Source organism: Geotrypetes seraphini, chromosome 4 (genome assembly GCF_902459505.1).
Source record: "Geotrypetes seraphini chromosome 4, aGeoSer1.1, whole genome shotgun sequence".
NCBI classification, from domain to species: domain Eukaryota; kingdom Metazoa; phylum Chordata; class Amphibia; order Gymnophiona; family Dermophiidae; genus Geotrypetes; species Geotrypetes seraphini.
In genome coordinates, this window is record NC_047087.1 from 122961580 (window position 1) to 123105758 (window position 144179).

General features: G+C 43.9%; 2 protein-coding genes across 3 annotated transcripts; both read left to right on the forward strand.

Annotated features, from left to right (window-relative positions):
- Positions 1-18986: 18986 nt before the first annotated feature.
- Positions 18987-91470, forward strand: MAB21L3 (mab-21 like 3). 2 transcript variants are annotated; one of them, XM_033941559.1, is made up of 7 exons: positions 18987-19105; positions 31188-31299; positions 45069-45209; positions 49997-50288; positions 58142-58323; positions 70583-70777; positions 90398-91470. In XM_033941559.1, the coding sequence occupies exons 2-7, from the start codon at positions 31252-31254 to the stop codon at positions 90629-90631; spliced, it is 1092 nt and encodes a 363-aa protein (XP_033797450.1). In that variant the 5' UTR covers positions 18987-19105; positions 31188-31251; the 3' UTR covers positions 90632-91470. The 2 variants fall into 2 exon arrangements, with proteins under 2 accessions (XP_033797450.1, XP_033797449.1); XM_033941558.1 differs by lacking the exon at positions 18987-19105 and adding an exon at positions 19453-19496.
- A 25792-nt stretch (positions 91471-117262) lies between these two features.
- Positions 117263-117673, forward strand: LOC117359703 (late histone H2A.2.2-like). Its single transcript, XM_033942918.1, has one exon. The coding sequence runs from the start codon at positions 117263-117265 to the stop codon at positions 117671-117673; it is 411 nt and encodes a 136-aa protein (XP_033798809.1).
- Positions 117674-144179: the final 26506 nt, after the last annotated feature.

The window sequence follows — 144179 nt, forward strand, 5'->3', positions numbered from 1 at the left end:
GCATCAGATCGCTATTGTGGCAGCCATCTTGGATTTCCCAATTTTATTTTAAAAGCCTCCATCTTCCTCAATACCCTTAAATTTTGACATGCAACAGTATAGATCAGGGGTCTCAAAGTCTCTCCTCGAGGGCCGCAATCCAGTCGGGTTTTCATGATTTCCCCAGTGAATATGCATGAGATCTATTTGCATGCACTGCTTTTATTGTATGCTAATAGATCTCATGCATATTCATTGGGGAAATCCTGAAAACCCGACTGGATTGCGGCCTTCGAGGAGGGACATTGAGACCCCTGGTATAGATGGACTCTTCAGGTGGAGATACTTCAGATTTCATGTCATTGTGGCAGATGCCTATCTGAAGAGGGTCTTTGTTCCACATGCCAAGCAGCATATAAATGAGCGCTGGAGCTTTGGGCTTCACACACATACCCCTCTTCTGCTTCTAGTAATAAACTCTTATCACATACCCCATTCAATCCACTCTAAAACTTCTTGGAATACTGACAGAGGATGTACCATGCAACCACAAATCAACAAAACAATACAAAAATCATACATGAGAAATCTAAGACAAGTTCAAAAATTCTTCAACAGAAAACAATTCCAGCTACTGGTCCAATCCCTAGTCCTTCGTCTATTAGACTACTGTAACATCCACTATCTCCCCTGCCCCGCAACCATGATAAAGCAACTACAAATAGTACAAAGCACAGCTCTAAGACTTATCTACTCACTGAGGAAATACGACCACATCACAGCGGCAAACCTCGAATCACACTGGCTCCCAATACAAGCAAGAATACATTTCAAATTCTACTGCCTACTATTCAAAGCCATAAATAAAGACAGCCCAGCCTACTGAACAACTGACTAATTCAAACCACCACAACCAGACATAGGAGAACCCACGCACCATTCACACACCGTCCAATCAAAAACATCAAATGAAAAAAATGTACGATGCCCTCCTAGCTACCCAAGCAACAAAACTAGACCATCAACTCTCCAATTTACTGATCTCGACCACAGACTACAAAACCTTCAGAAAAGAAATAAAAATCCTGCTATTCAAAAACTCAATTATGACAAAGTAACACAGCAAGATCCATCTCAAGCCCCATTTGCAATCCACTTCACCCTTTAGCACTACGAAAATGTCCAGACAACTCCTAATGTACTCCTAAATGTCCTGACAACTCATATGTAATCCACCTTGAACTGCAAGGTAATGGCGGAATAGAAATCACTAATGTAATGTAAGTACTCAGTTGGGATGGTTTTGGGGCCAGAAATTCTGGCAGGAGCTGGAGAAAGTGGACTTGGCATCCCCAGCGAAGCGCAGTCATGTACTGATGGACAAACATCAGAAGCCACTGCAGGAGAGTCTGCCAGAGCAACCTGGGCAGTAGTTCACTCTCAAATTCATACACATGATGAATGAAGCCTTTTTAGGTTTTAAAAGCCAACCTAATCCTGCAGGGGCCTCGACTGAGGTAGCGCCAGGATTTTTAGCTAAAGGCACAGGGTCCACCCCAAGGAGCCATGCTGATTTCTCAGGGACCCAAGCTGTGGTGGATTCAGAGGATAAGAAGGTTTAGAGTCCTAAGAGTACTAATATGTTAACAGATCACTGTAGTACCAAGGGACCCTTAAGTCCATGGCTAAGCTTTACCCAGTGGATGCCGAGTTTCAGCAGTGGTTTGCTGCACCTAAAGTGGATTTGCTGGTGGTACAGATTATGAAGCAAACTTCACCCCCTATTGAAGGGGGTATAGTCCTCAATAATCCACAGGCCACACAGTAGATTTTACATTACATTAGTGATTTCTATTCCACCATTACCTTGTGGTTCAAGACAGATTACATAAAGAATCTATCTGGCCATTTCCAGAGGAATTGTAGAATAGTTAGATTGGCTCGTAGAGATGAGGTGGTTCTTGTGGCGTTAGGTTGTTTTAGAGAGATGAGAGGCGTTGGGTTGGTTTCGATTGTTGGGAATCAGGGTTTATTTTTAATGGTATGTTTTTTCTTTCTTTTCTAAATGTTCTGTAGTCAGGGGTCGTTATCAGCAAAGTAGAGAGTTGGTGGTCTAATCTCGCTGCTTGTGTGGCCAGTAGGCCATTTTACAGTTTTTTCCATTTGACTTTTCTGATTGGGGGGTATGTGAATGGAGTGTGTGTGAATGGAGCGTGGGTTCTCCTTTGTCTGGTTGAAGTGGTTCAGATTAGACCAGCGGTCTCAAACACGCGGCCTGCGAGCCACATGTGGCTCTCCAAGTTTTATTTGCGGCCCGCGGTCTGGACTGGATCATTCCCTTCCTTTTGGAGCAGCAGCGAGTCTGGCCGGTTCGTTCCTTTAAAGCCGCGAGTTGACGGCTCCTTGCGCTATTCACTCCTGCATCGGAAACCTCTCTGACATCACAACATCAGAGAGGTTTCAGACGCAGGCACGGATCTCGCAAGGAGCCGCCACCCGCGGCTTTGAATGGAATGAGCCGGCCAGACACGCTGCTGCTCCAGTGGCGTACCAAGGGGGGAGGTCCACACAGCTGGTCACCCTCCACTGTTCTTCCTAGAGTGTGGCTCGCGGCTCGTCTAGAGGGTGCCCAACTGCTTACCTTCCCTTCTCACCGCTGCCATCGGGGAACAGGCCGGCACCATGCTCTTTGATCTCCCTGCTTCTCTCGCCGTCGGACCTCAATTCTGACGTCGAGAGGACGTTCTGGCTAGCCAATCGCTGCCTGGCTGCCCAGAACGTCCTTTCCGACATTAGAATTGACGTTGGGCGGTGAGAGTTGGTCGGCCCCGTGGAGATCTCGGCCTGTTCCCGATGGCGGCAGCAGCAGCAGCCTATTCTCTGGCGGCGGTGGCATAGGGGAGGGCAGGAAGGAAGAAAGAAAGAAGGGGGGGGCAGAGAGCCAGAAGGAAAAAAGAAAGAAAGGGGGGGACAAGGAGCCAGAAACAAAGCAAAAAAATGGGGCAAGGAATCAGAGAAAGACAGACATAGAAAAAGAAAGAAAAAGTTGGGGGAGGGAATGAGGTCTGCAGGAGAGGAAGCATACAGGAGGCTGAAAGAAGAGAAGAAATATTGGATGCACAGTCAGAAGAATAAAGTGCAACCAGAGACTGATGAAATTACCAAACAAAGGTAGGAAAATGATTTTATTTTCAATTTAGTAATAGAAATGTGCCAGTTTTGAGAAAGAAAAGATATTAAACTTTAAATGTGAGTGCTACAGAAAAAATAGAGTACTTGGAGGGCCGCAGAAAAAATAGTTAATGTCTTATTAAAGAAATGACAATTTTGCATAAGGTAAAACTGTTAAAGGAAAGTTTTATAAACTATAAAGAGTTTAACCTCATGCAAAATTGTCATTTCTTTAATAAGACATTAACTATTTTTTTCCTGCGGCCCTCCAAGTACCTACAAATCCAAAATGTGGCCCCGCAAAGGGTTTGAGTTTGAGACCACTGGATTAGACGGTTGTTTAGGTATATTGGGCTGTTGCAGTTCATGGTTTTAAATAGAAGACAGTAGAACTTGAATTGTATTCTTGCTTGAATTGGTAACCAGTGTGAGTGGAGGTACGCCTCAGTGATGTGGTCATGTTTCCTCAGAGAGTAGATGAGTCTCAGGGCTGTGTTCTGGAGTGTTTGCTGTTCTTTAATCATGGTCGCGGGGCAGGGGAGATACAGAATGTTATATTAGTCTAGGAGACCCAGCATTAAGGCCTGGACTAGGATCCGGAATTGTGTTTTGTCGAAGAACTTTTGCACTTGTCTTAGGTTTCTCATGATTGCAAAGGATTTCTGTATTTTATTGATTTGTGATTGCATGGTACAGCACCTGTCAATCATCATTCCCAGTAGTTTTAGAGTGGTTTGCATGGGGAATGTGGTTGAGTTGATTACTAGGTTTGTAATGGATGGTGTCTTATCATTTTCTAGGAGAAAGAATTTTGTTTTGTCTGAGTTTAGTTTCAGTTTGTGGTCTTTCATCCAAGTTGTTATTGTTTCTAGTATTTTATGTATAGAGGTTTTTGGTTGATCAAAAGGGAGAAGAATAGTGATGTCATCTGCATAGCTGTAGGAGGTTATGTTTGTTTTATCTAGATAGGTGCCGAGGGACGCAATGTAGAGGTTGAAGAGTGTGGGGGATAAAAGGGATCCCTGAGATACTTTACAGGGATTGGACCAGGGTTCTGACTTTTTGTTGCTTGATTTTACTCTGTAGGATCTGATCTTTAAGAATCCTTGGAACCATGTGTGCACTTTGTCTGTGATACCAATTGCATCCAGAATTTGTAGAAGAATGTTATGGTCAACCAGGTCAAACGCTGTGGTTAGATCTAGTTGTATGAGGAATATTTTTTTTCCTGTACTGAGGTGTTGTCTAGCTGTGTCCAGGAGGGATCCTAGTAGTGTTTCAATGCTCTAATTGGTTCTGAAGCCAGATTGTGTATGGTGGAGTATGTTGTGGTCTTCTAGATAGTGAGGAATTTGGCTACTAGACCTTCCATTTTTTTGACATAAAGTGGTATTGATGCTATGAGTCTGTAGTTGGAAGGTTGATCCGTTGCTCCTTTAGGGCCTTTTAGGATAGGGGTGACAATGATTTCTCTGAGGTCTTGTGGGAAAAGGCCGTGTGTGAGCATTGTTTGTGTCCATTGTAGGAGGAGAGAGCGGAATTTGATACTGGTGTTTTTTAGTAGATATAGAGGACAGTGGTTTAGTCACAGGCTGCATGACTGTATTTTTTGTAGAGTTGTCGATCCCTGGAACGCATCTGGAAAAAATCTAAATCCCCCACAGACAAACAAATCTGGAGAGTCAACATTAAACTTTACAACAACACTCTCAAAAGTGCTAGGAAAAACTTCTATGGTGACAAGATCTCCAGATCAAACAACCAGAACAGCATGCTGTTCAATATCTGGCGCTCCCTAATCCCCAACACCAACCCTTCCATACTCCCCTCCTCCCCATCAGCCGACCTACTAGCAAACTTCTTCAATGGAAAGGTCACCGCCTTAAGAAGCTCTTTCCCTCCCGTAGTCTCCTACAATTCTCTAGTGTTCACCACCCCCATTCCCACTCCAAATGTCATCACCCCTGTCCCAGTCAATAGATCCTGGACTGCCTTTGAGCAAGTATCCGAATCGCAGGTCCTCAAGCTCTGCCAGAAATTGAAATCCTGCAACTGCACCTTGGATCCATTTCCATCCTATCTATTTGAGAAAATACCCGCACAGGCCATCTCATCTCTCACCAAACTCATAAATTCTGCCCTATTATCGGGCCTCTTCTCACCTGAAATGGGACACATTGCATTGACCCCCCTACTGAAGAAAGCTGACCTAGATCCCTCCATCCCATCCAATTACCGCCCTATAGCGAACATTCCGCTCCTAACCAAACTGCTTGAGTCCATTGTCTCCTCCCAACTCTCAGCCTACCTGGAAAGATTCTCTACCCTCCTACCCTATCAATACGGCTTCAGACCCAACTTCAGTACTGAAACCCTCCTGATTTCCCTAATCTCGAAGATCCAACAACTTCATTCTCACAAAAAATTTGCCGTTCTCCTTCAATTCGACCTCTCTGCAGCCTTCGACGTTGTCCATCATGACATTCTAATCTTCTTACTCTCCGAGATAGGCATTAGCTCCACAGTCCTTGACTGGTTCTCAAACTTCTTACGCTCTCGCTCTTACAACGTTACCAAGAATGGTACCTCATCCTCCCCGTGGAAACCGACATGTGGAGTCCCACAAGGCTCCCCCCTATCTCCTATCCTCTTCAACATTTATATGTCCTCCCTGAACCTCCTCCACCTTTCCCCCCTAGAAACACTCTACACTTACGCAGACGATATCCTGGTCCTCCTCGAGACCGACGCAAACCTCACCAATCTCGCAGCAAACATCTCTTCATGCATAACCAACCTTCAATCCTGGGCCCTCGCTGTACAAATGAAACTGAATGAGTCCAAAACCAAACTACTTTGGCTTGGCCCTAAACTTGATCATCTACCCACTTCCATCCCACTGCCCACAGGCTCCTCTCTACAACTGGAGTTCTCTAGCAAAGTCCTGGGCATCACCATAGATTCCTCGCTATCCTTCAACGACCACCTCAATTCCCTGATAAAAAAATGCTTTTACAGCCTTCACATGCTGAGGAAAGTGAGGTCCTGCTTCCACCAAAAACACTTTGCCGTGCTCGTACAGTCCATCATCCTCTCCAGATTGGATTATTGCAATTCCATTTACCTTAGCTTAACAAAGAAAAGCCTCCACAGACTCCAACTAATCCAGAACACAGCGGCCAAATTTATCTTCTCAAAAAGTAAATTTGACCATGTCTCTCCGCTCCTGTCCAAGCTCCACTGGCTTCCTGTCATCTCCAGGGTCCACTTTAAATGTGCCTGCTTAACCTTCAAGATCCTCCACGGCATCCTTCCACCTCTTATTCCTCTAGCCTGGAATTCCTCAAATCCATTCTTCACTAGATCCACGCAAAAACTAAAATTATCCCTCCCCTCCTTAAAAGGTATCTCCCTCGTTGGTAAACTCGGTTCCTCCCTCCACTTCAGAATCGTTCAGTTATGGAATAGTTTCCCTTCCCCTCTCCGCAACTTGAGCCCCCTTCTACCATTCCGTAAGCTTCTGAAGACCTGGCTCTTCTCCAAAACGTAACCTCATCCCCTCCCTAGTATTATCACACCTATCCTCTCTTCTTACCTACTTCTATAAATCTATTGGAGTTCCGTTCCTTCCCTAACCATGTAAACCGTGTCGAGCTCCACCTGTGGAGATGTTGCGGTATATAAACCCAAGATTTAGTTTAGTTTAGTTTAGTTTAGTTTGTTGAAGTCTGACTATTGATAGTGGGGAAGAGGGACCAGATTCTATCTGCTGCTGTTGATTCTTTGTCTGAGGGGGTTATAGTGATCTCATCTAAGAGAGTTGGGTTTCCAGCGAGGTTGGTCCTGGCATTTGTGATTTTATTTTTGAAGTGTTCTGCTAGTGTGGTGGCTGAGGGGGGAGGGGTGTTATCATTGGCCAAGTAAGGTTTGGTGTCTGTGAGTTCTTTCAGTATTTGGAATAGTTTTTTAGTGTCTTGGGTTTCTCTGCCTATTAGGTTGGTGTAGTATGTTTTTCTTTTTTCTTTTAATTGTAGCTTGTATTGTAGGATGAGTATTTTCCATGCAATTTTTGTGGGTTCTTGGTTGGTTTTCCTCCATTTTGTCCTTAAAAGACAATTTGAGGCTGCTGTGCTGAGACTGAAGGCTGTAGCAGCTGCATCTTATATTGCCTGGTCATTCCATTCTCATCTAAGCTGGGCTCCAGATTTGGACAGGAGCCCTAACCCCCAGTTCCTCTTGGAGGAGGTTGACTATATGATGAATGCTTTATGGCCTTAAGGGTTATGTGCAAGGTCTCGGTGTATACCATCTCCGCCCGCAGAATACTGTGGATTTGACAGTGGGCAGGAGACTCGGCCTCAAAGGTGACCTTGAGCAAACTCCCCTTTCAGTTGCTCTTTGGCAAGGGCAGGGACAATCTAATGGCTAGTGTGGTGGATTGTAAACTGAAATCTTTACCAGATAGCAGATTCCAGAATGCCAGGGGGGTCTGGCAGGGGAACTTTTCATGGCTCCTTCCAGTTTCTCCAGTTTTTGGGAGCGTCCTCCAATCAGAGGACATGCCAGAGACAAAGATGTGGGAGTACCAGGCATCTCCAAGGGTCCAGATCCCATTCCTCTGCGGCTTCCAAGAAAAAGCAATGATGCCAGAAGAGCAGCCATTCCCCTGAGGATGGGGGGGTAGGCTGGCAGAGTACTGGCAGGCTTGGACACAGATCTCTTCAGACCAGTGGGTGCTGGAAGTGGGTGTTGGAAGTCATTCGAGAGAGGTACAAATTGGAATTCTATCGGCCCCTCCCAGACCTCTTTTTCAGTTGTCCAGCAGGGAAGCAGGAAAAGGCAGCCCAGATATGAGTGATGGTTCAGATGCTTATTACTCTAGGAGTCATAGAGTCCATACTGCAGATACTCCATATACTTCATCGTACCCAAGAGAGACTGAAAAGACTGTAGACCGATTCTGGATCTAAAGTCAGTTAACGCAGCCTTCAAGATTCTCAGCTTCTGCATGGAAATGATGCAGTCGGTCATTGCCTTGGTTGCACTGGGGAAATACCTTGCCTCTCTAGATCTTGCATATTCTCTTCTTTCTGGCTTGCAGACAGTTCTTATGTTTCCATATTCTGGACAAACATTTCCATTTCTGTGCTTTTCCTTTTGGCCTAGCAACAGCTCCACAAACCTTTATCAAGGTGATGGTTGTTTTGTCAGCCCACCTCTGCAAGGTGGGAATTCAGGTGCATTTTAACCTGGACGATTGGCTCATAAGAGCACGCTTGACGGACAAGGGAATGACAGCAGTAGAGCAAGTAGTCCAGCTCCTACAGATGTTGGGCTGAGTAGTCAACTAAAGAAAGAGTCAATGATCCTGACTCAGTCCCTGGAAAATCTGTTAATCCGTTTTGAGATTGTATAGAACAGGTCTTCCTCCTGGAAGCATGCACAGTGAAACTCTTGAAGTAGATTTGGGAGATTTGATGTTTGCAGGCCTCCACAATTGGCAGTATCTTCAACTACTAGGATCCATAGTAGCCACAATAGATGCAGCTCCCTGGGAAATAGTACACTTGCTCCTGCTTCAGGAGTCGCTCCTCTAGTCCTCACAAGCAGAAGCCCTGGACTTCCCGCTGCTGTGGTCGGGCAAGGCATGGAGCAGCTTGGACTGGTGGCTAAAGCCACAGTCCTTGAACAGAGAAATGCTGTTATGCATCTCTCAGGGGACAGTCCTGTTAATGGATACCAGCCTATTCGGCTAGGGAGCTCATTGCAAGGGTGTCCGCTATAAGGGCAGCGGTCCCCATCTAAGAGGAAGTGGTCGATCAATTGCTTGGAGCCCAGAGTGATATAGTTAACTCTGCAAGCCCTGGGCAGAACCCTAGAAGGAAGGGCAGTCCAAATCTTCTCAGACAACATGACTGCAGTAGCCTATGTAAATAGGCAAGGAGGCACCAGGAGTGCATCGCTGAGCTTTGAAGCTTGCCTGGTTTTTCGGTGGATGGAAATCCATTTCTTGGCCGCCTCGGCGGCTCATGTAACCAGGGTGGAGAATGTGCTGGCAGAACTTGGATCTCGGTGAGTAGTCTCCCTCTCGGAGGGCCTTCAACTGCATAGTCAGGCACTGGGGGCGTCCGATGTTCGATCTCATGGCCTCAGCATCCAACAAAGACGGCTAGTTTCTTCAGCTGAAGGTATGAGCCTGGAAGCACCGGGCTGGACACTAGTCCAGGCCTGGTCTGTGGAGGAACATACTTTGTGTTCCCCCCATGGCCCTAATAGAGTGCTTTGGCGGGTCAGAACGCACCCAGGTTGAGTGATCGTGTAGCTCCAGATTGGCCAAGGCGGCCATAGTATGCAGACTTAGTACATCTGCAAAGGGAAGTGGCTCTCGGGCTTCCTTTTCATCCAAACCTTCTCTCACAGGGTCCCATTGCCCTGGAGGATCTGGAGCACTTTGGTCTTGTGCGTGAAGCCTTAGAACATAAAGGCTATTCTCCTGAGGTTATTGCTATGCTTCTGAGAGCTAAGAAGCAGTCCACCACGATATAGTGGTGGGGAGTGGCTTAACGAAGATAGCCACTGGTAGCTGGAGCTAAGTTGCCACAATAGTCAAATGCAAATCCAAGCTCCGGGTCTTCCCGGATGAATCTTCGGCAGCAGCAGTGGGCCCGATGAACGCAAACTTGTGAGCCGGAGTTTTCCTCGGCTATGAGAGGCACGCAAGCTGAAGCGTCAGCACTCTCCCTCAAGGCAACATCGTTATTTCTGGAGGAGCGGAGTCCTCCAAGTTGCCCTGGGGCTTTAGAGCAGCAGTTGGTGGAAGGAACGTCCTGGGGTGTTCTCTCTCCTGACCAGCTGAGTGTGGGAGTCGACTCAGCAGGAGGAGTTGTGAAGCGAATTCAGCTATCAGAGCACTCGGAGGAGTTGAAACAGCGAATCCCTCAACATTTCCTTAAGCTGAACTTATCTCCAGCTGAGATCTCAGGTACTTTAATTATACCTGAGGGTCTGGGTTTTAATCTAACACCTTTGCAGAGGCCCAAGGTTTTTAATATGGAAACACTCTGGGAAGCAATATCTAGTCTGCAATTCTCTTTGGGGACTCAAATGCAGCAATTTACAACATGTTATACTACTGTTGTGTCTGAAAATTTGGATTTGAAAAATAGACTATCTAGCATGGAAAACAAAGTGGATGGACATGAGACCAGGATAAAATCTGTAGAGTCCCAGGCCTCAGTCTGGGTAAGGGATAGTGGAAACCTTAATTTTAAGGTGGAAATGTTGGAAAACATGACCAGAAGATGTAATCTTTGCATTACAAACTTTCCAAAACTACCACTTATTCCAGTGCAAGATACATTTAAGAAATAACTGAAAGAAGTTTTGAAAGATCCTGAAACCTCTTATCCGCCTCTCATAAAAATATATTATTTACCAACTAGACCTTCAATTCAGAAACCAAACCAGCAGAATTTATCTGCTGATAGTTTGGATTTAGCATTTTTTTTTTGCTACTTCAACTTGTCTGCAGTGTTCTTTGCTCACACGTTTAAAGACAATAGACTGTTTTCAGTCCAATTCTTTATATGTGAGTTTGCAAACCATTGGACCCCTGAGGAAGGCGTGTTCGCCGTGTAGGGTCTGGGTGGATTTTTATCACCATATTTTTTAGCATTGTACTTTTTTAATTGAATTTTCATGGTTTTATATGTCAGTGTTTAATAAATTATCTCCAGAACACCTGTATCCACAGTTTTTGTTTTTGTTTTCATCGGTGGATTGTTTTCACTGTGGATCATTGGGTCTCCCCATTTTCCTTGATAGTTTGGATTTGCCAAATTTCCTAGAGAGATCTGATAATGAGGCACCGGTAACTGCTACGCTGCTTGTACAATTTGCAATTGACTGACAGAGAATGGATGCTTAAGTTCTTTAAGTTTAAGGATATACCATTTATGACAAAATTAGTGAGAATGTATCCAGATGTGTCACGAACAACCCAAAAGAGAACAGTTTCTTATTTTGAGACTATGTGTATTGCAGTTGGGTGCGACGTTCGTTCTCAGAAACCCCTGTAAATATGTGATGGTCTATCAAGGGAATAGATATGTCTTTTTTGAGTCTCAGCAGTTGACAAAATTTATTTCTGCTAAAGAGCAAGTTTAGTATACTTGAGAGACTCTCTGTTACAAGTCAGGTTCTTGTGCCCAATCAGCTACTATCTTTTTATGTTCCTTGTATTGTTTGATTAGAAGATTCAGTGAATGCACAGCTTTCTTCCCCTTTAATTAAGGTCTAATTATACAAACCAGCATACTTGATTTTTGAGTTTAATTTTGTACCTTTGAATTGATGGAAAAGTTTTTTCTTATGTAAATTTTCTTTATATACTAAACTAGTATTGTATTATTTCTTGTTTTGACTAATATTTTTGTCAAAAGGAAAAAATGAAAATAAAGATTAAAAAAAAAAAAAAGAAGCAGTCCATGATAGCAGCCTATGTGAAGGCCTGGAAGTGTTTCAGGACCTGGTGTAAGCAACATTGCTCAGACCCGTTGACTGCAGCAGTTTTAGTAGTGCTCGACTTCCTGCCAGAAGGTCTGAAGAAGGGTCTGGCAGTTGGTGCTCTCAAGGTACAAATAGCCAAAATTTCCTGCTTCAGAGCACAGTTCAATGAGTGCACTTTGTCATTCCATCCGGATGTATCCAGATTTTTGAAGGGGAGCCTTGTATCTTTGCCCTCCAGTGTAACAGCCTTTTCCGTTTTGGAACCTTAATCTGGTTCTGCGGGCACTTGTATATGAACCTTTGGAGGAGGCATCCCTGATTAATTTGACAGTTAAAACAGTTTTCTTAGTTGTTGTGGCGTCCACGAGAAGGGTATCGGAGCTACAGGCTCTGTCCTGAAGTGATCCCTTTCTTTGCATCTCAGAGGCTACTATCTCGATTTGAATGGTCCCTTCCTTCTTACCTCAAGTCATGTCCAGTTTTCACATAAACCAGGAGATGTAACTGCCAGCTTTCACACCTCAGGAGTGAAAAAAACCAATGTGTTGAAAGTTCTGGATTTGCGATGAATTTTGATTCGTTGCTTGGAAGTGACCAACGAATTCTGGCTGCACATTGGGGGAGGACATTGTCTAAAACAACCATGTCCAGGTGAATCAAGATGGCCATATCTTCGCCTACATTGGGAGCGGAAAGAAGTCTCCAGTGGCATCGAAGGCGCATGCCACTTGCAATATCGTGTTATCTTGGGCAGAGTCTAGAGCAGTTTCCTGCAGAGATTTGCAAGGCGGCCACTTGGTCCAATCTCTACATGTTCACTAAATTTTACAGGGTGGATATGGCAGCTGGTCTGGACACTGCTTTTTGGTCCTCCTTGCTGGCAACAGGCACCTCTGTACCACCCTAGAAACCAAGGACTGCTCTGATACATCCCAATGATCAAGACTACTTGTCTTGTTGCACAAGAAGGAAAGATTAGGTTTTTACCTTGCTAATCTTTCTTGTTCTCGGGATTAGTAGTCTTGACGCCTACCCTGTCTGATATATATTAGCCTGCTTTCTATCACCTGCCCGGTAGGGTCAGGAATGAAGAAGAATTTGCTTATTTATTTATTCATTCAACTTTCTATACCATTCTCCCAGGAGAGCTCAGAATGGTTTACATGAGTTTAATCAAGTACTTGAGCATTTTTCCCTGTCTGTCCCGGTGGGCTCACAATCTGTCTAATGTACCTGGGCCAATGGGGGGATTAAGTGACTTGCCCAGGATCACAAGGAGCAGCGTGGGTTTCAACCCACAACCCCAGGGTGCTGAGGCTGTATCTTTAACCACTGTGCCACACTCTCCCAGGTGCAGTGTTACAGAACTATTGGTTCAGATAGCACACAGGTAGGTGGTTTCTTTTATTACTACCTATGTTTTGTTTAGTAGGGGTTTTAAAAGCATTGTTGTTTAATGTTTGTATTTAGAGCAGAACAGACTTATATAGTTTTGGAGCATTTCCCCGCACTCCTCTCTTCTGTTCGAACTCTAGGACTCACTAGAAGCTTTGATACCATTTGAGGTGGAGGAACTCATCCCACAGTGATGGGAGGTGAACCATGGAATGAGCTCCTCTCCCTCAGTGGGCTCTCTACAACCCTTGCAACTGGTGGGGGTTAAAACCCGATGGTCAAGACTACCAGTCCTGGTTACAAGAAAGATTAGCAAGGTAAGAACCTAATCTTTCCTTAGTCCCACTTAGCCTAACAGGTTTCCAGACCTTCATCTACTCAAGCTGTTCTTTCTGCAAAATGCTAAGATTTGGTCTTGAGGATGTTCAGGTAATGGTTTAGGAAAGATCACGAAAAACATCCTATGATAACATTTATTTTAGCGAGTGTTTATACTGAAAGTGATGCTCAGGGAGGAGACAGGGGTGCAGACGGGTTAATTGCCCTGCACCCCATACAACAGGGGGGCCATAGACCTATCCAAAGTATAAGAGAGTGCAATCTGGCTTTGCCCCTGCCCCCACCCCCCAAAAAAATAAAAATAAAAAAAAGAATTCTGCCCTGAACCCTAGCATTTCTAACAGTGGCCCTGCTAGGGACCTGCTAAAGTAATATTGTGCAAAGCCACTGTAGCACCTCAGATTACTCAAAGAAAATGGTTAATAAAACCATTATTTTTCTACCTCTGTTGCTTTAAAACTGCAACGTTATGCTCCATTTATCTTTTATATACCAAAGGTCTAAATGACATTTGTATCTTATGTGAATAAAAGGAATTTCTTTAAACGCTAATATTAGAAACTATAAGTAGTTTAGAGCAATACGAATGGATTAAATGCTGAAATTGTTGCAGTAAATCCGAGGGCTGTGTAGTTAATATACGAAACCTTTGACTCTGATTCCTCTCTTTTTCTATTGTCCAGCTCTGAATCCTACTGATATTATACTTTAGCTTCAGAAAAAAAAATTCAGAACAAGCCAACGCTATAAAAAGATACATGTGGTAAATTTAATTATTTTTATTTTGAAGCTGGAGTCAGAGCTGTAACATTTCTTTCCAACTCCATCCAAAATTGCTTTTGACTCAGACTCCACAGCCCTGCTAAATCCAACACTGTGGTTATGGCTGTTTGATACTTTTAAGGAATTGCACTTAGCCATAGGTTTTTGTTTTTGCTTATATTAGCATAGGATATGAAGATGTAGTAAAACAAGATAATCCAGAAGCAGTCTGCTAGCAATCTATGTGGAGCTGACATCCCTGTGTTCAGTTTTCAGAGATTATGTTCCACTTTCCATCTTCCCATGCAGATAAGGAAGGGCACCTTCATCAAAGTAATTTTAGTAATAAATGTTGATATAGTCCGGAATATCGTATTTTCACTCATATACCGCACACCCGTGTAAAACGCGCACACGGGTATAGCGCGCGGGAAACTGTAATTTATGTAAATTTTTATATACCGCGCACACCCGTATACCGCGCATGCCGCTCCGATTCTCCCGTCGCCGCCCGACTCTCCTTTCGCCCGCCCCGACTCTCCTCTCCCCCTTGAAGTCCTGTCCCCACCCTGAAAGCCTGATGCCACCCCCCCCCCCCGATGTCTGATTCACCCCCCCCCCCCCCGCAGGACCGCTCGCACCCCCACCCCGAAGGACCGCTCGCACACACTCCCACCCGCACCCCCACCCCGAAGGACCGCTCACACCCCCACAGCTTCTCGACCCCCCCCCCCTATCATGTAGAAGCTCCTATCATTGTCCTGTTGCTTTCTCTTGGCGGTCCCGGCCCTTCTGTGAGCCCTGCGTCTGCGCTGCTTCCTCTTCCGGCGGTCCCGCAGAGAAAGGGCGGGACCGCCGGAAGAGGGAGCAGCGCAGACGCAGGGCTCACAGAAGGGCTGGGACCGCCAAGAGGAAGCAGCAGGACAACGGTAGGAGCTTCTACATGATAGGGGGGGTCGGGAGGCTGTGGGGGTGCGAGCGGTCCTTCGGGGTGGGGGTGTGGGTGGGAGTGTGTGCGAGCGGTCCTTCGGGGTGGGGGTGCGAGCGGTCCTGCGGGGAGGTGAACCGGACGTTGGGGGGGGAACTATGTAAAAAAAAAAGTAGTAAAACGCGCTCACGCGTATAACGCGTAAGGTTATGCACGGTTTGTAAAAATCGTGTATAACGCACGCGTTATATGCATGAAAATACAGTACTTTGCATTGACCCATAGTGAAAGGACATAAATGTTTGTTTTGCATTATTGCAGAAGTCATTCATTGTCTAGGAACTTTACAGATTTTTTAAGGGTTATCTTTCATATTAATTGTTTACTTAAAAAAAAAAGCCATGGCTTTGGTTTTAGCTGTTTAAGCACTATTAAAGATCAACCACTTTATAGTGATGAGCATTTTAGTGCTGCTTTCTCATTGGCTGCTGCCTAACAGATAAGCAGATCATTTTTCAGTGATGTCACAACACAGGTCCAAGTCCATTTTTTTAACCAGTTGAAAGAAGTTTCAAATCTTGAAAGACTTTTTAAGACAGTGCAGTTCTGGGTTAGAAAATAAATAGAAAATAGGCTATGCTACTGAATGGGCAGTAAAGCCAGTGAGGCATTTGTGGGGCTAGAATTGGAGTGCTTGACTATTTTTTCCCTTAGCTTCAGCCCAATTACCCCTCATAGGATATATTCCACTCACCATCCCAGTCCTATCCTTCTGTTCCTTCTCTCTTCTGAAGACTTGGAAGACAATGTTTAGAAGACTGGGAGATAGAGAACCTGGGATTTCTCAAATTGAGATAGAATGGAGGTGCAGATAACATGGGGTTGGAAGGCAGTGTAGGAGGGAAAGGATGGGGAGCAAGACAATAGTGGTTGACGCCCCATAATTTCTGTCACAGTAGTCAAGCCCAGATGTGACCGTCTATGGGAAAACCTAGCTAAAGTCTAGTGATTTTAATCATATTTTCCCAGAGAGGGTCACAGATATCACTAAGGCCTACATTATAGTCTACATATCGGACATATCCAAACAGTAATGTAACCTGTGCAGCATGTGTAGTTTAAAACAGACTGCTTTAATAACAGCTACACTTGCTTTTTCAGTATTCTTGGTAGAGCTGGTATCTTTTTGAACCACCTGTGCTACTCACAGAATCTGGGATGTATTAAGGTTTTTTGTTTTCAAGATTCCCTTTAATGGAGAAGAAAGAGGAATGCTTTCTTCGGCTCAAAATTTGTATATTGATTGGTGAAACATATTGTGTAAGGTGGTCATTAGTCTGACTGCCAGATTTAGGAATTCTGCTATAGCTCTATTACCTTAAATTAAGGATGGGCAACCAAGGTCTTCGACAGCTACAACCTAGTCGAGTTTTGAAGATTTCTACAGTGAATATGAGATTGTCCACCCCTGCCTTAACCGTTGTGCAGTGGCTGGAACTTTCTCCCCTATCTGCTTGAAGAGGGTCCAGGAAATGAACTTGGGTCTTCCATTTATCACCAAGCAGGCTATCAACTGGGCTATTAGGATGCTAAAACCTGGATAAATTATAGAGGAATAGAGATATAATTAAAAGTTGTAACAAATATTGGATTTAACATGCAGTGATTAATAAATGCTTATGGAAAATATTGTTGCTGTTTTATTTATGGACGTATTTATATATTCATAAAGGAGGCACGTTCTACAAGACACAGAACACAGATGGTCTAGACTAGAGAAGGACCTCTAAAAATGAGAAGATCTACACCAAAATTATGTGAGATGAGACCTACAGTAAATATACACAACCCAGAAGAAAGATGGAGGTTGTGATGATAAAAGCATTCAAATTCCTCAAAGATATAAATGCACAAGAAGCAAACTTTTTAGTAGAATTTCTATTATTGAGCAAGAGGGCAAGATGTAAGTCTCCAAAACGGATAAACTGAACATTAGCAAATATTTTTTTCATAGAAAGATTGATGGAATGGCCTTCCACAGGAGATGATGGAAACAAAATCAAAATTCCAGAAAGCCCGTGAGAGACTTCCAAGAGATCCATTGCTACAGAGAAATAAAAAGAAAACCTGAGATTTAGGGTCAATTGCATGGTAAAGCAAAGTGAGCAAATTAGATGGGCTCTCTGATATATTTGTTATATAATTTGTAAAAATGCTAGAATTCACAGCTAACTATATACAGGAAGGGCAATTTTCAAAGTTATCTCTAAGTAAATAGTGTTAACTCTGTGGAAATTGTCTTTTATAAAATTCCCTGTCAATAATAATGTCATGCCTATATGAGTGTAAATTTAAAATATATAACAAAAGTGGAATAAAAAAGATTAATTTATTAATTTGTCAATTCAATTGTACTGATAGATAGTTAAGGAAAGAAGGCAAACCTCAGACCGTACTGCTGTGTCTCATAACAGCCTATGGCTATTTGACAAATGCAATATAATGGTTTCAATCATTGGTCCGTCTCCTTCCTTTTGATATAAATACAATAAGTGTGACAATTAATATAATACTTTGAAAAAAAAATTTAGTAGTTGTTTTTATAAATTAGTTAATATGATTGTCAAAAAATAATGAAAGTAATGGCTAAAGCATCTGTGCAAAACTGCAATTCTGTGCAAAATAACAATTTAGGCACATAAACTTGAATTCATAGAAAGTTCATAGAAAAACCACTTATCTTAGTGGCCACAATAACTGACAGTTGTAGGAGATGCGTTTAGCGTTTCATTTAATGTTTGATCAGATATGTTACACCCTGAGGCAGCAGATTTGTGAAACGCTGGCCACCGTTGGTGTACTAATCAACAGAAGATAAGTTGATAAATATTTTCATCTATCTTTCAGTATCTTCTACAAGTAAAGCATAACACAGTACGGTGCTTGTTTCATATAAAGGAGGTTTTTTGCTAATGAGGTGAACACTTAACCACCGTTATTCCATCATTGTGGTGGTGGGAGGGCCCTTGTCTGAGGCTTTTTCCTCCATTTTTAGATTGTTATCTAGCCTGAACTGTGTTATTAATACATCATTTGACATTGTGCATCTTTCTTAGTGAAAGTGTTTTGTTATTATTGTTGACTTTTCACAATATCTGAGTTTTTGAGGGGAGAAAGTCACACGTAAAACAAAACCTTTACCAGAGACTATAAAGTGTGTGTACCTCCCAGTCAGTCTTTAGTTTCTTTTTTTTTTTTTCCTGGGGTGCTGCATGGGGTGCTCTCTCCTGTTTATGTGCATCTTGATTTCCTCCCCATCAAGATTACTAAAACTTGATTGAGATATTTGTTGAGTATGGGGGGGAGGGATATTTGATCTGAAGTAGTATTTGTTAGTATATTAAATGATGTTAAAGTGTGTAATGATTTTATCTTGTATTGAACTTATTGAAAGTTTTTAAAATGAATAAAGATTAAAAAAAAAAATTACTAAAACTCATCTCAAGCTGATCCTGCTTTTCATTAGAGGGAGGGGAGAATTGGAATAGAATATAAAGTAAAACCAGGACTGGATTTTTTTTTATGGGACAAGCAGTTGGCCACCTTACCATATTACTAGTACAAGCGGGTGCTGAAAAGTTCTCAGCCCAACCGACCAACTTCTAAATTCCAAACATTATTTTGCCACTGTAGCAGAAAAGTGTTATTTTGTTAAGTGCCAATTTGCAGAAACAAAATTCTGTGTTTTGACATTGTTTCAGATCATTGCTTGAACCATAGCCACATCATTCTTTTCTTGGTTGAGCTGAGAACATTTCAGCATCCCCTCATACTGGCAGTCTTTTTGGTTGTCATACTAGGGTTTTGAAAGTCATCAGACAATATTACTAATTTTAATAGGTATAATCTCTTCTATGTTATCCTTACAGTGCTGTGATTATCTAGTAATAAACAAATTGATTTTCTTCAGCAATTACAGAGAAGAGCCAAGCACCAAACTTCTCAGGAAATGACTTTCTTAAGGTAAAGGAACGATATTGTCCTGGATCAGATAGGAAGGGCACTGGTGAAATGTTGGAGAGATTTGAGAATTCTCTCTAGGGGTTGTTCTTAAACCCAAAGCAGTAATAACAGCAGAGTCAATAAACAGTCGATTGTTGTCACTTGATATGCAAAGCTGACTTTCCATAAGAGGAGCCAGAAGCCGATAGATCCAATTGATATATGTTGACAGTAAAGAGACCATACAGTTGATATGAACTGGCAGTTGATGACGTACTGTTTAATGTCAATAAGACCAGAGAGCTGAAGGGGACCAGCTGAGACAGGCACACAGAGAACCAAAGGATCTGGGGCGACGGCAACACAGAGAAGCCAGGTGAGAGAATGGCGGCAAGAATCAAAGAGGGAAAAGGTGAGACAGCAGTATAGACCGCCAAAGAGTACCTATGTGATGCTGCAGCACAGACAGGTGGCAAACAGTGATTGACACAACAGGACAGACTGCCAACAGAATCAAGTTTGCAGAAAGCCCAAGAACCAAGTGAGACAGCAGCTGATAGGCAAAGAGACAGTCTCTGGGGACAAGAGTTCAGGTTATGAGTAGACTTTTCATTAGAAATGTTTGTGATGAAAAGATGTTAGAAATTTATAACCATGAAATTATTATTTTTTTATGTCTGCTGAATAAACAGTATTTGTATAATTCTATTGGGAGATGTGTGATGGTAGACAGGAAGAAGGTGTTTAAATGGCATAAGTGGGTACTTGTACACATTAATGACCTCTAATAACCATACTAATAACTAGCAAAAAAGTACACACCATGACTGATGACTAATATTTTGCCAATGAGCATAGGGGAGTGTAGTAATAGCACACATTAAATCTGTCATATGCTGAAGTGGTATAACAAGTTCTAATAAAATATAAATCATAGAATAATTTACATGTATTCATGCATATATTAGCCATGAGCATTTATACCAGTTATAGGTGTAGATGGTCACCCCTGATATTCTTGCACTAGTACTCTGTTAAAAAAAAAAAAAAAAAAGTAGGCAATTGCATTTTTTTTTTAATCCCAGGACAAGCAGGCAACATATTCTCTACATGTGGGTGACGTCACCGACGCAGCCCCCTAGCGGACGTTTTCGCAAGCAGACTTGCTTAAAGACCTTCAAGCTTGCAATTGGCCCGCGCATGCACATGTGCCCCTCCTGCCCGGTCTGGGGCATGCGTCTCCTCAGCATGTTCTCTGTTTTCTGCGGAGCCAGAAGCACTGCTCCCTTGCTTCACGCGATATCGTCCCTCTTGTACCACGGCTTGTTTGGTTAGTTTCTTTTGAGTCGCTGTGCTTGTGTCTGTGTTTTTTTCTTCTTTTTATTTGTTTTTTGGTTTGTACCTTTTTGACCGGGTTCCCAGTCTTACTCTGACCGCGGGGCCGTGGCCGTCTTTTTTTCTTATGTCCCAGCCTCGCTCCGGGTTTAAAAACTGTACCAAGTGCAACTGGGTTATCTCCATCACCGACCCTCATCGTTGGTGTGTGAAGTGCCTGGGTGCAGAGCACTGCACTGAGTCGTTCCCCCGTTGTGTGACTTTGCAACTGCGGGCTCTTCGTCGGAGGGTGGCCAAGATTCTCCAACTCTTTGGCCCCATGGATCCTGTGGGACAGGCCTCGAGCTTGGCCTCGGCCCCTCCTGTTACTCTGGCCTTGGGTAAGTCTCCTCTTTCCTCCTCAGGTATGCCGGCAAAGAAGCCTACCTCCGAGTCTCATGCCAGTGCTGCCTCGTCGGCATCTTCGAGACATCACTCTTAAGCGTGCCTCCACACGTAGGGAATACTCTTCCTCGAGGTTGCCCCCGAAGGAGCGCATGCCTGCACCTAAGACCCAACCACCTATGGTCTCGGTACCTATGTTCGAGGACATGGTTAAGACTATTCTTACCACGCAGCTTTCCTCAGTGGTGAGCCAACTGGTCCCGACTTCGACGCCTCTGACCTCGGTCTCGACCCAGTCTCAGTCTGATCAGCCTGAGCGTCCCCTCGTTTCTCGAGGCCCTGCCCGCAAAACTCGCCGGGTTCCCTCAAGTGATTCTTCATTCCCCGAGTCACCTGTAACTTTTCGGGGTTCCAGACCAGGGGGTCGTTTTCCACCCGCTACTTTGTCAAGTTTTGCCCCTCCTAAGAAGCCCCGAGCTTCTCCGCCCTTTCGGGACAGGTCTCCACCCGCGAAACCTTCTAGACACACGCTTGTCCTCGAGTTGGACTCGGGGTTGTGTTCCCCATCGAGGCAGCTGCCAGCCTCTAAGGGGCCTTCTTCGAAACCAGTGGAGGACTTATCCTTTACTCAGTCTTCCCCGAGGCGTCGCCAGTTACTTCCTCGGACACCGGGGTCTTCCCCGGCCCACCTAGCACGGGGTCATTTCTCGACGCCCCCCAGACACTTTAGTAGGGCCTGTTAAGTCTCCCATTCGTGGGACTCCGAGGCCCCAGCTTACTATTCAGGGAAATTTCTCTCTCTCGGCTGCCCCCAGATCTCGATCGGGGTCTCCTCAGGAGGATGAGTCTTCTCAACAGTCCTCCTTTACTCGTTTCATCTATGACATGGGTAGGGCCTTGAAACTGGATCTCCAGTCTGAGTCATAGAAACATAGAAGATGACGGCAGAAAAGGGCTACAGCCCATCAAGTCTGCCCACTCTGCTTACCCACCCCCTGTCTATGCCCTAATGACCCAATTTTCTTATCTTGACCCTCGTAGGGATCCCATATGGGTATCCCATTTATTCTTAAAGTCTGGCACGCTGTCTGCCTCGATCACCTGCACTGGAAGCTTGTTCCAATGATCAACCACTCTGTGAAGAAATACTTTCTGGTGTCGCCATGAAATTTTCCGCCCCTGAGTTTGAGCGGGTGCCCTCTTGTGGCCGAGGGTCCCTTGAGAAAGAAAATATCATCCTCCACTTCGACACGTCCCGTGAGGTACTTAAATGTCTCGATCATGTTTCCCCTCTCCCTACGTTCCTCAAGAGTGTAGAGCTGCAATTTGTTCAGTCTCTCTTCATACGAAAGACCCTTGAGCCCCGAGATCATCCTGGTGGCCGTCCGCTGAACTGATTCAATTCTGCGCATATCTTTACTGTAATGTGGCCTCCAGAATTGCACACAGTACTCCAGATGAGGTCTCACCATGGCCCTGTACAACGGCATTATGACTTCAGGCTTTCGGCTGTCCCGTTATACCCAGGAATATCTGGAAGAGATGGGTGTTGATCATCTGCCCCGCGAGGCGTTACGCTTGCCTTGGCATCAGGTTCTCCGGCAAACCTTTCTCCGGAACCTGGAGATCCCCTATGCGGTCACGGCCATTCCCTCCAAGTTGGAGTCCCGTTACTGGACGATCCCGGTTAAGGAGTTCTCAACTTTCTTATCATTCCTTTGTGGTCGAGTCTTCCTTGAAGAAGTACAACCCCTCTAAAGTTTACACTTCCGTCCCTCTGGGCCGAGAGGGCCGTACGATGGACAAGTTTAGTCGCCGTCTTTACCAAAACTCAGTGATGGTGAATTGTGTCCTCAACCATAACTTTCTCTTCACATCCTACCTCCGGTTCTGTGTGGATACCCTCCGCTCGTTCCGGGAGGATGTTCTGGAGTCTCGGCATCGGTAATTTCACCTCCTTGAGGAGACCCTCTCCCAGCTCCGCCTCTATATGTTCCAGGCGGCCTACGACACTTTCGAGTTGTCCTCGAGGGTCACGGCCTTTGCGGTCACCATGCGTCGCCTCGCTTGGCTCCGTCTTGTGGATATGGATCCGAATCTACAGGATCGTCTTGCCCATCTCACGTGTGTGGGTCATGAGCTCTTCGATGAATCTATCGAAGCGGCCACCAAGCGCCTATTGGACCACGAACGGTCCTTTGCCTCTCTGGTGAAACTTAAACTGAAGGCCCCCCCCCCCAGTTCGGCAATACAAAATTCCTCTCCAAAGGTATCCGCATAAATCTACTCCTGAGTTCTAGTCTCCCCCGAAGTGGCTTCAACAGTAGCAGCAACGTCAAACTAAGGCCCAGCCGCCGGCTCCAGCAAAGACTGGGCTGTCTTTTTGACAATTCCGATCTGAGCCTTCAGGCTCCCTTCCTCATGGAGCCTTCCCCCCTCCTCATCGGAGGGTCATCTCCATCATTTCTATGCCCAGTGGGAAGGTCTCACCACCGACAGTTGGGTGCTTTCCATCATCCGGGAGGGGTACTCCCTTCACTTCAGTCATGTACCCCCAGACCTGCCTCCAAGAGAGTTTCCTTCTGCTCAGTCTCAGCTGCCTCTCCTTTTGCAGAAAGTTCAGGCCCTTCTTCACCTTCGGGCGGTCGAGGAGGTGGACCAATGGAACACTGGATTTTATTCCCGATACTTTCTGGTGCCCAAGAAGACGGAGGATCTGCGTCCAATCCTGGACTTCCGCACTCTGAACAAGTTTCTGGTCATGGAACGGTTCAGAATGCTCACTCTTCCTACTTTGTACCCCCTCTTAGACGAAGGGGGTACTCACTGGTTGTGCTCACTGGACCTCAAGGAGGTGTACATGCACATTCCGATACACTCGGCCTCTCGCCGGTATCTGAGATTCCGGGTGGGGGATCTCCATCTCCAGTCTCGTGTTCTTCCCTTCGGCCTGGCGGCCTCTCCGAGGGTCATCACAAAATGTCTGGTGGTGGTGGCTGTGGCCCTGTGTCTCCGCGGCCTGCAGGTGTTTCCCTACCTCAATGACTGGTTGATCAAAGCGTCCTCTCGCCACGAAGTTCTGCGAGCGACGAATCAAACCATCTTGCGCCTTCAGAGCCTCGGCTTCAAGGTGAACTTTCCCATGTCTCAGCTCTATCCGTCTCAGTCTCTAGAGTTCATCGGAGCGGTTCTGGACACGGCCTTCTTGCCTTTGCCTCGAAAAGAGACCCTTGTTCGCTTATGCCGGAGGGTTGCCCATCTGTTTTTGGCCCCGGCTCGGCTCATGATGGTCCTCCTTGGTCACATGGCCTCCACGGTTCATGTGACTCCTTTTGCCAGACTTCACCTTTGTATTCCTCAATGGACTCTGGTGTCCCAATGGAACCAGGAACAGGACCTTGTCTCTCGATTCATTGTCGTGACTCCTTTGTTAAGGCAGTCTCTCCGTTGGTGGATGCTCTCTTCTAATCTTTCAAGAGGTTTTCTGTTACATGCTCCTCCTCCGCAGAAGGTCCTGACTATGAACTCGTCGGCCTACACTTGGGGGGGCTCATCTGGACAGTCTTCGCACTCAGGGTTTTTGGTCCAGTGCCAACCGACTTTGTCACATCAATCAGAAAAGGGAATTATGATGCAATGAGGAAAATGGTGGGGAAGAAACTCAACGGCAGCACAAGGAAGGTAGAGTCCGTAGAAAGCGCCTGGACCCTGCTCAAGCGTACGGTGCACGAAGCACAGAACCTGTACGTCCCCAGGTTCAGAAAAGAGTGCAAGAAAAATCGAATAAAGAACCCAGCATGGATAACGGCAGCTGTAAAAAAGGCGATCAGTAACAAGAAAGCATCGTTCAAAAAATGGAAACAGGATCAAACGCAGGCCAACCAAAAGGAACACAAGGAAAGCCAGAAGGAGTGCCACCGAGTGGTTAGGAGAGCAAAGAGGGAATATGAAGAGAGACTAGCGGGAGAGGCAAAAAATTTCAAATCATTCTTCAGGTACGTAAAGGGGAAGCAACCAGCGAGGGAGGAAGTGGGGCCCTTGGATGATGGGGATAGAAAGGGAGTAGTGAGGGAGGAAAAAGAAATAGCTGACAAGTTAAATGACTTCTTTACGTCGGTCTTCACGAGGGAGGACACATCCAACATTCCGGAACCAGAGGAAATAGAAAATGGAGATCAAGATAACAAGCTGGTCAAATTAGAGGTGAGCCAGGAGGATGTCCTCAGGCAGATAGACAAGCTAAAGAGCGACAAGTCGCCAGGTCCGGATAGCATTCACCCAAGGGTGCTCAAGGAATTAAGAAATGAAATAGCAGAGACACTTCAGCAAATATGCAACCTATCCCTAAAAACTGGAGAGATCCCGGAGGACTGGAAAATAGCTAATGTCACGCCCATCTTCAAGAAGGGTTCGAGGGGCGACCCGGGAAACTATAGGCCGGTAAGCCTCACATCGGTCCCGGGAAAGATGATGGAGGCACTGATTAAGGACAGCATCTGTGACCATATCGAAAAAAATGGACAGCTAAGGTCGAGCCAGCATGGGTTCTGCAAGGGTAGGTCGTGCCTCACAAACTTGTTGTACTTCTTTGAGGGGGTAAACAACCAGGTGGACAAAGGAGAACCCATAGACATAATTTACCTAGACTTCCAGAAAGCCTTCGATAAGGTACCACATGAGCGGTTGCTCAGGAAGCTATGGAACCATGGGGTGCACGGGGAGGTCCACCGATGGATCAAAAACTGGCTGGCAGACAGGAAGCAGAGGGTTGGTGTAAAGGGCCATTACTCGGACTGGCAAGGGGTCACGAGCGGGGTTCCTCAAGGATCGGTGCTGGGACCGCTCCTGTTTAACATATTCATTGACGACCTGGAGGAGGGAACAAAATGCGAAGTCATCAAATTTGCAGATGACACCAAACTATTCAGCAAGGTTGAAACCACGGTTGACTGCGAGAATCTCCAAAGGGATCTTACGACATTGGAAGAATGGGCGAAAAAGTGGCAAATGAGCTTCAATGTAGGGAAATGCAAGGTCATGCATATAGGGAGAAGGAACCCGATGTTCACTTACAAAATGGGGGGATCAATGCTAGGGGTCAGTAATCTGGAAAGAGACTTGGGAGTGATGGTAGACACGACATTGAAGGCGTCGGCACAATGCGCCACAGCCTCGAGGAAAGCAAACCAAATGTTAGGTATCATTAAGAAGGGTATCTCGACCAGAACGAAGGAAGTCATCCTGCCACTGTACCGGGCTATGGTGCGCCCGCATCTGGAATACTGTGTACAGTACTGGTCACCGTACCTCAAAAAGGACATGGCGATGCTTGAGGGAGTCCAGAGAAGAGCAACTAAACTGATTAAGGGTATGGAAAACCTTACATACACTGACAGACTGAAGAAGCTGGGGTTGTTCTCCCTGGAAAAGCGGAGACTCAGAGGAGATATGATAGAGACCTTCAAGATCCTGAGGGGCATCGAAAAGGTTGACAAAGACAGATTTTTCAATTTGAAAGAAACCACAAGAACAAGGGGTCACTCGATGAAATTGAAGGGGGACAGGTTTAAAACAAACGCAAGGAAGTACTTTTTCACACAGAGGGTGGTGGACACATGGAACACCCTTCCGGAGGCCGTGATAGGAAATAGCACAGTACAGGGTTTCAAGGAAGACCTGGATAGGTTCCTGGAAGACAAAGGGATTGAGGGGTACAGATAAGACCAGTGGAAGGTTTAGAGATAACTGTAGAGGTAGGCAATAAAATTAGTCAGGGACCGCTGACCAGGCAATATGCCTGATGGGCCGCCGCGTGAGCGGACCGCTGGGCTGGATGGACCTCTGGTCTGCCCCGGCGGAGGCGACTACTTATGTACTTACTTATGTACTTATGTACTTATGTACTTAATCTGCTGGAGCTTCAAGCGATCTTCCTCGCCCTGAAGGCTTTTTGTCACCTGCTTCGCGACCGAGTGGTTCTGGTCCGCACGGACAACCAGGTCGCCATGTATTATATCAACACACAGGGGGGAACGGGGTCCCAGTCCCTGTGCAAGGAGGCGATGCAGCTCTGGAATTGGGCCATTCACCGCAACATATTCCTTCGAGCGATCTACATTCAGGGCCAACACAATTGTCTGGCAGACAAGTTGAGTCATCTTCTGCAGCCTCGCGAATGGTCCATCCATTCCTTGACCCTGCATCAGGTATTTGCTCGTTGGGGGACTCCAGACGTCGATCTGTTCGTGTCCCCCCACAATCATAAGTTGCCCCGCTTCTGCTACAGGGTCTACACCCCACTTAGACTCGAGACGGATGCTTTCCTGCTGGATTGGATGAACCTGTTTCTGTATGCGTTCCCTCCATTCCCTCTGATTCTGAAGACTCTCATCAGGCTCAAGTCCACGAGTGCTACCATGATCCTGATAGCTCCTCGGTGGCCCTGACAGCCGTGGTTCTCCCTTCTGTTGCAACTCAGTTCCAGGGAGCCTCTTCTGCCTGTTTTTCCTTCTCTGCTTACGCAGAGTCGAGGTTCTCTACTTCATCCCAATCTTCAGTCTCTGCACTTTTAACGGCTTGGTTCCTCGAGACTTAATGCCCTCGTTCCAGTTCTCACAGACTATGCTGGACGTCCTGGAGGCATTTCGGAAGGAGTACACTCGCCAATGTTACCATCAGAAGTGCACCCGTTTCTCTTCCTGGTGTGCTACTCAACAGCAGGAGCCGTTGTCTGCCTCCTTATCTGCTGTCCTTGACTATCTGTTCCACTTGTCTGGCGCTGGACTCAAGTCCTCCTCGGTTCGAGTCCACCGTAGTGCCATTGCTGCTTTTCATCAGCCGATTGATGGGAAGCCTATCTCTGTTCATCTTGTGGTTTCCCGCTTCATGAAAGGCCTTTTCCACGTTCATCCGCCCCTTAAACAACCTCCTGTGGTTTGGGATCTTAACGTGGTCCTTGCTCATTTAATGAAACCCCCGTTCGAGCCGCTAGCACGGGCTCACTTGAAGTATTTTGGAAAGTTGTGTTTCTTATTGCTCTCACTTCTGCCCGTCGGGTCAGTGAGCTTCAAGCCTTGGTTGCGGACCCTCCTTTCACTGTCTTCCATCATGATAAGGTGGTGCTCTGTACCCATCTTAAGTTCTTGCCTAAGGTTGTTTCTGAGTTTCACATTAGAGAATGACACAGTGGCGGTTTACCCGCGGCCACCGCGTTTAGTCGTGGGTGACCCGCCGAAACGGGGAATGAAAACTAGCAGTCGCTGCGGCGACGGGGACAAGGCCATTTACCGCCCCGTGGAGTGGTGAATGGTCTTGTCCCCGCAGTGAGGCATGAAGGATGGCGCGGTCCCCGCAGCCCACACCCACCTGCCCAATCGATCCTAGTGATTAGCCAGCTCTCTCCCTTCTCTTCACCTTAGTTTGTAGGCTTTCTTTTTTGGCGACCTGCACGCTTTCCCAAAGAGCCATGCACCCGCTGCTGCTCAGTTTCGATCTTCTGCTCTGACGCAACCGGAAACAGGAAGTTGCAGCAGAGCAGATGATTGAACACTGAGCAGCCGCGCGTGCAGGTCGCCGAAAAAGAAAGCCTGCAAACTAAGGTGAGGAGAAGAGAGAGCTGGCTAAACACTAGGATCGATTGGGCAGGCGAGTGGGGGCTGCGGGGACCGTGTGATCTCCCGTGTTCCCGGCTCAAACTGGAAGGAGGGAGTGAAAGGGAAAAGGATTCTGGGCCAAGGGGATGAAGACGGAAAGAAAAATCCACAGCAGGAAAGAAAGGGAAGGACAGGCAGGTGAGCCAGATGCTAGAAGCAGGGGGGGGGGGGAAGAAAGAGGGAAAAAAGCTAGATGGGGTTGAAAAGAAGAGGCACACTGGTATGGAAGAGGAAGATAGGGGAAATCTGGACACAGGAAGGTAACAGAAAGAGGGGAAATTATGTGTATGGGGCATAGGGACAGAGACATAAAGGGGACATGCCATGGGGATGGTATATGGGCACAGGGGGGGGCAATGGCAGATACATAGGGGAGATATTAGAAATGGGGAAAATAGGAGCACAGAAGTGGGGTTTGTGGGGATGGGACAGGGACCGAGCTCGCAGACTCCAGTGGCTTGCACAAATTACATTGTAACGTGCCATGAAAATAAGAGGGAGGAAGGTAGATAGATAGGCCATGCGAGAGGAGCTGAAGGGTGGTAGAAAGGAACAGATGATAAAGGAGGGAGGGAAGGGTGGTGGTGGAAAGGAATAGGACAGACATTGAAGGAGGGTGGAGAGGAACAGACCCTGAAGGGAAATGTGGAAGACAGAGTGGGAAGAAGACAGATGCCAGACTATGGGGGAGTGGAGGGAACAAGATGGGTGCTAGACCAATTGGGGGATGGGTGAAGGGAGAGGCACAGTAACAGCAAATGGAAGATGCAGAGAGAAGACACACAGTGGATGGAAGGAATTGAATGAGAAGATGTGGAAAGCAGAAACCAGACAACAAAGGTAGAAAAAAAAATTATATTTATTTATTTATTTTTTGCTTTAGGATAAAGTAGTATATTAGTTGTGTTGATAAAAATTTATAAACAAAGCCCTGCCAGCTGAACATCTCTTTCTCTAGTTCAGCAGCAGGAACTTTGATTTATAAGAAAGGAATAAGCTAAATATTACAGTACTAAGGCTTATATGGATGCAGCGGGGACAGTGATGGGGCGGTGAATGGGATGGCAGTGGCGGTGACGGTGACGGGGCGGTGAAAGGGATGGTGGTGACGGTGACAGGGCGGTGAAGGGAACGGCGGTGACGGGGCGGTGCAGAGGATGGTGGGCCGGGGATGGGGCAGTGACGGGGACAGGTTTTTTCCCCGTGTTATTCTCTATTTCACATCAACCAATTCATTGTTCTCCCTGTGTTTTTTCTGAAGCCCCATTCTCACCCTGGAGAGGTGGCTCTGCATTCTCTTGATTGTAAGCGTGCACTGGCCTTGTACTTGAAGTGCACCACTCCTCATTTTACTGCTCCCCAGCTGTTCATTTCTTTCGATCCTAATTGCTTGGGTCGTTCTGTTTCTAAGCGGACCATTTCTAACTTGTTGGCCGCTTGTATTTCTTTTTGTTACACTCAGGCTGGTCTCTCCCTCCTGGGTCGAGTCACTGGCCACAAGGTCAGAGCGATGGCGGTGTCTGTTGCTTTCCTCCATTCAACTTCACTTGAGGAAATCTGTAAGGCTGCCATTTGGTCCTCGGTTCATACGTTTACCTCGCACTACTATCTGGATACTTTCTCCAGGCGTGATGGCCGTTTTGGCCTGTCCGTTTTGCAAAATCTGTTCTCCTAAATTGCCAACTCTCCTTCCATCCCATTCTGGTTAGCTTGGAGGTCTCCCACATGTAGAGAATATGCTGCCTGCTTGTCCTGGGATAAAGCACAGTTACTTACCGTAACAGGTGTTATCCAGGGACAGCAGGCAGATATTCTCGCAACCCACCCACCTCCCCGTGGTTGGCTTTTTTGCTAGCTATCTGAACTGAGGAGACGCATGCCCTAGACCGGGCGGGAGGGTCACACGCTCATGCGCGGGCCAATCACAAGCTTGAAGGTCTTCAAGCAAGTCTGCTTGCGAAAACATCCGCTAGGGGGCTCCGTCTGTGACGTCATCCACATGTAGAGAATATCTGCCTGCTGTCCCTGGATAACACCTGTTATGGTAAGTAACTGTGCTAAATAGAATGGGCTTAAACTAATGGCCTGTTATAGAATTGCCTTCCAAAGGCTTAAATCACAATTCTCTGCTCATAGAAAAGCAAACCATTTTAATGTTGTTATTCAGATGAACTTTTGGAACTAGGAGAATCTTTTAGTTATTCTTTATAACCAAATAATAAAGCAATGTTTTCTATGTTGGTCCTAGAATACCTGTCAGGTTTTCAGGATATCCACAATGAATATGCATGAGATTGATTTGCATACACTGCCTGCATATTCATTGTGGATATCCTGAAAACCTGACTGGCAAAGACTGACTTGGGAAAACACTGTAATAAAATCATCTTTGCTCAGTTTCTTGGGCTTTCAGCTCAGTCAGGACTGACCCTTATTGTTACTGTGAACGAAGACTGATAATGCCACAACTACACAGGGTTCTCCTCTACCTCCCCTACTCCCCATAGAGCTCAGCTTTTTGATCAGGGGCCAAAGACCAATATGCTCCCAGAACCCAGTACATGGCTAGGACTAAACACTGCCCCCGATACTCAGGAATGGAACTTGGACTCCCAAGTGACGGTAGTGGCCCTGCCACTGGATCTTGATGACAGACTCTCGGTTCAGTTTTTAAAGCTCAAGTGCTAATGAAAAGTGTTTTTCAGAAATGGTAAATAATCAAACCTTTTCAGCTTTATTCTTTGCGACATCTGAAAGAAATTCTGTCAGACTCTGAACTTTGGGGCACATCTGAAAATGAAAGATTTTACAGAAGAAGATGTAGACCATAATCTGCAGAAGAAGGTAAGAAGAGGACCTGCGTAGCTACCAGCTTGTCTGTCTGCATATTTGTCTTTTTGTCAAACAAACATAACTAAATAAGTTTTAAAGAAGTTGATACTCTCACTTTTATATGCCTCCTTGCAAGCACATACTCTACAGTCCTGTCTTTCTGACTTTCCATACAGTCTCCTTCATCTATCTCTCCCGCACATTTTGAGCTCTTCTCCCCCTCTTTCTTTAACCACTTCCCTCAGTCCTCCCTCTTTTTGCCTACATCTCCCCACTGGCATTGAATCTCACTTTTCCTCATCTTTCTATGACTTAACTCCCTCATTATGCCCAACCCTCTCTTTCTTCCTGAATTATGTCCCTCTGTCTCTGACATGGCCTTGATTTTCCCTTTTTCTATCTACACTACCCAGTCAGTCACCCTTGTTTCTGCCCATCTCTTTTCCCCACAATTTGCCTGTATTTCTCTCTTTCTGACTCCAGTCAATCTTCCATTCCACCTCCCTTCTCTGTTTGCACATATGGTAGGTAGCCTTTCTATGTTTTTTGTGTTAAAGAAAAAGGAACATGTTTTACTCCTATCAGCTGGATTGGATGTTAACGTCTTGTGCAGAACCTCTTGAAAACAAAGATTTTAAGCTGAACTGCAAAGAAGCTTCTCTTCCCTTCCACAGTCCTTTGACTACAGCATGAGATACTGGTAGCTCTTTAGAGAATAGAATGTTCTTATTTCTCATCAGCAGAAGGCCCACAGGCCCAACCAGGCAATTGTATGTCTGTTTCAAGTGGCCCCAAACTTCTAGCATTGCAGTTGGTTATGTCCTTTTAACTAACTTGAGCCTGCTGGAAGGTGACCACCTGCAAACAATTACCTTCAGGACTGGTATCTCTGTTATTCTTAACCCCTATAGGTTGTAAATAAAGACCCTTTAGTCTCTCTGAACTGCCTTTTTTGTGGCATGAATATAAGTAATCAGATATTTTGCAGATCTTTTAATAATAATAATAACTTTATTCAGTGGTGTACCAAGGGTGGCGGGAGGGGCAGTCCGCCCCGGGTGCACGCCCCGAGTGGGTGCACAGCTGGCTACCCACCGTGGAATAGGCTGCCGCCAGGGAAAGGCTGCCACTGCCGCCATCGGGAACAGGCCGGCGCCGAGTTCTCCCTCCCTGCTTTTCTTCCCCGCGGGGCCAACGAACTCTCGCCACCTGACATCAATTCTGACATCTGAGAGGACGTTCTGGGCCAGCCAATCGCTGCCTGGCTGGCCCGGAACGTACTATCCAACGTTAGAATTGACGTCGGGTGGTGAGAGTTGATCGGCCCCGCGGGGAAGAAAAGCAGGGAGGGAGGACTCAGCACCGGCCTGTTTCCGCTGGTGGCAGTGGCAGCCTTTCCCCGGCAGCAGTGGCAGCAGCATGTTTCCCAATGGCAGTGGCATGGGGGAGGGCAGGGAGAAAGAAAGAAAGAAAGAAAAGGAGGGGACAGGGAGCCAGAAAGAAAGAAAGGGTGGCAGGGTGAAACAAAGAAAGAAAAAAATGGGGCACGGAGAGAGAGAGAGAGAAAGACAGACATACAGAAAGAAAGGGGGCATGGAGAGAGAGAAAGACAGACATAAAGAAAGGGGGCATGGAGAAAGAAAGAAAGAAGGGGCAGGGTGAAAGAAAGAAATGGGTCATGGAGAGAGAAAGACAGAGAAAGAAAGGGGGCATGGAGAGAGAAAGAAGGGGGCAGGATGAAAAAGAAATGGCACGGAGAAAGAAAGACAGACATAGAGAAAGAAGGGACATGGAGAGAGAAAGAAAGAAGGGGACAGGGTGAAACAAAGAAAGATGGGGCACAGAGAGAGAGAGAGAAAGACAGACAGACATACAGAAAGAAAGGGGGCATGGAGAGAAAGAAAGAAGGGGGTAGGATGAAAGAAAGAGAAAGTTGGGGGAGGGAATGAGGTCTGGAGGAGAGGAAGCATATAGGAGGCTGAAAGAAGGGAAGAAATATTGGATGCAGTCGGAAGAAGAAAGTGGAACCAGAGACTGATGAAATTACCAAACAAAGGTAGGAAAAATGATTTTATTTTCAATTTAGTGATCAAAATGTATCCGTTTTGAGAATTTATATATGCTGTCTATATTTTGCACTATGGCCCCCTTTTACTAAACCGCAATAGCTATTTTTAGCACAGGGAGCCTATGAGCGTCGAGGAGTAAAAAGGGAGGGGGTATATTTGTCTATTTTTGTATAGTTGTTACTGAGGTGACATTGCATAATGTCATCTGCCTTGACCTCTTTGAAAACCCACAGAATATAAATTATAATTAACATTTTCTCTGCGTACAGTGTGCTTTGTGTTTTAAAAATTTTATTGTTGGTAGATCATTTTGACTTGGCCACAAAGGTAAGGGGGAGGGAGGGAGGGGAGCTACTGAAAGACATCTAGTAATCCTTGCAGGCTTGACTGTGCAGGGAATTATTTTTGTAAAATCATGTTTTGTAATGTGACTGGCATTATTTAGACTTTAATTTCTATGAATGAATAGAATGAAAATGATACATAATTACTTGCTTGTTTTTATGTGTGTGCGCTGAAGGAAAGTGGAGAGAGTGTGGGCTGAGGACGCTGAAGGGAAATGGGGAAAAGAGAGTGGGGAGAAGACGCTGATTTATAAATTTACAATTGTACAGAATATTGTTTCTTTTTATACTTTAATATTATAAGTTCAATATAAAACAATTTAAGGCTTCTGTGGATGGAATCAGGTGGTTTGCGGGGATGGGGACCGAGCTTACGGGGATTAATCCAATAAAATGGTATTTTCTTATTTCTCATTATTTGTTTTATTTTTATTTGTTAATTTGTAAAGTGGTGATGTGTTATGTATCAGTTTTTTCAAATTTACATCTACTGTCTTTATATTTTGCACAGTATTAGAGGACATGCATTACTGTTTTTGTGGTGTTGTGGTGTTGCATGGTATGCAGAGTCTGGTTTCTTGGTGGTTCAGTTTAACTTTTGTCTACATATTTCTATTTTTAGTTTGTGATTATTCCATATTTGGCGAGGGTGTATCTGTCTGTGTGTATGAAAGGGACATGGCTTTCTGATAGCATCGACTGTACAGGATCAATTGACTGTGCAGGATCTGCCTTGTTTAGTTTTACAATGTATGTGTTGGTGTTCTAGTGCTCACTGCAGTGTTTAAGATGCTGCCTTTTCCTAGGTACACTCTTGTGCGATATGTGGATTGTTACTAAAAATTATATTTTTCATATAGATGGGGTGGGGGGGTCAAAAAGTGATGGGCCCCGGGTGTCACATATGCTAGGTACGCCACTGACTTTTTTCTATACCTCCAACACCCAAAGAGGTCTAGGCAGTTCACAGAATAAAAATAACTGGACATTCCACACAAAAAGGCAGTACAATATTTCAATAATGAAAAATACAGTATGAAACTATGACATAGTCATCAATCACGTAACAAATTTTTTGAACAAATAGGTCTTAACCAGTTTTCTAAAGGTGCAATAAGATGCAGATTGTTGAATCAGATCATCTAACCATACTTGAACTTTACCTGCTCGATAAGCCAAGGATCGATCAAAATACTTTATATAACGGCAATTTCGGCTCATAACAAAGCCAATGTCAGAAAACCCATATTGATACCAAAGCTCTGTGACACCATAGCCACATGCTAGGGTTGGTGCTAATTTTAGCTTAGCACTTAACAGTACAGCAGCAACAGGTATCCTAGGACAGTGGTTCTCAAACCTGTCCTAGGGGACCACCGGCCAGTCAGGTTTTCAGGATACTCCTAATTAGGGTTACTGTATTTTGGGCCACAAAACCCCAGACACATGGCCCCGGCCTGTTCTGCCTCTTGCCCCGCCCCATTCCACCCCCAGCCCCACCTCCACAAACCTCCTTTCTTTCCCAATTAGCTCCAGCTGTGTCTGGACTAGAGGGCCTGGAGCCTTCACTGATGTGTGTGATGTCCTCCGCGCATGCTCAGAGTCCTTCCAGATGCAGCCAGAGCTCATCAGGACTTTCCAAAAACCCAGACAAACTGCCAGGTTTTAGAAAATCCATCCAGGCACCTGGACAGTCCTCTAAAAAGTGGGCATGTCCGGGTTTTTCCAGACGTCTGTTAACCCTATCCCTAATGAATATGCATATTCAATGGAGATATCCTGAAAACTTGATTGGCTGGTGGTCTCCCAGGACAGGTTTGGGAACCACTGTCATAGGATAACACACAGCCTGTTTGCATGCCAAACATTGACCACAACACTCACTAAGGGTTCTAGACCTAAACTAAGCCTACTGAAGTATATAAATCACAAAAGACCTGACTATCTCCTCCCCTCCCGCCTACAGCTCTTAAAAGATGCCATTAATATGTATTTGCAATTTTGTTTATAGTTACAAATGGAACTTGTTAAAGATGTTCAGTTACCTTTGTGAAGAATTGCACGATTGCATGTAATAAAAATTAAAACAAAAAATTTGCAGCCATTTTGCTCAGACAACCAAGTTATGATGTTCAGAATATATTAAGATTCTCATTAGTTTCAGCCATTACAGCTTCTATTGAAATTTTAATTAGCCACAGTTGTGCAGGTAAAAAACACTAAAGATCCACTTTCCCAGCTTAAAAATACATTTAGGACTTCTAATTAAGAGGGTCATTTCATAAGCATTTGAGTATATAGAGCAGCCTACTTTACAAAATTGCATTGAGGTAAATAGTCATACACCATAGCACCTACTGTTGTACAAATCACATATAGTCATTCTGGGAATGGAGAATGGGTGGAAAGAGGCAAGATCAACCCATGCATACGAGGTTGTTCAAAAAGTATAAGACCTTTATTTATAAAAAATACTCATATTCAAATACAACAATCTTATACTAATTTCCTTCAAAGTAGTCTCCTTGGGCTGCCACAGACTTCTTCCAATGGTTCTGCCACCGTTGGAAGCAGTGCTGGGATGCCTCTTTTGAGATTGCTCGCAATTGGTCCATCATATTCTGCATGATCTCTTGACTGAAATCTGGTCCCTTTCAGGAGCATTTTCAGCTTGGGGAAAAGCCAGAAGTCATACACAGCCATGTCGGATGCTGAGAAAGTTGGGATCACTGTTCACACATGGTCAATGACGATCTCATTTCTGGATATTGAGGGCCTGCCAGAATGTGCTTCACTCTCCACTGATGTGCGGCAATCTCCGAAGTGGTTGTACCATTCCTTTATCTGTGTGGTTCCCATTGCTTTGTCCCCAAAGGCCTGTTGAATCTTGCAGATCGTTTCCACTTGGAAATCGCCAAGCTTTACACAAAATTTAATGCAATAGCGTTGTTCAACTTTTTCTGTCATTTTATCAAAAACAAAAATCTGACGGCACTCACTTACACTTCTTCACTCATTGGTGGTCTGCCGGCGACTGACAGCTTCTGTAGGTGGGAAAAAATTCAAGCATGTGCATTAGGGTCACCAAACCTAGCTTTATTTGTTTACTCAAGAAAAATTAAGGTCTGATACTTTTTGAACAGCCCTCATATATTTTATAAAACAAACGTGTCTCAGTTTCTATCAGAACATGCATAGAGTTACTCCAGCCTTGGAGTGGGTATAACTGCAACATCTTTCTGATGTGGTATCTTTATAAAGACACATGAGCACATATAATAATTATTTTATTTTTATATACCACCATACCACAAACAGTTCTAAGCAGTTTACAAGGGAAGAGACTATATACAGACAGAGACATTACAGATAACTTTCGAAATTACATTGGCATGCTAAGTTTTTAATCAGGTTTATCTGGAAGGGTTTTGGCAGTACATCCAAGATGAAGTGGGTTTAGAGAAACTTGTCAAACAGATAAGTTTTGATTGACTTCCTAAACATTTGATACGAAAGTGCGTTTGAGATAAAGTTGGTTAAACATTTGTTCCATTTGCCTGCTTGGAATGATAATGTTTTATTGAGGTATCTCTTGTAGGTACAGCTCTTTAGGGATGGAAAAGCGAATAAGTAAGTACTGCATGTATTAGTTGTGCCTGGGAATTTGAACTGGTGAGACAGATAGCTTGGGGATGAACCTGTGGAAGCAAAGGCAAGCAAACTTAAAAATGACCCTTGCTTCCACAGGCAGCCAGTATAGTTTTTTGTAATACGGGCTTACATGGTCTGATTTCTTGAGGCCATAAATGAGACGGACTGCAGCATTTTGGACGATTCTCAGTCATTTGATGGTTTTCTTGAGAGATCCCAAGTATATAATATTGTAGTAGTCTAAGGTACTTAAGATCAGGGATTGAACTAGCAGTCGAAAGGAAAAGAAATCGAAGTAATGTTTAATGGTACGAAGTTTTCATAAAGTGAGAAAGTATTTTTTGACTTGAACGTTAATGTGATCTTCAAACATCAGGCTTCAATCCAGAATGACGCAAAGGATTTTGGTTATAGGATTAATTGGGTAGTCTGACCCATTTAGTCTCAAGGAGGTGTTCACAATCTTGTTAGTGGGACTTGGTCAAGAAGATCTTGTTTTTTTCGGGATTCAGTTTTAATTTGGGATGACATAATTATTATTCCCATAACCTCATTTTCCCAAGAGACAGAGCAATTCATCTCATCTGTCCTTACCAAAGTAGAACATTGGACTATGCATTCCAAATTAAAACTGAATCCCGAAAAAAACAAGATCAGTTTTAATTCGGATAACATATTTCCCAATGATGCCATGTAGATATTGAAAAGTGAGGGGGAGAGTGGGGAGCCCTGTTGCACTCTGCAGAGATTGAACCAAGCTTGAGAGTAGGTTCTTTCGCTGTAGAACTGGTAAGTCCAGTTTTTTTAGGAAACCCGTGAACCAATTTAATACCTGTCCGGAAATGCTGATGGAGTCAAGACACCTAAGCAGGATGTTATGATCAACAAGGTCGAAGGCACTACTGAAGTCGAACTGCAGTACCAGTGCGCTTTTTCCCGGGGAAAACAAATGGAAAACATGGTCAGTCATAGAGGCTAAAACTGTTTCAGTGCTGTAATTTGTACGGAAGCCAGATTGAGAATCATGTAGAATGCTCAACTTCTCTAAATATTTCGTGAGGTCAATGTTAACCAGACCTTCCATTAGTTTAAGAAAGAATGGTATGTTGGCAATAGGTCTGTAGTTGGCCATCAAGGAAAAGGACTCCTTTGGGTTTTTGATAATAGGAGTCGCAAAGAAATGACCAAGTTCCTAATTTACCGGTACGCATGCATGAAGAAACCCAGTTAAAAAGTTCAGCCTCAGGAGACAGGAGTTGTTTTCATAATAGTCAGTGGGCAGTTGTCCAGTAGGCAATTGGATTTTACATATTTTGAGTAAAGCTTGAAGAAGTGACTCCATTCTGGGTTTTCAGAGTGATTCCAGATCATGTCAACAGCTGTACCTTCTTTGTCTAAGGCAGTAAGTGTGATAGGTAAATCTATGCTAGAACCTGCAAGAGACAATCTCAATTTGTGGATTTTTGTAACGGAAAAGTCAGCTAAGATTGCCGCAGGGGGTGGGAAGACTTTATTGGAGTGCTTGTGGAATTCAATATCAAAGAATTGACTATTCTGAAAAGTTTGTGACTATTTAAAGTAGGAGAATTAATTTTTTGGGAGTAATGTTTGCTACGCTTTTCTTTGATCATTATTTTGTATTCTTTAACCTTTAGTCGCCAGGTAAGTCTATCTTTCCCTGATTTGCACCATATTCTTTCCAATTTGCGTAATTCTCACTTTAAGACCATTAAGTCGGGGTCATACCAGCTGTATGATAAACGTTGTCTTTTTTTTACATTTTTTCAGAGGGGCTATGTCGTTCAAGACCTGATCACTAAAGTTTTTCCATCCTAAAATGAAGTTAGGGTCAAAAGCTAGGTTGGAAATTAAGCTATAGTGAATCCAAAATTCTACGGGTTCAGCTGTCCTCTTGTGCAAATAGTTTTCTCTTTGAAGTTGTGCCATGGTTTCATTTTAAGTTGTCTTTTAATCCAGCATAATTCAAAACTGCATAAGAGATGTCCGACTAGGGAGTATTGGACCTTTGAAACTTATAGTGGGGGTCATTGGGGCAATAGAAAGGAATGTGATCATCTAAGTGGTGACCTTTCTGGTGGGTTTTAACTGGGGATGGTTTGGAAAACCCTAATCATGTAAAGAAGGAAAGCAGGTCAGTTACGTTGGAATTGTCTGCCTGTTTGAGGTGTAAATTAACATCCCCAGCTATAAAGTTGTAGGCATCGGCTACCAAGTTTGCAAGGAGGAATTCGTAAAATTCCTCTTTTGCTAGATGCCATTTGTTGGGGGGAATGTAAAATATCATGACGATCAAGTTGTCTTTGCAGTCCTCTTTAGATATTTTACAGGTGAGAATCTCCAGTTCAGTAGTCAGTTTGGAGTCTAACACTTGGAACTTTAAGTGGTCTCGGAGAATTATTGCTAAACCACCTCCTCTTTTTTAGTTTCTTGATAAAGGGATAATTTTGTAGTCTGAAGGTAGTAAATAACCTATGATGATATCCTGATCAGAGATTAACCATGTTTCAGTTAGAAGTAGAATATCCAGGTGGGTTTCTTCCAGCCAGTCTTTGACCAATTGTGCCTTATTCCTGACTGAACGAATGTTCAGGTAAGCTCCAGATAGCTTGTAATGATCTAGAGGAGCCAAAGGCTCTGAATGTCACAGATTTTTTAGGAGTCGTTGTCTTTTGTGCATTGGTCTTAAGGGACGGCGGGAAGAGTTAACCACAGGTATTGGAAAAGGGCCTGTTTCCGTGCAGAGGGGCAAAAAGATTTTTCAGACCCGATGATTCTATCCCATGTAAAGTGAGTTTGAATTGATTCATATGCTAAAGCTCTTAATATCAGACTTCTCATATCTAGTAAGTAGAGGACCAGTAAGGCTAAGATCTTTCCTGTGGCGTTGGCCATGATAGCTCTAAGATTAAGGGGGAAATCCAGAGAGTATAAAGCTAAAATCCGTGGATTGGTATGATTGGCGGCAGATTCTTGATTGAGTTTGCTTTATGAGATGAGACACCGGTTTCAGCAAAAATCACTGTGCTGAAGCTTTAGGGTAGAAAAAACACTGGAGCCCCGAGTCCTTTAAAGCACAGTTCTTCAACCGCCGGTCCGCGGACCAGTGTTGGTCCGCAGAAAATTTCTGCCGGTCCGCGCAGGGCCGGTGAGATCAAGTCGGCAGTTAAATTTCCTGCCGACTGCGGTTCCTGCTGACTAATGTTCATCCCAGCCTCAGGCGATCAAGATAGGCTGCCAACGTCGGGGCCTTCCCTCTCTGAGTCTCGCCTGTTCGGAAACAGGAAGTTGAAACAAAATAGGCGGGACTCAGAGAGTGAAGGTCCCAACGTCGGCAGCGTTGATCGCTGCCCCTGCCGAGTTGCTGAAGAGGGCCGCGGGGAAGTTGCGATTAGAACAAAATTTTGAACTAAAAAAAAGAACGGAGAGAGCTGCAGATTCAGGTGCAGGTGGAGGGAGATGGTCAGCGTGTGCGAACAAGATCCTGTAGAGCCTTCACAGTGGCTGTCTCCCCTCCCACCAGCTCTCCTATTTGCCAGGGCAGTGATTTACCGGCAACTTCCTGCAGGCAAGTACCGAGAGCTGCTGGAAGGGGAGGAAGCCACTATAGGAGGCTGGGAAGGTGCTGGAAAAGGGAGAGCTGTTATTGGACTTGAAGGGATTAGAAGGAGAGATGCTGCTGGGAGGGGAGGAGGGAAAGATATGGGAAGAGAGTTAATGTTGGATAGAGGGAGGAGGGAAGGGAGAAGAAGGAGAGATGCTGCTGGAAGGGGAGGAGGGAAATATATGGGAAGAGAGTTAATGTTGGATAGAGGGAGGAGGGAAGGGAGAAGAAGGAGAGATGCTGGGAGGGGAGGAGGGAAAGGGATGGGAAGAGAGTTAATGTTGGATAGAGGGAGGAGGGAAGGGAGAAGAAGGAGAGATGCTGCTGGAAGGGGAGGAGGGAAAGATATGGGAAGAGAGTTAATGTTGGATAGAGGGAGGAGGGAAGGGAGAAGAAGGAGAGATGCTGCTGGAAGGGGAGGAGGGAAATATATGGGAAGAGAGTTAATGTTGGATAGAGGGAGGAGGGAAGGGAGAAGAAGGAGAGATGCTGCTGGGAGGGGAGGAGGGAAAGGGATGGGAAGAGAGTTAATGTTGGATAGAGGGAGGAGGGAAGGGAGAAGAAGGAGAGATGCTGCTGGGAGGGGAGGAGGAAAAGGGATGGGAAGAGAGTTAATGTTGGATAGAGGGAGGAGGGAAGGGAGAAGGAAAAAAAGGAAGGAGGGTAGGGAGAAAGAAAAAAAGAAGGAAACAGCTGGCAGGGAGATTACAGGAGGGGAAGGGGGTCAGGGTGGAATGGAGAGATCAGATGAGAGAAAGGGGAGAGAGAGCAATGAGAAAGTAGAGAGACATTGATGCTGGAAAGGGGGTCAGCAGAGAAATGAGAGAGGGATAAAGATGCTAGATCTGGTGTAGGAGAGATAAAAATGAAGAAGGCAGTGAAGCTGGAATGAATGATGTAAAAAGGAGAGATGAGGATGGACAGGGAAGAGGGGCATAGAAAGAAATCAGATACATATGGAAGGGGGAGAGGGCAGACATTGGATGGAATGGGCAGATGCTGGAAGGAAAAGAAGATGAAAGCAGAAGCCAGAGACAACAAAAGGTAGAAAAAAATAATTTTATTTCTATTTTGTCATTAGAATATATCAGATTTGAAATATATATCCTGCTAGAGACATAACTGGGGACTGCAGTATTCTGTAGGCATGATATTTCTATGTAGCATTCTATAATAACTTGGCTTGTTCAGTTTTCTTGATAGTAGAGGGGATATATGTGAAGGGGAGGGGAGACAGGGGTTTTGTTGGTCTGTGCTCTATATATTTGTATTTATAAAATCACAATTGTTCAGAATATTGTTTCTTTTTATACTTTAATAAAATACGTTCAATATAAAATCATAATTGTGGCTTGTGCAGATGGGATCAGATGGTTTGCGGGGACCGAGCTCGCGGAGATGGGGCGTAAACGGGGTTTTAAAATTTTAGTCCTAGTAGTTTGCCGGTCCACAAAATAATTATTTTATTTCTGCCGGTCCACGGGTGTAAAAAGGTTGAAGAACACTGCTTTAAAGGGTTGAAGATAAGCAAGCAGGCTCTGGGGAGAAGGGGGCGGTGCTTCCCACTGAAGATGGAAGGTTGAAATGGAGTCTCGGTGCAGTGAGAGGGACAGTTGGCTTCCTTCCCTTCATTGTGCTGAAACTTTAGGGTGGAACCCCCCCCAAAAAAAAAAAAAATTTTAGAAAATGACTTTCATTAAATATCATACATATTTCCATATCATTTTTTAACATTTTTCTGGAGAAAAGTATCTTTCGAGTTCTGTGGTAATTATATATGAGGCAAAAGGCTAGCTCCCAATATACAGAGACTTACTCTATTGCCTTCCAAAATTATAATCATTTACCTTAAAACTCCTCATGTGTATCATTCATTTTTTCTAAAAATTGTTTGTTAGTTTTTATAAGTGATGTGGATTTTCATTATGACATCTAACTCCAACTTTAGCTGTTTTGCGGAAAATGTCGAAAACTCCAGTAGTGAATATGACCATTTTCAAAACAGGAAAACGTATCTTTATTTTGAAAATGGCCATTTCTTAGATGTGTTTATGCATAGTTTGTTGATCTTTTTGAACTATTTTCAGGAAAAGGTACCCCCCCCCCCGCACAAAATAAGTCATTGGAATGTAGGAGGGGGCCAGCATTTTTAGTAGACTGGCCACACAAGAGCAATAGGGCACCCTAGGGGGGCACTGCAGTGAACTTCACATAAAAAGTCACAGATACACATTTCACCATAACCCTATTATATTGTGTGGTGAACCCTCCAAAACCCACCCAAAACCTTCTGTACCCAACTGTACACCATACTAATAGCCCATTTGCATGCAGGTATCACCTACAGTATACGTAGGTAAAGCAGGTTTTGGGTGGGTTTTGGAGGGCTCACATGTTCTATCAGAAGTGTAGTAGTTAATTTGCTTGACTTCTTTGAAGGTATGAATACACATGTGGATAAAGGTGAGCCGGTTGAAATAGTGTATCTAGAATAGATTTTCAGAAATCTTTTTCTTATTACCCAACATTTATCACATTAAGATCTCAACAACTCTTTGGTAATTCTTATGACATCTCTTATGCTATTCTTGTAAACTTTTATGTAATCTCTGAAAACTTTTAATGTAATCCGCCTTGAACCGCAAGGTATTGGTGGAATAGAAATCACTAATGTAATGTAATGAACCAATTGGTAACCAATGTAAATCCCACAGGATGGGCGTGATGTGATCAAATTTCAAGGCCTGTACAATAAATTTTTTAATGATATGGAAATATTTGTTATATTTATTGGAAGTGCTTTTTGAAGATATTGTTTACAGTATTGCTTCCTTTTGGACATTTGGTGTGCCCTTTATAAAGCAGGCATAGAGCCTTGCCGGCCTATATGGCCTTATACACCAGTGTCTCTCAAACTGTGTGCCTTGGCACAGTGGTGTGCCCTGAAGAGATTCCAGGTGTGCCATTGGTACACCGACGTTTGAGCGCAGGACAAAAGCGCTCCAACAAAGCCGCGCTAACATTTGCACACAGAGACAAGTTCGCACAGGAAAATTCAGGATTTTTAGGGCACAAATTGTGTTGTTTTTTTTTTGCAAAGTTAAAATTCAAACAGCGTCAGCATCCCCCAAACAAGAGGGCGATTGTAGTTGGGGGGGAGTTTCCCCCCCCACACCCGCCCTCAGAGCGGAAGAGACGGTCTTCGGGAGGAGAGTGTGACTTTTTTGGTGTATGGTGGGTTCCCCCCCACACCCCCTAAGAGCGGCTTCAGGTGGTGGTGTGCGTTTGGCCTGCATGCAAATGTCGGAGCATGATTGTCTGGCGCGCCATTATATACCAATAGGCTTCTAAGCATTTAACACATGAAGAGCTTTAGTAAAAGGGCTCCTAAATAAGGAATAGTTAACCTTTCAAACACTAAAACAAGAGGGTATACACCTACTAGCAGACTGAAAGAAAATCATAGAAAGGTTGGGGGGGGGTCATAAAGTGCTTAAATAAGCTGTGGAATCTGTTGTTAGATGATGTTGTCAAGGCTCTTGGGTAAGATTCTGGAAGAAACTTCCATAAAAATTATTAGTCAGGTTGACTTGTGAATGCCATCATTTATTCCTTTTTCCCGGACATGTTCTCCTTTTGAGGACATGTCCGGGGGTCTGTCCAGGATTTGAAAAGCTTTCCTCCACATCGTGTTGGGCAGGAGGGCATCTGATAGAGCAGGCAGCGGGGGGTGGGGCTGTGGCTGGACTGGGTGGAACTGGGCAGGATGGGGGCGGGTCTAGGGTTCTGGATTTTCCAAACAGAAAATCTGGTAATCCTACATTAAAAGAGCTATGAGAAATTGAATCTACTTTTTGGGACCTGCTTGTGACTCTGATTAGCCTCTATGGGAGGCAGGTGGCTGGGTTTGATGGTTGTCAGTCAAACCAGTATAATTTTTCCTATGTTTATATGTTCTAATATTCAGGGCAGACTACTTAAATTCTCACTGCCAGTTGAGAAGATCTCACTTCATGGATTTATTGGAATGAGAATTTTTTGCCTTAGCATGAAAGCAAAGCTTTATTTCTTCTTTATTCTCTTCATTCACTGCAGATGGATTGTAGGCACTGCCTGGTCTTTAGAGTGGTGGAGGAGGTAGAGAAGACAATCCAGCAACTGACCAAGGAAATTAGCACCAAGGATGCACGTTTTCAACCAATTTCTGAGTCTGACACCCACAATAAAAACATCAAGGTGAGGGTAATCATCTTATTGTGTTGGACCATGCAAAAAAATAGATCAAGAAATGCAGAAACTCTCCAGTGAACATAAGAATGATCTAGTCATCCTAACCAATCCTTTCCAAAAGCCTCTCTCTATAATCACCACAGTCATTTCCTTTACCTAACCAATTAGCTTCTTTCTAGTTGTGTCTCTTGGTTATTGATCATAGACATTCCTTGAAATCTTCAGTATAGTATACATTTAAAATAACCCCCCAAACCCGATTTTAGCCAGTCCAAATTCTGCTTGTCTAGTAACTAGTCAGATCTGCAATGTCTTTCCCTAATCTACATCTCCCTTCCATTTGCATGATACTGTAGCAAGGCATAATATGGTGTGAGAATGTTTCCTTTGTGTTTAAAGTAGAGAAGTGGACAGGGACAAACTTAGTTTCCATGTCATTCTGTAAAAGCTTGAGACTAGTCTTATACCAGATTTGTCCAACTAGATAGAAAAGCATCTATAAAATGCTAGTATCAATGTGTAAAAATGTAACGCATCTTAGAAATTAGCAATTGGATTCAATAGTTTAAAAAAAAACTGCAGAAAGTTGCATTTGGATTTAAATGAAGCACTTGTAAATGACATCATTTGTGTCTTGTCTGCCTTTGATGTGGCAGCAAGAGTCTTGTCTGCTGATCAGACTCCTACTATCTACAACATTCTGCCCAGTTGCTCATGCATCTTACTGTTACTACAGTAAGCAGGCCTCAATCCTCATCACTGTACCCAGCCAAGCGGTTTCTGGAGTGGTCAAAATGATAATTTCACAATTTAAAAATAAAACCCAAAACCTTGGGTTCAAAAATAAAACTTCTTTATTCACTCCCAATTACATGGATATGTGAGCAAAACAAACAGTGGGTGCTATCACTTCATGCTAAGTCAGTTCAAGATCATGAAATCAAAGTCACAAAATAGAATTCACTTTACCACTTTCAGCTACAGTTCATAATATAGGTTTCACAAATATAGGTTCTCCTCTGGGTTCTGTATAAGCAATTCCAGAAACTCTGGATTCCTTGTGTGGTCTTTAAGCACACCTCAGCCATGGTTTATACAAACAGTTCATAGCCTGCTTTTAATTCCTGGCTTAGCATGGCTAAACTTGTGCTTTAATTAAGGAGAAAGAGTTCCCTTCCCTTCCCTCTATGGCTTGAGACTAAAATGTTTGGAAAATGTCTTAGCTTTGTTTATTAGTAGTTCTAAAGCAGAATTCTTCCTACTGACATAGGCAAGCTCTATATTACAGACTCCTGTTTCCACTGCATTTCTTCAGCATCTGGTAAGCTTATTAAATCAGATTCCTCTCCACTCTTTACACACATCCCGTCTGGCTCATTAACACACTCCCCAGTTACAGAAACTAGGTCTACCTCTTCCCTTGCTGCTTGGGTTGGCTCCTGGTATGACTTCTCTGGCAACCTGGGTTTGGAAGGGTTTACAGCCAGCTGTCCTGGGCCAGCTCTCCTCCAGCTTCTGGCTTGACCTGCTGAGAACAAAGAGTTTTTGCTCTTGGACTTCAATGCTGAGATAGGAATCTCTGCTTGCTAGTGGAGCCTGTTTTGTTATTGGCTGTCTCTCAAGTTTCAATTTATTTGATATATCGCAAATATAACCACAGTTAGTCTAAGCAGTTTACAATAATAATATATTATTACAAGAAAATTAAAACAAAAATTAAAAAAGGCGTAACAAGGGAGGCAATAAACAAAAACATAAGTTCAACCAACATACAAGCAGAAATAGGTACAAGGGGGATAAAGAAAGGGGAGGTTACAATAAAAACAAAAAGGTTGGGGAAGGGAAGAAGTGGAATGAAAGGTAAGGGAAATCACAGTGAAATTCTGCACAAACGATTAAGGATATAAGCTAGGATGTCAAGAAGAAAGGGTGATCCATAGCATGAGTAAGGTAAGGAAAAAGGTCAAGAGCAGAAAGCCAAAGAAAAATAGTATGACTGGTACTGTCACGTCCCTCTTCTCAGGCTTCAAGACTCTCATTTTACCTACACCTGCTAGGGCTCTGATTGGCTGAGCCTTGATCAGCCTGCTTGCCTTTGCTAATGTTTTCCCGCTGTATTATCAGGTGTAGCCATTTCCACCCCACCGCCAATCTGTGCTTTCTTCTTACTAGGGTTTGTGGGCTTTGGCATTATCTGCTGTTTATAAACAACCAAGAAAAAGAGAGAAAAAATTAGTATACAAATAGGAAGGGCAGAAATTAGTCGAATCAAAAATAAGCCCCTCACATTCAATAACGTCAAAATAATATAATAATAAAAATGGAAAAGCAAAAAAGTATAAATGTCAGAAATAGACTTGTAAACAATTTACAAAACTTTATTCAATTCAGAAATATTATAATATGAAAAGTATCATTAACTTAATAAGACTATTGTAAAATCAGCATAAAGATATATAAAAGACTCAAGCCCCACTAGCAAAAACTGTAAGCTTCATGATCATGAAAGAAAAAGGGATCCCAATGGCAAAAGTTTCCACCCTTTAAACACTATTAAATCTAAAAAATATCATCTATATAAACCAAGAAAAGTGCTCAGAAACAAAAGCATCAATAGTAGAATGAATAGATACAATTTTAAATGTATAAAACAAACATGTATGGTAGCATAACAGCTTAAAAGATGCAAAACCAATTACATTCAATAACAGTTACAGACAGAGCAAACACAAGCAAAAAAAGCACATGAAAGGGTCACCTGACAATCAAGTGAAAATATCGTGCAAAAATAAAGAGTTCAATCAGGTAAAAAGTGAAAACAAGTTCAGGCAGAATCTGAACAAAAAAAGTTTAAAGCAAATGTCCTGAAAGCAAAGCAAGTCCAAAAAAAAGAACCAAAGAAACAAAGTCTTTAGAATCCTAGGACTGAAAATCCTGTATACTAAAGTCTTTGACGTAAGGTAAGGGTCCACCACGGGTACACCAGAAGTTCACAGTCAAGAAGCCCACGAGCAAGAGGGGCAGTTCTAAATCAGAGTCATGAACATTCTTCTTAACTCATTCTTAACTCATTCTCCCTCCTTCCTTCTTCCTTATTGAATGTAATTGGTTTTGCATCTTTTAAGCTGTTATGCTACCATACATGTTTGTTTTATACATTTAAAATTGTATCTATTCATTCTACTATTGATGCTTTTGTTTCTGAGCACTTTTCTTGGTTTATATAGATGATATTTTTTAGATTTAATAGTGTTTAAAGGGTGGAAACTTTTGCCATTGGGATCCCTTTTTCTTTCATGATCATGAAGCTTACATTTTTTGCTAGTGGGGCTTGAGTCTTTTATATATCTTTATACTGATTTTACAATAGTCTTATTAAGTTAATGATACTTTTCATATTATAATATTTCTGAATTGAATAAAGTTTTGTAAGTCTGTTTCTGACATTTATACTTTTTTGCTTTTCCATTTTTATTATTATATTATTTTGACGTTATTGAATGTGAGGGGCTTATTTTTGATTATCTGCTGTTTCCCAGGCTTCTCCCCGAAGGGCAAATAAGTTTTGTGCTCAGTGGTATTGCTACTGGGCTTTTTTGCAGTGACAGGGCTTGGATTAGCCTGCAGCTTAGGTATTTTACTGTCTGTGGGCTTTTCCCTGTCACAATAAGAACATAAGAATAGCCATACTGGGTCAAACCAATGGTCCATCTAGCCTAGTATCCTGTTTCCACAGTGGCCAATCCAGGTTACAAGCACCTGGCAAAAACCCAAACAGCAACAACATTCCATGCTACCATTCTAAGGGCAAGCATTGGCTTCCCTTGTACCTATCCCAATAGCAGACTATGGACATTTCCTCCAGGAACTTGTCCAAACCTGTTTTAAACCCTTCTACAGTATATTGCATCAAGGGGCATTTCCAACATGTAATAGACACTTATTTTTCTGTCCATCCACTACATAGTGTTGGTTCTCTTCTACACCCACATCTGAAAGACAATCCAATTATCTTTCCAGATGATGTAAAAACACAGGCAACTGAATCTTTGGGAAGGTTGTACCAAAACCAGATTGAAATGGAAGTCTCTATTTGTGATTTATAAACAACAGATATACAGAATATTGTCCTTTTTTATACTATAATACAAGTTTTAAATATAACATCATAAGTGTTTGAGGCTTGTACAGATGAGGACAGAGCCCACAGGGACAGATCAGGGATGGAGACAGAGACAAACTTTGTCCCCATGTTATTCTTTAGCTCAAAGCTAAAAGGAAATACTTCAGTTGAGGTGAAGAAGCCTGACTTTTCTTGGCTGATCAGTAGGTATTATTTTAATTCCTGGACAATGCCTCCATACTTGGACCACAGAGTTACTGATTCTCTTACAAACTATGGCATATATGTGGTAGCATGTATGTTGTTGGCCATAGAAATGAAGGCTTATCTGCTGCTGATAACAAGCTGTGTCCACTCCCTCCCAGCATCTCTGCCAAAATGTCTTGCACTAACTTGGGTGCATTTAAGTTTTAACCTAGCTAGAAGGTGTCTTATTAAAAATTCAATTCAGGACTTGGCATTATATTGATAAAGCGTTTCCTAGCCATTGCCAGAACTCCAGGCCATCTTTTGAGTTAATGGAAACTATCCATCAGCTAGAGTACCTATCGTATTGGTATTCTCACTTATGGGTTTCAGTTACAGAATATCAACTCATTGTATTAAGAGTAATGCGGTTTGTTGCCATGTGACTGTACCTTGTTGCTAAGGCTTTTTTGAATTTTTCTAGGTTTTGACGCCTACTCATTTACTCATCACAGTTCCTCTGTGTGGCCTAGCAGGGTACAAGCAGCACAAGAAGAGGCGCTGGCGCTACTACACTCTGAATGGTACCAAGCTGATCTCACCCGTCATGGGCCCAGAAAAGTTGCACCAGTGGCTGGAAATGGAACAGTTTTTGAAAAGGTCATGGCAGTGGTGTGAGGCTGATGTCAATGTGGAAGGTGACATTGTTCCTGCCAAGGTCTTGGGGGTCTTCCAAACACTGCTGGAGACATCAATTACATCGTGCAATCTCTCCCGTAAGTTACTGTTGGTGCTAGCATGGAGGCAGAGCAGTGAGTTGATGGAGCCCTACGTTACATAGAACGTAGAAATCGGAATGAAGATATCCGGGTTGGGATGTGCTCAGTTCCACTGGTATTTTTAAAAAGTTTATGTTGACAAACAGCTGTGAGTGTGTACATGTGTTTGGCTGTATGTGCCGTGGGAGCAGCCATTTTACAAATATACAAGTTGAAGAAAATGAACACTACAAACCCTGCAGTTTCCAAATGGAGGCGTCGCACTTACATGAGAAAGTGGCAATTTCACATCAACAATTAATACATAACAAAAGATACTGTTGGTAATGGAGAACTTTAGAGTGAGTGAAAAGCAGCCACTGCTGCAATTACAACAAGGTGGAGGAAAAAAGCCTCAGAGTTAAGGGGCAGCAGTTGGAAAAATTATTGCTATAAAGAGCTCAGATTTACAGAATCATACTAGATAAGTCTCCTCATGTGTACCCTTTATCCTTTACCTGGTAGTTATATTACATTACATAAATTCTTATATACCACAGCTATCTTGCAGTTTAATGCAATTAACAGCTAAGAGATACTAATCATATGTAGTATGATCATAATAAATTACCTAATCAAAATATTTACCAAACAAGTGGGTTTTCAACGATTTTCTAAAGACTAGGTAAGAGGTTGAGATGATAATAAGGACTAACTTGTTTGTCCCACATTGTTGCCAAATATGCCAAAGTTTTACTAAAAAATCGTTTGCAAACACATCTCTTTACAGATGGAAAATCAAAAAGTCGTATCACACGCAAGTGTTTTCTAGTAGCAAAATTGAAGCAATCTAAATATATAGCTGGGTAAAAGTCCATTCAGTGAGTGTTTCTGCTAGGCTGCAAGGTTTATGAGTAAATGGTTGGAGGGTTGGGGTTTTTTTTTTGCCTGTGACTGACTTTATGGCAGTACTACACTTACTGTGAATTAGGCTGCCACTTTACTCTGAGGCTTTTTTTTCCACCTTGTCATTGCAGCAGTGACTGTTATTCGCTCACTCTAAGGTTCTCCATTACCAACAGTATCTTTTGTTTTGTTTTACCTTTTGGGACCCTTATTGTTTGTCATTTCACATCATCCCCGACAAGCTGAGGATGAGGACAACCCCAGAGGCAGATAACACCACTATTGTAGTTGTGTCTGTAGCAAAAACGTGGAATCCCCTTAAAAACTATCCACAAAACAATAAATTGTCCCCTGATGGCTGGTTATTTGCTAAACATAAAGGATCTTTACAGGCATACTAATATCCCTTAATATAAATAGCTAAGGGTGGCCGGTGGGTTTTTATAATAAAAGTATCCATTTATTTAATCCTCCCAAAATGAATGTATATGCAGTATCAGTTCTAGGAAAATAATAAGGCAGAGAGTCCATATAAGCAAAGCAAGGTAATTGCAAAAATATCATTAGCATTCAAAATAGTTACAGTCTTTGGCTGCCTCATATCAGACCAGTCTCTTTTTTATATACTCTTAGGTAATGGTCAGTCTTTAAGGCAAATTTCTATACTCCCCTTTCAAATTCCCTTCCTTCAGTTGCTATGGGTCAACGCTTAAAAGTATTTTCTTCTCCACCCACTCTAGCTTATGCTCCTGTTCCCAGTGCCCCCATTAGGATTAGGCAGGTCAGGATTTACCCAGGACTTGGACCCCCCACCCCACTCACCCCCCCACACTCCAACGCTCACCAGATCCACCACTCTCCAACTTCAATCCTTTCTTCATCAGCAGTATCACTCTGTTTCTCTACTCTGGGGACAGGAATCAGATCTCATTAACATTCTCTTCTTCCTCCTCTGTATGGCTACTGTGTCTCAGAAGACCACTCTGGACCAGACTGGCAGCCCCTGATTCTTATTTTTCATATATGGGGAGAGGCCTCTTATTCTCAGGAAGTCCAAGGTGACAGCTGTGGCTGTGTACCAGACTTGCAACCTCTATTTCCTCCTCCTTAGCCACTAGAACACAGAGGCAATACTCAGATGGGCCTCAAATTGGAAACCCACCCTGTGCAGTTCTGCAGCTCTTCGATACTGGACTCCTCATTGTATGTATTTCATTGTGTGTTTTCATTTTTTAATTCACTAGAGAATTAGTTCAGAGATACCTTAAATAAAAATATTAGTGAAGTGAACAAATCAAATAGTCATAGGTAGGCTGAAGAAAAGTTCAAATTATAACACTCAAAAGTGCTCTCAAGGCTGGGTCCCATGGAGATTTAGTCACTGAACTTGGTAGTGTGTAGTTTCTACTTTCCACTGCACTTTTTCCTCTTGAGAAAGAACTCATGGAAACATGATCTGTGTTGGGGAAACTGAGTTATGGATTCATTTCGTATCTCTGATTGACTTGGATTTTAAACGGTGGATTTTGTTTTTGATTTTCACTATGGAATAATTTGGGGATCACACACATTGATGATTTTTTTTGCCAGCTGGTTGAGGTTTTCATCATCTAATACAACGTGCTCCCTGCCGAATGAACTGTGGGAATCTATAAGGACAGAGATAAGTGTTACTTTTTGCTTATATACATACTTTTTCACTCTCTTGTGGATATATCATACAAGTGATTTTTCAGATATGGAGGCAGGCAGGGCATGTGCGATGATGTTGAACTTTCTTCGGCCTCCCTATGGCTATTTGATTTGTTCACTTCACTGAGCACATTCATATAAACTTTTTATTTAAGGTATCTCTGTACTAATTCTCTAGTGAATTATATATTTTTATGTGAGAATTGACTAATAGCTTATACTCTCTCTGGTTTGATTTTTTGTTTTTATTTTATAACTTTGGAATCCCTGGACCTAACTCTCCCAAGCTGTGTGGTGTAAGGTGCTTAGGGGAAAACATCATATGTCTATAGTTTTGAAAATGTATGAGTGCTTTGCAGAAATGTGGTAAGGAACAAAGCTAGCAATGTTTTATAAAATCTTTCTGTACATCCTACCAGTGGCGTACCAAGTGGGGGGCGGTCCGCCCCGGGTGCCAAGCCCTGAGGGGGTGCTCTTGATCCGGTCCGGTTCCCCCCCCTGCACCGGGTGTCGCGTCTGGAAACAGCCTGCAGCAAGATCGCGCGATGCCAGCGATCTTTGCCTGCTTCGGCTGTTTCCTCCGCCACGGTCCCGCCCCTCCTCTGACATCAGAGGAGGGGCGGGACCGCGGCGGAGGAAACAGCCGAAGCAAGGCAAAGATCGCTGGCATCGCGCGATCTTGCTGCAGGCTGTTTCCCCAGGGAAATGAAGCGGGGAGGCCGGGGGAATGAGCAGTGCTTCATGGTGGTGGTGGTGGTGGTGGGTCCGAGCGGTCCTTCGAGGTAGTGGGGGGTGGCAACAGGCCTTCAGGGTGGGGCGGGCAGGCAGACCTAGTGGAGGGGGGGGGGAGACAGGCCTTCAAGGGGGACAGGCAGGCCTTCGGGGGGGGGGGTGACAGGCCGTCGGGGGGGTTGCAGGCCTTCGGGGGGGGACAGGCCTTTGAGGGGGAACAGGACTTCGAGGGGGGTGTAGGTCTTCAGGGGGGGTGCAGGCCTTCATGGGGAGGCAGGCCTTCAGGGGGGGCAGGCCTTCAAGGGGGGTGTAGGCCTTTGGAGGGGTGCAGGCCTTCAAGGGGGGAAAGGCCTTCAGGGGGCAGGCCTTCAAGGGGAACAGGCAGGCAAGCCTTCAAGGGGGGGCAGGCCTTCAGGGGGGGTAGGCCTTCGAGGGAGGTGTAGGCCTTCAAGGGGGGTGCAGGCCTTCAAGGGGGGGAAAGGCCTTCAGGGGGGGCAGGCCTTCAAGGGGAACAGGCAGGCAGGCCTTCAAGGGGGGGGGACAGGCTTTTGAGGGGGGTGTAGGCCTTCGGGGGGATGCAGGCCTTCGGGGGGGTGGTGCAGGCCTTCAAGGGGGGGAGCAGGCCTTCAGGGGGGGTGAAGGCCTTCAAGGGGGGGTGCAGGCCTTCAAGGGGTGGGAGAGGCCTTCAGGGGGGCAGGCCTTCAGGGGGGGGACAGGCCTTCAGGGGTGGGATGCAGACCTTTAAGGAGGGGACAGGCCTTCAGGGGAGGGGGGCCCTGGTGTAGAAGTACACGGAGGGGAGGGGTTCAAAGAGACGTGCATATGCCGGACTTTGGGTGGGAAGAAATAATAAGTCTGAAAATAGAGGAGAGAGAGAGAGGTGATGGATATGGGTTTTAGGGAGGGAAGGAACAGAAAGGGAGAGAAATTGGACACAAGGGATGGTGTGGAGGGGGGATAGAGATAATGGTTAGGAGGGTAGTTGGGAAAAGAAAGGGAGAGATGGTGGACCCTGGGGTGGTGGGGAAGGAGGGAGAGCTGCTGGATGAAAGGGTAGTTAAGAAAAGGTGGATCTGTGGAGGGAGACAAAAAAAAGAAAGATGCCAGACATCCGGGGGAGGGAAGGGAAATGGAAGGGGAGGACAGAGATGGCAGATGAATGGTTACCACGTAGAAAGAAGAAAGAAGGAGTCCCTGGCAAGCAAGTTATCAGAAGACAACCAGAGCCTTGGACCAACAAGATTTGAAAAATAACCAGACAACAAAAAGGTAGAAAAACTAATTTTATTTTCTGTTTTGTGATTACAATATGTCAGATTTGAAATGTGTATTCTGCCAGAGCTGGTGTTAGACCGCAAACATGAGCTAGGATTTAACAGAGAGAAGAAAAATCCTTTTTGTTTCTTTATTTTATTTACACCACAGCGCCAGTGTGGTTAGGAGAAGCCAAAGGGTGGGTGAAAAAGCTATAAAATAAACCCACCAGGATGTTTGAAAAAAACACCCAATTGGGCAGGAAAATCGAATCGATAAACCAATTCAATAGGCTGAATCGAATCGAAATTTTTTTTCCTGAATCTGGCAGTACTAGTTTGCGCTACTGTCTTAGACTTTAGGACCTGGGATTGGGGAGAGATGGCATCCTCGGTACTTTATAATGCAAGTGAAATGAGGATTTGGTCAGATTTTTGAAGGGTCTGCACTCTGCAGAAGAAAAATATTGTATAGGCCGGGAACATGAGACAGCAGGAAATGGGAACTTTTCTTCCTTCTATTTTTGTGAATGGCAAGGCTGAGGATGTCAGAGAGTTCAGTTAAAATATGTGCTTTATAAGAAAATATAATAATGTGTTTTATAAAGTTTATAACATTGCTGGCCTACCTGGTGAGGTGTTCCTAGTGGTGGTGGTGGCAGCGTGTCAATGTGTTGAGAGGAAGAGGTGATCTGGGAAATTCTGCTGAGCAAACTCCGGGCCCATTTCCACCCCCCAGTTAGTCCACTCCACTCAACTGGTTCACACACTGAGTGGGTCTTTGGGTGTTGTTCCTGGGTAGTTGTTTTGGGATCTCTTCCAGTGGTTTGTCAGTATCTCCTTCTGGTCCAAGGAAAGAAACTTTGTTAACCTTAGCACTGACCTACAGAATATGTTTGTAACAGCGCTGCTTGTGTGGCATTAGTCTATATAGTGATCGAAAGAAAAAACCAGACCTTTGCACATTTTTGCACTATATGGTGGGTGTATGAGGAGATTCACATTTCCTGCACAGCTAAGTCCATGTGAAGTTACCTTGTGCTGTATTTGACATCTAGCAAAGTCTCTGTTTGGAAGGAAAGATCTCAGCTTAAAAATGAAGTGGCTAGAAGTTATGGTAAAAGCAGATAGCGTAGCTGGTTTTAAGAAAGGTTTGGACAAATTCCTGGAGGAAAAGTCCATAGTCTGTTATTAAGACATGGAGGAAACATCTACTTGCCCTGTATCGGTAGCATGGAATGTTGCTACTCTTTGGGTTTTGACCAGGTACTAGTGACCTGGATTGGCTTCCATGAGAATGGGTTACTGGTCATGATGGACCATTGGTCTGACCCAGTTAGGCTATTCTTATGTTATGTTCTCATCTGTAGGGGCCTTTGTTTTCACTTCTTATTTTAATGTATTTTTTTTCTGAGAACTTATCAGTGTTTTTTATAATGGGAACAAAAATGGAAGAGAATTAATGTGTGTGGAATGGGGGGGGGGGTAACTAATTTCTTCAGCTAAATAATTCAATCCACCTCAACCAGACATAGGAGAACTTGCGCATCATTCACACACCCTCCAACCAAAAACGTCAAAAGAAAAAAACAGTTCGACAATCTCCTAGCCATTCGAGCTGCAACACTCGACCCCCAACTCTACAAACTATTGACCTCGACCACAAACTACAAAACCTTCAAAAAAGAAATAAAAACCCTTCTATTCAAAAACACATAAAACCGAACTAACACAATCAGAACTGTCCCAAGCATCACCTGCAACTACTCCATATGTACTTCTGATGTCATGACAATTCAGACATAATTTATGTTATGTTATAGTATGTTTGGAATAATGGTTACATATATGAGGTTCATAAAATAAAATTTTCACTGCCTGTTTCTATTATGACCATTTATTCAGTTTCATGGTTATTACAAAAAATATTTTTTTACATTGGGGGGTGGGGGGGTGTCAAAAAATTATGGGCCCCGGGTGCCACATACCCTAGGTATGCCACTGCATCCTACATATAAAGTTGAACCATGCAGATCCTTTGAGGGGAGAGGAAGGAGACCTGAGAATTTTCCAGTATGGAAAGTTGGATTTAGGGTTTTAGATTTAATTACCTGCCCTTCAAAATCTGAACTCAAAGCATGTTACATACAGTAGATATATCTGTAGCAGTAAGGAAATATTATGTAGGTGTGATGAAAAAATATGGTGAACGCTGCTTCCAAGCACCATCCAACGGAAAGGCATGGATCTTCAATATGAGAAGCGGTGGGTCAAGCCTTAGTAACAGTGTGTGACAAGTTTCAACTTGTTCGATGCAGTCAGTCTGTTAGCTACAGTTGAGTGAAGACATGTTTTAAAATGTGCTCTAATAGATCACGAACAACATGAAATTTTGTTTCAAACTGCATAAAAGTGCTAAAGAAACATGAAATGTTAAAATTAGTTTATGGTGATGCTGCAATGACCATGAAGACAGTTTACAAGTGGTTCAAACGATTTTGTAATGGTTGTGAATCGGTTGAAGACGAGGAGAGATCGGGACATCCTTCAATATCAAAAAGTAAACAGAATGTTGAAAAAGTTAAATGATTCAACCAAACATTTCTGAGGATCTGAACGTCTCTTATGGTTCTTATATTTGAACATCAGGTGAGAGAGTGCAACCTGAGAAATGGGCAAATGGTTTCATTCTCCATCATGACAATGCTCCATGTCACACATCACTTCTGGTACGGTAATTTGTTAAATAAAAACATTACTATGTATCCTCATCTACCTTATTCACTGGATCTAGCACTGTGCGACTTCTGGTTCTTCCCCAAAGTAAAAATGACAATGAAAGGTAAATGTTTTGAATTGATTCAGGACATTGAGGCAGCCATGACATTGCAATTAAAGACGCTCATGAAAGAGGACCTCCAGAACTGATTCAGAAAGTGGCAAGAATGGTGGGATACATGTGTTTGAAGCGAGAGAAGTATATTGAGGGGGATTAATGGCAATGTGTCTCTTACTGTAATAATTTTTTTATTTAAACATTCACCATATTTTTAAATCACACCTTTCACGTGTCTGCTCATAAGATTTTTAATTCATTATCAATGTAGCCCTGGTGTCCCACCCCACCATGCAGCGGGTTCCGGCTAGCTTTACGGGGTCAGGGGGTCGCTCTGGAAGTGGGGTGGAAGAGTGAAGGAGACTTAAGGCATAGTGGACAATTTTGGTATGAAAAATGGATAAGGAGTTGCATTGAGACTAGAAAATTTTTATTGATTTTCTCTCTTCTAGATAAAGTTAGTATAATGGAGACATTTGGCCCAGTAATCAAAGTCATCGTGAAAACATCTGAGCTGCAAGTGGAAGTGGAGCTTGTTCCGACTGTGGAGATCCCAACTTGTTGGCCCAAGAAGGCTCGCTGGCCTCGCTTCCTAAAACGGTGGCCATCCAAGGAGAAATCTCAGTGTATCAAGGTATCGAGGGAAAGCTGTAATAATGGCCTGTATAGGTGTTGTTCATAACAACAGAGCTTCTAGGACCTAATGTAGCCCACTGCACCTCTTTTGGTCATTCCAAATAGGAGGGAAGAATTGTTTTACATGATCTTTAGGCTATAATTTGCACTTGGGTGTTAAATCATAATGCTTCACACTGTGATTGGTGTTCCACCAGAAGCAAAACATCTTTAATAGAGACAATCTGATACAGTATACACGTTCAGCAGCAGCATTCATAATTTGTTGCTCTTGTCAGTGTCAAGCCTTCCTCTCTGCCTGATCCTGCTTTCACGAAAACAGGAAGTAGATGGGACTTGGCAGAGAAGAAGGCCCGATGCTGGCAATAACAGTGAGTTCTGAATGTTGCGCTGCCGACTGGAGGGTGACAGAGAGGAAGGGAGGGGAGGGTGGGAGAAATGCTACACCCAATTGGGGAGTAAGAAGGCCAGGGAAGGGAAAGAAGATGAAAGAGAGATGCAAGGCCATGGGGAAGGGAAGGAGGGAGGGAAAGAAAGGAAGGAAAGGAGATGCCAGGGCATGGGAGAGGGAAGGTAATAGAGATGCCAGACTAGGGAGAAAGAAGGAAGGGAGGAAAAGGAAAGAGAAGAGATACGAGAGATGGAAGGTAAGGAGTGGAGAGAAATGCCAGGGCAAAGGGAGAGGGAATGGAAGGAGACTGAGAGATGCCAGACTATCGGGGGAAAGGAGATGCTAGAGCATAGAGGAAGAGGGAGAGATAGAAGGAGGAGAGAGATCCCAGGGCATGGAGGAAGGGAAGCAGATGCCAGATCATGAGGTGAGTTGGCGTGGGAAGGAGGGAAGGAAAGGAGAAGAGAGATATGCCAGAGCATGGGGAAGGGAGTGGAGACACACAGAGAAAAGTAGAAGGGACAGAGAAAGAAGGGGGATGCTGGATGGAATGGACAGTGAAGGAAGATGAGAAAAGCAAAAACCAGAGATGACAAAAGGTAGAAAAAAGATTTATTTTTTGTTGATTTAGAATAAAGTAGTATTGTAGCTGTATTAATAAATATTTATAAATAGAAAGTGGAAATAAGATAATTTTTTTATTGGACTAATTTTAATATATTTTTAAATTAACTTTTGGATATCAAAATCTTCTTCCTCATACAGTGGCGTACCAAAGGGGGCGGTGGGGGAGAAGTGGTCTGCCCCAGGTACAGCTCCTAGGGGCTGATCCTTCTATCCCTTTTTATATTAGAGGAGGTGTTAAAAAATGATCTGTCCTGGTGTCACATACACTAGATTCACCACTGATGCCCATATAGAACATGGCATTTTCACGGTCCTGACTGGGTCCCTCTACAGCCAAAGCAGAAAGGATGTAAATTCTCCAGGTGGAAGGTTCCTGCACAGAGAGGGCAAAATAAAAAGAGGACATGCTTGGGGGGGGGGGAACCTAGCTATAGCACCTGAAGGACTGATAAAAATAAAAGAACTTTGGCAGAATACTGAAAAATATTAATAAAAATGATAAAAATAACAAGACTACATTTTGTTGGAAGAGCTTTATCACATGTCCATTCAGCAAAGCTGAAGAAACAGAACTGAGGGATGGAGAAACTGCTGTTCACAGGAAGAGCAGTTCATGATCAGAATTTCTAATTTCTAATAATTAATTTCTAAGCTTTGGGAGAGCAGTTCTGTTCCAACACTGTCAGAAGACTTCACCCACTTGTGTGTCTGATTCAGTCTTACTTGTTGATGAGAAAAATTTCATACGTAGTGAGAATCACAAACAAGTTGCCCCCAAAACTGGATTTTGTGTTAAAAGGAAACATCTCAAAATTATCCCCAAGCTAACCTTGGATATAGATGGCATAGGGGGCATTTTCGATATGACATCTAAGTCAGAGTTTGGACATTTTGGCCCGGATTCTGTATAGGACGCCCGGTCTCAGAAGCCGACGGCCGTCCTATATAAAATTGAACCTAAAGCCATCTACAGTAAGCCCGATTCTCTAACTGACATCCATGTTACAGACGTCGGTTAGAGAATCAGGTTGTAGACGCAGCTGCTAAGCTTATCCAAGGGATCTCCTTGATGTGATAAGTTTAGCAGCCGTGGCTGCGGCCACCAGTCTCCCATGGCACAGGGCGCAGCGGCCGCTAAGAGAGCGAATAGAATGCTAGGTATAATCAAGAAGGGTATTACAGCCAGGACGAAGGAAGTTATCCTGTCGTTGTATCGGGCGATGGTGCGTCTGCATCTGGAGTACTGCGTCCAATATTGGTCGCCGTACCTTAAGAAGGATATGGCGTTACTCGAGAGAGTTCAGAGGAGAGTGACACGTCTGATAAAAGGAATGGAAAACCTTTCATACGCTGAGAGATTGGAGAAACTGGGTCTCTTTTCCCTGGAGAAGAGGAGACTTAGAGGTGATACGATAGAGACTTACAAGATCATGAAGGGCATAGAGAGAGTAGAGAGGGACAGATTCTTCAAACTTTCAAAACATAAAAGAACAAGAGGGCATTCGGAAAAGTTGAAAGGGGATAGATTCAAAACAAAAGCTAGGAAGTTCTTCTTTACCCAACATGTGGTGGACACCTGGGCCAACCATAATCATAGGCCCATGTGCCTAAGGCCTCGCCCATAGGCACATGAGCCTGTCTAAGATTCCGGTTAGCCCAGGTTTCTAAAACCCCGCCCATGGGAAGAGCCTTAGGCATGGACCAACCTAAAATTCCGGTTGGCCCAGGTGACTAAGGCCCTGCCCATAGGAAGGGCCTTAGGTGCCTGGGCCAATCAGGCCTTAGGCTCCTCCCCGGTGCATCCCGCAATGCACCTGGAAGGGTCAGGCCCGCCTCATTCTGACAGAGGCAGGTCTGCCGGCCATCATTATAGATTAGAGGGGGGTCTGGAGAGGGTGGGGATAGGAGGGGGTGGGTATGGGTGGGGGGGTCATCATGGAATCTATGGTGAGGGGGGTTCCGGCAGGCAGGATTGGGCACTATCTTATTGGTTTTGTTCGGGAGGTGGGGGGCTTCCGGCAGGAAGGATTGGGCACTCTACTGACGGTTTCGTTCAGGAGGATGGGGGGGGTTTCCAGCAGGGGGATTGGGCACTCTTCTGCCGGTTTTGTTCGGGGGGGGGAGTGTTTCTGGCAGGAGGTATTGGACACCTTCCTGCCGGTTTTGTTTGGGGAGTGGGGGGATTTCCAGCAGGAGGGATTGGGCATCCCTCCTGCCACCTTCGTTGGGGGGAGGGAGGGAATGCTGGCCGCAGCTGCAGCTGCTACCCGCTAAACTTATCGCAGCAGGGAGCTTCCTAGCCATGATAAGCTTAGCAGCTGTGTCTACTTACAATGTAGGCCAGCAATGTAGGCAGCCTGCCTCGGGAGCTTTGTTTTAAAAAACGTGCATCCTGATTGGCTGGTTAGACAGCGGTAGGACACCTACCGCTGCCTACAATCGGGACGCCGTTTACAGAATCCAGGCCTTTGTGAATGTATCCAAAAATAGGATAGAGGAGATGGTAACTTTCAAAACTGCAAAATATCTTTCTTTTTTTTTCCGAAAATGACTTTCCTAGACTTCTTCGCCCTTAATGTGTCTTTTTTGACCATTTTCAAAAAATAAAACATTCAAAACAAAAAATGCACAAAACAAGCCATTTTGGCATGTAGGAGAGGCCGGCATTTATAGTAGACTAGCCACATAGACATCCCAGCACAGCAGTACACGAATGCCAGAAGCTTAGGAAACAAAATGGGCGAGTTGGAAGAATTAGCAAGAAGAGAACAACTCGATATCATAGGAATAACAGAAACATGGTGGAATGAAGAGAATGAATGGGATACGGTATTGAAAGGATATAGACTATATAGAAGAGATAGGATTGGGCAAAAGGGGGGGGGGGGTATTGCCCTGTATGTCCAAGAAGAAAAAGAGTCAGTTAGAGAAGGAGATACAGAAGCAAATGGTAAACTAGAGTCACTCTGGATAAAAATTCCTGGACGAAAAGAAGCAGACACACAAATTGGACTTTATTATCGACCCCCGGGACAGACCGAGGAAACAGACAATGAAATGATGGAGGAAATTACTCAGAGAAGTAAATCGGGAAATACAACGATCATGGGGGACTTCAACTTTCCGGGGATCAACTGGAAATTGGCAACGTCAAACTGCGGCAGGGAGTTAAAATTCCTTGAAATGTTAGGTGATTGCTTCCTTGAACAAATGGTAAGAGATTCAACAAGAGGAAATGCAATCCTGGACTTGGTCATAAATGGCATTGCTGGAAGGGCAGCAGATGTAGAAGTTACGGTCCCTCTAGGGACAAGTGATCACAATATGATCAATTTTACCATTGGCATCGGAAAGGGGAAACCAATCAAGACTAAAACCACGACCTTCAACTACAAAAAAGGAAATTATGACATCATGAGAACTATGGTTAGAAAACGGATAAAGAAGGGCATAGCAGACATCCAAACAGTTGAACAAGAATGGTCTCTACTGAAAAACACCATCACAGAAGCACAGAATCTACACATTCCGAGGATATCCAAAGGAAGGCGTAAAAAGAAAAATGGTGAACCAGCTTGGTTATCCAAAGAGATAAAAGACGCAGTGAGGGAGAAGAGGAACTCGTTTAAAAAATGGAAACGAGAAAAAACGATGGAAGCCTGGAACTGTCACAAAATCGACCAAAAAAAGTGTCATAAAGTGGTAAGAGACGCCAAAAAAGTCTATGAGGAGAAGATAGCGCAGGAAGACAAAAACTTCAAGCCCTTTTTTAGATATATAAAGGGAAAGAAACCAGCAAGAGAGGCGATAGGCCCTCTCGACGATCATGGAAAGAAAGGGTCAATTAAAGAGGACAAACAGGTAGCCGACAGATTAAATTCATTCTTTGCCTCAGTCTTCACAAAGGAGGACACTTCAATAATGCCAGACACAGGGAAGATATTCACCGGGGCCACAGAGGAAAGCCTAACAATAGTGAAAGTGACGTTGGACATGATTTACTTCCAGATTGACAAACTAAAAAGCGACAAATCCCCTGGACCGGATGGAATTCACCCGAGAGTATTAAAGGAACTTAAGGAGGAAATTGGCGAACTATTACAAAAAGTGGCTAACATGTCAATTAGAACTGGACAAATACCAGAAGACTGGAGGATAGCAAATGTCATCCCAATTTTCAAAAAAGGATCAAGAGGGGATCCAGGAAACTACCGACCTGTGAGCCTCACATCGGTTCCAGGGAAAATAATTGAAACACTAATCAAAGAGAACATTGTACAACACTTGGAAGACCACAATCTAATAAGGGATAGTCAACAAGGCTTCAGGAAAGGGAAATCATGTTTGACAAATTTACTACAATTCTTTGAGAAAGTGAACAAACAAATGGATAGTGAAGAACCAGTGGATATAATTTACTTGGACTTTCAGAAAGCGTTTGACAAAGTCCCTCATGCAAGACTTATGAAGAAACTACTAAGCCATGGAATAGGAGGAGAAGTACACAGATGGATTGGCAAATGGCTTGAAAACAGAAGGCAGCGGGTTAGCATAAATGGGAAATTCTCGGATTGGGAGAAAGTGACTAGCGGCGTGCCCCAGGGCTCGGTTCTTGGGCCTATCTTGTTCAATATTTTTATAAACGACCTGGAAGAGGAAACAACATGCAATATAATAAAGTTTGCAGATGATACAAAACTATGTCGGGGCAGTTGGCTCTTAAAGGGACTGCGAGGACCTCCAGAAGGATCTGAACATGCTGGAAACGTGGGCAATAAAGTGGCAGATGAACTTTAACATAAACAAATGCAAGGTGATGCATCTAGGAAAGAAAAACAAGGAACATGAGTACAGGATGATGGGGGTGAAGTTAGCAAAAAGCGAACAGGAAATGGATTTGGGGGTACTGATTGACAGCGGCGGCACGTTCAAGACTCCACCCCCTATCTTACCGGTACATGCTATATAAATTGGAGCACTTTGCAGCGCACGCTGAACACCTTTGAAGCTCACTGCACAGCATAGCGTTTTATTTCACTGTTGTTTCTATCATTTTATTGTTATTTTATAATTAGTTTCAAGTTAATTTTACTGTTTTACTTATGCTGTTGTTGTTTGTTCCAGCTGCTACTTGAAAGGCTTCTCTGCCGCCGCTGTGCGGCGGCACGTTCAAGACTCCACCCCCTATCTTACCGGTACATGCTATATAAATTGGAGCACTTTGCAGCGCGCGCCAAAGGAGCGCGCTTAAGGAGCAGGTTCTGCTCCTTAATGCGCTCCTTTGTGCGCTACTGCTGTGCGCCTTAAAAAATTCTACAATAATAATACCGAAGTTAGAAATATTTACATTATTCAAAAGGCGATCCCAACGTTCATTCCTTACATTATATCCGCTTTTTTTACTTTTATTATTTGTCTTAAACAATTGTCTAATTTCCTTCCCACAAGAGTCTACTAAGATTCTTCAGATATCATACACTAATAACTCTATGGATAATTTTTCTTCTTCTTATCAGGACCCTTCTTCTGTTTCTATTCCAGTAATCTGGGGACATCGGCCAATAAAATTAAAAAACAAAATAAATACTACTCGTTACCCTGAACGTCGAGAAATTCCCTTAGATTCTCAACAAATATCTACATCTACATTAAATTCATCTTTAATCTCTCATCGATTATATTCTACTACAATAAATTCATCATCTTCAGACTTGAAAATCAGTCAACTTAAAATAGGTATAATAAATATACGTTCCATTAAATCAAAATACCATATTCTTAAAGACCTCATTACTCAATATTCTTTTGATATCCTATGTCTAATTGAAACATGGCTTTCAGAAGGAGAGGAAGCATACCTTGAGTATGCTTGCCCCCCTGGTTTTTCATTTATTTTCAATCACCGTTGCAATAAAAAAGGCGGAGGTTTAGCAACTATCTATAATGATTCCCTTTCAATAAATAAACTTGATTCCTCTTCAAATACACACATTGAATATCTACAATTTTCCATTCAAACTAGGCCAAAAACAGATATTCTTTTACTATATATACCACCCCCAATTAATACTGATACTCTTAACCACCTACAATCTCTTCTTTTTGACTTTGGTTCTTCTACACTAAATCCATTAATTTTAGGAGATTTCAACATTCATTTCGATGATCTTACTAACAATCACACCAAAACCATACTCTCTCATATTAACTATTTAGACTTACATCCTTTATTGACTCAACCAACTCATCAAGCTGGTCATATATTAGATATGGCTATAATTCCTAGATCCGCAACTTCAAACTACATTGTAAACTCATTATCTCCAGTTCCATGGTCCAACCATTTTTTAATTTCTATATCATACTCCATTTCACATAGCATGCCGCATTCTGAAAATCGGACACTTAATATTAGAAATTTCAATAATCTTACCCCAGAATTAATTCGATCATCACTTCAGCTTGATTTCTCCAATGCAAATAATACTGACATAGAAACTCTATTAAAACAATGGACTTCCTCCATAACTACATTACTAGATGAGCATGCTCCACTACAAACTAAAATAACGTCAGCACGAAGAACTCAAAATCCATGGTACACAGCTGATCTTGCACTCATGAAAAAACAACTTAGATCTATTGAACGTAAATGGAGAAAAAATAAAACACATGAGAATGCTCAACTATTTAAAGAGCACTCAAAATTATATAAATCAAAAATTAATCAAACAAAAGCAAAATTCTACTCAGAAAAAATACTAAAAGCCAAGAATCCATCAGCACTATACGCACTACTAAATTCATTAACAAACACAAAAAAACAGCAAACACAAACTTACAATTCATTACCAACAGCTCAAGACCTTGCAGATCATTTTATTGAAAAAATTAAAACCATTAGGAATTCTTTTACAAAACAACAGTCCAATATTGAAAACGATCATCCCATCACAAATTTATCATACTCAACATGTTCCCACTTCACCCTGCCCAGTCTTAATGAATTAGAATCTATATTAAAATCTATTAATATTAAGAGTTCAATAGTAGACTTAATTCCTCCATTCATTCTAAAAAAATATTTTGAAATCTTCGGTCCTTTCATCCTAAAATTAATAAATGAAAGTCTAACACAAAGTACTATGCCCAAATGCTGGAAATCTTCTGTTATCCGTCCCATTATTAAAGATCATAAGATCAGTTCGGAAAAAATCTCAAATTATAGGCCAATAGCTAATCTTCCATTCATGGCAAAGTTGACGGAAAAGATTGTTTTCAATCAAATTTCAGAATTTACTGAAAAAACCAACGTTCTTCATCCGAACCAAACAGGATTCTGACAGCATCATAGTACTGAGCATTCGTTAATAGGAATGACCACTTCATTACATTATTACTTGGATCATCACCAATCGGCTTTATTAATATCCATCGACCTTTCTGCTGCCTTTGACACCATAGATCATCATCTTCTATTAGACAGACTTCATTCAATTGGCATTACCGATCAAGTATTATCTTGGTTCAAATCTTATTTTACTGATCGTACATCCACAGTTACATTTAATAATTCAAACTCTAAAAGCTCTTTAACTTCTCATGGTATTCTCCAAGGATCTATTCTGTCCCCCCTACTTTTTAATATCTTTCTTGCACCCTTGATGACTGTCTGCCAATCTATTGGTTTTCATGTATTCGCATACACTGATGATATTCAACTTCTGCACCCTTTGGATCCCAATAACTCTTTGGATATCACAGCAATTAATAATAAACTTGAACAAATCCATCAATGGCTAGATATAAATAGGTTGGCCCTTAATATTGAAAAGACAAAAACGATGCTTTTTCCATGGAAAGAAACTCCTAAACTTATCGTCCCTATCACTATAAAAAATATCCCTTTGCAATTAGTTGATACTATTAAAATCCTAGGAGTCATATTTGACAGTAAATTAACTTTTCATGAACATATAGGTAGTATCGTGAAATCATCATTCTATAGACTTCGTCAAATTCGCTCCCTTTCACAATATCTTTATTCTAAATCACTAAATATCCTTATCCACTCCTTAGTAATCTCTAAAATCGACTACTGCAATGCCCTTTTTAAAGGAACTGCAAAAAATGAAATAAGACGGCTTCAAATAATACAAAATACTTCCATTAAATTAATAACAAAGACAAAAAAATTTGATCATGTAACACCACTTCTCAAGAACGCTCACTGGCTTCCGGTATCCCATAGAATAACATACAAACTATGTCTACTTACTTTTAAAGCAATGCTTTTTAAAACACCTGCATTTATTTTTAAAACACTAATCCCTTACACCACAAATAGAATATTGCGATCTAACGAACAGCATTTATTAACAATTCCATCTCTCAAGATCATTAATACTAGAAGACAATTTATTTTCTCTGTTACTGCTCCACAAATTTGGAATTCCCTGCCAATTTATTTAACAAAAGAACATGATATTGATAAATTCAAGATTAATTTAAAAACATTCCTTTTTAAAGACGCGTTTGATTAATAAGTTTCTCTCTTGAATTCAATAATGCTGTATTTGACAATTCATTTGAATTCCCATCCTTATGTTTTTCCCTGACCTTCTTTTCTATTATAATTTGTAGTTCATATCCCCTTTTCCTCTTTACTCATGTTTTGTTAAGTTTGTGTATAGTTTATTTTATTTTAATGGTTATATATGAATTAATGTTTTATTTTAAATTTTAAAATTGTAATTTTAATTATTTCTTATTATGTATGTTCATCGCTTTGAAGCAAGATTAAGCGATTAATCAAAAATTTTAATAAACTTGAAACTTGAAAACCATCAGCACAATGTGCGGCAGCGGCGAAGAAAGCGAACAGGATGTTGGGCATAATTAAGAAGGGGATTACGAGTAGAACGGAAGAGGTCATAATGCCACTTTATAGAACAATGGTCCGACCGCACTTAGAATACTGTGTCCAACACTGGTCTCCATACCTTAAAAAGGCTATAACTGCTGGAAAAAGTGCAGAGGCGAGCCACGAAACTTATCAAAGAAATGGAAAATTTGACCTACAAAGATCGACTCAGGAAGCTGGGGCTGTTTACTCTTGAGAAGAGAAGACTGAGAGGGGATTTGATAGAGACTTTTAAAATATTAAAAGGATTTGATAAAATAGATCAAAAAGAAGCATTACTGAAATATTCTGATGTGACACGGACAAGAGGACATAGACTGAAACTGAGTGGCAGTAGGTTTAAGACAAATGTCAGGAAATTCTGTTTCACACAGCGTGTGGTGGGTGCTTGGAATGCACTCCCAGAGGAGGTTGTGGAGGAGACTACTGTTCTGGGATTCAAACGCAAGTTGGATGCACACCTTCTTGCATATCATATTGAGGGATACGGTAAATCCGGGTCTCCAAAAAGGAGTACCTAAATGGGCCGCCGCTTGTGCGGATCACCGGATTAGATGGACCTCGGTCTGATCCGGTGAGGGCGTTTCTTATGTTCTTATGTTCACATAAAGAGTTAGTTAGATAAATTATGAGCCCAATGGGACAGATAGGGAAAATACTTGAGTACCTGATTGCAAAACCGCTTAGATAACCTTGATAGGCGGTATATAAAATCCTTATAAACTTGAAACTTAAAGGTACACATCTCACCATAACCCGATTATAATGTATAGTAAGTCCTCTAAAACCTACTGGTCCCAACTGTACACCACAATAGCCCTTATAGCTACAGATGTCACCTTTATGTGGGTACAGTGGGAATTGAGTGGGTTTTGGTGGGCTATCACTCTTCACCACAAGTGTAATAGTTAGTGTGGGATATGGGCATAGGTCCCCTTCTCTGGAATCCACTGCTTGCTGCTCTAATAGGATTGGCCATAACATCTGCAGCTGTTTTACAGGCAGGTATGTACTGTTTCAATCACATCTTTGTGGGATAGGAGTGGGTAAGTGACTACTAGGAGAGTGGGGGGGGGGGCATGCTTCCATCCTTCCCATGGTTATCTGGTCAGTTTGGTCACCTTTTTGGCACGTATTCATTTTTTAAACCGGCTTAGCCCCAAACGTCCAAACTGTGTCCTAGACTTTTTTTGGTGGGGGGAGGGTTTAAAATTATCTTTATTAAATCTTATAAAACATCCAAACTCAACACTACAATACAACCAGGCAAACAAGACGGCCCAAATAAAGTCATCCATCTGGTTACTTCATGGAGATTTGATACCACATCCAACTAAAGAAAACCCACCCACCTGCCTTAGACATATTTTAAAATGTTCAATTATGGCAGAAAAATGTCCAAACAATCCAATAAGAGGCAAGGGAGGCGTCTATTCAACCTATGGGAAAATCTTTATTTATGAAAATAGTACTTTTGCCTAGCTATAGTCCCTTCTAGGATCTGAGTTTTGGCATAGTAAAAACGCCTTCATTAGGGGACACTGATAGAAACATTAAAAATGCAAATTTAGACATATGTAAAATTATGAAATGATAAAACATAAATGCAGAATGTAAAATAAATGCATACTAAAAAAATATATTGAAAGACATGCAAATATGCTTAAAAGTCACAAGCCAAACCTAGTCCCATACATACCACACCTCTAATATGCCCCCTTAAGATTTAGCTGAACAGCATATAAATCCATCTGGAAAATACGTTTAGAAAATAGCGGTTTGGAAGGTTTGGTGAGAAAAACATCTAACAGCCATTTTATGCTACTTTTTGGATGGTTTTCTTTTTTGAAAATGAAGCCCCTTTGTGTATCAAGCAACTTCAATAGAAATGATCCTTGATTTTCCTTTTCCCCCTCCCTTTTTTTGTTTATTTAAAATAAAAGGAAAATGACCCCCCCCCCCAAAAAAAAAAAATATTAAATGACAAAGCTGAGCCCTGTCTCCAAGGTGTCATAGAGAAGGAATGAAGATCCTCAGTTTGTGCTATCCCACCAGTGTGGTTATTCAAAGTGGCACTGGCCAATTCTATTTTGTATCAAATAAAAGCATAACCCTATTAATGAACAATTGTGAGAAAGGCCAATTGTGTTGGTAGAAATGCAAGCTTTGGGTATGCTTGGAATTTCATGCATTAATTCCATCATTTGGTTGTTCTCAAGCCAAACTCCTATGCTTTATTTCTCAAAATATAGTCCTGCCTATTCACACTTTCCTGCAGCTGGGTTCTGATTTAATTTTTGCTATTTTAATTTGTAGTCATTTGGGTTTGATCTGATGGCTCGCTCTAACTACCACTGGCAGCTGTCCTTCTTGCGGGCAGAGCGGGTGCTGATAGGAGGAATTGATGATGATGGTGGCTGTCGGATGAAATGCTTCCGGATCATGAGGCAGATGAAGGAGGACATCTGGTGTACAGCAAGCAAACCAGTCATCACGTCTTATCATCTTCAGGTGACTAAGAAATGAGAAAGGAGAACTGAATGGGCCATATAAGAAGAGAGTATTAGTGTTCTATCCATTGGAAGACAGAGAACTTTGTGTAATTTATATTTTGGGGCAGAGTGGGCGGGTGGGGTGGGGGGAAGGAAAACACCAATATTGACAGAAGGACCCCTAGACAGTGAAGAGAAAAAATTTGGCCACTTGTATTCAGTGTATGTCAAGGGGGGGAGAGGAGGCATATCCCTAAAGACACTGCCATTGGGTTCAGCGGACAGGTCAGCATTTCTAAGTGCTATCAATGATACTAAGATGAATGAAACTGGTAGGAATAAGTAATATTATCCTTGAAGGCACTTGGTAATTAGGGGCTTGGACAGGAATACTCAAAATCTTTTGTCAAGCAGTCCACTTCTTTGACTGCCGAGTTGTTCCAGTTCCACAATATTAACTGGCTTGCCTTTATGTTATACTGCAAATCTAAGACTAAGCAGGCCAGTAGGCTCACATCCCAAATATTTATCAAAATGTTAAGATTGCTGGACTTCATTGGGTTTCTCTTATCAAAGGCTTTTAGTTGAAGCTGATGTAAACTCTGCAGCTCCTGGTCTAAAGCCTTATTCAACAACAGATCTGCAGATTTACTGCCATTACTGTTTACTTGTACCTCTAGGACAGGTAGACTCTCCAAACTGCTCCAAGACAACTTTTCTTTCTTGTTCAGTCATTTTTATTTAAGTTTTCATATAAACAGCAAACACAAGACAAATAAGCCATTCAAATGGACAACAGGTCCCCATGTAAAAGAATACAATATAAGTCAAAGGAGACCTTCTATGAGCAGTAGTTAATATAGAAGAAAATCATAGCACAGTTAAGAATAAAGGAAAGAAGATTAGAGACATAATTTAAGATTGGCAAAAAAGAGTAAAATGGATGCCAAATCAGTTGATGCTCAGAAAGCCTGGAGCACTGTTCAATCTATGGACAGGGACAGATTCTTCAGACTGTGGTGGACAGGGACAGATTCTTCAGACTGTAGGGAATCACAAGTACAAGGGGTCACTCGGAGAAATTGAGAGGGGACAGGTTTAGAAAAAATGTGAGGAAGTTCTTTTTTACCCAGAGGGTGGTGGACACATGGAACGTGCTACTGGAGGTTGTGATAGGCCAGAGCACACTACAGGGTTTCAAGGAAGGTTTAGATAGGTTCCTAAAGTATGAGGGGATTGAGGGTTACAGATAGATGTAGAGGTAGGTTACAGAAATGGTCAGGAACCATTTCACAGGTCACAGACCTGATGGGCCGCTGCGGGAGCGGGCCGCTGGGCGTGATTGATCTCTGGTCTGACCCAGTGGTGGCAACTTCTTATGTTCTTATATTGGCAATTTGACAAGTGATTCCACCAACGATCTACAGAGGTGAAAAGTAGATTTCCAATGCGTCAAAACCAACTTAAGCACCACGGCTAATATGATGTCCAGAAGTGTTAATTGCTTCTCTGTGAGTTGTGATGAAATACCCACTGATCTCAGACTTACATTAGAGTACGTGAGCTGTTCTTGAATTGGTAGGATAGAGCACATGAAGTCCCATAATTCAGTACAAAAGGTAAAAACAAAGCACAGTTGAAAGGCACCATTTGTGTAAGTTACACCACCAACATGACGTTTAATGTGAGCAAGTGCAAAGTGATGCATGTGGAAAAGAGGAACCTGAACTATAACTATGTGATGCTGATTTCTATGTTAGAAGTCACTGCCCAGGAAAATGATCTAGGTGTCATTGTTGAGGATACGTTAAAACTCTCAGCTCAATGTGTGGCAAAGGCTGCTAAGAAAGCAAATAGAATGTTAGGAATTATCAGGAATGTAATGGAAAATAAAGATCAAAATGTTATAATGCCCTTTTATTGCTCTATGGTATGGCCGCAACTTGAATACTGTGTGCAATTCTGGTCGCCTTATCTCAAAAAGATATAGCGGAATTAGAAAAGGTACAGAGAAGGGTGACAAGAATGATAAAAGGTTTGTGTCGACTTTCCTATGAGAAGAGTCAAAAGCGGCCAGGGCTGTTCACCTTGGAGAAGAGATGGCTCAGGGGTCATATGATAGAGGTCTATAAAATACTGAGTATAGTGGAAAGGGTAGATGTGAATCGCTTATTCACTCTTTCCAAAAATACTAGGACTAGTGGGCATGCAATGAAGCTACTACGTAGTAGATTTTAAAAACACCGGAGAAAATATTTCTTCACACAACATGTAATTAAACTCTGGAATTGGTTGCCGGCGAATGATATCAGTGAAATCAGTTAGCTTAGCAGGGTTTAAAAAAGGCTTGGATGATTTCCTAAAAGAGAAGTCCATAGGCCATTATTGAGATGGCTTGGGGAAATCCACTGCTTATTCCTAGGATAATTTCTGTTTGGACCTGTAGATATTTGAATTCCAGTCTCTGGATTGGTTGATTGTTGCTGGTCTCAAAGATGCTACAAACTGATCTATTCAAAACACAGGTAGTTTAATTCTGACAGGATCATATTTATATTTAATTTCAACTACTCTTCTGTTTTATTTTGATTTAATTTTTGTTATTTTGTTTTTTCCTTTGGTCTTCTTTTTTTTTTGTACTCTCAGCATGTAAGAAATTTTTCATACAGATGCTTTAGTCAGATTGTGTGAGCCTATGGGACAGTAAGTAAACAAAGCCAAGGGACCGGATAACCTACACCCCAGAATGCTCAGGGAGTTAAGGGAAGTGCTGGCAGAACCATTATCTGCTCTTTTCAATCTTTCCCTAAGCACAGGAAGGGTCCCCTTGGACTGGAAAACCGCCAACGTAATCCCACTCCACAAAAAGGGCTGCAGGACAGAGACAGCAAACTACGGACCAGTGAGTCTCACGTCTATAGTGTGTAAACTCATGGAAACACTGATCAAACAGCATATTGACACAATCCTGGACGAAGAAAATCTCTGTGATCCACACCAACACGGGTTCACCAGGGGTAGATCCTGCCAATCTAATCTGATTAGCTTTTTTGACTGGGTTACTAGACAACTGGACGCCGGAGAGTCACTGGACGTGGTATATTTGGACTTCAGTAAAGCATTTGATAGCGTCCCTCATCGAAGATTACTGAACAAACTGAAATCGATAGGATTAGGAGACATTCTAACTACATGGGTTGGGGATTGGCTGAGCGGCAGACTTCAGAAGGTGGTGGTAAACGGTACCCCATCCGAAGCGTCGGACGTAATCAGTGGAGTGCCGCAGGGATCGGTCCTGGGCCCGATTTTATTCAACTTATTCATAAGAGATATGACGCAAGGACTTAGAGGAAGGGTATCACTGTTCGCCGACAACGCCAAACTTTGCAACATAGTAGGCAGATGCTTATTACCTGATAATATGACACACGACCTACTGCTACTGGAACAATGGTCAAACACTTGGCAGCTAGGCTTCAATGCTAAAAAATGCAAGATAATGCACCTGGGCAAGAGAAACCCGTGTAGAACTTATGTACTAAATGGCGAGACCTTGGTTAGGACCACGGAGGAACGCGATCTAGGAGTAATCATTAGCGAGGACATGAAAGTTGCCATTCAAGTGGAGAAGGCTTCCTCCAGGGCAAGACAAATGATGGGGTGTATCCGCAGAAGTTTCGTCAGCAGGAGACCTGAAGTTATGATGCCGTTGTACAGAGCCATGGTGAGGCCTCACTTAGAGTACTGTGTTCAGTTTTGGAGACCACACTACCGAAAGGACGTGCTGAGGATCGAGTCGGTTCAGAGAATGGCCACCAGGATGGTAATGGGGCTCAAGGATCTCACGTATGAAGAAAGACTAAAGAAATTGTGGCTGTACTCACTTGAGGAAAGAAGAGAACGGGGAGATATGATTGAAACGTATAAGTACATCACGGGATACATCGAGTCAGAAGATGATATCTTCGGGCTAGTGGGACCCTCGACCACCAGAGGGCATCCGCTGAAAATCAGGGGAGGGAAGTTTCATGGCGACTCCAGGAAGTACTTCTTCACCAAAAGAGTGGTGGATCACTGGATCAGACTCCCACTCCAGGTGATAAAGGCCAACAGCGTGACGGATTTTAAGAAAAAATGGGATACTCACATGGGATCTTTAAGGGAGTAAATTCAGGGGGGGGATACCTGGAATGGGCAGACTTGGTGGGCTATAGCCCTTTTCTGCCGCTTTTTTTTTCTATGTTTTCTATGTTTTTCTATGTTTTCTAAGGGATATTTTCTAAGCACCTAATATTTGATGCTTTGTTTGTTGAACCGCTATGAACTTCAAAGAGGTATTGGCGGTATACAAATAAAAATTGTATTGTATAAGCAGGATAAAATCTATTTTACTACCTTGGATCTAGCTAGGTACTTGGGACCTGGGTTGGCCACTGTTGGAAAAAGGAAAAACAGGATACTGGGCTTGCTGGACTTTTGGTCTGTCTCAGTATGGCAATTCTTATGTTCTTAACATAATGAGATGCCAGGGGCTTAGCTACATGCTGTTTTATTGGAGTCAAAACAAAAGGAACCAATAAGAACTGCAGTAAAAATGCAAAGCAAAAACTAAAACAAAACTGCAGGGGGATGTACAAGGTGCAGGAATTTATTCAATAAAATCAATAAAAATTATAAAAGCATATGTGACATAGATAAAATAAATACAATAACGACATCCAAAAACCGGTCCTTGTATTCATGTGGACAGGACCCGGACACTTCTTCCTCAGGGGTCCCAGATGTTGGTATGTAGAGTATCAAAAACAAGACTGGGTTAAATAAACAAAATTGAATTGAACAGGCAGAGGGAATCACCAGCAGAAGGCCGTGAACTGCGAAGCAGCCTGTTTAGAGTGCTGCGACTGCCGACGAGTGCTGGAGGGAGGCTTGTCTGTCTTCTCGCGGTGGGAGGGTCGACAGGGAGGGCCCAGGACAATGACGCTGGGGAGGCCCCGTGACGATGACGCTAGGGGGGGCCGGGCAATAACTCTGCTGCAAATCCCACACCGGTGGGCCCTCTGACCATTTTGGGCCCTATCCCTTAATCCGGCTCTGATGGAGCCGTTCTCACAAATTGCCTGCGGCTACCCCGAAGTTTTCCCTCTGCGGCGATCTGCCCTGTAAGAAACGGGAAATTGCGGCAGAGGGAAAACTTTGGGGCAGCCATCAGCAGCTTGTGAGAACAGCCTTCTGTGCAGGAAAATTTTGGCTACTGGCAGAGCCATACTCAAGTGGCTAAAGAGCCACTTGCGGCTTGAGAGCTGATGTTTGCCGACCACTGACCTAAGCTATTGTTCCTGCTTCCTAAATAGCTTATTGGCTGGCTAAGGAATATCTGAGAAGTGGGCTAATAGAAGAGAGGAGAGGAGAGCAGCAGTGTAGGTCAGATAGGCTTCCTGTCTTTGGTCTGCCATAGAGAGGGGGAGATGTGCCGAGGGAAAAGAATGAGGAAGGAAAGAATAGACACATGCGTTGAAAGCTGGAAAAGATGGATTGTGAGGGGAAGAGAGGTTAAGGGAAGAGAGATATGGCATGTAAAAAGGAACACAGAGCTGAAGTGAATGCAAGCTGGGGGGCATGGGCTGTGATTCAAAGATAAGTGGGTGAGGGATGGGCTGAAGAAAGAGAAACAGAGATGAGGACAGGGAAGGGAACTGTGTGGGGTTCAAAGAGGAGGGGGCTGACAGGGGAGATAAGCTGAGAAAAGGGTTCTGAGAAGAAAGAGGATCAGGTTGGAGGGATGGAAGTGACAGGAAAGGTGAAACTAGGAAGAAAAAAAAGAACAAGCAAAGAAAAGATAATTTTCAGATTTGGGGGGGCATGGTTTGAAACATAGAAACATGACGGCAGATAAAGGCCAAATGGCCCATCCAGTCTGCTCATCCACAGCATCCACTATCTCCTCCTCTCCCTAAGAGATCCCACATGCATGCCCCATGCTTTCTTGAATTCAGACAGTCTTTTTCTCCACCACCTCTACCGGGAGCTTATTCCACGCATCTACCACCCTTTCTGGGAAAAAAAAATGTATTTTTCTAAATTACTCCTGAGCCTATCACCTTTAAACTTCATTCTAGGCCCTCTCATTCTGGAGCTTCCTTTCAAATGAAAGAAACTTGCCTCGTGTGCTTTTATGCCATGTAGATATTTAACCATCTCTATCGCCCGCCTTTCCTCCAAAGTATACATATTGAAATCTTTAAGTCTGTCCCCATATGCCTTATGATGAAGACCACTGACCATTTTAGTAGCCTTCTTCTGGACCGATCCCATCCTGTTTATATCTTTATGAAGGTGCTGTCTCCAGAATTATACACAGTATTCTAAATAAGGTCTCGCCAGATGCTTATACAAGGGCATCAATACCTCCTTTTCCTTTTTACTATCAGCTTCTCCCCACAACTGATCGAGCTTAAGAACCTCTGGGTGGGAATATATTGTATCGCAAATTGAGCTGGTTCAGTTTTGGGTACCTGTTTTTTTCTTCCAATCTTGCTGTCAAAGGGATAAATAAAGTACTTCATTAAAAGGATGATGAAAGGGAACGAGGTTGTGGAAATATGGAATTCTTGGAACTGGAAATCGCCCTTTCAAAACTTACTTTCTTTTGGCAGTCCTGGTATTGAGAGAGGTTATGGTCAGAGACTGAATTGATGGGGGAATGGAGAGAAGCATTGTTCGAATTTCTCACAAGAATTAAAAATATTATTCCCCATTATATCCCAAAGGTGGCATAAATGGATACTGGGCTATGTGAGCTTAAAAAAGTAGCACAGCAGCAGCCTGAAGAAGTAACAAGAGATGTTTGACAAAGTTGAAGGGAGGGTGACAAGGGAAATATTGTCTCACAAACTCTGTGTTTCTTGGTTTGGCTCCCTGGCATGCCTCATGCTTAATTGCTAAATCCTTGGTCCCCTCTTGGCTCTTGGTAAAACTCTGCAGCTATTTCCCAAGTATCAACTTGGCTCCCTGAGCTGGATGCTTGTTCCTTGGCCACTGAAGCAATATTATTCAGTAAGCAGCCAGGTTTGCTCATAGGTGGGTAAAGGGTACATGAAAAATGGCACATGACACAAAAGGTTCCAAAAACAATTATTGAGTTTATTTTCCAGAATTAATTATCAAAAGATGATTATTTGCATCATCGGAGGAGTCTTTACAGACGCCAAACGCTGGCATGTCTCACAAAGAATCCCAACCCTATAACCGTTATTCATTAATATATAACTTCAGTCCAATTTGACATCATTGGTTGTCAGTCCCTGTCAGCATCAGCGAAAGAAGGAGGGGCTATTCCCCCTTCTCTGAGTCTCTCAAAGACTGATACAGTGTTTCTGATTCTAACTAATTCCAGATGTTGTTCTCGGGATTTTTCCTTAATGTTTCTTCAGGTTTAAAATATATAAAATATGTTATCCCAGGACAAGCAGGCAGGTATTCTCACTAGTGGGTGATGTCATCAGACAGAGCCCCGGTACGGACGTCTCACAAGCACGTGTTGCTTGTAGAAACTTAAAAGTTTCTAGATGCCCGCACCGCGCATGCGCCGGTGCCTTCCCGCCCGGAGATCCGGGCGTGTCTCCTCAGTTCTTTTCTTTCCGCGGAGCTGAGAAGTTCAACTTCATCATGCGCTAGCTGAATTCAGTTAAATTTGCCTTCCTTGTCCGCGTTTTCGCTTTCTTTTAATTACAATTAACAGTACATTTCTTTTTCAGTTAAAAAAAAAAAAAAAAAATTATTTCCTCCGGCGGGTCGAACGGGCCGGCCACGTGGCTCAGGCCTACAGGCTTCGACCTCGCGGCGGAGATTTTCCGGCCTATGTCCCGGCCAATCACCGGGTTTAAAAAGTGCAGCAAGTGCCAACGCGCGATTTCACGCACGGACCCTCACCGTCGCTGTTTGCAGTGTTTGGGTCCTGACCACATCCCGAAATCGTGCAGGCCTTGCTCTACCCTTACGGCACGCTCATTCAAACGGCGTTGCCTATTGTGGGAATCGATGTTCAAGATGGACGCAGCTAAGGATCCTTCAGCCTCCACTTCATCTGATACCTCCCCGGTTCGGGCGAAACCGGTATCGACCCCTCCTGCATCGAGTGTGGTGAAACCGGCATCGTTCATCCCGACAACATCCACGAGCTCGACGTCGGTGCCTGCCCCGGTCTCCTCGGTTCAGGTACCTCTTCCTTCCACAGTGCCACCAGTGGTCATCAAAGTGCCGAAAGCTACTAAGCAGAAGCACTCGACCTCGAAGAAACGCGATGACCGTGCAGGAGGACCCCCTTTCGGTGCGGATCCCTCCTTATCGGCTTCGCTACGGTCCATGCTGGAAGCTCAATTCGTTGAGCTCATGCAGACCATCGGACCCGGACTCATCGCTGCCATACAGGGTGACCTCCCGGTACCGGTCCAAAGGGGCGGTCCGCCCCCTCCCCCTTCTCCACGCCGTTCAACCTCGAAAACCGACGAGGACGAACGGGGGAGGGCGGCGATGCCCATGCGGCAAGCCTCGCTTACCGATATGCCGCCATTAGAGCCCATTACGCCTCCGCGCCAACATGGGACCAGACCTCCGATCGATACTCAAAGCCCTGGGCATAGTCAGGAAGAGTTCTTCCGCACTCCTTACCAGACTTGGGTAGCATCGCAAGAATCCGCATCGCAACCCCAGTTGCGATCCACCGCTTCCAGCCCTATCCACCACTTTGGGGCCTCGGGAGACCATGCGATGCACAGACGATCCCGATCCCCGTCCCGCCACCGAGACGGGCACCGATCAAGACACTCATCTTGGCACTCTTCACGCCATTCGGAGGTGTCACCGCAGAAAAAACTGCAACGTATGGGATACTCCTCATCAGAGGTGTCCCCTCCGGAGGGACCGGAGTACGAGGAGACACCCATACCCGATTCTCCTTGCCACTCCCCGATGTCCATGGATCCGGAGGCCTCTTCCTCCTCCAGCCCGTCCCACAGACCGACGCTGGCGGATCAATTGTCTTTCTCATCATTCCTCCGACAAATGGCGGATGATCTGGATGTGACCCTCGACACGGGCTCCCGATACTCCAAAGAGTATCTGGACACCATGCATTTACCTAACCCTCCAACGGAGTCGCTTCGGCTCCCTCTGCATAAATTGCTGGATCAGACCTTCATGCAGTGTTTCGAAACACCGTACTCCATACCGGCGATTCCCAGCAAACTCGATGCTCGATACCGCATCGTGCACCATAAAGGGTTTGAGGGCCCTCAACTCTCCCACCAATCCCTACTGGTCGAGTCCTCTCTTAAACGCTCTCATCCCTCTCAGGTCTACCCCTCTGTACCGCCGGGCCGAGAGGGGAGAACGATGGACAAATTTGGTAGAAAATTCTATCAAAACTCCATGATGGCGTCACGGGTGCTGAACTACAATTTCTTTTTCTCTTCCTATCTGGAGTTCTTCTTGCCGGTGCTCCGCAAGTTCACTCCGTTCATAGACACCCAAGCTCGATTCGAGTTCGAGGAAGTGGTAGCCTCCCTCTCCCAATTACGCCTCCAGCTGATGCAATCCTCCTTCGATGCATTCGAACTTTCGGCACGTGCTGCCGCAAGCGCGGTAGCCATGCGTCGCCTGGCATGGCTCCGTACAATCGATATGGACCCCAACCTCCAGGACAGACTCGCCAACGTACCAAGTGCGGGAGCTGACCTGTTCGATGAGTCTATCGAAACTGTTACCAAGAAGCTGTCGGATCACGAAAAGTCTTTTCAATCCATCCTGCGGCCCAAACCCAAACCTCAACAGTCTCGACCTTCCAGGCCACCCCTGATTTACCAGCGGCGTTACATGCCCAGACAAACGCCTGCTGCGAGACAACCTGTGAAGAGACAACCTCCCCAGAAGTCTCAGCAAAAACCTCAGCCACCGGCTGCACCTAAGGCTCCCCAGCCCTTTTGACTCCCCTCCTGGGAGCATAACCGACACCGTTCTGCACCCCTCAGCCTCTCCCATAGGGGGCCGCCTCCATCTTTTTTACCATCGATGGGAGGCCATAACCACGGACCTATGGGTCCTTACCATCATAAGAGAAGGATACTCTCTTCACTTCCATCGGGTCCCCCCGGACCACCCTCCAAGAGAGTATCCTTCAAGCTCGACACAGACCGCCCTTCTTCTTCAGGAAGTCCAAACCTTACTTCAGCTTCGGGCTGTCGAGCCGGCCCCGTCAGACCAATTGAACCGAGGGTTTTTCTCCCGGTATTTCCTCGTCCCGAAGAAAACGGGCGACCTGCGACCCATTTTAGACCTTCGGGCCCTCAACAAGTTTCTGGTCAAAGAGAAGTTTCGCATGCTGACTTTGGCTTCTCTATACCCCCTCCTCGAGCAGAACGACTGGTTATGCTCCCTGGATCTCAAGGAGGCCTACACTCACATCCCCATTCACCCGGCCTCCCGAAAGTTCCTCAGATTTCGGGTGGGAAATCTGCACCTACAGTATCGAGTGCTACCATTCGGCCTCGCTTCGTCCCCCAGAGTCTTCACAAAGTGCCTGGTGGTAATGGCCGCGGCACTCCGGGACAGGGGTCTACAGGTGTTCCCATACCTCGACGACTGGCTCATCAAGGCCCCGTCAGCCCCAGAGGTCACTTCGGCGGTCTTGGCTACAGCCTACTTCCTCCAGAATTTGGGCTTCGAGATCAACTTTTCCAAGTCTCATCTACAACCCACCCAGTCCCTCCCCTTCATCGGAGCGGTCCTGGACACCACTCGACTCCGAGCATTCCTGCCTCTGCAACGCATGGAGTCTCTTCTTCATCTCTGCCAGTCGGTGTCTACTCGCCAAACCCTACCGGCGAGACAACTGATGGTGCTCCTGGGCCATATGGCCTCCACAGTACATGTGACACCCTTTGCCAGACTCCATCTCAGGATCCCCCAGTGGACCCTGGCATCACAGTGGAATCAGACGTCCGATCCACTAACCAAACACATCTTAGTCACACCTGCTCTTCGGCAGTCTCTACTTTGGTGGATGACCTCTTCGAATCTATCCAGAGGTTTGCTGTTGCACTCTCCCCCCCATCTGAAAGTTCTCACAACCGATTCGTCGAACTATGCATGGGGGGCCCACCTGGATGGTCTCCGCACCCAAGGATTCTGGACCAGTGCGGAAAGACTACATCAAATCAATCTACTGGAGCTCAGAGCCATCTTCAATGCGCTCCAAGCTTTCCAACACCTACTTCACGACATGGTGATCCTCATTCGCACAGACAATCAGGCCGCCATGTATTATATCAACAAGCAAGGAGGCACGGGCTCGGCCCTCCTTTGCCAGGAAGCTCTACGAGTCTGGGACTGGGCGGTGCGCCACAACGCCTTCCTCAGAGCCGTCTACATTCAGGGGGAGAACAACGTCTTAGCAGACAAACTAAGTCGTCTGCTACAACCGCACGAATGGACTCTCCATTCCAGCCTCCTTCACCAAATCTTCACGCAGTGGGGGACGCCTCAGATAGACCTCTTTGCGGCTCCCCACAACTCCAAACTGCCTCAGTTTTGCTCCAGGATCTACACTCCTCATCGCCTCGAGGCAGATGCTTTTCTACTGAACTGGGGGAAACGATTTCTATATGCGTTCCCACCATTCCCGCTGATCCAGAAGACTCTGGTCAAGCTGAAACTCGAACAGGCCACCATGATTCTAATAGCTCCTCGGTGGCCCAGACAACCTTGGTTCTCCCTCCTACTTCAACTCAGCAGCAGGGAACCAGTACCACTTCCAGTGTTTCCTTCACTACTTACGCAACATCAAGGATCACTGCTTCATCCCAACCTGCAGTCTCTCCACCTGACAGCTTGGTTCCTCTCAACGTAACCCCTCACCAATTCTCACAAGAAGTGAGGGAGGTCTTGGAGGCTTCCAGGAAGCCCGCCACTCAACAATGCTACTCCCAGAAATGGACTAGATTCTCCTCATGGTGTATTTCTAAATCAAAGGAACCTCAGCGAGCTTCCTTATCCTCCGTGCTGGACTATCTCCTACACCTATCTCAATCTGGGCTCAAGTCTACATCCATACGAGTCCACCTGAGCGCTATTGCGGCGTTCCACCAGCCCCTACAAGGGAAACCCCTCTCGGCCCATCCGGTGGTCGCCAGATTTATGAAAGGACTCTTCCATGTTAACCCTCCTCTCAAACCACCCCCAGTAGTTTGGGACCTCAATGTAGTCCTTTCCCGTCTCATGAAGCCCCCGTTTGAACCACTCAACAGGGCCCCTCTTAAGTATCTCACCTGGAAAGTGCTTTTTCTTGTAGCCCTTACGTCCGCTCGCAGAGTCAGCGAACTCCAGGCATTGATGGCGGATCCACCATTCACAGTATTCCATCATGACAAGGTGGTCCTCCGCACTCACCCGAAATTCCTGCCTAAGGTGGTCTCCGAATTTCATCTCAACCAATCCATTGTACTTCCAGTATTCTTTCCTAAGCCCCATTCTCACCACGGAGAATCGGCCCTTCACACTCTAGACTGTAAACGGGCTTTGGCTTTCTACCTGGATCGCACCAAGCCACACAGAACCACTCCTCAACTTTTTGTCTCCTTCGATCCTAATAAGTTGGGAAGACCCGTATCAAAGCGCACCATCTCTAATTGGATGGCGGCTTGTATCTCTTTCTGCTATGCCCAGGCTGGATTATCACTTCCTTGTAAGGTCACAGCCCATAAGGTCAGAGCAATGGCAGCCTCAGTAGCATTCCTCAGATCAACACCAATCGAGGAGATTTGTAAGGCTGCCACCTGGTCCTCGGTTCACACATTCACCTCACATTATTGTCTGGATACTCTCTCCAGACGGGATGGACAGTTTGGCCAAACAGTATTGAAAAATTTATTCTCTTAAGTCGCCAACTCCCCCTCCATCCCACTGAGGTTAGCTTGGAGGTCACCCACTAGTGAGAATACCTGCCTGCTTGTCCTGGGATAAAGCAATGTTACTTACCGTAACAGTTGTTATCCAGGGACAGCAGGCAGCTATTCTCACGTCCCACCCACCTCCCCTGGGTTGGCTTCTCAGGCTAGCTACCTGAACTGAGGAGACACGCCCGGATCTCCGGGCGGGAAGGCACCGGCGCATGCGCGGTGCGGGCATCTAGAAACTTTTAAGTTTCTACAAGCAACACATGCTTGTGAGACGTCCGTACCGGGGCTCTGTCTGATGACATCACCCACTAGTGAGAATAGCTGCCTGCTGTCCCTGGATAACAACTGTTACGGTAAGTAACATTGCTTTTTGCAAAACCAATTCTTATGTTCAATATACATTCATACACATAATCACTCACATTCATTCGGGGCCCCTTTCATCCATAGATCCACACAATATATTTCATTCATATTTAATGCAAGAAAGCTTTTCTCTGTTATACCCCATTTTGGATATGAAACCTAATATGCTCCACCTAAGCAGCTCAAGCACACCTGTTATCAATTAGACCATGAGGCTCAAGGCAGGAAACTGAACAAAGACTCAGAAGGGACAAAGACCGAACACATAATGGAGTAAAGCCAAGAAGAAGATACTTACAGAAAGACAGAAAACCAAAATGGAGTCATTAATATCTCTATGTATGTATTATGTATATCTATAACTGATTTCCTCTATAATCTGGCTTAATAGCAAAATACATAAAGAGAATATTATTATGCTTTTCCTTAATATTAATCTGTAGTGTGTTTTTCTGGCCTTGGCTACATCCATATTCAGATTTTTATTCCCAACTTTTCATACGCTTCTATTGGGCGTGGCCTTAACTAACACATATGCTTGTATCTAACTAGAGTTACCCAGAACCATACGAAAAGCAGGCATTTTTTAGAAAAGACTCCACAAAATACTCCACAAACACATCTTACACACTATCCATTCCATAGTGCCTCCTAAAGCCCACGAGTGCCACTACTGCTCATTCAGGCAGCCCAGAACATAGTGGCTTAGTATGAATGCTTACTTCTATGTCCTGGGCTGCTGGAATATGTTTTCCCACTCAACATGTTATCTCTGATTCAAACTGTGATTCTTGCTGGGCTTCCAGAGCTCAAGGTGAACATTTAATGAAGAATCTCATATAGAGCTAGATTCACTAACCTTCTTTTGATTCCCCAATTCGTGGCTGATCCATGCAGGCCTGACAAATTTACAAAACAAAAAAATTCAAATGAGGGCAATCGGAGGAACGCCCCCCCCCCCTCTAACTGCATGGATTGCTAGTGTGTAATCCCGACACATGCGCAGACCATCTTTAGATGATCTGTGCATGTTTGTAAGAGCCGTCTGAGCCACGACTTTTTACTTTTAGTTGCCCAGCGAGCCTGTGGTTTTAATCTGCTTTAAACCCGCGGGTTAAAACCACAGGCTTGCAGTGCAGGGAAGGGCAGGAGAGTTGAGGCAAGAGCAGGGCGGCGAGACAGGGTGGCAGGCAGGAGAGATTCGGGGCATAAGCAGGGCGGCGAGTCGGGGTGGCAGGCAGGAGAGATTAGGGGCAAAGCACGAGATCGGGGCAGGCAGGAGACAGCAGAAGATCGGGGCTGAAGCAGGGCAGAGTGCAGGGCGGCAGAAGGCAGGGCAGTCGGAAAGGACCTCAGCGACTGGTCCTCAGCAGTCGCTTCTTGTGTTGGTTTGCAAGATTTCTGTAATGCATCACGTCCCTGCCTACTTTGCATGCCGTTCCCCTCATTTGCATGCACAGATCAGAATCAGATCGGAAGAGAAGTAAGTGAATTGGGCCGGAGTAAAATAGGGTCGCAAACAGATCAATACACGATCAGTTTGCTTAGTGAATCTAGCCCCATAGACTCTACAGGCAGAGAGTGGTTATTGGCCCAGAATGTGTGAGTACCAGAGGAAGTGCTGCAGTGCACAGGGGAATGAGGAAGCAGTCCCGGAAAAAAGGAATGTGCCTGGAGCCAGGGAGAGCAGAGAAATGATCCATGTCTGTGGTCAATATTGAGTCGCGAATTGAAGATGAGTTAAACCTACCACGGAAAGGAAGTTTTGCCTGTATAGAAGTAGGATGGAAGCAGTGAAGGGATGGGTGAGCTAAACCTGCATAATGAAGGAAAAGCACATTGGAGCTTACTGGGGAGTGTAGGAGAATAGAAGTCTGGGTTAAGGGAGAATGAGAAGCAGAACAGGCTAAAAAAAAAAAAAGATTTATGGAGTGGAACAGGATGAAAGCTATTAAACTCCCTACCCCCAAATATAAAACATCAAATTATGCCTGTATAGGATGAGAAAAAAAATAAAACATAATAAGTACAGAGACAGAGAGTGTGAGTTTTTGAGTTCAGCACCCCCAGTCATTTTCAAAAATTCAGGATCGAAAAACTTATCGATATCAAACATAAGTGCGCGCACACACACACAAAAAGAGGGGACAATGCTGAACACACAGAGGTATACAGATACAGAGGGATGATAATAGATGTGAGGAAGGATGGGGAAACAGAACGATGATGCTGATACAGGGATTCTCATCATGGTGGGAGGTTAGGATCAGGGACATTTGGGAAAGAGTGGACAGGGTGGAAAGCAACACAGAGAGAAGATGGATGATAGACATGAAGAGAAGAAATGCCAAATGGAGAAAAAGACCCTAGCAAGAAAGTTAAAAGAAGAGTGAGGAAAGCACAAACCAGAGACTGGGACCAACACTATTTAAAAAATCAAATAACCACCTCAAAGGTAGAAAAAGGAATTTTATTTTCTCTTTATTGGTTAGAATATGTAACTTTTTGGAATATGCATCTGTAAGAACTGATTGTAGACATGGCTGAAACCTGCGAGAAAAACCTCCAGCATAGCAGTGATAAATCTCTAGCTTTGGGATGGATAGCTTTAGTGTTTCTGAATTGGATTCAGAAATCTAAGAAAACGAATGGCAGACCTATTTTATAAGGATAGGGCCTGATATTCAGCCTGCAGTAGTAAGCAGCTTGTATGTTGTTCAAAGACGCAAACCACAATAGTCTGGGATAACAAAGGCCGGGGCATATCCCGCTACTGGCACTGAATATCTGGGTGTCTGTGATCACTCAGAAGTTAACTGGACACTGGTGCTCAGTTAACTTGACAGCTAACTGGATAAATTACAGCTCCCCCAACACTCTGCATCTGAACCACTTCTAACCTAGCTGGTTAGGAAATGACCAGTTAGAGCCAATATTCTGTGGCACCAGTGTAGGAAGTAAGAGTAGGGGTAGACTGCTCCGGGTGCCATCTTTGTAGGGGCGCTCGTGCCTCTCCTCCCTTACATACCTCTTTAAATATTTGCCGGCACAAGCAGCATCTTCCACCTACTGCATGAGCTAGCCTTGGCTCCCTTCTGATGTCAATATCCTGGTCGTGGGACTGGATGTGACATCAGAAGGGAGCTGAGGACAGCGTGAGCAGCAGGCAAACATTTAAAGAGGTATGCGGGGGAGGTGTACAGTGTGGTGATGCCGTGATGCCAGGCACCACTGCCCAGGGTGCCAACCTCCCTCGCTATGCCACTGAGTGGCACTACCCAATTAAGTACTGCTGAATATCAACAGCCAGGGAGATGAGCAAAGTTTAACCAGGCAAGAGCCTCTTCTGTTTGCTTAAATTCCTTCGACTATCAGGCCCATAATTTTTAAGCAGAACAGGGTGGGGGGGGGGGGGTGGATCCTCGATGGGTTCAGCTTCAGGAGTTCTGATTCAGGAGTTTGTTTTAAATCACTTAAGGCTGTCACCATGGGTGATCTGCATCTAGCCGCTGAGCTTATTCAGATAAGTTTCTTATTTTCCTTTGTTATATTTGGCAAAGGTAGGCGGTTGGACTAACAGGTGCAATGATGGTCCTACTTGGCAGCCATTTTAGTTCACATTAAGTTAGACACATTAGTTGGATGCGCCGGGTCAGAGCACTGATTTATTTAACGAGAGCCATAATTTTTAAGCTCATAAATTTAAGTTGAATTTTCAGGTGAGAATTTATGCTTTGTACATTTTTCTGAAAATAGGAGTTCAGCTTTTTATGAATTTCAGGCCCTAATAGTAGAAGAGAAAAATATTTTTTTTTCTTTTTTTTTATGCTCTTTTGGTCTTTTATTTTTTCTTAGGAACACAGCAGCCCAGTGCAAAAAGTAAAGGGGATAAGGCCCATGAGAAAAAAAACCCACTTTTTCTGTGTGGTTGCAATCAAAGTGGTTTACATATTTTAGACAAGTACTTATTTTGTACTTGGGGCAATGAAGTGTTAAGTGATTTGCCCAGAGTCACAAGGAACTGCAGTGGGGACTGAACTCACAACCTCAGGGTGGGGAGGTAGCCACTCTTGCTGCTAGGTCTCTCCTCCACCTAAAGAGAGTGGTGTGGCAGTGCAGCAGCAGCTAGAGTGGCACTCAGACCAATGTAGCAGGCTGCTGGCACTGAAGCAAGCGAACAAGCCAGGCAGTGAGGGGGTCTGAAGCAGGCAGGGCAGACAGTGGCACAGGTTGCAGCAACACCAGAAGAGAGAGGTGAAGGGGAGGAGATTTTTTTGTTGTTGTTTTGTTTTTTATGGTTTTCTATGTAATACTAACAGAACCAACTGAAGAAAAAATAAAATGAGAAGGCAGCTGTGATGGTGGCAATAGGCAGAACCACAGCAAGACACTGAGGTCAAAGAGAGTGAGCATGTATTGCCATAGGAAAGCAAGGCACTCAGTCCTTACTTAGGAAACTAAGCTGCAGGAGGGATGTCTTTAGGAAACACCAGCTTTCCATCAAAGTTGGACTAGCCTTAAATGATGTGGACTCACACTCTTCCTTGCCATTGATAACATCCATTTACTGAGCATGCTGCTTCTGAGCAGGAAAGTAAATGCTTATCAGTCTTAGCCATGTATGGGCTGATTGTTTGTACTAGAGAATGACACGTTGACAAAATTCATCACCGTTCCCGTCCCTGCAGATAACCGCGGTAAACCATCTTCATGTCATTCTTTAAGGAGAGAGGGAAGAATCAGAATATGAATGGCCACAACCACTGAGCCACAAGCTTTGCTTTGAAGAATGCTGGTGTAGAAGGACTGATGAGGCTGAAAGACACTAAAAAATGATATGGGATTATTTCCCGCGGTTATCCACGGGAACGGTGATGAATTTTGTCACCATGTCATTCTCTAGTTTGTGCCATCAAGTTTTCCCTCTAAATTGAGGTCTCCCCCTACCAGTACATCATCGGTAAGGAGCGTTCTCCCATGTTCTGGAAACACGGGATGGCAAAAAAGGTCACAATACAATAATTTAGTGGGTTCACTAGAGGTCTAAGCAACCAAGGTAAAACCCTGGGGCTCTCATTACACCCATGAAGCACTCATGGATCTTCCTTGGTGAGAGGTTTCAACCTGTTTAGTAAATCCAGCTGCAAGGAGTCCAATATTATTGATGTTCATCCTATGCCTTTTTGAATTCTGTCACCATTTTTGTCTCCATCACCTCCCCAATAGGGAATTCCAGGCATGTGCTCTCTGTGAAAAAGAATTTCTTGACATTACTCCTGCAACCACAATTCATGTTCTCTAGTTTTACCAGTTCCCTATCTCTGGAATAGATTTGTGTCTATATTAATATCTTTCAAATATTTAAATGTCTGGTATGTAAGGGAAAGTGGGATGGTGGGGTTTGGGTAGAGCTGGCTCCTCCCTCCCAAATAAAAGGCACTCTACTGCCCCCGATGACAATACTCACTTTAACATAAGATAGTTTGAGAGCCAGCAGAGCTTGAGAGACCCTCATCAGCTCTTCTTGGTCTGAAACTTAGACATCTGATATTAAAAAATAAAATAAAATACTGGAAATATCCAGCAACTGCATCCTAAGGTCATCTCCCACAGTATTTAGTTCTGAGTTTTGCAACTACATTTTTTTAATGTGTAAATAATTTTATATTTGTTTGCTGTGATGTATTGAGTTTGAAGAAATTAACCTCCAGTCCCTGGATGCTGCAAATAAGTGTTAACTTCAAGGATTGCAAAACTATACAAATTGCCATAGACCAGATTTATTTTCCCTGCAATCAACTCATAGATATTCACTGGGATATTTTGAAAACAACCTTTTATTTGGTTTTCAAAGACTAGAATGTTGCTGCTTTGATCTAGCAAATTACTGCAGATATAAGAAAGGGTAAGCCAGAAGGTCATAATTGTGTCTTCACAAATTCCAAAATCACATACAAATTCTTTCCACCTCAGAGTTACTCAACCCTAATGACATGGTCGCTAAGGAGTACAGCTGTCTTTCACCAAGACAATAAAAAGGCAGGTGAGCATTCTGCCTGTTGCCTACAAAGGACTGGTGTTGATGGAATCAGAAAAAAAAAAATTAGGGGTTTGGACATTATTTTCTGAAAATCATTGGATGCTATCATCTTCTTGACATGTCATAATTGGGCAATTACAAACTGTGTTAAGTAATAATATTAGCATTAATAATATATTTGCTTCTGCTAATTATGACTTTGGTTGGCCTTACTTCACCCCTATCCATTCACACATGGCTTAATTTTGATACAAACTTTTTTCTCTCTGGTTTGCTTCAGACACTGCTACTGTGGACCTGTGAGAAGTATCCACGCTCAAAGAAATGGCAGAACTTCAAGAAGTGCTTCCTGCGGTTGGTTAAGAAACTGCACAAGTGTGTGAGCCAGCACTTCCTGAAGCACTACTTCATCAAGGGCGTCAACCTGTTCAAATATGCTAATACCAATGAGCTGGATTTGGTTGCTCAGAAGCTGGCAGACTTTCTGCAGAATCCAGTACACTGTATTGACTGAGCATCTTGACCCAATCAGAATAGCACATACTATTTACCTCAGCCTCACCTGGTATTCTGCACACTATGGATTTGCCAAGTATAGTTTTCATCCTTTATTACAAACACCAAATGACATATATTGTAAAGATGGCTTATAGAAAATCAGGAAAACACTAGCGAGAAGATAACTGGTAATAGTAGGATTTCATTTTTTTTAAAAATGTATCGTTAATCTCTTCCATGCACTATTAGATTAACAACAACACCAGAAACCTATAGATTTTTCAACACAAATCCGATGAAGCTCATAATCAAAAAATCAACATAAGTCAGCACTTGGATGTCCTAATTGCTGGAGCATACAAGTGCTGATTTTTTAAGCCGACTTTCTGGACATCTAGTGAGGTGTTTTGCCCACTGTGCAGCCAGAGGTCCAGGGGACATTTTGGGAGGCATGTTATGGGCGTGTTAGACTTGGACATCTTGTGGCGATAATTGAACCTTTCCAAGAATGTCCAGATGGAACTTAGCTGTTTTGGGCTTGACCTATTTTAGAAGCATCTAAGTGCCACAAAAGTGCCTAAATTTACCAGATGATCACTGGAGGGATTAAGTAATGACCCCCCCCCCACACACACACACATACAAACTCCCCCAGTGGTCACTAACCCCCTCCTACTCCACAATGATCTGAATAAAACAGTACATACCTGTCTCTAGAACAGCAGCACTTGTTAAGGGAAAGCCTAGTAGAACATCACACAGATATCTTAAGTAGCATGGTGGGTGGGCTAGTGAACCATAGAAAGGAGACACTCTAGGCCCATAAGCCACTCTAACCACTACATTTATGGTAAAAATGCTACTCTACTGCTATATAGGTGCCACCTGAGTCCATAAGGGCTATTGGGGTGGTAGACAGGTGGGTATAATGAGGGTTTGTTTGGTTTTTTTGGGGGGTGGCTCACCATAAATTATAAAGGGGTTATGATGAGATGTATATCTGGCACACATCAGTGTCCTTTAAGGTGTCCCGCTGCTCTGTTGGGATGTCGATGTTGCCAGCCCATTACAATGCTGACCTCTCCCACACCCAAATGGTCTGGGTTTGGACATTTTAGACTTGGATATTTCTGTGGTCAAAATGGGGTACAAAGTTGGCTTCCTTCACTCATTCCATTTATTCATTCAATGGTAACTGCCAGCTTATCTACTGGATTAATCTCAGAAGATTGGGAAATAACCATTCTACATTTGGCCCTAAAAAAATTAATTTACCCATAACTGACATCACTAATTACCGACCAAGTGCTAACCTTTCATTCCTTTTAGAAAGTGGAATCTTTGGTACTTCAGCAATTGCAAGACTTTGTAGTTAAGACAAATGCTCTCCCCCTGCATCAAACTACTTTTAGAAAACTTCACTAATTGTGCTGACCTCTTTCATCTCGTATAGAGCTTTCAGTCAATTTAAACCTGTACTAATGCTCACTTTAGATATTTCTGCTGCCTTCGACCTTGTTGATCATAATCTACTCATCTACAGGCTAGAAAAATTAGGGATAACAGACACAGTTCTTAGTTGTTTTGCATTTTACCTATCTAATCATGCCTACAAGGTATATTTCAATAACACACACTCCTTTCTTAATTGATTCAGGGATACCGCCAGATTCTTTTCTATCACCTATCCTTTTCAACCTGTTCTAAAACCCATTATTGACACTAGGGCAATCATTAGGATTCACACTATTCGTCTATGGCAGATTACATTCAAATGCTACATACATTAGACTACTACCAGTGGTGTACCAAGGGAGGAGCGGTCCTTCCCGGATGCACGCCCTAAAGGGGTGCACAGCCGGCACACCAGATCCAGAACCTCCCGCCCTACTCTGCCATTTTCCTGAACCAGCAACAGCGGCAATAAACTTTAAATTCAGTTATCGTGGCGCAGAGTCAGCAGCCGCAAACATCGCGGGACCTTGCTACACCTCCCCACAGCTGCCGACTGTGCTCCAAAACAAGTAAGTGATGTTGCAGGGGTGGACCAGCAGCTGCACGGAGGTACAGCAAGGTCCCGTGATGACTGCCACTGCTGGTTGTGCTCTGGAACAAGTAGGTGACTTTGCAGGGAGTGGACCAGCAGCTGCAGTCATCGCAGGACCTTGCTGCACCTCCCAGCGGCTGCCGGTCCACTCCTTCCACTGTCTCTTACTTGTTCCGGAGCACAGCCAACAGCCAGGGAGGTGCAGCAAGGTCCCGGGAGATAGAATGGGGAAGGATACTTGATGGAATTGGGTTGGAGGGAAAGAAACGGGACAGATACTGATGGAAGTGGGGGGAAGGGAGAGACGAGGTAGATGCTGATGGATGAGGGGTGGATGGAGAGAGAGAAAGGAGCAGATGGATGGAAGTGGGGAGGAAAGAGAGAAAGATTGGAACAGATGTAGGAAGGAAGTGAAAGAAAGAGGAGAGCAGACACTGAATGGAAGTGGACAGAGGGGAATATGCTGGATGGAAGGGGGTAGAGAAAGAGAACATGATGGAAGGAGGGAATTAAAAAAGAGGGCACATGCTGTATGCGGGAATGAGGATTGAGTTAGTGAAATACTGAAGGGGGTGAGGGAAAGAGGTAGCAAGCTGTAGTAGACACAGGGTAGTAAGAACTTAATCTAGACAGATGCAGAAAATAAATTGAGAAGGAAGATCGAAACATTCAAGGTACTGAAGGGGATAGACGTAGTAGATAAGGACAGGTTGTTCACCCTCTCCAAGGTAGGGAGAACAAGAGGGCACTCTCTAAAGTTGAAAGGGGATAGATTCCATACAAACATAAGGAAGTTCTTCTTCACCCAGAGAGTGGTGGAAAACTGGAACACTCTTCCAGAGGCTGTTATAGGGGAAAACACCCTCCAAGGATTCAAGACAAAGTTAGACAAGTTTCTGTTTAACAAGAACGTGCGCTGGTAGGGCTAGTCTCAGTTAGGATGCTGGTCTTAGACCAGAGGGCCGCCGCTTGAGCGGACTGCTGGGCATGTTGGACCACTGGTCTGACTCAGCAGTGGCAATTCTTATGTTCTTAAGATGAGGGAAGGGAGAGGAGAGAGTGAAATGCTAGACCATGGCATGAGTTAGATCTTTCACTGCCTCATTGGTATGTAAATCTATCTTATACATATTCATTATGGATATCCTGAAAATCTGACTGGCTGAGTGTTCTCCGAGGACTGTACTGAGAAGCACTGAATTAGGGGATATTTAACAGAGGGAAAAGAAACAGTGTTTTAATGTACAGATGTCATTGCAGAGTATCTTTTTCTAGTCAAACCAATTACTGTACTCTAAATAAATTTGTGCAGTTGAGCTGCCGGCATGCAAAAGGAAAGGGACAGTGGTATAAGTGCTGCTGCTGGAAGAAGTTCTTAGAGTCAGATCATGAGGCTGGCCCTCACTCAGAGCACTCTCTTATGGGCTGCACCCGTGGCATACCACCCCCCCATCCTTGTTATGCCACTGTCCCCTGTTATGGCCTGCACCTGGGGTGGACCATCTCCCCTTGGTATGTCACTGAGTCCTGCACACACCCCAGGTTTTCTGTTAACTGGGTGCCTTCAGCATGTATATGGGCTCAGAGGCTTCTTGTGCTTCAAAGGTGTATGCAGGGATCTAGGTTGAGAGATAGAGATGACACGGTGACAAAATTCATCACCGTTCCCGTCCCTGCGGATAACCACGGGAAACCATGTTCATGCCATTCTTTAAGGAGAGAGGGAAGAATCAGAGTATGAATGGCCACAACCACTGACCCACAAGCTTTGCTTTGAAGAATGCTGGTGTAGAAGGATTGAGGTTGAAATAGACACTAGAAAATGACATGGAATTATTTCCCGCGGTTATCTGCGGGGACGGGAACAGTGATGAATTTTGTCACCGTGTCATTCTCTAATAGAGATCCTGAGAGAACTGAGGCAATGCCTAGCCTTATGCCTAGCCTTATGAGGAAATGCCTAGCAATGCCTTATGTTCTATCCTCTCTATTTCTCAATTTGAATCTCTTGACCCCAGACCTGTAGGCTGCATATAGAAAGCAGGAAGCATGCAGGGCCTCCGAGTAAGGCCAGTTTTAGACATGTTGGAGCCTGGAGCAGAAATTAAGGAGAGCGCCTCTGATCCCCTCTCTTCTCTGTATCCTCCCCCTGATATTCCCCATCTCCCATTATTACCACACATAAAACAACTTCAAATTACATGTTTACAGACAGACCTTTACCAAATACAGAACAAGGTATCACAAATAGAATTTGATCTGGGAACCCCAAGAAAATACACAAATAGAAATTGAACTAGGAACCTTGAGAAAGTATTACAGTACTGGAGAAATAAAAACAGACATGTACTTTCTGTACTGAACACACCTGAGGAAGGGGGTTTTGGTCTCTGAAAGTTACTCAAAAATGTATTAAAATTAGTCCAATAAAAGGATCACCTTATTTCCATTTTCTATTTATAAACATTTTTTTTTAAATTCTTTATTGATTTTCAAACTACAAATGCGCCATAAATAAATCACATATATGTACAATTGTAAAATAAGCGCAGCGAACTTTCAAATATTATTGCAACAAAGTAATTTCCCCCCCCCCCATCAAATATACAATCAATAAATCAAACCTTCATGAAACCATTCATAAAAATCATAATATTCCTTTCCTTTCCATTCCCTTCCCTTACCCCCCCCCCCCCCCCGGAGGTGTACATTCCTTGTTTATAAAATAAATTATTCATCTTTACAATATGTATTCAATGGCTCCCACACCTCCATAAAAATTTTCAATCTTCCCTGTTGTATAGCCATACCACGCTCCATTTTATATGTATAATATAGGGATTCCCACCAGAATGTGTAGTTATAAACATTTCTTAGCACAATACTGTCTTACTATGAAATGCCCTACAATTTAATAGAAAGGAGAAAGAAATTTAAGACAACTACCAGCAATAGAAGACATTTGTAATGAGGAGGAAACTGTTAATAGAGGTCAACAAGTTTAAGCCCGGCAAATGTGAAGCTGGAAGTTTAAGAGAACTGGCAAAAGAACATGGAGGAAGAAACTGTTGTTGGGAAGAGAGAATAGGTGGTGGGGATAATACACCCAGGCTACTGGAATTGTAGACATTGAAGCAAGAGATAAATCAGTGATAAGGAAAACCAATGATAAGAATATGAGGTAAAACTGACATCTACTATAATAAAACGCTAAGCGCGCATGCGTACTCTCACCTGCGTTTTTCCTGATCCCTGATCTGTATGTCCGTGGCAGATAAGAGTACACATGTGCACTTAGGGTTCTATTCTAATTACTGGCAGCAGGTAACAAACCGTGACCCCCCCCCCCCCCGGCACCGACCCTACCCGGCACACCCAAAACCCCCGTTGACCCTCCCAGCCGAACCTCCCACCGTGAGAGGAACACAAACCTCCCGGCTCCAGCAGTGTCTGAGGCACAGTAAACACGCTGCTTCGCATCCTTTTACTGGCCTGATTTCCTCTGCCGTGTCCCTGATGACATCATCAGAGATGCGGCAGAGGAAATTAGGGCAGTAGAAGGCCGCAAAGCAGCGTGTTTACTATGCCTCGGACGCTGCTGGAGCCGGGAGATTTGTCGCCCATCTAGCGGTGGGAGGGTCGGCTGGGAGGGTCAACGAGGGTTTTGGGTGTGCCGGCTAGGGTCGGCGCTGGGGGGGGGGGGTTAAATGGAAACATGCTACTCAGGGGATGTGATGGAGGCAGGCAGGCTGGCATTGGGGGGTGGGGTGGGATAAAGTCTGGAAGATAGTGATGGGGACATAGGAAGGAAGCACTGGGGGCACTAAGGACACAGTACGGAGGTACTGGGGGCACTAAGGACATAGGAAGGAGGTACTGGGGCACTAAGGACATGGAAAGGAGACACTGAGGTCACTAAGGACATAGGGAGAGACAAAGACAGAAAAAAATGACAGACAGATAGGCAGCGTCCAAGGAGAGAGAGACAAAGAAAAAACAGACAGACATCTACTCTAGCATCCGTTAATGTAACGGGCTTACACTCTAGTTTAATAATAATACAATCAAATGACTTCTAGGCGGTTTACACAGAAGAGAAACTGGTCAATCAGCGAAGTACAGCATGTTATCTAAAGTACAGGCAGATTAAAAGTATTGTTATAATGAGACTTCAGTTAAGAAATGAATTTATCAAATAGTTCAGTCTTAATCCCTTTTCTAAATGCGCTTTAAGATTGCATGGTTCTATTGATATAATTTGCCCAACCAGGATTGTTATTTATTTGCTTGGAATGTTAGCATCCTGTCCATTAAAATAAAGTTGTCTTCACAAGAAGTGGATCTGCTCCTTCGGCACGTGTCCACTGCACAATCACCACTATAGTGGCTGGAATAAATATGTTGCAGGTATCACTGTCATTCACTTCCGTCAGTTGGTTGACGGGGTTCAGCAGTGAGACAGAAACACTGACTGGGAGACCAGTGTAGCAGTCTAAAATACACAAACGGCAGGATAAATTAGCAGAGTTTAAACACAGGTAATAAAGAAAAGAGAAATACAATCACCGCTGTAGTGGCTGGAATAAGTATGTTGCAGGTACAGACCTCACTCACTTTTGTCGCTTGTTGAGAGCCAGGGATGCAGCAGCATGGCCAGAGACAGAGTGGGTGACCAGCATAGTAGTTTCCCTCAGTTGGGCAACATGGCAGCTCTGTAGAGAGGATGCAGAATGTAGAGGATGTAGAGTGGAGACAGAATTCAAAAGCCCTGGAAAAAGAAGAGGCCATATCCATTGCATAGTGTTGACATTTAGAGGGGAAGTTATCAACATGGGCTATTGTTAAGTCGGGTTATTTTATGCAATGAGACCTTGTGCCTGGAGACTTTTTGGCCAATTCTGGTTTTGAAATTACATATTTGTAGTGCCTAATCCTGATAGTTGAAATCTGCTATAAGTCCCATAATGTACCAGGATGGGGTGGTCAACAATCCAGGACTGCACCTAAATCTCCAGCCTGGACCTGGGTAACTTGGCATCTCTGGACCTGTGGTAAACTAACCTGACTCAATCATAGCCCACATTGATAACTTCTCCTCTTAGTGGCTGCTTTAGACCCCATGATTGGGGTTCCAGCAAGACCGCGGGTGCAAGGCTTCTAACTCAGAACTTCCAGTTCCCAGAGGGAAATATTTAGGCTATTTTTAGATTTTTTAAAAACTCTGTGCTAGTGCTTTCTGGTACCTGCAATACCAAGTTCAGTGAGAAGAATTAGAGACTACAAATCCCACACTGCTTTGGGATGCAAATTCAAAACCAAATCTGGCCAAAAAGTTTCCCTCCTGGAACTGGGTAACTTGGGGAGCTCTGCCAAATGAAAATTAATGATTAGAATAAAGTAAATGGGAAGAAGATATAAAACAGGGTAATTCTTCAGATAATTATGAATAAAAGCTCATATCACTATATCAGCTTCCGTGTTACCCAATTCCAAGGAGGACATTTTAGGTTCTGGATTGCTGCCAACCTCATCCTGGTGCATTAAGGGGCCTTCAGCATAGACTTCAATATGTTGAATCAGGAACTACAAATGCTACACTGCTTTTGGATGCGAGTTCAAAACCAGGACTGGCCAACAAATCTCCTTCTTGGAGCTGGATAACAGCAAAACCAAAAGGCGGCATGGATGAACTGGATCAACCAAGTTTATTACTGAACCAATCAGTAAAAAAGCAAACAGTCAATAAAAACAAGTTCAGTTGGTAAATTATGCAAGAAAAAAGTCTTTTTAAAGCAAACAGTCAATAAAAACAAGTCCAGTTGGTAAATTATGTTAAAAAAAGTCTTTTTTTGTTGTTGTTCAAAGATTTTATTGGTTTTGTATAAAATAAGGAGTACAATACACTAATAAAAAGTGAGGCATGATACAACCCAATTGTACAGAGCAGTGGTTCCCAACCCTGTCCTGGAGGACCCCCAGGCCAGTCGGGTTTTCAGGATAGCCCTAATGAATATGCAAGCAGATGATTTGCATGCCTGGCACCTCCATTATATGCAGCTCTATCTCATGCATATTCATTAGGGCTATCCTGAAAACCCGATTGGCCTAGTGGTCTATTTTGATGTGATGAACAGCAGCAGTAAAAAAAAAAAAAAACCATACCAAACAACCAGCAACAAAATTCAAAACCAAGACTGGCTAACAAATCTCCCTCCTGGAGCTGGATAACATAGCAGCCCTGCCATATCCCAGAATGATCTGAAACATACTTGCTACTTTACTCGGTTCCATGCTAAAGCCTTTCAGGTCCGTCCTGATTTTGAACTTATATACTAAAGCAGTGGTTCCCAACCCTGTCCTGAAGGACCACCAGGCCAGTCGGGGTTTCAGACTAGCCCTAATAAATATTCATGAGAGAGATCTGCATGTAATGGAGGTGCCAGGCATGCAAATCTGCTCCATATATATTCATTAAGGCTATCATGAAAACCCGACTGACCTGGTGGTCCTCCAGGACAGGGTTGGGAACCACTGTAAAAGCAGTGAAGTATTTTGTAGTTCTTGACTCTATGCCTTGAAATCAGTCCTACAGGTCCCATAATGCATCATGCTAGAGTTGTCAGAAATCCAGGACTGGCCTCACATATCCAGCCTGGAACTGAGTAACTTGAGAGATCCTCTATTTCAGACAAGGTAATTTCTAAGAAAACTGTCAAAAGTAGGACCAACACAGTCTGTGACTCTCTCTGCTATAATAAACTCATGATTGATCACTAAGGCAGAGTGTCCCAATCCTGTTGTAGCCAATCAGCTTTTCAAGATATCCACAATGAATATGCATGAGAAAGATTGGTATGCACTGGAGATCTAACACACGCAAATTCATTTCATGGGTATTTGCTGAAGATATCTTGAAAATTCAACTTGCTGTGCAGCCACTGAGACAAGTTTGGAAAGCCCTGTGCTAATAGGGTTATCATATGGTTCCAGAAAAAAAGAGGATGGATTGAGACATCTGGGTTTTGCTTCCATTGAAAGCAATGGGAGCAAAACCTGGATGTCTTAATCCAGCCTCCTTTTTCTGGAGCCATATGGTAACCCTATGTGCTAAGGAAGCAATCCCCTTCTGGCATTTGATTTTGTAAGAAAACAACAAGGTTTCAACTTCTAAGGCACAGTGAGATGAAGGCAACCAAGGTTGCTCACCTTGTTAAGGTTGGCTCATGTCAGGTGCAGGAATCTTATCCATAATAGAACAAGCTAGATGTGGGAGAAATGGTAGGATTGAGTTAGCTCCTTAATAACAACAGGTGGTGGTGATTAAGTTTAAAGCAGATGTGAATGGTGCTAATAATGGGTGTTACCGTCTAGGACTTAAAAGAAGTATGGGAAAAGGTGTATATTGAAGAAACAGTAGCTAGTTTGTGTTCAGAGTTTTTAATAGAAGACATTTGGATATTTTTTAAAGGTATGTAGTTTAATTTCATATCTTTCTGAACTAAGATGTTTTACATTGGGTTAGTAGTTTTGGGTATGTGTTTATTTTTTAATATGATTTCTTGTAGTATTATGAGTCTCTGGTATAGTAAGTGTACTTATACTTGTCTTCTTTTAACTAAGTCTTTTGAGGCTCTTGCTAGACTTGTATAAGTTTACCTGAAGCAGTTGTAACCATATTGTAGGTGGAGACCCCAGAATTTAGATGGGTTTACAGGAAACAGGTATGCTGTCTCCACAGTAAACTACTCTTCCCTGGGGGCCTCTATTGATTTCCAATTGGTGTAGTAGTCAATATAGACTAATGAATATTCCCTTCCTACTACCATAAGTGATATTCCTCATTAAAGAAGAAACCCATTCTAGAGATTAAGTAAGGAGCCCCCCCCCCCCTCATAGTTGACATTGCCTCTTCTCCTAGTTTGGCATATCCCTTAATCTCTGCTGCTATTGTCACTGTTTTACCTCTACTGGAGTTAAAAACTACACATGAGAAAAAAAAAAATCAATACAGCAGCAGGGCTCTGAACAATGTGTGTGCTGATATCCTGAGGGTGAGTGGAATAGTAGATTCCTTTTCAGCAGGTTTCTTGAATAAAGCATTTTGCTTTACTTGAGCATTTTGTGACTTAAAAGGGACAATATGGGATAGCAATGACCTAAAGAAACTTTCTATTATGTCTCTTGTTAAGAGCAGTATTATGTCTTAAAACCTGGTCACAAAATCACCCCTTCCAGTATAATGATCCATCAAAATACTCCCTGAGATAAACATAACTTCACACCTATGCAGGCATCAGTGGTATACCTAGTATATGTGACACCCGGGGTCCATCATTTTTTGACCCCCCCCCTCCAATCTGTATGAAAAACATGATTTTTAATAACAAGCCACACATGAGTACCTAGGAAAAGGCAGCATCTTACATATGCAGTGAGCAGTACAACATCAATACACCGATTGTAAAACTAAACAAGCCAGACTAGTACAGATCAGTCCTACACCGTCAATCCTAACAAAAACCATGTCTTTCGAACACACAGAAAACACCTTTGCCTAGTATGGAATATGTAATCACAAACTAACCCCTCCCTCTTTTACGAAACTGTAGTGTGGATTTTAGCCATGGAGGTAACAGCTCTGACGCTCATAGAACTCTGAGCATCAGAGCTGCTACCACCATCCTGGCGCTACACGCTCCACAGTTTTGTAAAAGGGGGGATAAAATAGAAATACATAGACACTGGTTAAATTGAGCCAGTAAGAAGCTGGACTCTGCATACAGTGCACCACAGAAACAGTGACGCATGTGTCCTAAAGCAATAAATAAATAGAAAATTTTTTTCTACCTTTGTCTTCTGTGGTTTCTGCTTTCCTCATCTTCTTGTAACTCTCTTCCTTTCATCCACTGTCTGCCATCTCTTTTCTCCTTTATGGCATTTTCTCTCCTTCTATGCCCCTTCCAGAAACTGTATGCCTCCCCCTTCCATCTCTCCTTTCACCCCCATTGGTCTGGCATCTCTCTCCTCTCCTTCCCTCTCCCACACCTCTCCTCTGCAATCCCTTTCCTTTTTTCCCTCATTTTCCTTTTCAATTTATTTTCTGCATCTGTCTAGATCACAGGTGTCAAAGTCCCTCCTCGAAGGCCGCAATCCAGTCAGGTTTTCAGGATTTCCCCAATGAATATGCATTAGATCTATTTGCATGCACTGCTTTCATTGTATGCACATAGATCTCATGCATATTCATTGGGGAAATCCTGAAAACCCGACTGGATTGCGGCCCTCGAGGAGGGACTTTGACACCCCTGGTCTAGATTTTGTTCTTACTACCCTCCCATCAATGTCCTTTTTTACTGTCTACCTAAAGCTTGCTACCTCTTTCCCTCACCCCTCCAGTGTTTCCCTAACTTAATCCTTTTCTCCCCATCATGTGCCCTCCTTTTATTTATCCCCTCCTTCCATCATGTACCCTCTTTCTCTACCCCTTCCATCTAGTACTTTCTCCTCTCTGTCCACTTCCATCCAGTGTCTGCTCCCCTCTTTTTCTCCTCGCATTTGCTCCCTTATCTCTCCCATCTACACTTCCATCCAGGATAGGCTCCCCACTACCATCCAATGTCTGCCCTTTCTCTCGCCATCCACCCCTCTTCAATCAGCATCTGCCCCCTTTCTTTCCCTCCAATATCCTTCCCCCTTATGTCTCTCCCCTTTCTCTGTACATCAATTCCATCAGCACCACCCTTCCATACCACCCTGCCCCCTTTCTTTCCCTCCACCACTCTTCCATTCCAGCAGTCCTGCTCCTTTCTCTCCCTTCATGCAGCAAGGTCCCACAATGACTGTAGCTGCCGGCTGCCAATCCACCCTACTCCGACGTACTAGCTCTGGAGCGGACTCAGCAGCCGCATGCTGGAAGTTCCCGTGATGACGCGTCTGCTGGCTCTGCTCTGGAAGAAGTAAGTTACGTTGGAGGGGGTGGACCCGGCAGATGCAGGGAGTTGTGGCAAAGTCCCGCAATGACTGCGTCTGCCGGGTCCACCCCTTCCGACATAATTTACTTCTTCCGGAGCAGAGCCGGCAGACGAGTCATCACGGGACCTTCCTGCACCTCAGCGCGGCTGCAGATTCTGCTGCAGAGAAAGTAAGTCAGAGGTAACATGACCGTTTATTTTTTTCATCAAAAGGGGACATCTATTAATTGACTGTGTATCCTTTCTTTTCTTTCTTTCTTTCTGCACTCAGGCCCAATTGTCCCTCTATTCCCTCCCTCCTTCCATCCCGTGTCCATGGTGCCCCCAGTGCCTTCCAGATTTTGTCCACCCCCAAAGCCTGCCTGCCTACCTATCTCACTCCCTCCCTGCTGCGAAAAAAAAAGCACCTCTCTCCTTCCTTTCCCCCGGTCTGCACCACTGCAATCTTACCTCCCCTCTGCTGCTGTTGCTAATCGTCGACAACAAATCTTCTTTCCGACGTCAATTCTGACATCGGAGGGGACGTTCCGGGCCAGCCAATCACTGCCTGGCTGGCCCGGAACATCCTCTCCAACGTCAGAATTGACGTCGAAAAGACGACTTGTCGGCGATTAGCAGCAGCAGCGGGGAGGTAAGACTGGAGCGGCGCGGACTGGGGGAAAGGAAGGGCAGGAGGACCCAGACTTGGCATGAGGATAGGAGGACCTGGGTAGTAGGGCAGGAGGCTGTGCATACCCCCAAGCAGTGCACCCAGGGTGGACCCCCCCCTTGGTACACCACTGAAAGGCACCACCTAAATGCCTTGGCAAATAAAAATTGCTTTCTAGTCTTTCCTAGACTGAAGCAATAGCAGTTGTCTCCAAAGTGGACGATTAGTCCACATACTAGGACCAACACCAACAAAAAAATCCTAGATCACAACTTTCCTATGTGAACTCGATGGAGATGTGGAATGTCTAGCAAACACTTGTCCTGAGAATGAAAAATATATTTTGCTCCAGGGAAAGATGTGCAGACTTTGAAATTGCATGAGGAACAGTGTTGTTCCACGCCTTAAAAATACAAGAATCTTAAACTGAATCTGCCAGTGATTCGGGCGGCAAGGTAGTTCAACAATATGGTGACATGTGTAGTCTTCTTGACATACCTCCAATTACTCACTCATGCTACATGTGCTTGATAACTACAGTATAATACACAGCAAGATTTATGGACACACTTTCTAAGCTAAGTGTACGGTTATTTGGGGAGTTGGCTGGGGGGGTTCTCAGAGTGGTTCAGCATTATTTTTTTCAGCACACATGAGGTATCCTATGATGGTGTGCAGGTAGAGGTTTGCTTACCTTTGCCTTGCTGTGTAAAGCACTGGAGAATTTCTCCCTTTGCTGACCTCCCATGCTGGGGATACCCTGTCACATTAATAATTTAAAATAATATTTCACGTAATTCACATTTTGTGTTGTTCTACTCAGGTCGGTCAATTATCAGTTAACCATTCTCAGAACTCTTGACTTTTAATGCCTTCTGGTCTGTGTCTTTTGATAACTACAGTATGCAGTATTGATGTACAATAGTAATTTCTCTTGGGAAGGAAAGAGGCAGAGAAGCAAGTTCTCTCTCTTTTTGTTAAATATCAAAAGTGCAGTGTCTGAGCTTTGAACTTATCATGGTCCTTTGTGACTGATCATGCAACAAGGAAAAACAAAAATCTAAAAGGGTTCGATGCTCTGCTTCTTTTCCCCACATGTAGCTGTTGCCGAGAAAGTGACAAAAAATAACTCTAGGGTTTATTTTCCATTCACCCTGTAGATACTGCATTACCATACCTGGATTTCAATATACTGTGTTCTGAAAACTAGGATTAAAGTTCTCAAATCTTCCTTTCTAGGTACTGAGCTTTATAACCTATCATCTGCTAGTATGTTTAATATGGGCTCATCATAAGAAATAGTAGTAACTTACAAAAAGTACTAAGTTAGTAATAACATTATGGTTTCACCTCTTTATTTCTGCTACAAGGGGTTGAGTTAGTGACCTGGCAAAAAAGCATCACTTCACTAAAGCGTTAATACTACTACAATTTACGGGAGGTGGGGAAAGAATGTGAATAAATCAAGGATGCTAACAAACTTCAGAACTCAATATATGTACCAATTAGTATAAGAACTCCATAGTACCTTTAGCTGCTTAAGTGGTGCACAATCAAAGCTCTTGTGGAAGAAGAAGCTGATAGACCCTAGCCAAGTCTAGGTCAGACTGACCTATTACAGTATAAACACCAGAAAGTTCTGGTAGTTCTCCTCCCCAGAAATTTATATCATTCAAGCTGATGCCTCTAAGTAGAAAAATTACATTACATTAGAGATTTCTATTCCGCCATTACCTTGCGGTTCAAGGCGGATTACAAAAGAGATGGCAAACGTTGGGTTACAATGGAAGAATATTTGGCTTTTCTAGAGAGGTAAAGAGTAGGTTATGTAGTTTCTGTGTGGCGGGAAGAGGTGGGGAAGGGAGGACGGTAAGTTTGAAGTTAGGGCTGTTTCAGGAATTTCTTGAAGAGTGTAGTGTTTAGTTCTTTTCTGAACATCTTGTAGTTTGGTGTCGTTATCAGTAGATTGGAGATTTGGTTATCTAGTTTAGCTGCTTGAGTGGCAAGGAAGCCGTCGTATAGTTTTTTCCGTTTTACTTCTTTGATCGAGGGGTGTGTGAATTGGGGGGGGGGGTGTTTTTCTATGTCTGATTGAAGTGGTTTGGATGAGGCAGTTGTTCAGGTAGGTTGGGCTGTCTCCATTTAAGGTTTTAAATAACGTACAGTAGAATTTAAATACTGTAGTAGTCTTTCTTGGATTGGTAGCCAATGTGAGCTATTTGCTACTTTAGAATGGGTGGAGTGAAATTCCACAGCCCCAGGGTTCTTGTTAAAACATGCTGTACTCTCCAACATAGCTAACATTAAGCACTTGTTTGCTTTATCTATGATGACATGGTAACTGAGTATTGACTTGTATTGGTGGTATGGAAATCCCTTCTAGGATAGGGAAGTACAGTAGTAATTGAGTCTGTGTACACCCTTTCTCTAGGAATAACGTCCTGATTTCCTTTTTTATCAGAGCAAGGAACTTCTATTCCTGTTTTTGCCATTGCTGCAGAGACTTGCGGAGTAACGAACTGGCATCTTGCTGCTTGTGGTCTCACCTTGGCTAAGGGGAGGAACAAGTACTGTATCCTGAATTGGTTCAATGTGCAGCTGTTTGTGGCAGTCTCCATGATACTTTTTTTTTTTTTTGGTAATGCAGATGCTAGAACCTTGGTGCATCTTGCCAGCCAGTAGGGCCAGTGCAAGGATATTAGGTGCTCTAGGGCTAGGCAAATCTCCAGACATGCCAGCTATTAACTTCTAGGTTTCAACTAACACCCTGTCATAAAACACAGGTATCTAAAAACTATCTGCCTGCCCTGCCTGTGACATGTTAATGCTGATGGTTTGTCTGTCTATTGGGATCTGTTCTGCTATGACTACTACTGCCCTAGGCAATTATCCAGTTCTGCCTAATAAGGCTGAACCAGCTATCAACATTTCAACTTAAGAATGTTCTTGTACTTGCAATGCATACCTAAATCAGATCTGCAGAGCCAGTTCAACCTGGTTATAATATGCTCATTAAGCAGACTTGAGTCATCATGAGTCAAGATTAGAATCATGCTTGAGCTCCATCTAGTGGCCACTCCTGCTCCCTTTTAAGTTCAGTGACTTGTCACTTGCAAGGGCTGTTCAAGTGTGACAGACTTCTATGGAGAAGTTCAAGCCATGGATCAGTCCCCAGGCCAACTACTAATGCTATGGCAGCAGTACTTTGCTCTTGGCTTGAGTCTTGCTCTGAACCTAATAGCATTCTGCACAGGAAATACTATGATCTCTTGTCAGGTCTTTCTTACTAGGGGGTCCTTTTTACTAAAGCGCGCTAGCCATTTTAGCGCACACTAACACATCCATTATAGGCTATGGACATGTTAGCATTTAGTATGCACTAATATTTAGCGTTCACTAAAATGGCTAGCATGCCTTAGTAAAAGGACCCCTAGGTTTGGGAGTAGGGTTAAATCTCTCCTAAACTCTGCTGGAAGTCAGATCTGTGATTATCAGCTGCCAATAGAGCTACATCTGGGTCTCTGATTGCTACCTGGTGGTTTATTGGTTCTTAAGTCGAGTTTTAGAACTCAGCTTTACAGATTTCTGCTCAATCTGAGTTGAACCACCAGTCCTTGGGGGTTTTGTTTTTTTTAACTTGGGTTTATACTTCAGAAAAAAATGAGTTTGACATTGAGGTCGGTTGGTTGGTTTTTGTGGGTTTAAATAAAAAAAATTTCCTTCATATTACAAACACTCTCCTCATGTCCTGAGATCTGAGCTGGATCTATATTTACATCTAATTTTCCTAGACATGAGCCTATAGCAATCTGCCTTCTTAACTGGACCATCCAAGGATATTGGAACCCCAACTACAAAGTGCAGAACTACAAATGGAGTTGAAACTCTTAACTAAAAATCGGAATCTTTAAAAATAAGTCCACCTTCAACCCCCTCTGCATTTTTAAGTCTGGAAAGAAAGTCACACAAATGCATAGCAATCCTTTTTTTTATTTTTCTTACGTGGAAGCCTCATATCCTAGACCTGGTCTAAATTTATAACTTAAAAGGTCTGTTCTCTCGGATCTGACTTTAAAGCCTTCAATCTGGTACTGTTGAATTAATATACAGTGTATATTAGAACAGTAGTGCCACACTGTGAAACTTGCCTATAAGGAGTTTCTGACACGAAGCATATGCCTTGGTCCAGCAGGCCAAGAGACCTTGAGGATCCTTGGGGGTGTGTGGGAGAGGAAACGATCCTACCAAGCAAAGATGGTATAAAGTCAAAACGCCTACATAACAGATTATGTATTTTGGACTGCAAAAACCTGAGGGAGTGGTAACAGTTGAGGGGGTGAAAGGACTCATGTGCCTGAGAGTAGTGGGCTTGGGTGTGATAGGTGGTGGTTTAAGGTGGCCAAACGGGTTGAAAAGCCAATGGTGAATTCTTGGGAGCTAGTTCATCCACTTCAGCAAACACAACTACACTTATCTATCCAGCTACCCCCAGCAGCAGTAGCTTTGGTTTGCTTTACTTCAGTAGCTTTAAATATCTCCCCTCCTTGCCAAAACAATAGCTTCTCTACTCCCCCCAACAAAAAGTTATTCTATCAACAGGGCTGATGGAGAATTGCCTTGGCAACAATACTCCCTTTAAGGGCTGCTTCTACAGTTGGCTAGGATTCCATGGATCCTCCTGAACCAAGATGGGAGGCTGCCTCCTATCTGTGGGCTGCCTCTCCAGGTGGATAACCCCCAATTCTTTTTTCCCTCTCCCTAGATTTATTCATTATTTAATCCATCCTCCCAAAAGAGCCCAGAACAGGTTCGGTCTGCTTTTGTGTTCAGTCAACCTGGTTCTGATTTTTCAGCTTGTACATCCCACATATAATAATCCGCAAGGGCACATAATCGCATATATGACCCACTGGTAGTTGCAAGTAGTTTGGCTCCTAAGTTGGTATTCAACGTGGGTTTGAGGGTGCTGCCAGCGGGAAACCGATAACAAGTCACACACATTGCAATGTCCACAAGCCTGGTGTTGGCCCTCAGTTGTCCCACTCTTGATGAAATGAGATGACAAAAGATTTTTTAAATTCTTCGAGCGGGAGAATGCAATGAGAGGAGGTTCCTGAAAAATACTATGGAACCTCAGCACGTGCCAATGTTGTCTGATGATTTTGGCCACCTGCTGGGCTTGTTCAGAATATGACACCACACACACTTGGCGGTCAGAAGCTGGTCTCTGCACAGGTTTAAGCAGCAATTCAGGGTTGGCATAACGGGCACGAAGATTGCCCCTTTTTCTAAATTTATTTACTTCATATTGATTTGTTATCTTAAGGGCATTTGGCTAGCATTCCACACTCTCTGAATCCTCAGAGTATTTTAATAAGCAGACTGCAGCGTTTTGGCCACAATGGAGGTGGGATAGATTTGTGGGAGATAGGCCTACTAGTAATTTATTACAGTAGTCCATGCGAGAGTAGTCCATGAAAGACAACAAGTGTATAGTAACTGGGGAAATTCAGGTTCTGAGAAGTTATGCATTGATGCTCCTTGGCTGGCAGAGGTAGTAAAAGGTTGACACTATTTGGGAGCTGTGGTCTGAGTGATAGGCTCGAGTCCAGTAGACCTCCCAGGCTGCAGACAATATCTTTAGCTGTGAGGGTGTTATTTCCCCAAGAAAAGCAGGAACAAGGGTATGTGCAGACTTCTTTGTGAGCCCAGAGGAGTTCTGTTTGATGCATTTAGCTGTGTGTTTTGTGTTTGATTGGTTGGGTTTTTTTTTTTTCTTTTTTTTGGCGGGGGTTTTTAATGGTCATCCAATCCTTTATGGATAAAACAGCACTGTAGTTTCTTGATTTACTCTGTTTGATTTGGGCCCAGGGGAAGGTTAAAGTTGAATATCATCAATGAATGGATTTGGTGTTTTTCTGCATTACTGGTCTGACTTGTATGTTGAAAAGTAGCGGGAGATGTATGGCACTCCATAACATAGTTATGTGGCGTGGCCTAGTTGTACACTCTGAACTTTCATTTAGGAAGGAGGAGAACAACCCTAGTGCAATATAATGGATTCCAGTGTCCTTCAGCCTGGATAAGAGAAGGGAATAGTCTATGGTGTCAAAGATGGTGCTTAGGCAGTGGCATACCTAGCATATGTGGCACCCGGGGCCCATTGTTTTTTGACACCCCCCCCCCATTTGTATGAAAAACATGATTTTTAGTAACAATCCAAACATCACACAAGAGTATACCTAGGAAAAAGCAGCATCTTACATACTGCAGTGAGCAGTACATCAATACACCCATTGTAAAACTAAACAAGCCAGACTAGTACAGATCAATCCTAACAGACAACCATGTCTTAACACAGAAAACACATTCGCCTAGTATGGAATATGTAATCGCAAGCTAACCCCTCCACCTTTTACAAAACTGTAGTGTGGTTTTTAGCCGTGGTGGTAGAATTCTGAGCATCAGAGCTGCTACCATCACGGCTGGCGCTAAAAAATGCTCCACAGTTTTGTAAAAGGGGGATAAGATAGAAATACACAGACAAAGGTTAAATTAAACCAGCAAGAAGCTGGACTCTGCATACAATGCAACACCACAGAAACAGTGACACGTCTCCTAAAGCAATAAATAAATAGAAAAATTTTGTTCAACCTGTCTTCTCTGGTTTCTGCTTTCCTCATCTTTTTGTTACTCTCTTCCTTCCATCCACTGTCTGCTGTCTCTCTGCCCCTATATGGCATCTTCTCTCCTTCTATGCCCCTTCTAGAAACTGTATGCCTCCCCCTTCCATCTCTCCTTTCACCCCCATTATCCCTTTTTTCCCTATACTCATGTCATGTTTTTTGTCTCTCTTACATTTATTTTAACGATTATGTATAACTAATGTTTTAATTTTATTTTTTTAAGATTGTAATATTAACTAATTCTATTTATATATATGTATGTTCATCGCTTTGAAAAAAGACAAAGCGATTAATCAAAAATTTTAATAAACTTGAAACTTGATTGGTCTGGTATCTCACTTCTCTCCTTTCCTCTCCACACCTCTTCTCTGCAATCCCTTTCCCTTTTTTCCCCTCATTTTCCATTTCAATTTATTTTTTGCATCTGTCTAGATTACGTTCGTACTACCCTCTCATCAATTTCCTTTTTTACTGTCTACCTACAGCTCGCCACCTCTTTCCCTCACCCCCTCCAGTATTTCACTAATTCAATCCTTTTCCCCATCATGTGCCCTTTTATTTATCCCCTCCTTCCATCATGTGCCCTCTTTCTCTACCCCTTCCATCTAGTACCTTCTCCTCTCTGTCCACTTCCAGCATCTGCTCCCCCAGTGGCGTACCTAGGGTATGTGGCACCCGGGGCCCATCATTTTTTGACACCCCCCCCCCCCCCCCTCATGTAAAATTTTTTTTTTTTTTTTTTTTTTTTTTGCAATAACCATGAAATGGAATAAATGGTCAGAATAGAAACAGGCAGTGAAAATTTTCTTTTTTTTTTTTTTTTTTTTTCCAAAGTATTTTTATTGAGAATGGCAAAAGGTCCAGACAAGCAACCATGGTCTGTACAGAAACTTATACATTATCAAAAAGAACACAGAATGAGAGTAACAGCAACAACAAGCATGAACAAGCCTCTCCCAAGAGAAAATTGCCAATGAGAGGCATAGCAATACACAACAAAAGGCCAAAACTTGGGGCAAGCAAACAAATCCCACCCCAGAACCCACAAGAATAATAAGCCGGACTAGACCCTCAGCCATATTTTATAATGAAAAAAACCCCCACAAGCAACAACACCCAGACCGCTCACCAGACACACCAATCCGCACAACAAGCACCCAAGAAACACCCAGCCACCACCCAGACAAAACTACCAGACACACCTACCCCACCAAGCCCAGACCCAACCCCCCCTCCCCCGAGAGTGCAAGCGCAAAGTGGACCGTGAAAAGGGCAGCTGCAGAAGTGGAAAGCCCCAGATAAGTAGGTTAGCTAAAGAAAGCCCACAGATAGAAGAAATCAGGATAACAGAAGTTCCAACAAATGCTCCCACAGAAAATTTTCTTTTATTGAACCTCATTTATGTAACCATTATTCCAAACATAACATAACATAAATTATGTCTGAATTGTCATGACATCAGAAGTACATATGGAGTAGTTGCAGGTGATGCTTGGGACAGTTCTGATTATGTTAGTTTGGTTTTATGTGTTTTTTTAATAGAAGGGTTTTTATTTCTTTTTTTAAGGTTTTGTAGTTTGTGGTCGAGGTCAATAGGTTGTAGAGTTGGGGGTCAAGTGTTGCAGCTCGAATGGCTAGGAGGTTGTCGAACAGTTTTTTTCTTTTGACGTTTTTGGTTGGAGGGTGTGTGAATGGTGCGTGAGTTCTCCTATGTCTGTTTGAAGTGGATTGAATTATTTAGCTGAAGAAATTAGTTACCCCCCCCCCCATTCCACACACATTAATTCTCTTCCATTTTTGTTCCCATTATAAAAAAACACTGATAAGTTCCCAGGAAAAAAATACATTAAAATAAGAAGTGAAAAGAAAGGCCCCTACAGATGAGAACATAACATAAGAATAGCCTAACTGGGTCACACCAATGGTCCATCATGCCCAGTAGCCCATTCTCATGGTAGCCAATAGTGCTGCCCGATTCAGAGAAAAATATTTCATTCGATCCGATTCACCCTGTTGAATCGATTTTTTCGATTAGATTCACTGTTAATGACACCGCTTTTTAAGTTTAAACAAAGTATAACAATAAATTTCACAACAACAATAAATTTCACAAAGTACTTAAAAAAAAAAAAATCACATTTTTCCATTAAAGCAGTTCTGGAGACATTTGCTTGAACAGTCTTTTTTCCCAGTCCATAAGCAAGCAATATGAAAAAGATTTCCTTAATTATCTACTCAAACATTTTTGCTATTTACTTTCATTGTACCTATACTATTATTCAGTAGAAAAAATGGACTTAACTGTGCAGGAAATGAATCTCCTCATACACCCACCATATAGTGCAAAAATGTGCAAAGGTCTGTTTTTTTCTTTCGATCACTACATAGCCTAATGCCACACAAGCAGCGCTGTTACAAACATATTCTGAAGGTCAATGCTAAGGTTGACAAAGTTTCCTTCCTTGGACCAGAAGGAGATACTGACAAACCACTGGAAGAGATTCTAAAACAACTACCCAGAAATAACACCCAAAGACCCACTCAGTGTGTGAACCAGTTGAGTGGAGTGGACTAACTGGGGGTGGAAATGGGCCCAGAGTTTGCTCAGCAGAATTTCCCAGACTACCTCTTCCTCTCAACACACTGACATGCTACCACCACCACCAACACTAGGAACACCTCACCGAGTATGCCAGCAATGCTTATAAACTTTATAAAACACATTATTATATTTTCTTATAAAGCATATATTTTAACTGAACTCAGCCTTGCCATTCACAAAAATAGAAAAGTTCCCATTTCAAGCTGTCTCATGTACACTTTTCAAATCTAACATATTGTAATCACAAAACAGAAAATAAAATTATTTTTTCTACCTTTTGTTCTCTGATCAATATTCAAATCTTGTTGGTCCCAGGCTCTTGTTGTCTTGCTTGCCAGGGTCTCCTTTCTCCGTGCTAACCATCCGTCTGCCATCTCTGTTCTCCCCTTCCGTTTCCCTTCCCTCTCCCGGAGATCTGGCATCTTTCCTTTTTTTTGTCTCCATCCACAGATTCACCTTTTCTCAACTCCCCACCACCCCAGGATCCACCATCTCTCCCTTTCTGTTCCCAACTATCCTCCTATCCAGTATCTCTATCCCCCCTCCACACCATCCCCTGTTTCCAAGTTCTCTCCCTTTCTGTTCCTTCCCTCCCTAAATCCCATTATGCACCATCTCTCTCCCACTCCTCTGTTTTTAGACCCATTATTTCTAACCCCCAAAGTCTGGCATATGCATGTATCTTTGAACCCCCCCTTCCCTCTCTCCCTCTGTGTACTTTTACACCAGGACCCCCCTCCCCCGAAGGTCTGTCCCCCCTCCGAAGGGCTACACCCCACCCCTGAAGACCTGCACCCCCCGAAGGACTTTACCTCCCACCCGAAGGTCTGTCCCCCTCTGAAGGCCTAAACCCCACCCCTGAAGGACTGCACCCCCCCCCCGAAGGCCTGCACTCCCTTGAAGGTCTGCACCCCCCCGAAGGCCTGTCCCCCCCTTGAAGGCCTGTCCCACCCCCTTGTAGGCCTGTCCCCCCTTTAAGGCCTGCCTGCCTGCCTTTCCCCCCCTTGAAGGCCTGTCTCCCCCTTGAAGGCCTGCACCCCCCCTGAAGGCCTGCACCCCCCCTTGAAGGCCTGCACCCCCCCTTGAAGGCCTGCACCCCCCCTTGAAGGCCTGTCCCCCCCCTTGTAGGCCTGTCCCCCCCCCTTGTAGGCCTGTCCCCCCCCCTTGTAGGCCTGTCCCCCCCTTGAAGGCCTGCCTGCCTTTCCCCCCTTGAAGGCCTGCACCCCCTTGAAGGTCTGCACCCCCCCAAAGGCCTACACCCCCCCCCCGAAGGTCTGCACCCCCCTGAAGGCCTGCCTGCCCCCCTTGAAGGCCTGCACCCCTTGAATGTCTGCACCCCCCCCCGAAGGCCTGTCCCCCCTTGAAGGCCTGCCTGCCTGCCTGTCACCCCCTCCCCCTTGAAAGCCTGCTTGCCTGCCCGCCCGCCCCACCCTGAAGGCCTGATGCCCCGACCCACCCCGAAGGACCGCTCGCCCCCCTGGCCTCCCCGCACCACCTATGAACAGCCGCAGCAGGATCGCGAAGTCAGCGTCGGGTACCAGCCCTAAGGGGGTGTTCCCGGCCTTGCCGTTCAGTCCCCCGCCACCCCCGAAGGACCGCTCGCCCCCCTGGCCTCCCCGCACCACCTATGAACAGCCGCAGCAGGATCGCGAAGTCAGCGTCAGCGATCCCTGCTGCTTCCTGCGCCACGGTCCCGCCCCTCCTCTGACGTCAGAGGAGGGGCGGGATCGCGTCGTAGGAAGCAGCGCAGGGATGCTGACGCTGACTTCGCGATCCTGCTGCGGCTGTTCATAGGTGGTGCGGGGAGGCCAGGGGGGCGAGCGGTCCTTCGGGGGTGGCGGGGGACTGAACGGCAAGGCCGGGAACACCCCCTTAGGGCTGGTACCCGGGGCGGCCCGCCCCCCCCCCGCCCCCCCCCTAGGTACGCCACTGTGCTCCCCTCTTTCTTTCCTGCATTTGCTCCCTTATCTCTCATCTGCTCCCCTCTTTCTCTCCTCCCATTTCCTTCCTGCATTTGCTCCCCCTCTACCATCTCCACTACCATCCAATGCCTGCTCTTTCTCTCTCCATCCACCTCTTCAATTAGCATCTACCCCCTTTCTTTCCATCCAGTATCCTTTCCCCACACACCAATTCCATCAGTACAACCCTTCCCCCTTTCTCTCCCTCCACCACTCTTGAAGTCCTGCTCCCTTCATGTATGAAGGTCCCGCCATGAGTACGTCTGCCGGCTCTGCTCCAGAAGAAGTAAGTTCCCTTGGAGGGGGTGGACCCGGCAAACGCAGTCATCCACTCCCTGTGTCTGCTGGGTCCACCGCCTCCGACGTAACTTATTTCTTCCGGAGTAGAGCCGGTAGACGTACTAATCGCAGGACCTTCCTGCATCTCAGTGCGGCTGCCAAATTTGCTTCAAAGCAAGTATATCGGAGGGGGTGCACCGTAGGGCAGGATGTTCTGGACCAGGACCGCTATGCACCCCCCTAAGGTGTGCACCCGGGGCGCACCCCCCTCTCCCCCTCGGTACACCACTGTGCTTAGTTCCAAAAGAATCAGTAATACATCATCCCTATTTATCTTGGGTTACCAGACATCCAGATTTCCCCAGACATGTCCGGGGGTCTGGATGGCTTTTAAACAGAAAATCTGGTAACCCTACCTTTTTACTGAAACTTCCAGCAGTCATCTATGATGTCTGACTTTCTGTGCTATATTTCCTAAAACCTGATTGGTAGATAGAAAGGGAGTTGGATTTTGATTTTGATTTTTTGGGGGAGGGGGGGGTCTCTATGAAATCTCATAGCTGGACATGAACAGGAAACTTGAAGAGTTGCATGGGGACAGGAATCTCCTCTATCCCCGCCCATCGTGGATTTTGGAGTTGGATTTTTTTTGGCAATATAGAGCTCATATCTGTAGAGCAAACAAATCTGGTTCCATCTGGCATAGGTAACTTGCGAGAGGTCCTTCCAAGATCCACAAATGGTTTTTAATGCAGCAATGAGTACAGAATCAAACAATACAGCATCAAAATCATTTAAAGCAGAATTGCAAGAGGCACTTTTCAGGACAATGGTTGCCAAAACTGAACTGGAAACCCCAAACAAACTCAGTAAGTATTTCCATTTTGTACTAAACACAATTGGTGGCATAACCATGAGAGAGGGCTGGGTCTCCCACTTTGAGCTTAGCCCCCCTCAAAATGAACATCTCCCTTGCTGTAGCTGGTGGGACACTTTATTTTTCCATCATCTTGGTCCCAGTTTCTGCTTTTGTCTTTCTTCTAATTCTCTTTCCAGGCTGTGGGAGTCTGTAAAGCTGGGGGATTCCCGCAGGAGTCCTGCAATCCCATTCCCATGCAGACCTCTAATGAGGTCTGAAGTTACTTGGTTTGTCCAGATCTAAGATAGGCTTCTTCAGCAGTGGTCTGACTACCGCAGATTTCCAATTCTGTGGAATTATACCCGAGAGCAGACTCGTTTATTAAGGGCAAGATGTCTTCTAGGAAGACTTCTTTTGACTGATAGTGGAAGAAGTGCAAGGATCTAAGATAGAGGTTGTGGGGGTTTAGAAAATCCACTATGGTTTTAAGTTTGTCATAGGTTACTGGTTTGAAGTGCCTAGAGTTTCTGGGCCATGTGCTTCAGGCTGTACAGTAAAAACAAAGGAAAATGTAATTGTCCAACAAAGAATGATGTGCACTGGAATGTCCACAAAACTTATCTGTAGATATGTGAATCTTTTATTCTTCCAATCGTGGTACAATCAATGATTCAATGACTGTACCACGATTGGAAGAATAAAAGATTTGCATATCTACAGATAAGTTTTGTGGACATTATTCCAGTGCACATCATTCTTTGTTGGACAATTCCATTTTCCTTTGTTTTGGCATTCTTTTTGGTTTTGTTGTTCCCCTGTTTTTGTGTGTCAGGCTGTACAGTGTCATTGTTCTTTGGGGTCTTGGCTTCTGAGTCTAGGGCTAAAAGTATGTTTTATATCCAGGTTTGTTTGTGGGGACTGATTTTATATATATATATATATATATATATATATATATATATATATATAAAAAACAAACTGGATAGCGAGAGCCTCTTTCTATGAAAAAAAAAAAATTTTTTGCAGTCTTATTTTTCCATTTGACTTGGACTCTTCTGCTTTTTGTGTGTAGGTTTTTTTTCTTGCTGTCAATTAAAACATTTCTCCAAGTCTGCCATCCATCTTTTAGGCTATGTCCTATCTAACATATCTCCTCACTGTCCCTGTTCTGTCTTCCTATCCCACCAATTTTCCAGCATCTCTTGCCCTGTCCAGCTCTTCTCTGCCAACACACACACCCCTCCGCAGCCTCCCCTTATGACTTGTCATAACTCCTCTCTGTGGGTCCAGCATCTCTTCTCTGTTCCAAAATGTGCCTCTGTCATACTGCTCTGGCTGGCATCAAGTTCTTTATCTTTATCAAAAGGTCTTGTAATGCAACATACTATGTCTGAATATTTTTACTGCTGTAATTGTCTGTTGCTTATATCTGACTTTTTAAAAATTCTATTCTTACTGTACACCATCTGAGTGAATTCCTTCAAAAAAAGGCAGTAAATGCAAATATTTCTACAAGTACTAATATGCCAACAGTATGGTACATTTCCTGTTGGAATACTACTGATAATTAACTTTTTTTGTAGGAAAATCACCATGTCTGGGCGTGGAAAGACTGTTCAGAAACCCAAAACAGGACGCAAGTCCAGGTCTGCCAAAGCAGGTATAACATTCCCCGTTGGCCGTATTCATCGTCTCTTAAGAAAGGGGAACTATGCTGATAGAATTGGCTCTGGGGCCTCAATCTACCTAGCAGCAGTGATGGAATACCTGACAGCTGAGATCCTAGAATTGGCTGGGAATGTTGCCAGGGAGAACAAGAAGTTGAGGATCTTGCCAAGGCACTTTCTGCTGGCAATAAGAAATGATGAGGAATTAAACAAACTGCTTTATGGTGTTACCGTTGCCCAGGGAGGAGTCTATCCAAACATTCAAGCTACTCTTTTACCCAAGAAAACAAAGGGATCTGCCCAGGCTTCAAAACCTGCAGAATCCCAAGAATTCTAAGACTTAATCTGAACTAATTGAAGAGACTATGCACTTTTAACTGGTTCTAGCTTTTTCATGGTTATGGCACTAATATAGTTATATGGATTTAGATGCTCACGTGCACAATTGTTGGAATTTATATGTATTAATAAACAATTCATAATAAAGTTGAATTAGAAATTGATGTGGCTTCTCTTAAGGTTCCTATAAAATTGTAGAAATGGCCAAGGATGCAGGCCAAAGGCAGTAAGTTTGAAGAGTAGTACATAAACTTTTTGAAAAATTAAATCAGGCCAACAGAACTGTTTCATAATTTAAAAAAATTTGATCTGTTTCCCCTCTAACCTTACACTAAAACTATTGTAATCATTTTTACTATTAAAGCATAGATCTTGAGAGAGAAGGAACAGAAATTGGAATAGGTCTTAAAGCACTGGGCTAATCTCACATCAAAGCAAGATGGCAATGATACAGGCTGCAGTTGTGCCATCACAGGCTTTTTCAAAGATCTAGGCCTGCTCTTGAATTTTTCTTAACTGGACTTCTCCCCCCCCCCCCCCCCCCACTGGTAAAACTACATTTTTCTGGTCCAAACTTTGACTCTGGTCACCTGCCCCCCTCCCCTCCTTTGGTTCTCTCTCCCTCCCTCTTTCCTTCCAATCCAACCTTGTCGCTGCCTGTAACTCTGATAAATTTCTGCTAAATTGTTCCAACATTTCTTTCCTCATTGCTTGTAATTCCGACAAAATGTTGTAAATCCATGTTCAGATTGGATCTTAATTAATTGATGTGAACGCCTAGAACTCATTGGGTATGGCGGTATACAAGAACATAATAATAATGTCTGAAACTACAGCAGGTAAAATGTTTCTGATTAAGCAAAGTAAATGATGCAGGGTATTATATTGCTTTAGGAATTACAGTAAATCTCTATTGCTCCTTATCCACAATATAGAGATTACAAGGTTTATATACAGTATAAACTAGGAGAACAAAAGAATGACATTAAGTGAATATAACCTGAAAGGGGGGGAGGAAATGCCCAACTAAACATTAAATATGGGTTAAGTTGTGATTTTTTTTATGTAGATTCTCTTAGTAGCTAAAAGGGCAGACAGTTAAGGAGGAGAAATAACAAGCATATCCTTTTGAGAATTTTAGTCTGTGCTTTTTATAGGGCTAATCAAGGACAGATTCTGCTTCTCCCCCCCAAGTTACTGAACTCTTGGACACAACAAAAATTGCTTTTGTTCTGTTGAGTCTCTCTATACTAGTGGTTCCTAATCCTTTCCTGGATAACCACCAGTCATTTGGGTTTTCAGGATACCCCTAATGAATGTACATGGGGCAGATTTGTATGCCTATCGCCTCCATTATATGCCAATCTCTTACGCACACATTAGGGCTATCCTACTATCCTACAACAGGACAGGTTTAAACCACTGCTCTAAAGACAGCTGGGAACATCCAGATTTTCTATTGTGAAACTGTTCAAAATACAGTTTTGAAAAGCCAGTCTGTCCATAGTCAAAACCAAAGTTGCCATTAAAGTCAACTATGGTAATCTTTCTCAGAAGACTCCATAAATTCATTTACCTGGATCATAGCTTTAGCTAGGTCAGAAATAGCATGCAGCTTGCCATATGTCCAGTGTAATTGAAGCTGAGCAGACTATATAAACATTGGGGAATAACAAGAGAAACTTGCAAAAGTAAAACCTTGACCCAAGCTGTTGGCTATGGCTTATAGCAATGGTCTCAAACTTGCGGCCTAGGGGCCACATGCGGCCTGCTAGGTTATATTTTGAGGTCCTTGCTATGTTTATCATAATAAAAAAAGTAAAATAAAACAGTTTCTTGATCATATGTCTCTTTAGCTATAAATGACAATATTGTTATTAAGACTTAGCCAAAAGGAAAGAGTTTTACTTCATGCAAGATTGTCATTTCTTTAATAAGACTAATTTTTTGAGGCCCTCTAAGTACCTACAAAACCAAAATGTGGCCCTGCAAAGGGTTTGAGTTTGAGACCACTGGCTTATAGGGACAGGTGCTGTGTCTGGGTCTCTTCAGCAGGCACAAGTCCTCCAACCACTACTTCAACAGCTATCACTGCTGAAAATGCTGAAACTTGGTGCACTGAGTTGGATCCTTCTCTAGCTCCTGAAGCTGCAGCAACTTCTGCCACAGGTGCTAGTAGTACCAGAGTGCTTTGGGCTATCAGCTGAGGTGGAGGGGCTCGTATAATATCCAATCCAAGGAAAGTCTCTTGAGTTCTCATCTCTTAAAGTACCTCCAGTTGACCAACTCGAAGCATAGCTCTAGATCAGACATGGGCAACTCTGCTCCTTGAGGGCCAGAATCCAATCGGGTTTTCAGGATTTCCCCAATGAATATTCATTGAAGCAGTGCATGCAAATAGATCTCATGCATATTCATTAGGAAAATCCTGAAAACCCGATTGGATTCTGGCCCTCAAGGAGCAGAGTTGTCCTTGTCTGCTCTAGATCTTGCAAGAAAAAAATTGATGGGTCAAGACAGCTATCTGAGAGTTGAACCAGTATACCACCCTTTTTTGTTTTTTTCATTATGAAAGGAAAAAATATAGTAAGAGGAGACCTGAGGCGGTTTTTGTTCTATGTCCATCTTGGATTCCCTCTACCACCAGCTCCTGCTCTACAACTTTTATGAATGTTGCAAGGTATCTCATAATACATCATTTATCATACAGCTAATGCATAGCATAAGGCTTGCATATGATGATCTAGTGCCAAGATAGCCTACACCATAGGCCCTGCTTTTGAGAAGAGGGTGACACTATCTCAATATGCTGTTTTGATAGGGACAGTGGTACAGGAGCATATGCTTGTCACAACACTACCCTTCTAATGATACCTACTTTTCCCTGACTTCCAATGGAAGAGCTAGAAATCTGGTATTTCATGTAACAATTGATAGGTAAGTGGCTCACTTGAATTAGCTAATTGAGGAATGAACTGTGCGGCCCAAAGTTCACTTGAGCAGGTAGAAGTGTTGTGATAGCTGGAGGAGTGTGTGCAACTCCCTGCTACCCTGGCTGCAATTCTAACAGGGATTCTGCAGTCTCTACATACAGCTTGGTAAGTGGGGCCAGTAATCATTAGGGGGGTTGTTAATACAACAAGCCACTTTCTACTGGTACTCTATAACTCATTCCAAGTTAGTACTTGACTTCTGAACCAAAGGCTTTAACAAAAATCAGTCTTGGTTAAAGTACAAAAAATTTAACAACAAAACGTAGGCAGAGAGCAAAATGACTAAAAGGCAATTCTCCTCCTTTTAAGACTCCCCCCATGACCTAATGGCCACTGCTTTCTTTTTTAATCCTATATTCCTTAGAGCTGATTCACCCTCCATTGAAAACGCCACTGTTGTCATCTTGTAGCGATCAAATATGTCCTTTTGGGTTATCTCCTGCTTCACACCTGTCCCCTTTTTAAAGTAGCATTGGTTTCTTGTACCAGATTATGTTGCCAAGCAAGTGCACAAATCTCTAATACCCCATCGCATCTTACTACCAGCATGGCCAGAGTAACCAGATTTCTCAATCACCTCCAAAGCTTGGTGAATGGCCAGGGTATCAGAGCAAATGACTCTTCTATTTTTCTATGTAACCAATAGCCAGGGAACTGGGAGCCAAATATTAATTCAAATAGGGTTGGGTTTTATAACAATCTAGCTAGCTCCAAAGGTATTTCCTTGTTTCTAGTTAGTGGCAGCATCTCCCAGTTTTTCATTTGCTCAGCACACCATCTCTTCCCCCTCCTCTGCTCCCCTCATTTACCCCCCCTGCAGTCCAGCAGCTCTTCCTACCTACTTTAAATAAGTGCTTCTCTTATTTAGTGGTGGCTAGTGGCATTAGCGATTTACCTAAGATTTCCTGAGCCATACCAAGAGCTTTCCCTTTGCTGCATCCCATACCCTCTGACATAATTTCTTGCCTGTTTTCACAGGAGCTGAAATGGGGCAAAGGGAAAACAGTGGGTAAGGTGCTGGCAGTTTTAGGTGAATTGCTAATGCTGTCTTTCCTTGCCAAAGAAGAAAAGCACTTATTTAAAAGTAGATTGGGGGAGGGAAAGAGCAGCCTGACCATGGGGGGGGGGGGGTGCAGGGAGTGCTTGACCGAGGAAGCTGCTGGACCCAGGGGTTGAGAGAGGAAGAGATGCTAATCACAGGGGCTGGTTGGGTTTGAATAGTGAGGCTGCTGTATTGCAGGGGCTGGGGTGGGGTTACAGAGAGGGAAGCAGCTAGATTTGGAAGGGGGGGGGGTGTATGAGAGAAGGGGAGCTTTTGAATCCTAGTGGCTGGAGTGAAAGTTGGCAGCTCTCATCTCCCTCAAACCTGAAGAGAATGAAAGAGGGATTGCTGCTGGCCAGTAGGGGGTGATTGAGAGAGAGGAGGGAGATACTTGACCTGGAGGCTGGTGTTACTCTAGGTCAGGGGTAGGGAACTCCGGTCCTTGAGAACCGTATTCCAGTCAGGTTTTCAGGATTTCCCCAATGAATATGTATGAGATCTATTTGCATGCACTGCTTTCAATGCATATTCATTGGGGAAATCCTGAAAACCTGACTGGAGTACGGCTCTTGAGGACCGGAGTTTCCTACCCCTGCTCTAGGGGCAGGGGAGGAAGATAGAATAGATATTGCATCTTGTAGTGGAGGTACAGGAGAGGGAGATATGTTGAACCTGAGGGCAGGGGTGTGGAGGATGGAGAGATGTTGGAACTATTTCCCATATCTGAAAAAGATCAGTTTGCATAATACACCTATTTTTTTCAAGAATTTAAAAATCCATATCTATATCCTCTCTCCTTTCTAGAGTTTACATATTCAGGTCTTTAAATCTCTTCTCGTATGTCTTTTAGCACAAACCCCATACCATTTTTGTCACCTTCCTCTGAACTGCTTCAAATCTTTTTATGTCCTCAGTAAGATATAGCCTCAAACTGAAATATTACTCCAAGTGGGGCCTCACCAATAGTCTGTAAAAGAGCATCAATGCCTCCTTTCTTCTATAATTATGCCTCCCTTATAGAGTCCAGCGTCTTTCTGGCTTTGGCCACCGCCTTGTCATTTTGTTTCACCGCTTTGAGATCCTCAAACACTATCACCCCAAAGTTTCTTATGGTTATTTTAGAAGCTCTATTCTTTTTTGGCTGTCTAACTTGGCATTTAGATGTCCATTTTCCAATATTGCAAAGGCAGGATATGGACTTCTAACACTGCAATATGTCCATGTGGCGAGGTGTGGTCTGCTGTGTTTTGGAGTAGCAAAATAATAAAAAAAATTGTGGCACAGAAGATCGGATGTACTGTACCAGTTTGTAGTTTGTTTTGAATTTTTGTGATGCTTATTAATCTTTAAAACAATCCACAAAGGATGTAAAGAGTCGCAAGTGGAGGTGATTGCACCATCTTGTTACTGTGTACTGCATGTTTCTCCCGAACAGGCTGCAGTGTCATAGCAGGCATACTGCTTAAATTATTAACGTTGACATCTCGCACCTCAAGATCCAGAATGCCAAGATGCTCTCACTGCTAAATTGGATCGATCTGGCTGCTGCTGCAAGACAAGGTAACTACAAGAAAAATATTAAATATGCCAGGGCAAAGGAGGAGAAGAGACAAAGAGCTGCCACTCAGCAAAGCTTCACCACGCCGGTACCATCTCTTCTCTCTCTGTACTCCGTCCTGGGAACTCTGCTTGAGTTCTGTGCTGTTTGTTTGTCGCCTCTTAACTACTTGAATTTTTTTGTGACTTATGTTTTTATATATAAGACAGCCAAGGACCCTTTAGGACCCCAGTTAATTTCTATGAGTCAACAATTTGGTTCTTTTTCAAGGCTGTGCATAAATTTCATCAAGTCAGAAGCTATGCCCATATCGCATCCTTGTGCCTCACAGGCTCAGTCTACTTTCCTTCTCCGGTGGATGCAAGGAAAGCTCAAATATCTAGGTATTTATTTGAGTGCGGAGCTAATATTTGGGCAAAACTTAACCTAAGGACTTGCCCTTATCTCTGTTTGGTAGAGTAACATTGAAGATGATTATGCTGCCCAAAATCCTATATCCTATGCAGATGTTTCTGGTTTGGGTGCATAGGTGTGACGAGCACTTTATTTGGAGAGCTAAGAGGGTGCGGATAGGTTACTGGAAACTGACTAACTCAAAGTAGGGAAAGGGGGGGAGGGGATAGGCCTTCTTTATCTCAGATTATATAACATCGCTACCCTGTTATGGTGGGTGCATGAGTCTTATGTAAGCGCTTTGCACCCGCAGGCTTACTGGACACCTGAACTCACCCATATAGTTTCACACCTACCTGAATGTCTCTAGATGGCCTAGGGAAAACAGGATCTCCCCCAATGTTTACCTTGTAGCCTTTTGGAAGGCCTGGAAGTGGTAGAACGAGTGGGAGGGGGAAGGGGCAATTGGGCTCCTCTCTCCTTGAGAGGTAACCCAGAGTTTCTGCTGGGGTCTGTAGGAAGAGTGGGAGTGGATTGTATCTTGGATTGGGAGCTACGCTTGGACACTATGTGGAGCTGGGGGAAGGTGCTTTCCTTAACATTCGTTGTCTATATGAAGGATCGCCATTGTGGACAGCAAGGCTTTTTCCATTATTTGCAAATCCATCACAATTTCCATCAGCAGGACCAGGTGGCTCCAGGCAAGGATAGAATTCCTAAAACTTGATAAACTATTCTTACACATTCCTCCGGCCCTGAATTCTTTGTCTGTGTGGTATCATATGAGGGGGGGGGAGGGGGAAGGGAGGGAGATTGATTGATCTCCCTTGTTTGGGCTTGGGAAAAGGATTTGGGGGGGGACCCTATTCCAGGAAGGGGGGGGGGGGCTTAGAGAGTGGTTTCTACTAGTCCCTGGGGGACCTGTAATGCACAATTACAAGAACTGCAGTTTAAAATACTTCATTGAGCATATGCGACTAGAACTCAGAAGTTTGCATGGGGTTGTGGCAGAGTCTGGAATGTGTGAAATGCAAAGGTGCCCATGGCACTTTGGTTCACTTGTTGGTTGAATGTGTGTCTGCCTATGTGATTACTGAAATGGCATGCTGGACAGATTGTCATTTTTGTTGGGATAGCCCTTGGAATGGACCTATGCTATCCTGATTCTGGGGAATATTTGGGAGCATAAAGTATAAGCTCTGTCTATGGACCAGTGTAAATTTCTTTATGTAGCATTGTTACTTGCCAAGCTTGGCATTTTGAGTAACTGAATGGACGAGTCTTCCCCGGACCTGAAATATTGGCTGAACTCTGAGGGAGATGGCACACTGTGAGCTTTGCGAAAAACAGCTCATTTCTTGAGGCTGTCAATCACAGTATGGACCTCTTAGGACATTTATGTTTAAAAAAAAAAATTCTGAGAAGTAACTATCTTTTGCTTGAGGGGGTGACTGGACTCAAGAGGAGAGGTGGGGGTTGGGAGGGTGTGTACAAGGTTATGAGTTTGTATCCGTGTGGGGTTTTTTATTAAAAAATGGTCAGGGCGGGAGGGCTTGATTTATCATGAACGTTCTTGGGGGCAAGACAATATTTGGTCTTGGTGCCACTTATATGCTTTATGTTTATTTTGTACTTTTCTTGCCATGTTTGTAATGTTCCTGAGAACATCAATAAAGATTATTTACACAAAATAAGAGGAGAGATATTGAGGAACTGCAGAGTAAATATACTTGTAGGTCAATAAGAGGAGTTTGAACTATATGTGGAAGCTGACAGGGAGCCAATGAAGTGACTTGAGAGAGGTAACGAGCATAACGAGACTGGCAGAATCAGGGCAGGATTAATTCCTTGAGGACCCCTAGGCACACAAGTAACCTGGGCCCACTTGCCCCGCCACCATTTATTTACCCATTTTTTTATTTACTACTTTTATTTCTTTTATTTCAAAATTCAAAACAAACAACGATTATCATTCCAGTGTACAGTTTTTCTTCTATGCAATCTCCAAACATCTCTGAACAAATCTCCCCTTCCTTCCTAGAGGAAGGAATCTTCAGCTGGCAGGGCTTTGGGAAGTCCACCAATTTATATTTTGCATATGGGTAGGAGGCATGGGGCAAGAAAATTTAGTGCCCATCATTTTATTGGACTAATACATTTCTCACTTAGCTTTCAGAGGTTAAAACCTCTTCAGGTCAGTAAATTATACTGTTGTTACAGTATCCCTATCCTGACCTGAGAAAAGGAGTTATGGTCTCTAAATTAGTAAAAAATGTATTAAAATTAGTCCAACAAACAGGATCACCTTATTTCCATTCTCTATTAATAAACAATTATCAACACAGCTACAATAATACTTTATCCTAAAGCAAAAATAAATAAATAAAACAAATAGGATCTGCTCTCCTCATCTTCTCTTCCTTCCATCCACTGTCTGCCCTCTCTCTGCCTCTTCCATGTGGCATCTGCTCTCTTTCTATGCCTCTTCCAGAAATTGTCTGCCTTTCCCTTCTATCTCTCCCTTTCCTCCCCATTGGTCTGGCATCCATCATCTTCCCTTCCCTTCTCCAATGGTCTGGCATCTCTCTCCTCTTCTTCCCTTCCCTCTCCCACACCTCCATGGTCTGGCATCTCACAGTCTCCTCTCCCTCCCCCCCCCCCCCACTTCCATCAGCATCTTCCCCCATTTCTTTCCCTACAACCCAATTCCATCCAGTATCCTTCCCCCCTTATGTCTCTCCCCTTTCCTTCCTCCCCCCACTTCTTCAGCATCTGCTCCCTTTCTCTCCCTCCACCACCCTTCTATGCTCTTCTCTCTCTCCCTCCAAACTAACCAATGCCGTGAAGCAAGGTCCTGCGATGACTTCAGATGCCGGCTCTGCTCAGGGAAGAAGTAAGTGACATCAGAGGGGGTGGACCGGCAGACACGGGGAGTTGCTGCAAGTTCCTGCGATGACTGCGTCTGCCGGTCCACCCCCTCCGATGTTACTTATTCCAGCCATGTTGCTGGGGGAGTGTTTGTCGATCTCTTGGGGGGGCAGCACTGCTGATCTTTTCTGGGGGGCCCATGTTGCTGAAGGAAACCCCCTGAGTCCTCTGTTTCTTCAGTGGGCCCCCCTGACAATTTCGGGCCCTAGGCACATGCCTACTAGGCCTACCCATTAATCTGGCCCTGGGCAGAATATGAGGCTTGCAGTAGAATTCTAAACAGATTGAAGGTAAGAGAAATGGCTTAGCGGAAGACCTGCGAGAAGCAAGTTGCAGTAATCTAGGTGAGAGAGGACGAGAGTGTAGATGAAGGTCTTAGTATATGACATCATCACATCGCTTCTGCACATTTTCAGAGGCCCTCCAGATGCGGCCCCAAGCTGTGGCAGAGCCGGGGCCTTCTAAAACCCGGAAAAACTGCTGGGTTTTCAAAATCCATCTGGACACCTGGACAGTCCTCTAAAGAAAGGTAAATCCGGACATATGATTACCCTACCTTACAGCATTTGTTAGTTCTCAAATCACAGCTTAGTAGAAGAGCCCCTTAATTTGCTGTAGCAGACCTACACAATTAGCAAAATCTGTAAATTTTATGTTTTTATTATGGATTATGTCATGAATATTTTTATTGTGAGTTTTTTTAATGATCCATTTTGAGAAAGGCAGAATACAAATAAGTGATAATGATGCTGGGATAATGGATTGTTACTAAGTCAGAAAAAAGAGTGCTCCAACCACCATGCTCTGGAGAGAATAGAATACCACCCTCATATTCCTACTAGAGTTGTATTCAAATGCCCCTTAATGAGTATGGATTTTTATCAGATCTTTTGATGATCCTGTGCAATATTTAAATGACTTCTGATCCCTGCAAAACCATCTCTAAGGAAGTATGTTTATTAAAATTTGGTATCCCACAATTTACAACATATCAATGTGGCTTACAAAACACAATAAAATCGGTTAAAACAAGAAAATAATTCCATTATCAATAGGAAAGACCTAATTTAAGTATTGAGGAGAGAGAAAAAAAACCTCCTCTTTTTGTTGTGGTCTGTGAATGCAGTCTTCTCATGTCCACTGACAATCTAAAAATTACCTCAAATTAAATAAAATGAGTTTTCAACATTGACTTAAATTTTGGAAATGAAAGTTCATTTCAAATAACTTGTGGAAGGTCATTCCATAAGAATGGAGATAAAAAGAAAAATACAGATGAATTGATTCATCATGAGCCATTTTTGGTGAAGCCTCAATCCAAGGGCTCAGTACAAACCTGAGAATTAACAGGGAAACAAACAGCAATCCCTGCAGCAGAACATGCTACTGTCTTCCCACCACCAACAACCTCCTCCCTACCAAAAAAAAAAAAAAAAGTCAGCCTTAATCTTGTTAAAGAATATTCAGTTTTATTGAATATTCCCATAAGGCACTGTTACTGAAGTGCCTATTAACATAATAAAGGAAAATTGCTCATTTACGAAATCACTTTCCTTGCAAGTGCTCAATAAGGATCTTTCTGTTCTCACTGGAGTCAGGCTACATCTTACTAAAATTAAGTCTGCTACAGTAAGTGACAGCAAAGCTCAGAACAGCAACTTAATGTGATATCAGCTTTTAAAGTAGGTGCAGGAAAGAAGAGAAATAATAGGAAGGGACTATGGCTTGATTTTAGAAATAAGTGTGACAGTAGAATAATGAAGCAGAGAGACTGATTTCTTTAGGCCAGGGGTTCCCAAACCTGTCTTGTAGGACAGGATATCCACAATGACTATTCAGATATTGAATTGCATGCATAGCCTCCTTGGTATGCAAATTCATTTTCATGAATATTAATTGTAGAGATCCTGAAAACCTACCTGAATGACTGGGGTTTCCTCAGGACCGGTTTGGGAATCACTTCCCTTGGCCACGGTTGGTTTTTTTTTTGGGGGGGGATCCTGATTCCCCATCTCCACAAAAGAACTTTCCTGAAGCATTACAGTATAACCACCAAACATACCTGAAGAAGTATGGAGTAGCAGGAACAGAGGCCTGAGTGACTCAGGGTGCACCTGGAATTCATCCCAAAGGATGCTGGAAGAATATGAAGATGGGTTGTAAAACTCACCTGGCAGGAGGCCAGAAAGAATACAGGGATGGAGACCCAAGTGGTTTGGAGTTGGAGTCTTCCCAGAGAATGCTAGGAAGAATATGTAGATGGACTTCTAAACCTCCACAGCTCTTCTCAATGGAGGAGCCAATCCTTGAGACGCAGGTACATTAGGCTTTCTTTCCTTCTATGCAGACAGCAGCAACCACTGCCACCATCACTTTTGAAAACACTTGGGATCATTGTGAACCTCAAAGGCACAGAAATCTTAGAGACATCTGGGTTTTACTTCCAATGAAAGCAATGGATGTAAAACCTGGATGTCTTAATCCATCCTCCTTTTCCTGGAGTCATATGGTAACCCTAATCAATCATTCCTTCTTACTTCCATTGCTTTCAATGGAAGTAAAACCATAGAAACATGATGGCAGAAAAAGGCCAAATGGCCCATCTAGTTTGCCCATCCACAGTAACTATTATTTCTTTCACTCTGAGAGATCCCGCGTGCCTAACCCAGGCCCTTTTGAATTCAGACACAGTGTCTGTCTCCACCATCTCTTCTGGGAGACTGTTCCATTCATCTATTACCCTTTCTGTAAAAAAGTATTTCCTTAGATTACTCCGGAGCCTATCACCTCTTAACTTCATCCTATGCCCTCTCATTGCAGAGTTTCCTTTCAAATGAAAGAGACTCGACTCATGTGCATTTACATTATGTAGATATTTAAACATCTCTATCATATCTCCCCTCTCCCGCCTATCCTCCAAAGTTTACAGATTGAGTTCTTTAAGTCTGCCCCCATACGCCTTATGATGAAGACCACATACCATTTTAGTAGCCTTCCTCTGGACCAACTCCATCCTTTTTTATATCTTTTTGAAGGTGCAGCCTCCAGAATTGTACACAATATTCTAAATGAGGTCTCACCAAAGTCTTATACAGGGGCATCAACACCTCCTTTTTCCTACTGGCCATACCTCTCCCTATGCAACCTAGCATCCTTCTAGCTTTCGCTATCACCTTTTCAACCTGTTTGGCCACCTTAAGATCATCACATACAATCACACCCAAGTCCTGCTCTTCTATCATGCACATAAGTTCTTCACCCCCTAAACTTGGGTTTTTGCAGCCCAAAAGCATGACCTTGCATTTCTTAGCATTAAATTTTAGCTGCAAAATTTTAGACCATTCTTCAAGCATAGAAATATAGAAACATAGAGTATGACGGCAGAAAAGGGCCGTCGGCCCAACAAGTCTGCCCACTCGAAGAACCCTCCCTCAACAAGAACCCTCCCTCTAAGAATTTCCCAGAGTGAACCCACTCCAAGAACCCTTCCTCAACAAGAATCCTATTTTTAAGCATTTCCCCGGAGCGAACCTACATGTTTATCCCATCATCCCTTGAAGTCGAGTGCATTACTGGCCTCAACTAACTGACGTGGAAGACCATTCCATCGATCAACCACTCTTTCGGTGAAGAAGTATTTCCTGGTGTCACCATGAAATCTCCCACCCTTGAATTTGAGCAGATGCCCTCTGGTTGCCGTGGGACCCGCAAGGAAGAAGATATCTTCCTCCACCTCAATATGGCCCGTAAGATATTTGAATGTCTCTATCATGTCACCCCTTTCTCTGCGTTCTTCGAAAGAATATAACTGCAGCCTGCTTAGATGTTCTTCATATGGGAGATCTTTAAGTCCTGAGACCATCTTAGTGGCTATACGCTGAACCGACTCCATTCTCTTCACATCCTTTTGATAATGTGGCCTCCAAAACTGAACACAGTACTCCAGATGAGGTCTCACCATCAACCTGTACAACGGCATTATGACATCAGGCTTACGGCTGATAAAACTTCTCCGGATGCAACCTAGCATTTGTCTAGCCTTGGCTGAAGTTTTCTCCACCTGATTGGAAGTTTTCATATCTTCACTAATGATTACACCCAGGTCTCGTTCTGCGATGGTTCTTGTTAAGTTTTCACCATTCAGGGTGTATGTTCTGCAGGGGTTATTGCTACCAAGGTGCATCACCTTACACTTTTTGGCATTAAAACTCAGTTGCCAAGTATTAGACCATTGTTCCAGTAAAAGTAGGTCCTGCCTCATAGTGTCTGGCACGGTTGCGCTGTCGGGCTTGGTTGCGCTACCCACAATGTTGCATAGTTTAGCGTCATCCACAAATAACGCAATTTTACCTCAAAGTCTCTAAGGTAGATAGATCCCTTACAAAGATATTAAATAGTATCGGACCCAAAACCAAGCCCTTTGGCACTTCACTGGTCACTTCCGACATTTCTGAGGGAGTACCATTTACTACCACCCTCTGAAGTCTGCCACTAAGCCAGTCTTTAACCCATGCAGTCCCAGACCCATCATATTCATCTTGTTTAATAACCTACGGTGTGGGACACTATCAAAAGCCTTACTGAAGTCTAAATATACGATATCCAGGGATTGTCCCTCATCCAGTTGTTTCATTACCCAGTCAAAGAAGCTTATCAGATTGGTTTGACAAGACCTTCCCTTTGTAAATCCATGCTGGTGGGGAATTCAGTGTTCCCTCTAAGCTGCGCTGGCATGCGCTGGCGCACAAAATATTACAACGCAGCGCACAAGTTCCTCGTCACAGCGCACACAGTGTAGAGCACAGTTCTTCAACCGCCGGTCCGCAGAAAATTCCTGCCGGTCCGCGCAGGGCCGGCAAGATGGACGTTGTTAAATTTCCTGCCCTGGTGGTTTTCGCGGAAATCTTCTGTTCCTCCCAGCCTCGGGCGATCAAGACAGGCTGCCGACGTCGGGCATTCCCTCTGAGTCTCGCCTATGCGGAAACAGGAAGTTGAAACAAAATAGGCGGGACTCAGAGAGGAAAGATCCCGACGTCTGCAGCCTGTCTTGATCGCTGCCCCTGCCGAGTCGCCGAAGAGGGCTGCGGGGAAGCTGCAAGTAGAAGGGAGATGGTCAGCGTGCGCGGTGGGGGGCAGCGTGTGGATTGGGGCCATCAGCAGCGTCTGTGCTGAAAGCCTGCCCACGTGCAGAATGCGGCGGATAGGGGCCTCCGGCTCGTCTTGGGCGGCAGGGCCTGCAGTGCAAAGCTGTTTTTGCCGGCTTGGGGGGGGGGGGGGTGTCACGAATGTGCAGGGAGCCTTCAACAGTGGCTGTCTCCTCTCCTAGCAGCTCTATACTTACCAGGGCAGTGATTCACTTTGGCAACTTCCCCTTTCCTCAGAGGCGGCAACGGACCCAAGGCTGCCTAAGGAAATCACTTCTGCAGGCAAGTACTGAGAGCTGCTGGAAGGACAGGAAGCCACTGTTGGAGGCTGGAAAGCTGATGGATAAAGGGAGAGCTGCTACTGCACCTGGAGGGAGGTAGAAAGAGAGATGCTGCTGGGAGGGGAAGAGGGAAAGGGATGGGAAGAGAGCTACTGTTGGATAGGGGGGAGGAGGGAAGGGAGAAGGAAGAAAGGAAGGAAACAGCTGGCAGGGAGATTAGAGGAGGGAAAGGGGAGAGACAGGAATGAGAAAGTAGAGAGAGATTGATGCTGGAAAGGGGGTCAGCAGAGAAATGAGAGAGGGATAAAGATGCTAGATCTGGTGTAGGAGAGATAAAAATGAAGAAAGCAGTGAAGCTGGAATGAATGATGTAAAAAGGAGAGAGGAAGCACAGGCTGGATGGAAAGGGGAGAGGGGCATAGAAAGAAGTCAGATACATATGGAAGGGGGAGAGGCCAGACAGTGGATGGAACGGGCAGACGCTGGAAGGAAGAGTGGAAAGAAGATGAAAGCAGAGACCACAAAAGGTAGAAAAAAATCATTTTATTTCTATTTTGTCATTACAATATGTCAGATTTGAAATATATATCCTGCTAGAGACATAACTGGGGACTGCAAAGCCTAATACTATTCCTGTCATGTGTTGACTGCAGTATTCTGTTAGCATGATATTTCTGTGTAGCATTCTGTAATAATTTGGCTTGTTCAGTTTTCTTGATAGTAGAGGGGATATATGTGAAGGGGAGGGGAGACAGGGGTTTTGTTGGTCCTTGCTCTGAATATTTATATTTATAAAATGACAATTGTACAGAATATTGTTTCTTTTTATACTTTAATAAAATACGTTCAATATAAAATCATAACTGAGGCTTGTGCAGATGGGATCAGATGGTTTGTGGGGACGGAGCTTGCGGAGACTGGGTGAAAATGTGTTTTTATTTCGGTCTTAGTAGTTTGCCGGTCCACAAAATAATTATTTTATTTATGCCGGTCCACGGGTGTAAAAAGGTTGAAGAACACTGGACTAGAGTATGTCCCCATGAACCTACAAATCTTAAATTCAGTTCCATAACTGGCCTGGAACTTAAGCTGGCCTGATGCCTTGACAACATATTTATTTGGCTCATAACTTGCTGGCGCCCGATATTTTTAGCTCACAGTGAAAAAAGTTTGCTCACAACACCCGCCCGCTTAGAGGGAACACTGGAGGGATCCCTCAGTCTTTCGTCATCTAGAAAGGTATCCAATCTGTGTTTAATCAACGTTTCCATAAGTTTACACACTATTGATGTGAGACTCACCGGTCTGTAATTTTCAGCCTCCAACCTGCTTCCCTTTTTGTGAAGCGGAATGACGTTATCAGTTTTCCAGTCCAAGAGGACTTTTCCCTTGCTTAGGGAAAGATTGAAAAGTGCGGCTAACAGTTTCGCCAGGACATCTATTAATTCCTGAAGTACTCTGGGGTGTAGATTATCTGGCCCCATGGCTTTGTTTACTTTTAGCTTCGATAGTTCGTGATAGACGTTGCTCTTGGTGAATTCAAAATCTCGGAACGGGTCATCCGAGCACCCTCTTGTCTGTAGCTGCGGTTCGAATCTCGGCGCCTCATGGGTAAAGACCGAGCAGAAGTAGCTGTTGAGTAGTTCGGCTTTATCTGAGTCTGATTTTACAAAGTTACTGTCAGGTTTCTTTAGGCGCACAATGCCGTCTGTGTTCTTTCTTCTGTCGCTAACATATTTGAAAAAGGATTTATCCCCTTTTTTTAACCTGCCTAGCTATATTTTCTTCCAGCCGGAGTTTGGCATCCCTGACTGCTGTTTTAACAGTTCTGGATTTTACCAGATAGGTTTCTTTAGTTTCCGGTTGTTGTGATTGTTTGTAGAATAAAATTGCTTTTTTCTTTTGCTTTACTAGTTCAGAGATCTCCGTGGAGAACCATTGGGGTCTATTATTTCTCCGTCGTTTACTCACAGTTTTTATGTAGAGTTTGGTTGCTTCTTGCAGGATGGATTTCAGGGTTGACCATAGTACCTCCACACTGTCCGTCATGCCCTGATTTTGCAGTGCCTCATAGACAAAATCTCTCATGCTCCTGAAGTTAGTTCCCTTAAAATTTAGAACCTTTGTTGATGTATTTGACCTAGTAAATTCCTACCTGAGATGAAACCACATCATGTTATGGTCACTGGAGGCCAAAGCATCTCCTACTGAAACTTCTGTGACACTGTCTCCATTAGTGAATATTAGGTCCAGAATCGCCTGATCCCTGGTGGGTTCCAATTCCATCTGTTTGAGGCTTGCTCCCCGCATGGAGGCCAATAGCTTTTTACTGCCACTGGTTGTAGCGGAAAGTTTGTTCCAGTCTACATCAGGCATATTGAAGTCCCCCAACAGCACTGTGTCTCCACACAGAGTGATGGTTTCGATGTCTGCAATTAATTCTTTGTCTATGTTGTCCGGTTGCTTTGGGGGTCTGTAACCAACACCAAGATATAGGCATTTGTTGTTGCCCCTGGCAAGATTCACCCAGAGGGATTCTCCTGTATACTTGACATCCATGATCCTAGTAACTTTGATATCCTCTCTAATGTATAGTGCTACTCCGCCTCCTGTTTTGCCTGCTCTGTCCCAACAGAGCAAGTTATATCCTGGTATAGCCATATCCCATCCATGGGACTCTGAGAACCAGGTTTCTGTTATCACCACCACATCTAGGTCGGCATTTCTCATTTCTGTTTCCAGCTCTAGAATTTTATTGCCCAAACTACGTGCATTAACATACATGGCTGTCCAATCTTTATGCTTGTCCGGAGATTTTCCCGTTCGAGTTAGTTTGTCCTCCTTAGTATTGTTTTTGATGCAAATACTTACCTCAGTATTGTATTTGACGCAATTACTTACCTTCGCCAGGTCTTTCTTCATGTTATTCATTCCATCCGGCGTGTCTACTCTTTTGCAGGTTTTGGTATCATCTGCAAAGAGGCAAATATTACCGGACAACCCTTCAGCAATATCGTTTATAAAAATGTTAAAAAGAACAGGCCCAAGAACAAAACCTTATGGCACACCACTGGTAACATCGCTTTCCTCAGAGTGATCTCCATTGATCACTGTTGCCTTCCACTCAACCATTCTTGATCCAGCCTGTCACTTTAGGACCCATCCCAAAGGTACTCACTGTCAAAGGCTTTGCTAAAATCTAAATACACCACATCTAGTGAACATACTCTATTCAATTCTCTGGTCACCCAGTCAAAGAAATTGATCAGATTTGTCTGACAAGACCTACCTCTAGTGAATCCATGTGCATTTACATTATGTAGGTATTTAAACATTTCTATCATATCTCCCCTCTCCCGCCTATCCTCCAAAGTTTACAGATTGAGGTCTTTAAGTCTGTCCCCATACGCCTTATGATGAAGACCACATACCATTTTAGTAGCCTTCCTCTGGACCAACTCCATCCTATTTTATATCTTTTTGAAGGTACAGCCTCCAGAATTGTACACAATATTCGATGTTGCTGTTCTGGGACTTGGGAGGGGCCCAAACGTCGGACAAGGGAGGGAGGGGGTGCGTTTTTGGACACAGAAGGCATAAACTTGGGAGAGAGGATGGAGGAAAGATGGGAAAGAGATGCTGAGGTGGGGGAGGGATTAGAAAGGGAGAATTGGAAGTGAGTGTGTCAGTGAAAGGGAAAGAGAAATGGTATACACGGGGAATGGAAGAAAGAGGAGAATGTTTGGTCATAGGGAGGGAGTGAAATACAAATGATAGGGAAGAGAACAATGAGAGGGAGAAATGTTGTGGTGGAAAGGGAACAGTGGGACAAATTCAAAGGGATGCAAGAGGGAGGAATGCTGGACATAGTGGTAAAGGGAATGGAGGGAGAGATGTAGCATGGTACTGGAGAGGGGTGATAGAAGGAGAAGTGTTGGGCATGGGGCTGGTGGGCAGGGGCGAAAGATGAGAAAGGGATAAATGCTGGACCATGGTAGGAGGAACCAACTTGATGGAAAAATAAGTCTCCAGACAACAAAGGGAAAAAATAGAATTTATTGACTAAAATATGTTAGCTTTGGGAAATGTATATAGCAGATATCTTTATATTGTGTTAAAAATAAAAGGAAATGCAGCATTTCTGGTTTTATTTTTTTGAAGTACTTGCTGACCCTTGCTGTGGCTGGTGGTGTACCCCAGGCACCACCAGCAGAGGACCTCTTCTAGAGACGGCCAGAACTCCCCTCTATCAAGCGCAGCAGATGCTGGCAGCATCCATGAACCACTGAGGTGCCAGCATCTGTGACTCAGGGATGCTACTGCTGCCAGCCAAGCTTGGCAAAAGGGACCCCCAGCCAACTGCACAGGAAGTCCTCAGCTGACAGCTTGGGGGTCCTCATCAGCTGAGTATTTATATTTTATATTTGTATTAGAGTTCTGGTAGAAACCCATTTACAAAGTATGCATTCTTCTCAATTAATATTTCTAAATTAATAAATTGCCTTTGCTTATTTGTAAATGGGTCTCTACCAGAGCCTTTAATTCAGTAGCATAATTAAAGGAAATAACTACTTCTGAAGTTTTATAGGGATGGATTTGACTCCTAGCGGGGACAGACGGGGACGGGTTTGATTCTACCATGGATGGGCTTGATTTCTGTCCCTGCGCAACTCTCTAAATCAGTGTTTTTCAACCGCTGTTCCGCGGCACACTAGTGTGCCGCGAGATGTTGCCTGGTGTGCCGCAGGGCCGCCGGGCCCGGAGCTTACAGGGGGCCCGAGGCAGGGGCGCCAGTAGCTCGCCAAGGCAAAGTGAGTCGATCACCCAGGACTCACTTTGTCTTGGCGATCTAATCCACAGTTCTTCAACCGCCGGTCCGCAGGAAATTTTTGCCGGTCCGCGCAGGACCGGCAAGATTGACTCATTTGAACTTCCTGCCGGTCCGCGCAGGACCGGCAAGATCAGCATCGGAAGCGTGCGCTGGGCCGGAGAGATCTTGGGGAGCCTCCGACAGTGGCTTTCTCCCCTCTCTGCAGCTCTCCTTTACTTCCCAGCGCAGCGATTCACGAAGGCAGCCTCGGGGCTTTTGCTGAGTCGCGGCTGCCTCTGATGATGCAACTTCCTCTTTCCTCAGAGGCGGCGCGACCCAACAAAGGACCCGAGGCTGCCTTCGTGAATCGCTGCGCTGGGAAGTAAGAAGAGCTGCTGGGAGGGGAGAAAACCACTATCAGTCTGGGAAGCTGCTGGGCAGGGGAAAAAAGGGACAGCTGCTACTGGAAAGGGAGAAGGAGAGATGCTTCTGGGAGGGGAGGAGGGAAAGGAATCTGGGAAGCTGCTGGGCCAGGAAAAAAAAGGGACAGCTGCTACTGGAGAGGGAGAAGGAGAAGGAGAGATGCATCTGGGAGGGGAGGAGGGAAAGGAATCTGGGAAGCTGCTGGGCCAGGAAAAAAAAGGACAGCTGCTACTGGAGAAGGAGAAGGAGAGATGCATCTGGGAGGGGAGGAGGGAAAGGAATCTGGGAAGCTGCTGGGCCAGGAAAAAAAAGGGACAGCTGCTACTGGAGAGGGAGAAGGAGAAGGAGAGATGCATCTGGGAGGGGAGGAGGGAAAGGAATCTGGGAAGCTGCTGGGCCAGGAAAAAAAAGGACAGCTGCTACTGGAGAGGGAGAAGAAGGAGAGATGCTTCTGGGAGGGGAGGAGGGAAAGGAATCTGGGAAGCTGCTGGGCAAGGAAAAAAAGGGACAGCTGCTACTGGATAAGGAGAAGAAGGAGAGATGCTTCTGGGAGGGGAGGAGGGAAAGGAATCTGGGAAGCTGCTGGGCTAGGAAAAAAAGGGACAGCTGCTACTGGAGAGGGAGAAGGAGACGGAGAGATGCTTCTGGGAGGGGAGGAGGGAAAGGAATCTGGGAAGCTGCTGGGCAAGATAAAAAAAGGGACAGCTGCTACTGGAGAGGGAGAAGAAGGAGAGATGCTTCTGGGAGGGGAGGAGGGAAAGGAATCTGGGAAGCTGCTGGGCAAGGAAAAAAAAGGGACAGCTGCTACTGGAGAGGGAGACGGAGAGATGCTGCTGGGAGGGGAGGAAGGGAAGAGAGTTACTGCTGGACAGGAGGCTGGGAGAAAGAAAGAAAGGGGGCAGGCAGGGAAACAGAAGGAAAGAAGAGAAACAGAAAAAAAGAAAGAAAGGTCAGGGAGAGAGGAAGAAAAAGTTGGGGGAGGGAATGAGGTGTGGAGGAGAGAAAGCATACAGGCTGATAGAAGGGAAGAAAGATTGGATGCACAGTCAGAAGAAGAAAGTGCAACCAGAAATCACCAGCCTGGCTGGGCGGAACTTCCTCTCCGATTGCAGAATTGACGTCAGGGAGAGCATGCGTCGGCTTTGGGGCCTGTTATCCATTGGTGGGTCCTGTTCCCCGATGGCAGCGGCAGTGGCAGTGGCTTGGGGAACGGCAGGGAGAAAGAAAGAAAGGGGGCAGGCAGGGAAACAGAAGGAAAGAAGAGAAACAGAAAAAAAGAAAGAAAGGTCAGGGAGAGAGGAAGAAAAAGTTGGGGGAGGGAATGAGGTGTGGAGGAGAGAAAGCATACAGGCTGATAGAAGGGAAGAAAGATTGGATGCACAGTCAGAAGAAGAAAGTGCAACCAGAAATCACCAGACAAGGTAGGAAAAATGATTTTATTTTAAATTTAGCAAAGTGGAGGCAGTATTACCACAGTTTTCAAAGGAATTTGCCCAAATAACTTAATAGTTAACTGGGTAAATTCCCAGAGATGAAAACTTCCCTTCACTTACTATGCACAGTTCTGAATTTATATCTGCTGTCTATATTTTACAATATGGTCACCTTTTACTAAACCGCAATAGTGGTTTTTAGCGCAGGGAGCCTATGAGCGTCAAGAGCAGTGCTGGGCATTCAGCGCAGCTCCCTGCGCTAAAAACTGCTATTGTGGTTTAATAAAAAGGATGGAGGGTATATTTGTCTATTTTTGTATGCTATAAAAACCAAATACAGAGAGAGACTGAGAGCTGTTGACGAAGAGCTACGTGTGTGTCTTTCTTCCATTCCAGCCAGAATATCAGCTTTGTGTTCAGCCAAACAGGCCCAGGTTTCGCACTGAATAAAGTATTTTATAATTTTTATAATTTTTATTTCATAATAAAGTAATTATAAAATACTTTCTTTGTGTTTATTTGATTCCTATTCAAGAGAATTACTTTATATATAGTCAATATAGGCAGAGAGTTAAATTTTTTAACATTTTCTAATGGTGGTGTGCCTCGTGATTTTTTTCATGAAACAAGTGTGCCTTTGCCCAAAAAAGGTTGAAAAACACTGCTCTAAATGAAACTTCTCTCGTATGTGAAAGACTAAAAAGGTTAGAGCTCTTCAGCTTGGAAAAGAGACAGCTGAGAGGAGATATGATTGAAGTCTAGAAAATCCTGAGTGGTGTAGAATAGGTACAAGTGGATTTATTTTTTTACACCATCTAAAACTACAAAGACTAGGAAACATTCAATGAAGTTACTGGTTAATACATTTAAAACCAATAAGAGGAAATATTTTTTTCACCGAGAGAATAGTAAAAGCAGTTAACGTAGCTGGTTGTAAGAAAGTCTTATATTTCTGGAGGGAAAGTCCATAGTCTGTTATTGAGACAGACATAGAAGCCACTGCTTGCCTTGGATTGGTAGCATGGAATGTAGCTCCTATTTGGGTTTTTTGCCAGGTACTAGTTATCTGGATTGACCAGTGTGAAGATGGGCTACTGGCCTAGATGGATTGACCCGGTAAGGCTATTCTTATGTTCCTGCAAACCCCCTCCTCCCCCAACTATCAACTTATCCTTAGCTCCTCCTGACATCAGGCATGGATAAATGGTATGTCCACTTCCTATTATCTGGCCCCAAGGAAAAGTAAGGCCATGATTGTTGAAGTCCTGACCACATGGCTCCATTATACTGAAAACTCCCTTTACCTTTTTTAAAAAATTCCATCAGAGGCTGTGCTTTTCTGCAAAGCTTCTGCTGCTTCCCAGGCCAAACTCAAATTAGAGAGAAAACAAGGGTCTTGGTAGAAGAGAAGTATAATTAGCTCACCACAGGAGGTCTGCCAGAGGCCTGGGAGCATAAAAAAACTATGAGAAGACTTGAAGGAATCCTGTTCAACCAAAGAAGACAATCAGCAAATTGACGACCAATGGACTAGTGTTATCCTTTACCAGCGAATGCAGCCTACAGACCCTGAGAGCAAGAGTGAAAACAGAGGTTACAGATTAAAGTCCACAGCCCTAGGAGTGAAAGACTTACTTCTGTTCTACCAATGGAAGCGGCCTGTAGACTGTTGATCTGAGAGCAAAGGCTTAAGACTGCTTTATCAGGGGAAGCCCAAAGTCAAGAGATCTGGGAGGCTAATGAATCCTGGTGCACCAGTACAGCACATGAACCATCTGCAGAAGACAGAATACTAGCAAGTGTCATGTCTACCTCACTGTAGTACTGTGATGTCACGGAAAAGCTGTGGTCCTCTGCTCCATTTGCTGGTAAAGTGATATGACCATGCTGGTCCAGCAAGATAAAGAATTTGCTCAGCTTTTCCAAGATGTGAATAAACATGTGGATAAAGGTGAGCCAACTAAGGTAGTGTATCTAGATTTTCAGAAAGCTTTTGACAAAGTTCCTCATGATAAACCCTGAGAAAATTAAAAAGCCATGGGTTAGGAAGCAATATTTTATTGTGGACTGGGAACTGGTTTAAAGATAGAAAGCAGAGAGTAATATTAAATGGCCAAATCTCTCAATGGAAAAAGATGAATGGTGTTCCACAAGGATCTGTACTGGGTCTGATACTTTTTAACATATTTATAAATCTGGAAATGGGAATGACAAGTGAAGTGAATAAATTTGCAGATAACACAAAACTATTTAAAATGGTTAATAATCACATTTGGATTGTGAGAAATTGTAGGAGGACCCTGGTAGGCTAGAAGACTGGGCATTCAAGTGGCAGATTAAATTTAATGTCTGCAAGTACAAAGTGATGCATATTGGGAAGAATAATCCACAAAATAGTTATATTATGCTTGGTTCCACATTAGGAACCACCGCTGAGAAACAGGATTTAAATGTAATTCTGGAAGCTTCTGCCTAATGTGTGGCACTGGTCAGAAATACAAACAGAATGTTAGGAATTATTAGGAAATGAATAGGGAATAAAACAAAGAATATAATAATGCGTCTATATTGCGCCATGGTGAGGCCACACCTTGAGTACTATGTGCAGTTCTGGTTGTCACATGTGAAAAAAAAGATGTAGAAAAGAGAAACCAAAATGATTAAGAGGATGGAAGTACTCTCATATGAGGAAAAGCTAAATCAGTTAAGGTCCTTCAGCAAGGAGAAAATATGATAGAGATCTATAAAACTCTAAATAAAGTGGAATGGGTAAATACAAATCGATTGTTTACTCTTTAAAAAAGTTATATAGAAGCACAATTAAAACAAATAGGAGAAAATTTATTTTCACTCACTGTATAGTTCAACTCTGGAACTTAATATTTCCTGGAGGAAAAGTGCATTTAAGCATGTTAAGGTAGACTGGGTAAAGCCACTGCTTATTTCCGGAGTTAAATAGCATGGAATCTTGCTACTTTTTGGGACTTTTCCAGGTACCTGGGTTGGCCACTGTTGGAAAGAGTTTACTGGGCTCGATGGACCTTTGGTCTGATCCAGTAGGGCAACTTTTGTTTTCTTACGTAAGAATAAGTAAGCAAACCTCTGGAGTAGAGCTAAATGGCTATTTCTCTCAGTGGAGGAGGATGAATAGTGACCTGCCCCAGTGTTCCAGCACTATTTAACATATTTATAAATGATCTGGAAATGGGAATGATGAGTGAGTTGATTAGATTTTTAGAAAATGCAAAACTACTCAAAGTTGTTAAAACATATGTGGTCTGAAAAATTGCAGGAGATCCTTAGGAAGATTTATTCTATTTGTGTACTTTATATACCACCCTATACACTAAGGGGTAAATTCTATAAACAGTGCCCCGATTTTAGGCAGTGGTAGGCTGTGGCAGGGAACCCCAAACCCTACTGCAAGTTGGCCGGCAGAAGGGATGCCCACTCCCTCTATCTGCCACCTCCAAACCCCCACCTGACACTTTCCCCAGCAGGAGGGATGCTCAATTCCTCATACCATCATCCTCAAAACAACCCCCAACCATGATAGACAGGACAGATGCCCATTCCCTCCTTCCAGCAGACCCCCTGAACCCAGGTCCCCCCCCAATCTACTACCCTCCTCCCATAATTGAACCCCCCACCTGGCACCCAACCAGACATGAACTTTCCACCCCTCTACCTTTTGTAGTATGGCAGGCCAATTAGGTCCTTAGGCCCCTTCCTAGTGCATCCCAGGTTGCACTGGGAAGGGGAAGAGGCGGGCCTGATGGCTGGAGGGGGTAGGCATCCCTCTGGCCCACTGTAATACAAAAGGTACAGGTGGAGGAGGGTTCAAGTTTGGGGGAGGTCGTAGATTGGAGGGTCATGGGCTCAGGGGGTGAGCCTGCTGAAAGGATGGAGTGGGCATCTCTCCTGCCTGTTTGGGGAGGGGGGGTGTTTCAGGGGTTCTAGCAGGAGACCGTGAGCATCCCTCCTGTTGGAAGACTTTGGCACTGGCAGCATCAGGAAGAATTGGGTATCACTCCTGCCGCAGACAGTGTCGGGTGGGGGTTCGGGGTGGCGGCAGGAGGAATTGGGGATCCCTCCTGTTGTTGTCAGTGTCGGGGGAGGGGGGTGTCACTGCCACTCAGTTGATTGCGGCTGCAATGTGATTCTCTAACTGGCACCTTTGACATTAGCACTAGTAAGAGAATTCGGGTGATTAGTCAGGGTTAGGCGTCTGTCCCTGAGGGCAGACACAATTTTGTATAGGACGTCGGTGTGCGATTCTCAGCTGCTTTTCAGGCAGCTGCAAAAATTGGCATCCTAAACCGAATTTCCCCCTCAGTTTAAGAGTAGTTTACATTCAATTAAGGCTGTTTATTGTCAAACAGTAATAAAATCACTCATAAAAGCTTAACGGTCTTTAAAATTGAATGCTGATGAAAAAAGCCAAGTTTTCAACATCTTTTGAAAAGAAAGATATCTTAAATGATCAGAAATTATCCGAGGCAATATATTAAAAAAAGAGGGTCCCACATATGAAAATGCCCTTTTTCTAGTAGTTATTAAAAGGACACGCTGCAAAGGAGGAAGTTAAAACAAACTATATTGAGAGAAACGTAGCACCCAAATGGCAAAAGAACTTTAATTTGGACAAAGTGATGCACATTGGGCTCAATAATCCAAATCCCTGAAATTTGTATCATGTATGAAAATCTATTGATTTGGGGTGATTTTAACCTTGCATCTTAATGAGGAACTAAATCCTAGGGACTAATTGTTTTCTCTTTCTACTTTCTTATCATGGACTGTACCAGCATTTGTTCTTTTCCACTCACATTATTCACACACTAGATCTTGTTCTTATAGGACACAATCTTCTGGCTTTTCTTCTTTCTGTTTCTTGGTCAGACCATTTTGTAATTTCTCTTCATATTGTTGTGCCCTCTGTTTTATGAAGTTCACAATCTAATTCCTGTCTTGATCTCTTAGGTTTTACAAGGCTGGCGTCGATGATTGTAGCAGGTTTTTGGGTCTCACCATGTCTGTGTAGAAAGAACCGTTTCAGTTATCAAGCTGTGGCTTTCTTCAGGGTAGGCTGTGAGGTCTGCAGTACGTTTATATATAGTTGGTTCACGGACCTGATTGAGAACAGGGCAGTCTGTGGGTCAAGAAATTTGAATTTTTGGCAGGAAAGTTTGTTGGGCTGACCTGATTGAGAACAGTCTGTTGGTCATAAGTTTGAATTTTGGCAGGAAAGTTAGTTGGAAATCCAGGATGATTATCAGAAAAGAGGCTGGGACTTGTGAGATGGAGGGAAAAGGCATTTGTCCTCGGCCCCATGTCCTTTTTGCACTGTTTCTTTTGGATGAGAGGTTGCCATGCTTTGTTTATGGGAAATTGGTCATACAATTAGATTTGAAAACACAAAAGTCCTGGAGAAAGAAGACTGCTGGAGGCCAAGAAGAATCAAAGAGGCAATAGATCTTGCAAGACACCCCAATAACT

What these genes read in the sequence shown, in the direction of transcription:
- MAB21L3 (XM_033941559.1), top strand. Translation starts at nt 31,252, where the DNA reads ATGAAAGATTTTACAGAAGAAGATGTAGACCATAATCTGCAGAAGAAG. An exon ending in ACCATAATCTGCAGAAGAAG is followed by an intron (nt 31,300 to 45,068) that starts GTAAGAAGAGGA and finishes CATTCACTGCAG; the next exon opens with ATGGATTGTAGGCACTGCCT. An exon ending in CCCACAATAAAAACATCAAG is followed by an intron (nt 45,210 to 49,996) that starts GTGAGGGTAATC and finishes GAATTTTTCTAG; the next exon opens with GTTTTGACGCCTACTCATTT.
- LOC117359703 (XM_033942918.1), top strand. Translation starts at nt 117,263, where the DNA reads ATGTCTGGGCGTGGAAAGACTGTTCAGAAACCCAAAACAGGACGCAAG.